At 38.2% G+C, this 144,179-nt stretch overlaps 5 protein-coding genes across 9 annotated transcripts; 2 read left to right on the forward strand and 3 right to left on the reverse strand.

Annotated features, from left to right (window-relative positions):
• The first annotated feature begins 13,399 nt into the window (after positions 1 to 13,399).
• On the forward strand, positions 13,400 to 20,379 carry gper1 (G protein-coupled estrogen receptor 1). Its single transcript, XM_048193651.1, has 2 exons — positions 13,400 to 13,866; positions 18,483 to 20,379. The coding sequence occupies exon 2, from the start codon at positions 18,893 to 18,895 to the stop codon at positions 19,952 to 19,954; it is 1,062 nt and encodes a 353-aa protein (XP_048049608.1). The 5' UTR covers positions 13,400 to 13,866; positions 18,483 to 18,892; the 3' UTR covers positions 19,955 to 20,379.
• A 6,153-nt stretch (positions 20,380 to 26,532) lies between these two features.
• Positions 26,533 to 28,556, reverse strand: h3f3a (H3 histone, family 3A). Its single transcript, XM_048193664.1, has 4 exons — positions 28,417 to 28,556; positions 27,398 to 27,538; positions 27,154 to 27,307; positions 26,533 to 26,916 (listed from the first exon to the last, which is right to left on the reverse strand). Exons 2-4 carry the CDS (start codon positions 27,523 to 27,525, stop codon positions 26,788 to 26,790), a joined length of 411 nt encoding a protein of 136 aa, XP_048049621.1. The 5' UTR covers positions 27,526 to 27,538; positions 28,417 to 28,556; the 3' UTR covers positions 26,533 to 26,787.
• Positions 28,557 to 30,045: 1,489 nt separating this feature from the next.
• Positions 30,046 to 54,630, forward strand: unkl (unk like zinc finger). Its single transcript, XM_048193721.1, is given in 17 exon segments — positions 30,046 to 30,178; positions 30,991 to 31,200; positions 36,325 to 36,501; positions 39,170 to 39,303; positions 39,464 to 39,599; positions 40,166 to 40,283; positions 40,387 to 40,471; positions 41,343 to 41,509; positions 41,870 to 41,902; positions 41,904 to 42,059; positions 42,649 to 42,711; positions 44,570 to 44,747; positions 45,268 to 45,360; positions 45,453 to 45,686; positions 47,261 to 47,457; positions 49,060 to 49,317; positions 49,511 to 54,630. Coding segments are annotated over 17 exon segments (2,460 nt in total). The 5' UTR covers positions 30,046 to 30,113; the 3' UTR covers positions 49,667 to 54,630.
• Positions 41,540 to 69,143, reverse strand: LOC125270275 (dynein axonemal assembly factor 8). 5 transcript variants are annotated; one of them, XM_048193690.1, is made up of 29 exons: positions 68,608 to 69,143; positions 68,345 to 68,455; positions 68,081 to 68,236; positions 67,721 to 67,860; positions 66,895 to 67,119; positions 66,488 to 66,763; positions 66,296 to 66,407; positions 66,012 to 66,203; positions 65,785 to 65,928; positions 65,395 to 65,589; positions 62,877 to 62,990; positions 62,636 to 62,780; positions 62,301 to 62,562; positions 60,691 to 60,776; positions 60,461 to 60,615; positions 60,227 to 60,353; positions 59,998 to 60,123; positions 59,750 to 59,917; positions 59,161 to 59,448; positions 59,012 to 59,068; positions 58,891 to 58,929; positions 58,635 to 58,804; positions 57,140 to 57,332; positions 56,967 to 57,061; positions 56,791 to 56,893; positions 56,346 to 56,637; positions 56,176 to 56,245; positions 54,854 to 54,937; positions 41,540 to 41,557 (listed from the first exon to the last, which is right to left on the reverse strand). In XM_048193690.1, the coding sequence occupies exons 1-28, from the start codon at positions 68,818 to 68,820 to the stop codon at positions 54,875 to 54,877; spliced, it is 4,317 nt and encodes a 1,438-aa protein (XP_048049647.1). In that variant the 5' UTR covers positions 68,821 to 69,143; the 3' UTR covers positions 41,540 to 41,557; positions 54,854 to 54,874. The 5 variants fall into 5 exon arrangements, with proteins under 5 accessions (XP_048049647.1, XP_048049636.1, XP_048049628.1 ...); XM_048193679.1 differs by lacking the exon at positions 41,540 to 41,557 and adding an exon at positions 45,732 to 45,746; XM_048193671.1 differs by lacking the exon at positions 41,540 to 41,557 and having other exon boundaries at positions 54,610 to 54,937.
• Positions 69,144 to 70,343: 1,200 nt separating this feature from the next.
• On the reverse strand, positions 70,344 to 73,348 carry igfals (insulin-like growth factor binding protein, acid labile subunit). The gene is made up of 2 exons (XM_048193733.1): positions 73,241 to 73,348; positions 70,344 to 73,023 (listed from the first exon to the last, which is right to left on the reverse strand). Exon 2 carries the CDS (start codon positions 73,016 to 73,018, stop codon positions 71,165 to 71,167), a length of 1,854 nt encoding a protein of 617 aa, XP_048049690.1. The 5' UTR covers positions 73,019 to 73,023; positions 73,241 to 73,348; the 3' UTR covers positions 70,344 to 71,164.
• Positions 73,349 to 144,179: the final 70,831 nt, after the last annotated feature.

A 144,179-nucleotide genomic window follows, 5' to 3' on the forward strand; every position in this document is an offset into this window, starting at 1 on the left:
TTATTACACATCTTTCTGGAATACTTTTCTATTGGTCATTCATGGCTTAGTCAGATATTTCATAACATTTAAACTTGTCCATACCAATGCTACTTGCAGTGTTGCTTTCTTTCATATTTTACCACACACTTTTACCACATCTTCTCCATAAAATTTTGGCAACAGATTACAAGCAATATGATTAATTATATTCAACAAATAGAATTGAGTTATAATTAATCAAATTAATTCCTTAAATGTCAACCATTTAAAATGAGTAAAATTTAAACAAACATATCTGAATAACATGATGAATTAAGAAATCTTTATTTTTTATTGCCAACATTGAAGACACCTGATGATAACAAGAAGGAAATCGAAACACAAGAATTAACAGAGATTGATTTTATTGAAAATGTTTATGAACTTTTTGAAGAGTCAAAGTGGTAGTTGTGTAGTCTGTCAATGGAGTGACATAAACCTCTCAGATTTAATTAAAAATATAATTATTGGTCACCATTATGGTGATCAGTGTTTCGTTTAGTTGGGCAGTTTGACTCTTTGCTTTTTGTGTCAGTTTGTGGTTTTTGTAATGGTGTTTGCTAATTTGACACATTTTAAATGGTTGACTTTTAAGGAATTCATTTGGTTGATTCTAACTCAAATCGTATATGTTGAATTTAATTAATAATATTGCTTGTAATCTGTTGCCACAATTTTATTGAGTAGATAAAGCGTATTACTTTTTACAGTGCAGACTTGCATCCCCTTGTTTCATCAATGCAACTGACACCTGGCATCTTTTGTCTCAGTTATCAACAGTATTTTCGATTGTATTGAAAATGACCTCAGAGGACTTCAGTACTTATATTACTGTAACATTTTTACAGTGTAACATCTTGTTGCTAATACATTAATTTTGATAATTGATAATTGTAATTGATTGTAATATTGTATTTTTTCTTAGTGGAAGCTTTTAGATAATATAAGCTATAAAATAATATCACATAAATATTTAATGTCCACATACATATTTATTTATATACATATCTATGTTATTAGACAGATAATATTCATTATTATCACAAAATAAACCACCATTTTACATTAAAGACACCAAGAAATCAAAACAGATATATTATTTATGCAATATTGCAGTTGTTACAAATGACTGACGGTGGACAACGCACTTTCGTTTTTCTTTTATGAGAAGTCATTTCCATTTCAACTTTAATGCCTGGCTAATATACATTATTCCATGTCGCATATTGCATCCGATGAAGTTAAGAACTTCGAATCACCCAACAGGACATGCTTTCTAGAAACAGGTGGATGAGGCATTTAAGTCACCTCCCCCACCAAATTACTGAAGCAGCACCAGAAATCCACACCTGAAAGTTCAACATCCTGTTGGTATGCCCCACCTAAAGAGAAGGCAAGTGACCATGGCAGCTTTGTTTTATTTGTGATATTAAAAACACTCCATGTTTATTCTCTTAATGGCACCTCTGACCATTCCAGTGGCCTCAAGGAATGACTTCACAGTCTCCATAATCTGAATGACTCTAAATAATTCACTCAAAATCCACTGGCAATCAAGCAAGAGGTTTGTACAACAGGTTTTAAATCCCACATATTGGGTAACACATTGCCAATAATGCGCTAACTCCAGACATGAGCTCAATTTACCCCCTAGAAGCCGGGGTCTCTAATGTTCTCTGGTCTTCTTTCAAAGTAAACTTGAGTTGAGCTTAAAAAGTAATTGTTTCACAGAGACCGGCTTAAATCGGCCACACTAGACCACCAAGGCTGCGTATTTGGTTTGTCTCTTAAAGTTTTTGCTGTTTGACTTGGCGCTCACCCAGATCTCTCACAAAACTTAGGACAACAATTCCTTTTAGAGGTTCAGGGTCACATCAGGCAATGCAACTGATTCAGTTCATCCACAATAAAAACAACAGTGTAAAATAATATATCTATACATAAAAATACAATCACAGCCAGACTAAAAGTGAATTTTTTCCTATCCAATGGATTGATCTGGTTTAAAACTGTTAAATGCCTGAAGTTTGACCCCTTTTCTATCTGTATTACATTATAAAAATGGGTCAGGAGCTTTGTATTTACACGTCTGGTTTACCCAACCCACCTCTATTTTAACTCCGATAAGCGCAGGGAAATGGGATGGGGCAATTCAGTCATGGTACCCAGATTTAACACTCTTTAGATAATGTTATCATTTTTCCCCCAGAAATATTTATGATTGGCACATCGAATGCCTTAGGCGATTACATGCTCCCTTCCTCTTTTTTGCACCACCGGAATGATCTGGCATGAACTGAATGCTTTGATAAATCAGTCCCGATGTGGAAAGATAGTCCAGCCTTGCTGGAGAGGCCCAGACTATACAGCAGATGGCTGAAACCCAATCCTCTAAGATCCTGCCAGACCGGCTCGGTATTTTTTCTCATTGCAAATGTACCATAGATTTGGAAATATAACAATAATGAAATCCTGGTGTCAGCAGAACATCTGAAAATTGGACCTTGGGAGTGAATGACCAGGTTGGCAGTGTTTGACGTTGTGGTTGGAAGTCATGGAGAGCGTGTCTATTAAAGTGAGTCCCTCATGACTTTCTACTCACTAAGACAAGTGTGTCTCCACCAGACCACAGGCTTGGAGCTCTACGACACATCGTCCTTATGTGTCGTTTTCAAAACATTTTGACATACACTCCTGGGAAAAAAATAATAATAAATGGGCCAAGCCAAAAGTGGCAAAATATTTAGTGGTCTTTTAATGGTCTAACCATTTTAATCACAAATCACTGGTCAGGAAATTAGAAAGAATTGCACAAATACTGTAGATAAAGTAACTTAGCATGGAATAGCAACTTGCAGACAGCTTTTTACAGGAAGAAGAGTCATTGTTGTTCCACTCGGTTTCAAACATTTCATGGGTAATTGAAAAATGTCTCCAAGTTCGTTTGAGTTTATTGTTAGACCAAAAATTCACTGTAGGGTTCAAATCTGGACTCTGACCGGGCCAAAACATGAGCCTGATGGACTTGTTCTCAAGCCGCTTCTTGGTTGTCTTTACAATTTGGGCTTTTGTCTTGTTGAAAAATAACATCTGATTATTCCTCTTTAGATAACAACTTTTACTTTGTGAGAAGTAAGCCATTCTGCAATATTCTCCTGCACTCCAAAACATTAAAAGAGTTTCCACAGTGAAGTAACTCACCAGTACCAGCAGCTAAAAAGGAAGGCTCCTCACACATTGACACCTCTTCCTCCATTCTTCACTGTGGTGGAGATGCATTTATTATTATATTTCTCAGCAGATTTTCAAAGACACTGCTCTGGAGCATCACCATTCAACTTGTGCTTCATTGTTTTTCTGAGACAGCAATGGCTTTTAAAGTAGTGCATTTGCTTAAATTTAGCTAATTTCCTGACCAATAATTTGTGGTAAGACAATTAAAAGCTTGGTGTTGCCCCGGAGTGTCTATTTCATATTTGCTGTTTTTTTATATTTATGGGTGAGTAAACAATGACCTGAATGTTTACATGTTTCATAATGGTTTTCCATTCATCCAACATGGAAAATAGCCATATTGACAGGCATACATATTGACTAACAGATATTTGTCAAGAGTTCCATGTATCTCTAGTAATGCATTAACACTCTCTGATTAGATGAACTACTTTCTCCTTTGGAAGCATTAGGGGACCAAAATCTATTTTCACTGTCAAAATCTAATTTAAACCTGTAGAGTTTGAGAAAAAATGAAATGTTATGAAGTAAAATTAATAAGAATATCTGTACTGTTTCTAGGTCATTGTTCAAATTGATCATGTGACTCTTTGTACAGACAGTCAGATGTTTGTCTTCCATTGAAGCACAAGATTCTCTTTGGATAATCTCAAATCATGCTGGAGAACAAGATCATCATGTTCTTGTAGAATTAATAGCTTGAGTGATCCTGTTATTAAAGCAAAAAAAGGACAAACTAAATACTAAAATATTCTGAAATTAATATTAATCTTTTAGTTTTTTATGCTAATTATGCTGACGGTATAATGTTAAATAGTACTTGTTTATTTATTTCATTTAATAAACTTTTTTATTAAAAGGTCTATTCACCAGGTCTCAGAATTTTAGACAGCATTTTGACACATTATCACACACTCTGTATGGATTGCATCACATTTTGTTGGACATTGATTTTTTCAGTGAAGCATTCAAAGTGAAAGGCTGTGTTCCTTGCTTTCTCTTTCTTTACTCCAGTCACAGGAGTAGCAGTGAATTCTCAAGCTACAGGGACAGCAGTGAACACTGAGCTTTAGAAATGCCCAAAGTAAAATAAAAAAGAAAGAATTTTATCATTATAAACCTCAGCTTTCCCTTGAACAAAGCGGAAGAGGTCACAAAAAAAGGTGTTTACTTGTCACCCATATCCCAGGGGTGTTGCGGTCGGGTGAGGCAGCAGGGTGTCAGACGTTGTGTTTTGCTGCTTGTTATTGAGGAGACAGCTGGAGCATAATGCTGTGCTCGCCCCTCGGCTCTGTTCCCACAGGTGCAGGAATCTGTCACAACAATCTCTGCACTGACTCACTCAAGGCCACTGACCTCTAACATGCCTGCCTTTGAGAGAGCTGCTGCTCTCTTGTCTTGACCACTGAAAATAGCCTCTGACCAAACCATTCAACAAATTATTTGAACATCTGACGGTATAATGTTAGATGTCTCTGCATTCACAGAGAATTGCTCTGTTTATTCCTTTCACTAGCATTAAAAAAATTATTAGAAAACAAAAAAAGCTTTAGTGAGAGGGAAAAAATCCATAATTTACACTTTGACTCCACCCTGTGTTCAAAAAGAATAGTGCAACAGGATGAACTTTCTGTTGAAAGGACATTCGGATATAAAAAGTTCTTTTCTAAATGTATCCACAGCAGAAGCACAAATATGGAAGGGTCACAGTGAACATTAAATCTTTGTGCACTTCCCATGCTGACTCTCATTTCCTGACTTAACCCTGACACAGCATGTTTAAAGCATTACAAAAAGACATTAGCAGAGGAATTCACTGCAAAAAAAAAAAGAAAAAAAAAAAAAAAAGGAAGAAATAAAAGAGTTCAGAATGCTTCATATTACATTAAAAAAGCTTGTTCTGGACCTAGTCAACGTCATCCTGTAGCTGAAGCTACCTTCTAGCCTACTAGACAGAGCTTTGTAGGCATGTTGATGCATTGCTTTAAAAGGTGCTTATACATTTTTGCAATATTACTTGAAACTGTCTTTACTAACTGATAAAAGACTATTTATTAGGTGCACTGAAATGAATAATATTAATATACATCATCTGTGCATGAGGTAGGGCCTTAAAAACATCAGCCAATCGTTTACGCGATCATCGCGTAAACGATTGGCCCTCTGGCTTGTCAATCACTGCCGTGACGTTCCTTGTGAGAGACGTGCACGGCTGCGCGCTCCAATAACTTTCCACAGGCGCCGCATGTAATGTTTTTGTCAGGAGTAACAACTGCAGATTATGAGTTACCTGCGGTGAGTCCGACATAATGAATCCACTAACACGACACAGCGAATGCCGGTGGTAAACAAACACTCATGTTCCAGTACTCGTGCACGAGTTTTGGGAGGTGTTCCCTCGAAATGAGCTGTGAAGGAGGGGGGCTGTTCTTACGCATGCACTCATTTCAAAAACTCACTAACAGTCTTTGGTTTCTCAGTCGACGAAAAGATCCTCTTTAGCACCTTTAAAGAATTAGTTCACCCAAAAATGAAAATCATAGATTCGAAGCTTTATGAATCTTTTGTTTCGAATCAGTGGTTCAGAGTGTGTATCAAACTGCCAAAGTCATGTGATTTCAGTAAACGAGGCTTTGTTACGTCATAAGTGTTTTGAAGTTTCAATAGTTCACGTGACTTTGGCAGTTTGATACACGCTCCGAACCACTGATTCGAAACAAAAGATTCATAAAGCTTCGAAGCTTCATGAAGCAGTGATTTGAAATCGGCCATCACTAGATATTGTTGAATAAAGTAATTTAGTTTTTTTGGTGCACAAAAAGTATTCTCGTCGCTTTGTAATATTAAGATTGAACCACTGTAGTCACATGAACTGTTTTAAATAAGTTTTTAGTAGCTTTCTGGGCATCTGAAAGTGGAAATGATCTTGCTGTCAATGGAGGCCTCACTGAGCAATCAGATTTTATCAAAAATACCTTAATTTGTGTTCTGAAGATAAACGAAGGTCTTACGGGTGTGGAACGACATGAGGGTGAGTAATCTTTGTGTTAGATATGTTTCCTGTGTTATGTATTCATTTCCTCCTGGGATTCCATCACACTGTCCTTATGCAATCAGAATCAATCAATCAATCAATTGTATCAATATTTGAGATAATGCTGTGCATTATTTCTCAGTGACTCCTTCCACAGGTGGTAACGACTGTCTTTATGAGCAAGTCATTAAATCTTTCACTCAACCGAATGATTCAAAGATGCTAATTCATTCAGGAATGAAGCGCCACAAATTGTTTGTTTACTCGGAAACAGCAGTTGATTCTGCTATGACTTCGTTTGGAGCTCACTGGTGGATCAAAAATAGACAAAGTAGGCAATTAACTGACAATGCGGTCTGAAAAATGTAAGTTACTCAATATTAACTTCTTGTTTATTATAAATCACTCTAGTGCTGTTGGTATTCATAAAAAAAAAAAAAAAAAAAAAAACAGCACTCTTGCTAGTCTGTCTGTCTACTGTCGGTCTGTAGTCTGTCTGTCTCACCTATCTGTATATTGGTCTTTCTGTCAGTTTTAGCTAAACCTCACAAAAATGTGCCTGCATGTGGTGACATCCTGCAAAATAAAAGAGCTTCTTGCATGTTTCGCGACACTTTGTAAGCGAAATATCCAGTGTGCGGCGTTAAAATCGCGTTCAGTTTGATCTGAAACATATGTGGTGAATCTGGCAACGATTTATTACGTTGGCTGTTGTCCGTATCGCGGCAAAGACTATAGAATAACACAAGACATGTCACTCGTATAGAGTACCTCAGGGATGACGTGTTTTTGTAGGCCAACCCGGAAGTTAGCGGCACACGGGTTCCCTCAATTGAAAGCCTATGCATTTTTCCCACAGACTTTTGGAAAATCGCAAAAAATAAGCTCTGTGTTTAACAAAGGGTTATGACACTTACACGTTTTGTCTATCAAGATAATCTTTACAAGTTAACACAACATTTATAGATTTTGAAGCCCAAATAAAGTGGTCAGATATAAAAGGCAAACAGTAGGCTATAAACGGACTACAGCACACCATAGTCGTGGATCAACGTCACCACCACCAAGCTTCCTCAAACTTTATTTAGAAAACAACTTTATTTACAAACATGCTCACTGATTATGATCTGCGCTGTTATGAATACAATACTACGTTATGATGAAGCCTAAAGTCCCCGCCAAAGGAAGTAGTGCCTTTTAGCAACTTGTTAGCAACCGCCGTTTTTAAGACACAATAAAGGTTTAAAAAAAATCACAAGTGGGTTATAACTGGTGTGTTTTATGTCATAGATCAAAATGTGAAAATATTTAGAGGCTTTGTTAACCACAGACCTTATTTCAGGCGATTTAGCAAAAACCCATTCAAAAAACCCATAGACTTTACGGCGTTGGAACCGGAAGTCCTAAAATGCTAACTCGCTTCTGGGTTTTGCCTACAAAAATGCCTCATCCCTGGGGTACTCTATTGTTTTGAATGTGAGAAAGTGAAAGGCGCAATATGGCGGAATAAGTCCCGCCTTCTAAATAAGAGCCAATCGCTGACTAGTAAAGTCATCGCGTCACTGCAGCGGCCGTTAGAAGCAACAGTCGGACGCGCGCCTCCGAAATGAGGCACAAGAGACGCGAATTTAGTTCTGCGCATGCGCATTAGCTTGATCCAGCCTAAAAAATAGTTTTTTTGTCACGATTCCAGCGTTTGAAAAAATAAATAAAAATATTATACAGTTGTCAGATTTCATTGGTGATTTCAAATATTAAATTTAATCGAAAGCTTGGCAAACAGCTTTAGAGAATTTGATGTTTCTCCATTCAAAGAGATAGGAGCTGCACTTGGATGCCCGAGAGGCGTTTCAAAGATGGCCGCTGCGTAAAATGACTCGTCTTAAAGGGACTTTGATCGCGGCAGTTCGTAAATTAAATGTCCGGTGAGTGGCGCCAAAAGATTAATCTCGTTATAAACCTAAAACAAACCTAATTGATAGTGTTAACTGAAAAAAAAAAAAAAAAAAAAAACATTTTTTGAGGCAACCATGCAATTTTAGCTTGATTCTACAAGTGTTCAAGGTCTTTAGTACAATCGCAAGTGCATGCTGTGCAGGTGAACCTTTGCTACTGATTACAAGTCACAAATTACTAATTTTACAAATCATGCAAGATAGTAAAAATGTTTTGAGGTCATATTGTGCAAGGAACCGCTTGAAAGCTTTAACATTTTCTGTGAATAGTAAAGGTTGTTGGTGTTTTACTTAAGTGTATTGTTTGTATAGGTGCGTTTTTTGTAGTTAGTAGCAAAAAATAAATAAAAAATAAATGTAGGTAGAGGCACGTTTTTCCAATGAGCATATGCTGGTTTCAACTCTCCACTTGAAATGTGAAAAAGCAGAGTAGCTGTTATGTTTTCCAGTCATGAATCCATCTTACCTTTGCTGTGTTGCTATGGTGAATCTTATAAGACAGGTCAGTTTCGTCCAAGAATTATGCAGCGCTCTTCTGGATTGTCAGTCACTAGCTCGCTCTTGTGAGAAACCAAACCCCTTTAGATAGATGTTAGGTTATAGTGGTCCTTTCAGTTATAAAAGTTCATTTCAGTCAATTGTGAGCCTACAAAACTAATGTTCATTGATCAAATGACATGATTTTATGGATCTTCAGAGCACACAGTAGGACAGTGTTTTCAAAGAGAGCACAGTTCCTAGAACGTCACACCATGCCATTAAGGCATTACTGTGTTAGGGAAGATCGTGACGCTCAGTTTGCATTTAACACTTATACATGCAGGTTGAAGAGCACCGAGCTTCCACCACATGTTGCTACCCAACAAATGTAATTACCTCCCTGCTGAGGGACACGGTCAGGCATGTAAAGTGAGAAAAGCAGTTTCATGCTGTCTGTAACTCATCAGTTGTTCCCGGCATCATAATTAATCTGTTCCCTCCAGATTGTTCTATGAGTCCCTGTGTAACATTGTATTGATAGAGAGTTTAATAAAGGGAGACAAACAACAGCCTCCGCATTTAAGAGCAATACCTCTGGGAAAATGATACTTGGGAGCAGGTGGAGGCTTTGGGACTGTAATTAAAAGCACAAGCATAACATTTTCATTCTTCAGGATTGGCAGATGGCACTTTCCACGAATAGGGTACAAATTGGTGTCATGCAACCTTTAAAAAAAAAAACAAAAAAAAAACAATAGCACAAAACAGAAATCCCACTGTCACAGTCTCAGTGCCATCCGCAGCACCATCCCCATTAGCTCCGCCCACTAGATCATTATCACCTGAATTCTAATCACCTGCCATTGGAAAGACTTACCCGACTGCTCACCTTGGAAACTTACCTTCAGTCCATCTTCACATCCAGCCCATACTTCGTCTGCACCGCGTACCAGTCAGAACCTGCAACAAACAAAGAACTGTGAATGCTCAAGCTAAGTGCAAACTTGCTACTCTGAAACACCCACCTGTTTACCATGCTGCTTCATTGAACTTCCAGTGAATAAAGCACTGTTGTTTATTTTATATCTGAGTCAAATTCTTCTGTTATTGTGACACCCATGTTCTACAAGGACTATCAGATTGGTTAAAATTTTATTCAACATAAAATTAACAGCATAAAAAGTAACGCATTTTAAACTCATCTGTAAATATCAATCTTGCTATTGTTAACTAAAACTTGAAAATCATTTTTGGTAATTGAAATTGAGCTGAAATAAAATATTTTTTATTTAACATCTTATATCCAATATTTAACTGGTTATCACATTTTGCATGCAAGGTCACTGTAAAAAAAAATAACTTCAGTTCAGTTGCTGCCTTAAATGAAGTACAATCAGCTTGGCTGTATAACTCAATTAAATTATATTGAACTGACTTGAAGCTGCAGTCTGTAAATTATTATTATTATTATTATTATTATTATTATTTTTTGGGGTTAAAAAAATCAATTTGAGCAAGCACATAACCAGCCAGTGTTCAAAACTGTCTCCTTACCTTAGCCCAATTCACAACAGTAAGCTTGAAATAATGTTTCTTAATCTGGATGGTACTGGTGGGTTTCTGTGGGAAATTCGAGCATGCAGCCATTCATCTTTGCGTCATTACGTCACGTCTGTAAACATACAGAAGGAGTCCCAGCTAGCAGGTTATATGGCATGTGAAGATGCTGCAGGTGACGGATCATCTATAGCCTTTTAGCAGCTGCAATAATTAAACTTATCATTTTGATGGCAGATTGTAATCCAGAAAGGTCCAAATGACAATCATCAGTGAAAACTGGAGATTCACCCCTGTAGTCAAAAGCAAAAGACTTCGGACTGCGGAGTGGCTACAGAAATTGAAATCTACAGGTAATGCTAATGCACACTAAATACACAATGCTGATGTTGTTAACATTAACAACTTGAGAACAAAGTATAACAATAATAATAATTTGCACGGTTTGATGTGATCCGAGCTAACTGATCGTTAGATTTAATCACCATTGGTACCATGATTTATTGCTTTTTTTTTTTCTCAGTTGTCAGAACAAAAGTGGCAGACATGTTACTTGTTCAGATGACATTTTCCGGTGAAAATTCTTATTTTGGTCATACTTCCAAGACGTAGAATCTGTGATTCAGAAGTACAGTATCCACACCGATGTGGTGATTGACAGCAAACATTAGATTCATTCGCGCTGAGGAGCCGTGCCGATGCACAACCCACATAAAGATGGTTATTCCACAAATAACTGCAATTTTACCCCTTCGCAAAGACCCCCCCCCTTAGCTACTGTTGCTTTGTCTGACAAGCCATGGCGCTATCACGCCACACAGAGTGAAAAGAACATCACAGAGCAAAGAGGACACTGACAACACGTCAACAGACAAGACAGAGCAGGTTACTTATGATATTAAACAAAGTCCCAGCTTTCAAACTGTAATTTAAGAAATTCAAACAATAAAAAACATTTTGTGGCTCTTTAATGTGTCGTGACAGATTGCTGTAGCGCCTCAGCTCAAACAGCTTGTAAACCGATCATCTCTTCCTACTAGTTCATTTATAGCATCAAATAAACATGAATGAACATTAGAAGGAATGTTGTTTCAAACACAGAAAGATGTCAGTACACACTATTTTTCAAGTTCAAATCCACCAAGGTTAATTTTCTAACTCCTGACTGATTTGTCGGTCAAAATGGCGGATTTGGCGTTATGATTGGTTAGATCGCTTGTCAATCAAACTCCCAGCGAAGGGTCGATTGCAGGTTTCAAACAGAGATGGAGACAAAGAGGCAAAACCTACGGACTGCAGCTTTAAATGAGTTGAATCTTGTATAGTGAAGTAAAAACATATGTTGTCATGACTTACTGATCATATAATTGTTTTTGTTTTTTTTACCATCAATTGTTTCCCACATAAAAATGCAGCATTCCATAAAATTGTGATTCCCAGGAAGTGACAGTATTTGGACCCTTTCTACAACATGGCAAGAAGACATTTTCTACCATTTTCTCAACTTTTACACAAATCGTAGTGTATTAAACTGAATCATTTAACCCCCTAGGAAAAAACTAACTAGCCGCTTATCAGTGACACCCTAATTTAGGCTAAATCTTCAACTACGTTATTTGTACATACAATTCACATGTACAAGTGTGTTTAACTGATCTTTTGTGAAAACATGCACTAATAGAGAGGCATGTTGTCACACTATCATAATGTTTACTTTTAAAAAACTTTAATGGATTTTCAGATAATTTAAACTGTAAAAAAAAATTACGAAGCACAAAATCATTCGTGGAACAGCTAAATAATAAAGGGTAACACAACATACTGTCAGGGTGCATATAAGTTGCAGTTATTTTGATCAATACAATAATACACAATAATATCTATATACTATTAATTATGTGCCAGTTAATGGTCAGTTGGCATTATACAAAAATTGACTGTCTCACTGGTTTTCTTAGGAAGCTCTGCTGGCATGCAGCAAAACTAGTTAGGACAATGAACAAGTTCCCTCAAGAGTAAGTTACCTTCATAAAGATCATGCACTGTAATGTAATGCAAGATGCAAAAATCCTTTCAGATAGAGATATCATCTGTAATTTCTCTGGCGGATAGATAGATAGATAGATAGATAGATAGATAGATAGATAGATAGATAGATAGATAGATAGATAGATAGATAGATAGATAGATAGATAGATAGATAGATAGATAGATAGATAGATAGATAGATAGATAGATAGATAGATTTTCGTAATTGTAACTTTGTCTTTCTAACTAAAATTTGCAACTTTATTTCTCAGTTTAGTATAATCATTATTATGTGGGCATCATCTTATTTTATTATCTTTAAGCTATGAATTAAGCAATATTAACAGTTCTGTATCTCTCTGTGAATCACTTGTTTCTATAGGTCTGTATTTGTTGATTTTCTAGTCTGAAATGTTCTTTCTGTGATAACAAAGAGGATGCATCACTGACAGTCTGACAGGGGTTCTCACCGAAACATTGACTTCAGGATGTTCTACACAAACCTCTTTGAAGACGTAGTCGACGGCACATAAAAGAGCCCTCAAGCTTTCTGTAAACCCATCTTGACACAGAGGGACTGATAAGGTGAACAGAATCCATCCCTGTTCAGAAAATCGAATTACAAGCATAATAGTTTGTGACTCAGTAATCTCATGACCGACAAAAGCTTCGCTACCCCTCATTCTCCCCAAAAAAATAGGGTCGTATTGGTTCTCCGTCCAACATTACTGCACCGCTAAATGATTAACATCTCACTTATGATCTTATTATGCATATTTTGCATTCTCTCAATGTTCTCAGAGATATTTTAACATAAACTACATAATAGTGTAACCTGAAAATAGCCACTGAACAATACAGATTATTCCAGCTACTTTACAATGGGAGCGTTTGTTTATTCAGCACGGCCATTATTTGAACAAGTGTTTTATAGAAGTAAATGACATTTATTTCCTTCTAACTCAGATAGGAGCACTTTACATCATGTTTAATAGTTAAAACCTGAGCAAGTGTATTAAATATGCCTGACTGTTCATCATCAGAGTCCTTGATGAAGTCATGCATTAGGGACGTCTCGTCCTGGGTCTGGAGCATTTAAAACAACCTGGCCTGGTTAATTCTTCGTCATTCTTTGAACTAAAATTAGACTAATGAGCGCTTGTGTCATGGATGTCTCAATGGTTGAAACTGAGATGAAATGATCCACGACAGCAGCCATATGTCCTGTGCTAAGTAACTGTCGTTGGTGGGTTTCCTGCTATTGATGCTGTCCACGTGCGTGTGGAAGTGCTTGGGGAAGTCGATGCAGAGAGAGAGAGAGAGAGAGAGAGAGAGAGAGAGAGGAGGAGGATGAGGTAGTAGAGGGGTGGCTAGTGAACAAGTGGCCAGAAAGGAAGGAAGCTGTAGTGATATTCTTCTCTGGACCGTCTCCCTGACAGCAGCGAGTTGTCTTATAACAGTAGGTGGCGCAGACAGTGGATCTTGTCCTGGTAAAGGGATTACAAATCTGCGACAACTCTACACCGACTGCACCCATCGCAAGCCCTCGTGAATAAAGTGAGTGACTTTTTGACTATTATTTTCACTGTGACTCACAAATTTCATTCATTAATAATACATCAAATCAGAGTTGAATTACAACTGAAATTAAGTTCATTTGTGGGACAAACTCGGTTGAAAAGACCCAAAGGATGGTGAGCATCAAATTTTGTGTTTTGGATGCCAGTGTGACGATATAGACTTTACATTTGTTTATGTTACTGAGATGCCAATGCTGTATGTGGAAAAATTATGATGAACATTTTAAAATTAACCTTTAAAACATTTATTTTTCCTTTAATATGCTTCAATGAAAACTTACCCTGTCTGTTTGCTAAAAAAATTAAAATAAATAAATAGTCAAAGTAGTATATCTTTGTTTCTGTTTGAGGTCAGTTTGACCACTTCAATAAAACATAAAGAGAAAAAGACAATAAAATAAATCAAAGTAAACTGTTAGGATTGTACCACTACTGTGCGTCAGGGTTAATATTATTAACTAAAACTATATAAAATTAGTTTCATTCATTGAATTAAAGCTAAAATAATATATAAATATTAGATGATGAACATAAACTTAAACAAAAGAAGAAATTAACAAAAACTAGAAATGTTGCATTCAAAATAAGCTGTAAGGTCTAACTAAAACTAAAGTTGAAATAAATAGAAAGCTAAATAGAAACATAAAAAATGCCAAAAGCATAACAAAATTACTAAAACTTAAAGTAAAATCAAAATGAAATCTGAAAATGTACAAATAAAATTTAATTCAAAATATTAATAAATACTATAAAATGACACATGGGCATAACAAAATTAAAATAACATTTAAAGTAAAATTCAAATGGACTATGTATGTATATACAGTCAAACCAAAAATTATTCAGACACTAGATATAATTTTTATATATATTATTATATATAATTTTTTTTTTTTTTTTTACTAGTGGGTGCAGGACACTTTAGTTCATTTATGTAAGTAAGGATAGCAAAATAAAGTAAACTGTGATATATTATATCCAAAAATTGTTCATACAGTGAACTACCAGTAAAACTGATAAAAATTTGGAACCAAAAATTATTAAAATGATTATATATATCATTTCTCATCAAAAGTAATCAAAAATGACCAGATTGAATGTTTAGGTTTTTGAGCTATTGAAATGTCTATGGTACAGGAGGGTTAACTATCTTAACCAACAAGAGTTTGGTCAACCAACTTCACTAGAAAGACTATGCTGGTGGATCATCTTTACCTGTGTAGTTTTGTTGGAGACACTTTAAAAAATGCTGGGTGGTTTCAACCCGTGTTTGTTTGGGTCAAATATGGACAAACCCAAATGATGGGTTTAAAAATGTAATTTAAACCAATGGTTCGGGTTGTCCATATCTGACCTAAACATGGGTTGAAACAACCCAGCATTTTTAGAGTGTAGCTTGGCTTTGTTTTTGCACCTGGTAGACCAGCACCAAAGCATCATGAACCAGCATAAACCAGCCTGGAACATCATGGAAATTCAAGAGGGTCTTTTCATCAGGGAACCTGAAAAAAATCTGAAGTCTCCAGCTTAATTTCACAGATGCAGAGAGATTTCAACTAGTTGAGAACACTTGATGAAGCAGATGAAGCATTCTTCTCTCTGTCTCCTCCAAATGAGCCTTTCAATTATCTGGGGTGCTTGTGTGCTTGTCTTGTGTTAATGTGACTACTCCATCACGAATATACTGATAAATTGTTCGTGTCATCTTGCATCTGTGAGTAAATGCACAGATTCCCTTTGGAAAAGGATTATATTGTCCTACGGGGTCTTTTTGAAGAAGATGTAATTTTAGGCAGTAACAAATGTTCCTTTATCTATTATGCAGTGAGGAAGTCTGAAGTCTGGGTCTGCAGTTGAGAATAAATTACAATTACAGGACCAGACTCAGACTCTCAACAGTTCTGTTTGTTATGGTAATTCTGAAATGAAAGCAAACCTTACATAATGGTATTAGTTTATAGTAGCTTAGTTTAATGGCCACTTAATGTGCACTGTGTTTATATATCCAAGATTATTAACAGAAACTTTAATGTTAAATATTTTGCTAAATACATATTTTTCTCTATTTGTATTGAGACCGATATTGCAAACTGTCAATCAAAGTAAAGACCGCATTTGATAGCACTGTGCGTGGAATTGTCTAAACCATTTACAGAGTCGAAAATATCCAAACCTTTATGCACTTAAAAAGTCATCTGCATAAGGCTGAAAATAAGTGGTGTAATTTTGGATAACTGGCTGTAACTCTTAGATTTTTCTGCTGCATGTCAACCCATTTCATTTGGAATTTAATCCGGGCTGAAGTATTTCGAGTACAGACCGGTCACATAGACCTCATTAAAATCACTGAGTTTCTTTCTCATTACAAAATTTATGTAGTCTTCATTGTGAATAAAATATGCACATTTGACTCTGGTGAATTATATTTGAGAAGGGCATAGTTCATCTATGTAGGAATTGAAAAAGAAAAAAAAAGTCAGATAAGTCCAATATGCCCTGATTGGTCTCTGAAAGTCAGTTTTTTTCACATACCTAATTTTAGTTCTCATAATATGCTTTTTGCATATGATTTGTTCACCAAATTTATTTGGATTAATACAGATCCTATATTTAAATATTCAATTCAATTCAATTCAAATTTATTTGTATAGCGCTTTTCACGATACATATCATTTCAAAGCAGCTTTACAGAAAATGGATGTCAACATTACAATTTAAAGAATGTAGTTAGCAAATAATAATAATTAATTACAATCACTGTTAGCAGTTTAACTGAAGGTAGAAGCAGAGAGCTCCTGGAAAATGAATTACATTAACAATAAATTAGGATATAGAGATTGTGCAATGTGAATGTTGATCCAGATGATATCTACATATTTGTTTCAAATATATAGTAATCGTTGGATAATGGGTATTTTAAATAGCATGGAATATCTTTACACATCATTATTCATTACACATCATTATTCATAATATACATAATACGATGGCATATTAATCTAAAATTACTAATATAATGAGATTCTTTTTTCTTTTGACACCCATTAACTCTGTGTCAGTGAAAAATGATCACAGTTCGCTTCCTTGGACAGTTTCTCTCTCCAAAATCACAATACATTATAATGTAGTCAAAATCAGTTATGAACATAATGTTATGTAGTCTGGTTAGCCTCTGCTCCTGAGAAGAAAATCTACTTAGACCGTATCTATTCCTATGAAGCAGTTGTACAGCTCGTCTTTTTGCTGTTTAATAATTGTGAGTTTAGCACATGCGTCTGACAGCTCAGGGTGCTTCAATGCATCTGTTTAAGACATTGCTTTACATTTTAATAAGCTAGACACTCAATCCTTAAGGTGAATCAATTAAAAACTGTTATGAGAGCTGCCATCAGTGCAAAAGCAGATATTTAACATAATATTTTCATTAAAGGGATAGTTCACCCAAAAATGTAAATTCCGTCTTTACTCACCCTCATGTTGTTCCAAACATGTATGGCGTTCTTTCAGATAATTGTTTTGATAATGTTTTTTGGACCCTGTTAATTTTCAATGTATGCAAACAACGACTGAAACATTTTTCAAAACATGATTAAAGGGTTAGTTCACCCAAAAATGAAAATTATGTCATTAATTACTCACCCTCATGTCGTTCCACACCTGTTAGACCTTTGTTCATCTTTGGAACACAAATTAAGATATTTTTGATAAAATCCTATGGCCAGAAAGGTACGTATATTTACAAAGATATATTTAAAACAGTTCATGTGACTACAGTGGTTCAACCTTAGTGTTATAAAGCGACGAGAATACTTTTTGTGCACCAAAACCCCCCAAAATAATGACTTTATTCAACAATATCTAGTGATGGGCGATTTCAAAACACTGCTTCATGAAGCTTCGAAGCTTTACGAATCTCTTGGTTCGAATCAGTGGTTCGGAGCGTGTATCAAACTGCACCCCCAGTGGTGAACCACTGAAATTTCGAAACACTTATGACATAACAAAGCCTCGATTACTGAAATCATGTGACTTTTATGCTCCGAACCACTGATTCGAAACAAAAGATTAATAAAGCTTCAAAGCTTCATGAAGCAGTGTTTTGAAATCACCCATCACTAAATATTGTTGAATAAAGTTGTTATTTTGTTTTTTGGCACAAAAAAAGTATTCTTGTCGCTTCATAACATTAAGGTTGAACCATTGTAGTCACATGATCTGTTTTAAATATGTCTTTAGTAGCTTTCTGGGCATCTGAAAGTGTAAATTATCTTGCTGGTAATGGATGCCTCACTGAGCCATAAGATTTCTTCAAAAATATCTTAATTTGTGTTCTGAAGATGAATGAAGGTCTTACGGGTATAGAACAACATGAGGGTGAGTAATTAATGACAGAAATTTAATTTTGTGGTGAACTAAACCTTTAAGAAGGAAAGTCATCCAGGTTTGGAATGAGCTGAGGGTGATTAAATGATGACAGGATTTAATTTTTTAGGGTGAACTATCCTTTTAATAGTCGATGAAACATGTAATGCAAAAAAAAAAAAAAAAAATTCTTCAGATATAATTTTCCTTCTTTCTCTCTCCCTCGATCAGGTGTCAAAGTGGTGGTGTCATTGGTGGAATAAATAAATCATGCTTACGGACTGGAGGAGACCAGATTGCACTGGATCGAACACGTGTAAAGAGCAAAGTGTGCAAAAGAAAAAAAAGAAGCACAATCCCTAAGGAGAGACTCTTGGTATTGGTGCAATGGATTACACAAGTCCAGGCAGTCTCCATAGCTGAGAGACTGCCCTGAAAATGGAGGTCTTCTACACTGGCTGCATCTCTGAATTTCTGGATGGCATCTACCAAACCTTGAGCGTCCACATGTAAAGCACCGGTTGTCGTCAGAATGCAAATGCAGCCTAAATGAAGGATCCTCTCTACAAAGTGAACTGGGCACTGACACAAATGAAGTATGTAGCACCACTCACAGCATCTAAAACAGAGACTTGGCCAGTATGGAAGAGCAGACTACCACTGTGATTCCTATTTACTTGAATGGCACTGAGCAGTTCAATGCTTCGTATGAATTCAACCTAACCGATGTGAAAGAAAGCATAGACACCTATGAGTTTTACGTCATCGGCCTGTTTCTCTCCTGCCTGTACACCATATTCCTATTCCCGATTGGCTTCATTGGGAACATCCTCATTTTAGTGGTCAACCTCAACCACAGGGACAAGATGACCATCCCTGATCTGTACTTCGTCAACCTGGCTGTGGCAGACCTTATTCTAGTGGCGGATTCGCTCATTGAGGTCTTCAATCTCAACGAGAAGTACTACGACTATGCCGTCCTCTGTACCTTCATGTCGCTTTTCCTCCAGGTGAACATGTACAGCAGCATCTTCTTCCTGACATGGATGAGTTTCGACCGCTATGTCGCTCTCGCCAGCTCCATTAGTAGCAGTCCACTGCGAACTATGCAGCACGCCAAACTCAGCTGCAGCCTCATCTGGATGGCCTCCATCCTGGCGACTCTGCTTCCCTTCACCATCGTGCAGACGCAACACACCGGCGAGGTGCACTTCTGCTTCGCCAACGTCTTGGAGATCCAGTGGCTTGAGGTGACGATTGGATTTCTGGTGCCCTTCTCAATCATTGGCCTGTGCTATTCCCTAATTGTCCGCATCCTCATGCGTGCCCAGAAGCACAAGGGACTGTGGCCGCGCCGGCAGAAGGCTCTGCGCATGATCGTGGTGGTCGTGCTGGTGTTCTTTATTTGCTGGCTGCCCGAGAACGTCTTCATTAGCATCCAGCTGCTCCAGGGCACGGCCGACCCATCGAAACGCAGCGACACCACGTTGTGGCACGACTACCCGTTGACCGGGCACATCGTCAACCTGGCCGCGTTCTCCAACAGTTGCCTGAACCCGATCATTTACAGCTTCCTCGGGGAGACTTTCAGGGACAAGCTGCGGCTCTTCATCAAGAGAAAGGCCAGCTGGTCGGTGGTCTACCGCTTCTGTAATCACACTCTGGACTTGCACATCCCTGTCAGGGGCGAGTCCGAAGTGTAGCACAGGTTTGGAAACCTGCAGTTCCTCAAGTTGTCATCTGCCTTGTCTTGCTTTCCAGAACTTGATCAAGAAGTGACATGGGTTGACATAACGAACACTGCTTAATGTTTAAGTCAGCTGGGTGAAATAAGGATTATTTAGGGTGAATCACCTGCTGATGAAGTGGATTACAAGACATGGATGTAGAGCTTGGCCTACAGCAGATAAGTGAAATAAATTTGAGATGGCATGTCAAAACAAAGACTTTTATAGGACCATATTCTCTGTGAACCCATTCAAAGGTAACAAATAAAGTGCCTGCAACCCATTTCCCATTTCATTGTGATATATATTCTCCTGTTCATATATTCATGTTATTGAAACTGATGCAATCGACGACTTGGTGTGTTCTGCTTCAAGACTGAATAAATGCATATTTTGTAGGATTTTTTTATTTTATTTATTTATTCCGGAGTTCTTCACTGGGGGATGCTAAAAACGTGAGAAAATCTCAATTTCAAGAGTGTATGATTTACTTCCAGGCACTTTTAGGGATTCCATAAACAGTGGTAAACAGTAATGATGTTTGAGAACATGAAGTTTATGTGCAAGGTTTACACGAAAAACATCATTAGGGAAACATTAAAGTAAATTCACTTCAAAGCAAACATATTTGGTGGATTACTGCTCATTTGGAAAAGTGTTTGGACTCTAAACCCAGGTGGGTGATCCTGTTTCCCTGAAGTTGGAGTCAGTGGGCAGGTGGTGTGCAGAACACATTATTCAAGACTTCAGAAGTGCGGCGTCCAGCGCTGCTGTTTACTAGATCCAGAGTTATCCGTTGCGTTCCCATTTCTCTAGCTTTCTCATGAGAGTACTCTATCAGCAAAAACAGCGTCCACGCTTGCAGTAAATCACTTTGAACTGTGGGAAGTAATTCCACAAAGGTCTAATTCATTTAGAATCAAACTGTTCGTTGTCTAGACTGTATGGATACACAGTACGACTTTAAATTATTTGGTTTCACTGTTTTTCAAGAATGTGTCAGGATGATTTGAGAATCATTTGAATGAACACTCTATTTTTGTAGACAGAAATTATCACAAAATGATAACAAGAGCGTCGGTCTTGATAACAGGAAGCTGATATTCTCCCCTAGAGAGAGCCCTCTCATGCCCAGGGCTAAAACAATATATGACTCAAATTATTCATAAACACTGTGGCAGTCTGAGGGCTCTTTCCCAAGTAAAACAGAACAAAGATAAACAAATAAAAGGAAAATGAAGATTTCAAAAATAATCCCAAGGTTGGTCTCTTGGGGTTTTTATCAGGCCAGTTGAGCAGTAAATCACACATGATGTTTAATCAATACAACGGTCTGGGTGGAGCATGATGTAATGCATTTGAGCCTGAAAGAGCTGATTTCATGAATGGTAGAATATCTCCATTTTCACATTAAAGGGATAGTTCACCTAAAAATGAAAATTACCCCATAATTCACTCACCCTCAAGCCACCCTAGGTGTATGACTATCTTCTTTCAGACGAACACAATCCCATCCAAAAAAAGTGCACCCATCCATCATAAAAGTAATTCATACCGCTCCAGGGGGTTAATAAAGGCCTTCTGAAGCGAAGTGATTTTGTAAGAAAAATATCCATATTTACAACTTTATAAACTATAATCACCAGCTTCCGGTAACGGCCGTACGTGAGTCTAGTTCTGGTGGAAGAGTGGACTTTGAACCCGATGCATGACTCATTGATGAACACAGAAGCGCAGAGGATAAAGGAAAACAAAACACCGGTCACGAATTAAAAGTCTAAAACAAGAATATTTAAAGAGAAATGTTGGAGGATTTTGATATGTTGGGTCAGAGGTCACTCTTCCGCCACAACTCGACTTGCGTACGGCTGTTACCGAAAGTCAGTGATTATAGTTTATAAAGTTAAAATACAAAACGCTTACAAAAACGCTTTGCTTCAGAAGGCCTTTATTAACCCATTATAGCCATATGGATTACTTTTATTATCATTCAATCCCATTATAAAGCTTGGAAGAGCCAGGATATATTTTTAATATAATTCCAGTTGTGTTCATCTGAAAGAAGACAGTCATATACACCTAGGATGGCTTGAGAAAACAAGCTTGCAGTACAGTACAATAAAATATAGGTTTGGTTTTACTCTACAGGTAAATCACTTCACATTTATTATCTATGGCAAATGCCACAGGAAATTGACTGGTCTGCACAAACAGCTAATCTAGACCATAACTTAATATATGATATATTTAAGAGCCTGTCATATTATGAAAAAGTAGACAACTTTCGTAATTAGATACATTTTGGCCAATAAAAGTGCATGTGTTTATGTTCCTGTTGACAATGATAGTCTCCTGTCTGGAGACAAGCTGCTGTGATTTTTTTATTTTTTTACTTTTTATTCTCATTTAATTATAATGAGAATCTAATGAGAATCATTAGACTAATGGGAATTATAAAAAAAACTCCAAAGTAACATGGCTGGACTAATTATGATAATGATATACGGTGATTTTGGTCATGTGAATAATGTTACAATCTAAAAATCAAACAAACAAACAAACAAACAAAAAACAAAAAAAAAACAAAAAAAAAAACAAGTCTTAGTTTTTGCATTGTTTCTTATTTGGATTTGGGGGTGAGATTAGATTTATAAATCACTTCCCAGGGTGACCAGAGGATGACCTTACTGCCATCTTTGCTCTTGCCCATTTTGGTCACAGACCTTGTTGTATCAGTCAGTTGAGCCATAAACTCACTCTGAATATAAATATTAGATGAAAACTTACATTAGTACTAACTATAAGTAACTTTGCAACATGTCAACTCTCATTAGAGTATTATTAGAGTATTAGGTTATAGGGTTAGGTGTCAGGGTTCAGGTTAGTGGAAGAAGTTGACATAGTTGACAAGTTACTTATAATCAGTAGATTGTCTGTTGGGAGCATCAGTATAAAGTGTTAGCAGATATTAAAGGGTTAGTTCACCCAAAAATGAGTACAGTGGTTCAATATTAATATTATAAAGCGACGAGAATATTTTTGGTGCGCCAAAAAAACCAAAATAACGACTTATTCAGTGATGACCGATTTCAAAACACTGCTTCAGAAAGCTTCGGAGCGTTATGAATCTTTTGTGTCGAATCCGCAGTTCAGAGTGCCAAAGTCACATGATTTCAGCAGTTTGGCAGTTTGACACGCGATCCGAATCATGATTCGATACACTGATTCATCTGTGCTCCGATTCTTCCTGAAGCAGTGTTTTGAAATCGGCCATCCCTATATAAGTCGTTATTTAGTTTTTTTGCCGCACCAAAAATATTCTCGTTGCTTTATAATATTAATATTGAACCACTGTACTCACATGAACTGATTTAAATATGTTTTTAGTACCATTAATGGATCTTGAGAGAGGAAATGTCATTGCTCCCTATGCAGGCCTCACTGAGCCATCAGATTTCAACTAAAATATCTTAATTTGTGTTCTGATGATGAACGAAGGTCTTACGGGTGTGGAACGACATGAGGGTGAGTAATAAATGACAGAATTTTCATTTTTGGGTGAACTAACCCTTTAAGCAGACAGTCTGCTCATACTCTATTGACAGTTAGTTGACATTTAGTTGCAAAGTTACTTATAGTTAGTAGTAGAAAGTCTGAAGTGGACCAAGTGTTACCCAATTCTTGAAACTTAAACAAAAAATTTAATGAAAGCTTGAAATATAAAATTGGACCTCATTCAAAATATTAAGAAATACTATAATGAAGTTCCTAAACTTAAGTTAGGGAGGAGCGAGCCCATCTAACCTTTCATTCAACAGCCAGAGTATATAAGCAGCTGCTTACCTCTCTCCAGACTCAACTACTCCAGCATCCCTCCACCTCCCCAAACTCCACCTTCATCTTAGGTATCTTGGCCTTTGGAATCATATCCTATTTTTATTCACTGTGGGTATATCAGAGCTCGAGTTGAAGCTGCTTCATTGAGCCCCTCATCAGTGGACAGCACGCAAGTTTAATCTAATATCTTAAAGATTATATGGGCAAACAAACTTGTTAAATAATAAATAAATCTAAAATAACACAGCTCAGGAGCTACAGGATGTCAGGACAACTCTGATCATGGATAAAGGTGCATTTTGATCGTAAAATCCATTTGTTGAGAAGGTTTTTTTTTTTTGACATATGGTTGAGAAAATGCATTTTGAAGCAATACAACTATCAGACAGAATAATGACTGCATGTTTCAGTATATGGAGTATTGGGTGCTGATACAGAGCGATCGGTTCATATGGACCAGCGCGACAGAACGTGCAGTTCTGGTTATTCAGCAAGAAAAAAAGATACAGCCTGGCAAAACCAAGAAATGTTTTTCCAGCTGTGACAGCCCATCCTGGGAAAAATATGTAAGCATTGTTTGAATAACTATTTATGAATTTGTATGGACAACATCAAAGTATAATTTACTATTATGTGGTTATATCAAAAAAACAATCCACACATTAAAACAGAAACTAAAGTGTGACTTGGGTAACTCAGATAGACCTATAGGGCATGAGTAAGGTTGTGTGCCTCTAACAGAGATTTGAGAATCCATGATGAGAACAGCCTTAGGATGAGAGCATCAAGACAAGTGAAATAATGACATGCCCATTAGACAAGAGCTGAAATGCGGACCCCCATAGTCGATCCCCTGGGAAAGAGCCAAAGCGAGACATGTTAATTTCGTATCTGTATAAATACAAATAAATAGACATGGGACGACTCTGAGAAAGAAAAAGAGCAAGAGGTGAGGGACAGAGACTGTGAGAAGAGTGTGTGTCTGCAGCTGGGACTGGAGCAGGGCTCAGGGTTGAGGGATCTGACGTCATCGCGTCCTATTTGCCTGTGAGATTTCTCTTTTGATGCGGTTAAATGAATCTGTTTATCGGAACTCATGCTGTCTTATGGCTTTCAATGTTTACATGCTTTCTGTGTTCACAAATAATTTAAACCTCTATATTTGAGCACACAAAAAGAGTTCTTCATATTTGAATTTGTCCAAATATTTTATATATATACAAAAAATGCCGCAGAAATATTGTGGCTTGGTGGAGGAGAATAAGCTGAAATCTTATAAAGCACAACAAGACTTACAGCATCCAACACCTAAGGGTGACTGCCTTTGTCAGGTAATTAAGGTAGTGAGAATTAATGCATTTGCTTAGAGAATATGAGTTTGAATAATAGATCTGATTCACAATTACATTTACATATTATAATCTTCTCTGGAGGAAAAAAAAGGAAGAACTTAGGTAACATCAAGAGGATTACACAAGAGTGTTTCAGTCTAGAAGTGTATATCTTATAATAAATCAAAATAAATACTATAAGTGAACCTACATAACATGGTATGGGCTAAACCAGAACATTAATATAGGCTACTTAAAAAAAAAAAAAAAAAAATCATAGAAGCACAAGCTCACCTCTGACCACGAGAGGGCGCCAACAACGAGCGCGTTCAATATACAGTCGACGGACAGTTCGACAAGTTGGAAAGAATAATGATGAGGTAAGTTTGCAGGTGCAGAGTAAAGGCATTTTATAATATATTGGCACCTCAGTGTTTTGGACGAGTTAGAGAGAGTGAAATGTGTTCAATATTGTCGAGTAACAGCCTCAGTGTAGGATAAACATGCGATGTTCCCAAAGAATCAAAGTCTGTCAGTTTTGACAAAGCCAAACATACTATGCAAGAAAGTTTATATTACCAATTAAACAAGAGCATACTACATACTAGACACTGCACTGTATACTCCAATTTAAACTACTTGAATATTTTTACAGCGTTTTGAGCAGGGTTGCCAGGTTTTCACAAAACCCACCCAATATGGTTTTAGTTTACTTGCACAAATATAAAATATTAACAATAAAAACAACAAAAGTGCAATCCATATACTGTGCAGGGAGAGACAAAAAACCCAAAGGGCTTAAACCCACCCAATTGCATTTCAGGGGTGTCCCATGGTAAAATCCATGTTTTTGGCAGGGCCCCCTGGTAAAATTCGCATTCCAGGGGCTAAATAAAGTTTCTTGGGGTTGATTCAACCCATGGACATGAAAAACCTGCAGCAACAGTATAAAATGAGCCCAATTCCATGGGAAAACCGCAGACTTGGCAACACTGATTTTGAGTAGGTCACAATCGATGTCCGAACCACACTGTAGCTGTAATTTGGCCAGTTGCCACATTTTTTTTTATTGTCTATAAAATGTCATTTGCCATTACTATCAAATTATGTAAATGGAAGACCACCCTAACAACCAAATTACAAAAACTAAATATTTGATGACAGCACTGATAAAACGACACGATTCCGCCCTCTTGTGGTGGAAAGACTACATGTAGTCTACATGCCACAATTACAGGAGTAAAACTTGACTTTAGCTTTCAACATTCAACTGTAATAAAAACAAAACTGGCACTGACGCATAATGGTCTTCAGTAGCTGTCATTTTAGTATTTAATTGCAAGACATAATCATGAATATGCACATAAGACAGAATAACCAGCACAGTTTTGAGGTAGAGTAATTTTATTTACAACCCAATGATCAATGTAAAAGATACGTGATAAATATTTTATGCATGCAACTAAAGCCGCTTCACAATGAGCTCTACAATGGTTAATCTAGACACTCACTTTAAAAACCTGAGTCTGTAAGGAATGCTTTACAAAATGACTCCAATGTACAAATCCATTGCTTTTAGTTTGAGTGTTTCTCATTAAAAGTAAAAAAATAAAAATAAAAAAAACAAAATTAAATTAAAAATTAGGCCCTCTCTCCTCTGATTCGCCTTGCAAGCTGGATATCCTTGGGCATGATTGTGACTCTCTTGGCATGAATGGCACACAAGTTAGTGTCCTCAAACAGACCGACAAGGTAGGCCTCACTTGCTTCCTGTAAAGAGACAAGGAAAAGTTAATATAGGATCAATACAAGAGTATGTGTGTGCATATTTTATATATATATATATATATATATATATATATATATATATATATATATATATATATATATATATATATATATATATATATATATATATATATATATATATATATATATATTTATTAAGGAGAAAAAAAAAAAAAAAAAAAAATGGAATAATATTATAATTATTAAAAAGTCACACACCTGAAGTGCACCAATGGCTGCACTCTGGAACCTCAGATCAGTTTTGAAGTCTTGTGCGATCTCCCTGACCAGACGCTGAAATGGCAACTTGCGGATGAGCAACTCTGTTGACTTCTGATAACGACGAATCTCTCTCAGAGCAACAGTTCCAGGCCTAAAGTGAGAAAGGGAAAAACATCATGATTTACCCATTATAATCATCTGTATTGTATTAATCATGCATGTTCAGTTCAATCAGACTCACCTGTATCTATGGGGCTTCTTGACGCCACCGGTAGAGGGCGCACTCTTCCTAGCGGCTTTAGTCGCCAGCTGTTTTCTTGGCGCCTTTCCTCCAGTGGATTTACGCGCGGTCTGCTTGGTACGAGCCATTGTTTCTCAATGTCTACAGTTAGAAACAAAAACGAGTATTTTAATACTGAATTCTCCCACTTTTAAAATAAAACTCAAATGGTAACTTAAAATGGCGGTATCATCCGGGTCCTGCTGTTTGCCTTTACCACTTCCGCTCAAGAGCTGCAGCTACTTGATATAAAAATGTCTCATTTTTCAAATACTTACAATGTTAAGTGCCTACAATAGGATAACTTAAACATAAACCAGCTAAAAACACGTGTAGTTTGCCTTGAACAAACGCAAACGAGCATCACAGATGTATATTAGCATCAGACGACAGGAGCTGCTGCTGTTCTTCTTCTGTAACCGCCGCTCCGGTATCAGCCTCTATCTGCAGCAGGACCCGCTTTACCCCTCTACACTGCAGATTTAAACACTACCCTACCACGAAACTCATTCAACCACGAATATAGCAACTGCATCATGTAGGAGTTGGAAAATGAACAAATGCTGAGGGGAAAGTTAACGAAAAGCAGCATTCCGAACAACCGGCAGCTCGTCTCGAGCTCCTCAGGAACAAGCTGAACGAACCTTTGTCCAAAATGGCGGGCAAAAACGTAGATTGAACCAGCACAGAACGATCAGATGCCCTTTATACTTCAAAGCCCGCGTAAAAGAGGTTTAACGAGTCTAAACACGCCACGTGATGATTAAATGAACTATGTTCAAGGACAGTAACTTAGTGTTTGAAATATTAATCCAAAATAACAAATTAGCCAGCAAATGACTGGTCAATAAGAACGAAAAATGAAAATCTTATCAACGCTGTTATTGGTGTATGGTTTTGTTCTAAGACAGCACTAGAGGAACTACTATGATTATTGTCTAACGTCAAAATATCGACCAAATAATTTAAACTTTACTCACACAAACCACGATCTGTCTCCCTCGGCGTGTCTCTCGTATTTGAAAATAAGAGGAGGATGGGCTTCTATTTATATATTTCTGAGGCTTGCCGCGTAGACACGCCCCTTTGTGACGTCTTCGTTTCTCATTGGTTCAACATAAAACAGTCTCCTAAATTGTTTCGCTTTATTTACATCGGTTTCCTTTTAGGATATTTTTTAATATATAATTTGCCCCGCAGCTAAGAATGTAATAAAAAATAATTTTGAGTAAAAAAAAAAATTGATTTCCAATAGAAAATGGGTATTTGAGTAATATATATATATATATATATATATATATATATATATATATATATATTTTTTTTTTTTTTTTTTTTTTTTTTTCTCAATGGGATATGTTTTATACAACTTAGTGTAACTAAGATAAGGTATAAAGGTATAAAACAGCACTGCATTTAAATACAATAAAAGAAAGGACAAACAAACAAAAACATTAACTCCTCAATCAGTATGAAAAATCTCACCGTAAGTCTTAAGAAACTTATTCTTATTATTATCAATGAGTTTAAGAGATTTCAAAACAAGCAAATTCTCAGCAAGAGAGACATCAAATCTAGGCGAAATCTTGAGAAATTTGTTTTTGTGCATAAAAAATTTACAATGCAACAAAAAAATAAAAAAAATAAAAAAATTGACAACAAAATCGACAGTATGGTCACAACCAGAAAAATATAAAAATATATCTTTCAGCGAAAATTTTAAATCATATTTTATAAAGGAAGACAAATAATAACTTAAGTCCTCCCAAAGATATTTAACATGATTGCAATGGTAGAATAAATGAAGTAAAACACATAAATACACATAAATTAGAACGATCGCAGAAAGAAGCAATTTGGGTAGACATTATGTAAAATCTTAAAGTGTACCTCTCTTATTTTAAATTTTTCAGGGAGTAACCATGCTTTATTCCAATGAATTTTGTCAAAAAAAAAAAAAAGTTCCAGATATATTTGAGTAATATGTACTTGAAGTAGGCTACTTAAGACAATTCCAATCTCACATTTAGGAGTTTACTTTTTTTTTTTTTTTCACTCTTGAAATGAATTAAGAAATATAAATTAGGATATTTTTGAATATATATAATTTGCCCTGCAGCTAAGAATGTAATAATAAAAATTAATTTTGAGTAAAAAAAAGAAAGAAAAAAAAAAAGATTTAAAAGATAGATAAAATGGGTATTTGAGTAATATGTACTTTAAGTAAAAAATAATTTTGAGTTAAAAAAAAAAGATTTCCAATAGATAAAATGGGTATTTGAGTAATATGTACTTTAAGTAGGCTACTTATGACGATTCCGATCTCACATTTAGGAGTTTACGTATTTTTTTTTACTCTTGGAATCACTCTTTTTTGCACTCTGATAATTAATTAAGAAATATAAATTCCTACTAGATAAATAAGTAGTATTGTGTCATTATATATTTTATTGTATATATATATTTCTGAATCATTTTGTGGAGCGACACGCACTAAATACACACTTGTTTTGCGTGAGGAATCGCTGCATTATTGTGACACTGCAGCTATGCAGCATGGTCATTGTCTCATATTTGTTTGTCCCGCCAGTTGCTCATATTGGCCTTGCAGCGGCGCGCGAGAGCATGAGTAGACGAGAGGGTCCCCGCGCACGCGCTATTATTGTTTTGACTGAAAATGCCGTCGGTTTCGAAAACGGCGGCGAGCGCTTCTCCTCAAACCGAGAAACCAACCCACTATACGTAAGTAAAGTAAACACTGAATGGACGAAAATGCGTTTCCGCGGAACGTGATGGCTATCCGATAGCCGACTGTCGGATTTACATTTGTAACGCGTGCTGTTTCCTTTCCCTCTGTGCGTTTTAAAATGGTGCTTTTCCTTTTGTAAATTCCTCCGAATGCACGCGCCTCTCAAATCTCAATGTTGATCAAATCAACAATCTCATCTCCGCTAAACACTGCATTGTTTTCCGTATTAACGCGCTGCGTGCGATTAAAAACTTAAGAAAGTGCTCTTCGCTTTATTTGCCGAAAGCCTGCCTGTGTGAAAAAGCTTGAAGACATGTACACTGCACAGGAGCGAGCGAGTCGAGACGCTCGCTAGATGTAGCTAGCAGGCTGGTTTGTTAGCTGCATCCGCCTCCTTCCTCGGCCCGTGTTTCTTACTCTACGCTCTTTTCCCTGCGTACGCACCGTTGGTTTGAATGGAACGTACGTCGAAGATTGTGCGTAACTCTGAACGCTAATCGCGGAGTACTTGGCGTAAGCTTCTAATGTTGTAGTGATAAATGGCTCACAGTGGATTTTTAACGCACTCAATTCCCATTTATCTGCTTATAAACACATGAAATTAACATTACATGTTTATAGTTGCTAAAAAGTAATATAAAATATTTATCTAGGGCTAGTTTTGTGGTAGAAAGGTAAACTACGCAGTGTAACAGACTCCAACAGCTCCAAACTTTGAACGTAGTTTGACATTACTGATTTGTTTATATCACTCAAGCGAAGTGTATGGCTGATTTATGAAGCTTTATTCCCGTTTTGATCCTAGATATTTGAAGGAGTTCAGGACCGAGCAGTGCCCACTGTTTTTGCAGCACAAATGCACACAGCACAGACCCTTTACGTGTTTCCACTGGCATTTTCTCAACCAGCGAAGACGGAGACCTATCCGGAGAAGAGACGGGACTTTTAATTACAGCCCAGATGTGTACTGTACCAAGTATGATGAAACAACAGGGATATGTCCCGATGGAGACGAGTAAGTAACTTTCTTTCTTTCTTTATGTATGCTTGCTGCAGTCGAGAAGTCATTTTGTAATATGATGCACGCGGCAGTCATGTTTATTTTGCATAGACATGCATGTGTTGCTCGAAACGAACATGTGTTTTTGTTTCGGTATTTGTAATAAAGTGCGTCACTGGTGTTTCTGGATCAGATCTGTGGATTGTAAACGACACTGGGGCTTTCCTTTAGCCATGGGCATGTTGTAGTGTTTTTGACTCATCGTCTTGATTGTTTTGTGTTGCACACGCCTCCTCCTCCTCCTTCATCTTCAAACACGGACCGTGTCTCATAAATTCACTATGGTGTTTACTTTATGTTAATGTTTCACTCCACCGTGTATATGGGGTATTGACTTTCTCCCGTGCTGTTTGTGTCGTCTTTCCTTCGGTGTGTGTGTGTGTTTATCTCGAGTTTCACTTCCACTTGTCACTGATGGCTCTCTCAGTTCCCAGTGTGTTAACAGAAAAGTGTAGCCTCAGTTTGGAAATGAAGGTCTGCACTCAGGCTGAGGTGTTTCTTGCTGCTTGTGTGTTGAGCTCAGGGAACACAAAGACACGCCCCCTGTTCTCTGGCTTGTGATTGGCTCGCCGGTGCACGTACTCTGTTTTTGATTGGTCCGTTGCTGTTACAATGAATGTTTACGATTCCCTCTCTTCATAAAAACTCAAGTGTGTTCAAAGCAGCAAGCTATAGTCTTTGTTCGGAGGACATTTAAACTCCGACTTTCAAACTCACATCAGGTCTGCATTTACTCCAGTTATATATTTTGTTGAAAATGAAATGACAACATTGTCCACTAAATAATTTATTGATCCTTTTGTGGGGAATTATGAACTTTACTCTCTCTCTCCCTATGTATATGTATGTGCTGTGCTGTTTGTTTGTGTTTTAACTTGTTAGTTTCTTATTTACTCGTTGAAATTGTATTTAAACTTTGCTGAGGTAGTGCTACAGTAGAGCTCAAAGGCTGTATAAATGATGGGATAATTACTGTAGTGTCCACATGTCACTACTGCTACTGATACTTAAAGGGTTAGTTCACCCAAAAATGAAATTTCTGTCATTTATTACTCACCCTCATGCCGTTCCACACCCGTAAGACCTTCGTTAATCTTCAGAACACAAATTGAGATATTTTTGTTGAAATCCGATGGCTCAGTGAGGCCTCCTTAGGGAGCAATGACATTTCCTTTCTCAAGATCCATAAATGCACTAAAAACATATTTAAATCAGTTCATGTGAGTACAGTTGTTCAATATTAAATTTATAAAGTGACGAGAATATTTTTGGTGCGCCAAAAATACAAAATAAAGACTTTTTAACAATATCTAGTGATGGCGATTTCAAAACACTGCTTCTGAGCTTTATGAATCTTTTGTTTCGAATTAGTGATTTCGGATCTCCTAAAAACAGCTAAACTGCTGAAATCTCCTGACTTTGGCGCTCTGATTCACTGATTCAATTCATAAAGCTCCGAAGCAGTGTTTTGAAATCACCCCATCACTATATTGTTGTTTTGGCGCACAAAAAATATTCTTGTCGCTTTAAAATATTAATATTGAACCACTATAGTCACATGAACTGATTTAAATATGTTTTTAGTGCATTAATGGATCTTGAGAGAGGAAATGTCATTGCTGTGAATGCAGGCCTCACTGACCATCAGATTTCAACAAAAATATCTTAATATGTGTTCTGAAGATGAATGAAGGTCTTACGGGTGTGGAACGACATGAGGGAGAGTAATTAATGACAGAAATTTCATTTTTGGGTGAACTAACCCTGTAATTGCATTCTGTAATTTTATATTGCAATGGCATGGCAACTTTGTTTTGATTTTGGGAATGCTGTAATATTTCTGATCTTGCTGTGAGATAGTCATTGAATCCTGTGAGACATCTCTGTCAACTTTTTGATGGTATATACTATAGATTCTTTCTGTAATTAAACCTAACATTATTTTACTAATAATTGTACACCCTTAATCATTCTATCGTAACATGTCTTTATTGGTGTTACACAATATACGGGCACCATATAGGTAGGGCTGGGCAATTTGACAAAAATAAAATCTGTTTTTTTTTAATATTTTTATTTGTGTTTAACTAGTAAGCTTAAAAGCTTAACTACAATATGATTCAAGTAACATTCTCTTTATTAACCATCTGGTTAAAAAAAAAAGTTATTTACCAAGTGCAACACACCTAAAGTGATCAACATGGTGTAAATATAAAACAAATGATTTATTTGTTAAATATCTCTACATTAAATATGAAGGCAAATGCTGTACAAACTTATCTTAAACAGATCCTATATACTCAGAAATAATTTAAAATAAGAAAAATGCTAAATATTTCTGGCAATAAATATCATCTTTAATAGGCTATTATTAACAGCAAATGCTTTGTAAAAACAGAAAATAACAGCAGCTTTCAGCCTGTCACCATCATGCAAACATGAAATATCAAACATACAGTAGTTCTTAATTAGTAGTAGTTCAGTAATTCCATAGCGCTATTTTTTTCTGTTGTTTTTATTGTTTGGCTGTTGCACTCGTGTCTTGCATCTTTTGCAGCGTCTCACGCATGAAACAGCATTCTTAAAACGCTACGGTCAAGTTAAAAAAAAGTTAAACTTGCGTTTAATAACTTTGCTTTTTTCCTATTCCACTGCCCGTGTCTCATTTTTTCAATGCAATAACGCATTTCTGAGTGAACAGTTGCTTAAAAGGGCCGGTCACATATCGCATCTAAAAACACGTGGAAAGCGCGCTCCTACTTTCCAAAGCGCTTGAGCTCCCGTGGTGGCTCCAGAGGGTTTATAAAGGCCTTCTGAAGCGATGGGTTTTTGTAAGAGAAATATCCATATTTAAAACTTTTTTTAACTATAATAACTAGCTTCTGGCAGATGGCCGTATGCATTGATTTGCGGCGGAAGAGTGACCTCTGACCCGACATATGACATAAAGACAAACGCGGAAGCTCAGAGGATAGAACAAAACATCGGTCACAAATTAGAAGTCTAAAATGAGAATTTTTCAAGTGAAATGTTGGAGGATTTCAGTATAAGAGAAGAAGAGCTTGAGTTTGTTTGTACAGCCCTATTTGTTTAAACCACGAGAGGCGTTTAAGCTTACGATACTTCTACATCCTGCGTCATACATCGTGTCAGTGGGTTACTCATGTGGTGCAAGTTGACTTGCGCAGTATGCATACGGTCATCTGCCGGAAACTAGTTATTTTATTTTAGTTTATAAAGTTTTAAATATGGATAAATATGGATAAAATCTTGCCCCTCATTCACTCCCATTATAAAGTTTAGAAGAGCCAGGATGCTCTTAAATGTATCTCGGATTGTGTTTGTCTGAAAGAAGAAAGTCATATACACATAGGATGGCTTAAGGGTGAGATATTCATGGGATCATTTTCATTTATGGGTGAACTGTCCCTTTAAATATTAGCCATAATCTAATGTTGAACCTTAAAAGAAAAAGCAAGGAAGAATATAAAAAAATATGCAGAAATAAGGATCATTTTTTTAAATATTACATATTGAACAATACCATTTACCATAATATTTATAATATTAGCAGATAGCCTATATGGTCCCTGTATATTGTGTAACACCAATAAAACATGTTATGATATACAGATTAAGGATGTACAATCATTAGTAAAATAATGTTTGGTTTAATTACAGAAAGAATCTTCAAATCTGATTCAAACCACAATTTTTTGTATTTTTTTTTTCTTTACCTACACCTGAACTGAAGGTCACTGGATTATTGTTATGATTCTTTGTCTTTTGATGCACTTTTTGCTCTGACTGACTTGCTGAAATGAAGCTCTTATGTAAATGGTTAAATAATTACGAAAATGATTTTTTTTTTTTCCCCTGTGTATTTGCCGAATCAAAATGTATGTCACATAGTTTCAGTGTAGGCATACATCACACATTCATTCATCCAGTAGCAGCCGTCTTATGGTGACTTCATCGCTGTTGCCATAGTTACTGTTGCTACCTGAACAAGATGCAGTTGCTATATTTGAGAAGATTATTGGGTATGTAGCATTTTCAGCATAAATCTGCTCTCCTCTGGGCTGCTGTTTGGACTGTCACAGCCCCATTTTCTGTGTGCCTTAAATCCTGTCTTAAAAATTAAATGCATATTTCTTATACATATCTGGTTCTCCTAATCTGATCATTTGCTTTGTGTTGCCATGTTTCAGCAATATCCATTACTTATGTTTCAGTCATTTTTAATGCATTTTAAAACTATAAAGTGCAGTTATCCGTGAACAGCACCAAGAATACACATATATTTCATCATGTCATGCCATGTAATATAAAGTATATCCACTTTATACCAACATATCTTGCAAAACAACTTCCAGCCGGGAAGTATTTCGCAAGTGTTTGACTGTTTTAAAGTTGTGAAAGAGCTTGGCAGTGACATTGGTGCTTGTTGCTCTTAATGTCTCTTTATATGACATGGTACATTTAACATATATTTAAGTGACAAGAAAAACTGTTCAAATATATTTGTTGATGAATTTTAATATAGCTATAATAATTGTTGATAATTAAATATAGTTACAGTAATCATTTTAAAACATTGTGCATATGTTCCCATGTGAAAACAAGAAACAACCTTATTAAGACAAGCAGTAATTTAATTACATATTTTAACAGCGACAGCAAGTGTACTTCGTTTACTCTAATCAAACTCATTTTGCCTCTGGAAATAGAAGTAGATTTAGTACTATTTATAGTGTAGTTTGCAGTTGCAGCGCTGGGAATAAAAGGAGTTTCTCGCACATGCTTCCACACATTCTTCCCACTCTGTCATAGCAATGAAAAAGTTTTGTTGTCTGTTTATATCTCACTCTGTCTCACATTGTGGTATGTTAGAAATAGTTGTATGGCAGGTAAATGCAGTTTCAACACAATCGTATAGTCTTTTTAGTAACAACAAAATCCAGCATCTCTTTATCTTTTATTATCTTTTCACATTACTTATTATTATTGTTTAAAGTATCAGAATGTATTTCTTCATTCAGCATTTATACTGATGAGCCGGTGCTTTTCTCCTCACAGTTGCCCTTATTTACACCGGACCACCGGTGACACAGAGCGCAAGTACCATTTACGCTACTACAAGACCGGCACCTGCATTCATGAGACAGATGCCCGTGGACATTGTGTGAAGAACGGCCTCCACTGCGCCTTCGCTCATGGACCACATGACCTTCGGCCACCGGTTTATGATATCAGGTCAGTCTTTTCCCTCTCTGTGTGTCTTTTGCAAAGGTGCAAAAGTGTCCCTTGACTTGTGTGTAAATGAGGGATTTTTCTACATACAAAGCAATTAATGTCATTTTAAAGGTGCAGTAGGTGATCTGGGAAATGCTAGCGTTAGTCTGCTAGCATTGAAAGCATACGATCCCACCCTCCCTGCAAATCGCTGTCCAAAGCCACGCCTCCTCCAAAAAGCATGAGTGCGCACACACAGACGGCGTTAAACTACCTCATGTCTCAAAGCACATAACATTACAATAATAATGAACGTAGATAACTTTAGAGAGCTTGTACTTGACTGCTGCAGATTAATTTCAGTGTTGATACTGTTGACATGGAAACGCATAATCCCGATTCTGACTGAACAGCTCCGGTTAGAACGTCACGGGTTGCCATCTCTTAATTACAGTAGTTATGGTGTGAATGCAGCATAAGTTCATTGTTTTGATTCAGTGGAAACTGAGGTCGGTCTGTCTGTATAAACTCTGCGTAGCTTGAAAAGCGCTGATGACATATGATGTCTGCTCAAACAGGGTGCGCGAGGGTATGTAAAAACCTGCTGACAGGCAGGTAGAAGACATCGTATTATTTCATTCAGACCGAATATAAAGAAGAATGTATGCACATTTTATAGTCCTGCACTTTTCACAGACGATATATATTTATTAAAATACATTTAGACCGTTTAACATAGTGATTGCTATCAGGATATGAGGAAACTTTCAACCTGTATAACAAAAAAATGTTTCTGTAGAGAGAATCACCTATTGCACCTTTTAATTTTATTAATTTTAATTATATTTTTCACATGCGTAAAAATCGGCATGACGGGCTGAATGTAAATACAGATTCACACTCTAATAGTAGATGGCGCTTACAGCAAATCAGAAAATACCCCAGTTACTCTGGTACACAAAAGCAATATGCAACTTTCCGTTTCTAACACCCGCTTATCACAGAGATGAAAGAAAGTCCAGCAGTATTTACACGTTTTTAAACAGCCATTCAAGATTTTTGCATTTGTTATGGTTTTTATCAAATAATTACATGACTGTGTGATAAGAACCACAGTAGATGATAACTGTGCTCTCCTATCTTGTTGTACATTTTTGCTTTACTTTTATTTGGAACGCTAAGAAAGAGTCAATCTCTCATGTATGAGAGGAGCGCGTTCCTGTGTACCTGTGCCATTAAACTAATGGAATACAGACTTTTTGCCTGCAAGCTCTTTCATTCCATTGATTTAACTAGCGTTATCTGGGCCGAAGCGTTACAATTTTCACTGTCGCCTAGCAAGATAGTCTATTCATGAACAAAGTCGTAGTTTCCATCCACCTACTTTTATGTGCATTTTGACATATCGTATAAAAAACGCTGGACGGAAACGCCAAGATGTGCAAAAATTCTAAAAATTAAGAAAAAAATGTATCCATTAAGAAGCTACGCATAAACTGCGATGGAAACCCATTTACTGCATAAAAACAAAAACACATCCTCTAACTGGTCTAACCAGTGAACAATCTCATCGCACAGCATCTCAAATTTCTGAGCCAAAGTCTGTCATCAGAATGATTTGGTTTAATTCCCTCACAGAAGCGTCTCATGTGATTGCATTCACAAACACCAGCATCCGAACGCAAGATAGCATCACAGCGTTTATTACGGTTCGTCTGCACGATCTGAGATGCACGTCATTTATGATGTAAGAAAAAAGAGGCACAGTGGCTTCTCCGATGGCAGCAACTTTCATTTTTATTACAAATATTTTGCTCCAGTTTCCCGTGAAGTTGCGATTTTGTTCTCTTGAACACATGATGGGATGGAATTGCTGCTTTTATCACCAGTGTTTAATGCGATATTCCAGTTTTGTGCAGAAGTTAAATTTGCAACTTTGAATGGAAACATAACTAGTGGATCTGTGACTAAAAGTGTGAATCAGTGCAACAGAAAAGAGATCTTTCACATGCAAATGTTTGTGTCTGTCTGAACAGGTTCGTTAACAGCCGGCCATTCGAATTCAAATGTTTATCACACCGAATATTCGTCTTGGTGTGAACGGAGAGCCTTTAGAGTAGAAGAAATCTTTACACTAAAGGACAGCAGTCAGAAAAGGAAGTTCTTTGCCTTGTGGCTCTCAAATTCCTGTTTTTAAAAGGCGATTTCTGCCAGGATACCCAACCCCCAACTATTGTAAAAGCTGTGAATCCCAAAGTAACAGCAATTTGCGCTTGACATTGTTTTATGACAATTACTTTGATTTGCAAAAGCTGAAGCTGAAGACATTTTCAGTTGATTAGCACCTCCATAGGTATTTGCATAAGTATTCAATTCATAAGTGAGCAGCCAGCTAGCACCTATTAGGGTGCTTAATCTAATTTGCAAAAATGTACCTTATTTGTTGTTTTACTAATGACATCAATTACTCTTGCATTGCCGAGCAGTCTGCACAAGCATAGCCGCAAACGGTTTGATTCTGGCCTGGAAATGTGGCTTACCAGTCATTAAATAACAAGAAATGTGCTATCTCAGCAGTTGCCTAGCAACATCTATGTGGAAATAGCTGTTGCATCAAAACCAATCTTGGGTGATTTTTTTTGGTGGTGCTTCTGAATGGGTGGGCTGACTTGTATAATTATGTTTACAGAGAGATCCAGGCACAGGAAGCTCTGCAGAACGGCCAGTTGGGATCCGGGGAGGGAATTCCTGACCTGCAGCCGGGTGTGCTGGCCAGCCAGGCCATGATTGAGAAGACCCTAAATGAGGACCCACGTTGGCAAGGTGACAAAAACTTCTCGCACCAATGCCAGCCCAGTATAACAGGAATAAAATGAAACTGATATCAGTGGTAATGGTTACAGGTTTCAGTGGCAGTGGGTACAAAATGACACTGTATTCAATCAGGTCACTCATATTCAGTTTCTGTTGCCCTTTTTTGCAGACACCAATTTTGTTTTGGCCAACTACAAAACTGAGCAGTGCACCAAGCCTCCACGTCTATGCAGGCAGGGCTATGCCTGTCCCCACTATCACAACAGCAGAGATAGGAGAAGAAATCCCAGAAAGTTCAAATACAGGTGAGGCAGAATCACTTCAATTGCAAAGCAAATATTCCCAAACAAAAAAAATGACACACGTGTCACCTATATATATACCTATATATATATATATATATATATATATATATATATATATATATATATATAAAAGGGGTGTAATGATGTAACGATACACAGAAGTCACAGTTCAGTATGTATGCCGGTTTTGGGGTCATGGTTCAGTATGATTTTAGTACAATAGGAAAAATGGTCACTTTAGTTTAATACATGTACTGTTACACCACTTATATATAGGCAACCAAATATTTCAGAGAGCCAGAGTCATTGACCAAATCAGCTGCTTTGATGACTCGTTTTGACTGTGTCAATGTCTGTTTCATTCACACAATGTGGATAAACTACAACAGGACACACTTTATTGTGACCAAACATTATGCTAGAGTAGCAATATGTAAAATTTGTTTGGCTGAAATATCAAGAGGAGAACTTTAAAGAAAAAACTAATTTCTGTGCCTCACTATTTTTAATTAACATGACACCCAATCCCTGTTGGATTCAACATAAAACTGAATCCCTCTTGGCAGGTCGACGCCCTGCCCGAGTGTAAAGCACGGTGATGAATGGGGCGAACCCTCCAAGTGTGAGAGTGGGGACAGCTGTCAGTACTGCCACTCTCGCACCGAACAGCAGTTCCACCCAGAGGTGAGACTGCGACACGCACAACGTTGAACTTGAATGAGTGACTTTGCATTTATTTGATTGACGTTATTTTCTTTATCTCACCAACTTTTATGTCCGTTTCAAGATTTACAAATCTACTAAATGCAACGACATGAGGCAAACTGGATACTGCCCAAGGGGACCATTCTGTGCTTTTGCACATGTGGAAAGTAAGCATGATTATAAGGATGACTGATTTCACTGTGCTTGTGTGTTGTAGTTATTAAATACCTGATATGCAGTGATTTCATGTAGTTCAGGTATGGCTGCAAGATTCATCGAAATAAAATCGAAATGGCTTAGTGCGATTATCAAATCGCAAAGACTGTAACTTAATTAAACAATTAGGTAATAGTGTCCTTTTTACATGTACTTACTATAGTAATAACATATTACTATACGTTTTATTATAGTAATACAATTATGCATAATGACATGCAACTAACAGTAAACCAAAACCTAATCCTATCCTCTAACCCTATAGTAAGTACATGTTGTTAGTTAATGTTACTCAGTACTTAAATGTATAATTTACATGCAAGCAGCTCATGATCCAGTGTTTTCTTTGTCTCAGACGGCTTGGTTAGCATGCAGTTTGGAAAGCAAAATGTGTTAACCAAACTTGTTATGATAAGCACTGATAAACACACTGTTGTGGTTTTGTGCAAAAATGAAACCTTGGTGGTTTACTGTTTGAAAATTTAAGAAATTAAGACAGCCATAAATATTAGTATTTAAATTTTGCAGTAATGTAAAATCAAATTTATTATTATTATATTTTTCTTAAAAACTGTTCTTGTATTTTTACAGGAAAATGGTCATATTTTTATTTTATTATTTTTATTTAGTAGTAATTATTTTATTATTTTATAATGATATTGATATGTAATCTAAAATTTTTGGCCAAATTGTGCTGCCATACAAAAACCTGGACTTTTTTTTTTTTAATTGCAATTTTACCAGAACTTTTTTCCCTTTTTTTTCAAAATTGTGCAGCCCTAAGTTCACGACTCTAAAGAATATTTGTGTGTGTGTCTGAAGGAATTCCTTCCACAGAGGAGACCATGAACACGTTGCTCTCAGCAATGCAGTCGGGCTCTCAGTCCAAGCTGGGCTCCCAGCAATATCCAGAGTGTCCAATCAACGAGTGGAGCGCCAACACGAATTCCATCACCAGCAGCGCGAGTAACAACGGCCAGACAGGAAACGTATGTTTGCGTTCACCTTCTCACACCTGTCTTGCATCTGTCTTACATCTGTGGTAGAGAAAGATCCTTTAGGAAGCAGTTTTCTTTCATTTCAGCAGTGTTTCATTTTGTTTTCTTTGCATTCATTTCTACTTATTGCAGTCTGTGTTGGAAAGCGAGAATATCTCAAATTCAAATCAGGGCTTTCTTCTCAAATGCTTCTTACACCAAAAATTAGACTTGATTGAGCTATTTTTCTATTATTGTGAGCTAAATCCTCTCACATCTACATCCACCCAATCAACAACGAAAAATCACCTATTTGGCTGGCTCCAAACCCACATTTTTTTTTTTAAGCTCATTTGTGCTTTTCTCCTTCAGGTATCATGCTCTAATAGTCCGACTGTAACACCAAAGCTCAGGGAGCAACAGTTCTTTGTCCCCAATTGGACCCATCGGCAGGCCAAAATGCTTTACTAATGGTAGCTTATGTTCAGAGTCCACCACGTCCAGTGTTTCCTCTCCGACGTCTAACTATCCCAAAGCTCCGGGTTTTGAACGGGAGGATCAGGTACACATGACCGTTTTCTCTAGCCCTTTCTAAAGGGATCTCCTGCAGGACTGCAGGCATGACACATACTGCAAGCTTCACTTTGATTTATTTGCCCTTTGGTCATTTTCATTTCACCACTTTTCTGTTGTGTTTTTCATTGATTTGTTGTCAAATGAAAATCACTTGTCTTTAGTTGTCATTATTCAGTTGTTGTTGTTCTCGAAAATTTCATTCCAGTCTTTGAGATTGAGGGTGTGGTATCATTGTGTGCACAGGTATTAATACTTTGACTTTTGAAACGCCACGTGAACTTGTTTATTCTGTCCATTTATCGTTCATGTTCTGAGGTGTAAACTATAAATTTCAATGTTGTAGTAACGTGTGAACGACACCCAGAGGCCACACAAACGTTGTGGTCATCATAAAATATCAAAACAAAGCATGCTGTCATGGTATACTGTAACACACATCTTTAAACCACAGAAGGGCGTACTTTTTTTTTTTTTGGTCGTCTTTTCCTGAGCAGGTAGCAATTGCCTACGTAATAACACCCCTGGTTGCCTTAACAACATCAGGTCACATGAAAGGATGTGTTATCTGATTTCAGGCAAAGAACCAGAAGAGCCAGTCTGGGGAAAATAATCAAAAGTTAATGGACCAAGACAAACAGGTAAAGCAACCTAGTCCTCATATTCACTCATTTTACAACCTTACATGCAAGGATTGCAAGCAAAGACATGAAGTGGTTAGAGCAGTGGAGCAGGTTATCATGTTTTCATCCTCATTTCCAAGAAACGATATAACATTACATATCATCTGAACATAATGGCATAAAAAGTATTGTATTTGCAGATTTTTTTTTTTTTTAATGTAACTAGCTGGGTTTCCATCCAAATCCATCTGATTAGTAGGGCTGGGACAATACGTCAGTTCTCGATTCGCAATTCGCGATATAATGATTCTGGATCGATTCTGATATTTTCTCTCTCTAATCGATTCTGAGCTTAGTTTTTAACAACAGATGGCGCTCTAAGCTAGTTTTTAACCGCACACCCAAATGCTCATGAAGAAGAGTGCTGGAGAGCACTCGTGTGTTTGGCGGAGTCATGTAAGTGGTTAAATATACTTGAACCTCGGCTCAGAATGCTGTTATGATGCAAGATTAATGCTTCAACCTTTTCGAACTTTATGAATTATTTTAGGTTTAAGTGGTGTGTGTAAAGGAAATGGACGCAAGCAGAGTATGGGTGTTTCTAAAGCACGCAGTGCCATCTGCTGTTTAAAAACTAAGCTTAGAATCGATTCGAGAGAGAATCGCGATACACTGGAAAATATCAGAATCGCTCCAGATTCTTTGTATCACGAATCAATGTATTGTCCCAGCCCTACCGATTAGGCACATGGGTTTAATGTTTGCTACGTCAGAATTTATTTGGCAAATGCGTTTCCATCTCCCATTATTCGCATTAACTCAACTTTTTTGAGAATTAATTATTATTATTATTATTTATTTTTAAATTTGCCGTTTTCTTCACTTGTTTCTAATGTGCTTCTTTAAAATGCGCATAAAAACAGGGTGATGGTGTCGGCGCCGATAGCCTAGTGGTTAGCGTGCCGACATATGGCACAAATGCGTTCATGGCGACCCGAGTTCGATTCCCGTCTCGAGGTCCTTTGCCGATCCCACCCAGTGCTTTCCTGTCTGCTCTCTACTTTCCTCTCCGAATAAAGGCACAAAAAGCCCTTAAATATAACTTTAAAAAAAAAACAAAAAAACAGGGTGATGGAAACAGCTGATGTTTAAAACTGTTGTTATTGCTAACTAAAACTTTCGTTAATTGAAATAAAGCTAAAAATAAACTATAAATATATGAAACTCCTAAAAATTTGAATGAAATGTTGCCTTGGCAGTAAACTTAAATAAACAAGTATAAGTTATAAAACTACTAAAACTAAAACTTATAAATAAATGGAAGCTAAATTGACTAATATTATATATTTCTAAAACCTAAAAATAATAATAGTAATAATAATACTAATAGTATAAAAATACTATAACAGTGGATTAAAATGTAAGGTTACACATTATTTTACGGTGTTACTGTAAAATAAAGTGCTACCAAATGTTACACCTGAAAGAAAGAAAGAAAGAAAGAAAGAAAGAAAGAAAGAAAGAAAGAAAAGAAAGAAATATAGGTAGTAAAATAGTAAATTAAAAGCAAAGAACATTAAGGCAGAAATGTCAGGGTGATACAACTGTCTTCAAGGGAAAAAAGGCTTAATAATGTTAAGTAGTTTGGCATAATCTTTTTATTATTATTTGTTTTAATAAAGAGCAAAACTGCTTAATTTGGTGCTTATTACTGTTTGAAAAACATTATTCATTTACACTTGAAAACCTTATTAAACCAACATGAATACAAAGAGTACATTTCTAACTTGTCACTTGTGTTTTAAACTAGATCTTTCCTTCTTTTCATCGTGGACAGTCTTATTTGACATTGTGCCATGTCACGACTGATTCACAGGCTCACGGCGGTGTGTTCTCAGTGGTGAACCCGCTAGCGTCCAGCATTACATCAAGCATCACGTCCAGCTTGGCCTCCAGTATCGGATCTGACAGTTCGTCACCCACCACTTTATCAACCATGAATGCAAAAGCCACGCCTTTCTATCCAGGCAGCAATACTGTGGAGTCAGTAATAGGTAAGGTCCTCTCCAGCACTCTTTTGTCTTAGAGCAGTCTAGCCAAGCGCTACATCTAAAAGTACACGAGACGGACTCAGCCCAGATAAGGCAGTGCAGATAAATGCCGAGCGTTTAGTGAAGTCGAAGGAAGCGTATTTGTGGCAATGCATTAGCCATAAGTCAGTGAGTCCACTAAAGCTCCCTAGCAGCAGCAGCAATGACTCAGCAGCACAGAGCTGAGTAGATGGTAAGTGCTTTTGCCTTCATGTCTGCCTTTTCTTCTGAGCTAATTCAAGCTAAATGTATGGCATTTACCCAAACACAGCATTTGATGTATGCTTATTATAGCCTGTGAGTTGATGTGAACTGAAATGAATTGTGTTGCAGGATGGATAACTAAATCATCAAGCCTTCTGTTTCTATTGGAGTTTAAAAAAAACATCATTAATAGCTTTATGCAGTATTGTCTCATTAAGTAGCTTGTGTTTTGTATCCATTATGCAAAAATATTGAATCGCACCACTGTTCTTGCTCTTAGGATCTGCACTTGACCTAAATTTTAGTGACATCAATGTTGCCTCCCTCGACAAAGAGCTGGAGGACCAGGACAACAATGGCCTTGGTTTAACAAGTAAGACTTTATTGTTGTTTAGTTTTTGCTTGTTTTGGCTTGTACTGGGTATATGATGCTGTTAATGATTAAACACTTGTTTTCCACCATAGATCAGAGGTTATTAGGAGGCTCTGCTCCTGTCAATATTCCTGGCTCTCTGGCTCGGTCTTCCTCTCTGCATTCCTCGTCGTCTCTATCCGCCTCCCCGCTCAGCTCGCTGTCTCAATCCCTGTCCCAGTCTCTCCTCACTGGAATGGCCTCCCAGCAGAGCCAGCCACAGGCACCACCTGTTAAAACCGAGCATGGCCTTCTAGGAACACCCACGTCTACACAGAACTCCTTAGGTGAGAACTGTAAGGTTTGGAGATCGTCATATTCAAGATGAGAAGGGCCAAAAACTACCACTGAAGAATAGTAGAAGAATAGTAATGTTTTTTAAAGAAGTCTCTTAAGGCTGCATTTATTTGTTTAAAAAATACAGTAAAAACAAAAACATTGTGAAATATTTTTACAGTTTTTAAAATAACTGTTTTCTATGTTTATATAATTTTAAAACGTAATTTATTCCTGTGATCAAAGCTGAATTTTCAGCATCATTACTCCAGTCTTCAGTCACATGATCCTTCAGAAATCATTCTGATATGATAAGAAATATTTGATTATTATCAGTGTTGAAAAATATTTTAGTGAGTAAATATTTTGTGGAAACATCAAAATTATTTGATGAATAGAAAGTTTGAAAGAACTTATTTATTTGAAATAGAAATCTATAAAATATAAATGTTTTTACTATCGCTTTTGATCAATTTAATGCATCCTTCCTGAAGTTTTTTTTGTTGTTTTTTTTTTTGCTATTTATTAATTTTTGCCTGACATTATGCATGATAAAGGTAGGAAATGTCAAATATCTGATATCACAATAATATCCAGAACAAAGTTGTAGCAAAAAAAAAAATGCATTTTAGGACTGACTTTGTGGTCTACGGAAGAGGATTAGGGCCAAGCAATAATAAAAAATAAAACCATCTCGAGATTAAAGTTATTAAATTTCGAGAAAAAACTAGTTAAATTTCAAGAAAAAAGTCGAGATAAAATGTTGAGAATAAACTCATTAAATTACGAGAAAAAAGTCTAAATAAAATGTTGAGAAAAAACTCGTTAAATATGAGAAAAAAGTCTAAATAAAATGTTGAGAATAAAATCATTAAATTACAAGAAAAAACTTGTCAAATTATGAGAAAAAAAGTTGAAATAAAATGTTGAGAATAAAGTCATTAAATTACGAGGAAAAAACTTGTTAAATTTTGAGAAAGTCGAGATAAAATTTTGACAATAAACTCATAATTTAATGACTTTATTAACTTTATTACTCGAAATTTAACAAGTTTATTCTCGTAATTTAACAACTTTTTTCTCGGAATTTAAGAAGTTTTTTTCTCATAATTTAATGACTTTATTCTCAACATTTTATCTCGACTTTTTCCTCGAAATTTAACGAGTTTAATCTCGAGATGGTTTTATTTTTTTATTATTGCTTGGCCCTAATCCTCTTCCGTAGTGGTCAGTCTTTCCTAAAGTAACGTTTTTTTGTTTTGTTTTTTTGTACTGTTTTTACATAAAAACAAAGAGGAATAAATTGTGTTCATCTCATTTTCATAAAAATAACAGCTTTAAACAAAACTTTGGCAAATCCAACAGTAAATCTCTGTTTGCGCCCAACAGACTGATAAAAAATGTGAAAGTTGTGTAGCAGCCAGCTAAACAGATTGAAACTTTTTTTGTGTGTGTGGTGTGTGCACTATGCATCAGGTGGTCCGTGGGCGTGCCATCTGAGGCTGAGGCTATTATTTTTCCAAACTTTTGAGTATGATCACAGTCTCATGAATATTTGAGTTGATATAATAATGTTTTGGCTTAGGTCTGAATGGCGGAGCAGGGAGTATATGGGACTTTATGAGTGGCAGCTTCTCTCCCAGCCCGTCTCCAGTGTTCAGCAGCCTTACTTCCAGCACGGTCGGCTCCAGCAGCGCAGACATCGGCCGGCTCCTCCGAGAACTGGATGAAGCCAAGCGCAAGATAAAGCAATGGGAGGAGGCCTGGCACCAAGTCAAACAGGTCAGATGTGTTTGCTTTATTATGGGCCTCGTGAAATGAGTGATTCCTTTTGTCAAGCAGCCATTTAGGTTTTCTGTAGGTTGTCTCTCAGAGATTCATGCCCAGTTTTATTGTAGAAAATAGAGTCTGACACTGCTTTGCTTATTGATGCCATTTCTTACAGTGACACCTCAAGCTATTGAGTGCTGCAGTAATGTATTTTTGTAGGCCCTGGTTCCCTCAACAAAAACCCAATAGGATTTTTTCCATTGGCTTTAGGATTACTAAAGAAGCTCTGTGACCAACAAAAGTTTATGATTCTTACCTGATAATCTTCACATAATGAACACCACTTTTATGAATTTTGAAGCCTAAATTCAATAGCCAGAAGTAAAAAGCTAAATGTAGGCTATAAATGAACTACTCGCATGCTTCAACATCACCACCATTAAGCTTCCGACAACTCTTTCAGTCTTTATTTAAAAGCTTTTTCCCTGAAAGTTTGAGTTCGAATAGTTGCAAGAGCATAATTATAAACACAATAAGGCCGTAAAAGCAGACTAGAGAGTAGATGAGTTTACCTGTTCGGTGTGATAATGTTTAATGTCCCCACCAACCTTTAAAGTAGGGCTGCATAATTAATCGAAAATTAAACCTCATGCGATTTGGCAATTGGCTGCGTATTTTTTTATGCGCAGCTTGTCAGTGAAGTACGGCTAATTGCTGCTCCATCTGAAAGCCAGAGGGCGCTCTCGTGCAGAAACTCCAAAAATGCCCCTCAGGAGTACGATAATACACGTAATTATAGGAAATCCCTATAAGTATCATACCATCACTGTAGCAGAATAAACAAGATTGAAATGCTTTGATTAAACATGACTAATTAACACACGAATATAACAATATATAGTTTATCTGACGACTTCAAGTCTTCTCAGGTATTTTCATGATAATAAAGTATATTTATAATGCAATGCTAATCGACATAGCCTTTATCACTGTATAGAATACTATGAAATAATATGTTTTCAAACACTCAACTGACATTATGAAGTTAGTTTGAAGTAAAAACATGTTATTAATGTTGTCTTTTGTTGGACCAGAGATGTTTGACGCATGTTGCTTTTTCAAATGCACTTTATAAGCGGCTCAAACTCGCAGTGCTTTCAGATGGAGCTGCATTTACTACTGATCACATCCTTTGCGCTTTCATAATTGCACTTTAAAAGCCAAATGGTTTAACCACTATTTCGGGTTAATTTCGATTAATCGTGCAGCCCTACTTTAAAGCTTTATGGGAGGTATTACGGATGTATTTAATGACCTATTGTATGTATGTATGTATGTATTTAGGTAGTTTAAACCTAAAAATATCTTGAGCTTGTGTTCGCCACAGACCTTATTTCAGGCATTTAACCAAAAACCCATTAAAAAAACACATTTACTTTGGGGCGATGGAACCAGAAGTGATAAAATGCGAACTCGTTTCCACGTTTTGACCTATAAAAATGTCATACCTGCAGCACTCCTTTAGCTTTGCAGCTTGAAACAGGCCCAAAGGTGTAGAATCGGTTTAGTCATTGTAATCAGATGGAACGTCTCATTAAAACGCACCTCTTATAGGCCTGTGAAGCGTGGCAGAAAGACGCTCACGAAGCGAAAGAACAAGCTAAATCGGCAGAGGCGGAGCGGCAGCTGGCAGAGCAGAAGCGAGAGGACACCGAGCGCAAGCTGAAGGAACTGCAGGGAGACTTTGACGTTTTGTGTCGCTCCCCCAACACGCCTCTCCTGCGCAGCTACGGCGAGCTGGACCAGCTCCCTCTGCCAAAGCTCCGCTCCATCCAGAGCCAGCTGCGCTCTGACCTAGACCTCATAGACGGGGTAAGAAGGACCAGGTCCCAACACACATACGCCACCATGTCACATTTACACACACTCTAAGTAGACCGTCGTACTCTTCTCGTCAACTAGACGGCAACACGGTTTAACATCTACACGAGTCAGTCATGCATGACGCACTGCATTAAATCTGTCAGAGTGTGACTGATGTTAACTCTTCTTTTTCTCAACACAGGTAATATATCAGCTTCAGTCAAAGAAATGTATAGTTTGCCAAAAGCATGATCGTTCCATTGTCCTGCAGCCTTGCCAACATTATGTACTTTGTCAGAACTGTGCGTCTGGTAAAACGGAATGTCCTTACTGTAAGACGAAAATATTGAAGTGGTGATGTACAGCTATCCAAGGTACTATTTAATGATTTAGCCCTTTGAAGAACTACTAATACATAATATTATTATTATTATTATTATTATTATTATTATTATTATGCTTACAGTTTCTAAATAGCATTTTTTTGTTTTTTTTGTTTCAGTATTTCATATAGTGATTCAATTGATTTGATTTATTAGAATCTAAGTGGTGTTTGACTGATACAAGTACTTAAATGCAATACCTGTTCTGTACAAGCTAGATTTTTATCAATTTTCATAAAGCATTAAACAATTTCCCCTTGGCATTTTTAGTCAGTTGGCCCTGATTTGACTGTTAGCAACAAAATCATCGGTCCGACGCCACTGTTGCTACTAGCTGTATGAAGAGGATTCATTTCTTGTTAAAAGCACTTTGTTGACTTGGAAATTTGTCTGAGGGTATTTTTTTTTTTTTTTTTATAGAAATTTTGCTTTAAGCTGCTTTTGTAGTTGTTTTTTCTTTTTTCTAAGATTTATATTTTTTTTTCCCCAAATATGCTAAAGTATGAAGCTTTTGTGTGTACTGTGAAACATAATAGAATATTTCATTTTTTTCTTACTGTTAAATCATGGTATAGTGTATATAACTTGTTAGTTTTCATATAAAATAGTACTAAATAGTAGTTAATATTACTTTCATTGTTACTTAAATTTTTCAATCAAATAAGTGCAAACTTTGAATGCATTTTAGGCATAACCAGCAGCTGTAATATCAGTAAGGCACATACTGTATGCTAAGGCATTTAGTAAACCGATTTCTCCGTCTTATAGTGACTATTTAGATATACATTATGTAGTTGTTAAATGAGCACATGTGTTCTGAAGTCCTCAGCAACACAGTTATTTTTTTGTTTTTTTTGGACTTCAGCCTTTCAGATATGTCAGAACATATATCTGATTCCTGGCCACTCCCTCTTAAGTGCCTTGCCTTACAAACATTCGAAGCATCTGTGAAGAGTTTAGGATTGTAGTACAAAACCCATCAGCTTGTGCAAAGTTCTGCAAAGTATGTATTTTTCAGTAGTACCATATTATCGGAGCCCAATTCAGTACTAGCGTATTTCCGAGAGACTTCACCCTGGTCGGTGCCTGAGCTCTTGAGGTTCAGCTAAACAATCGTTCCCTCTTCTTCATTAACGATGGTGCTTTTTGGGTGCAGCTTCATTATCGTTAGAAATGTTGAATCATCCTTAATTTAAATGTGTAGGGATATTCAAATCAGGAAATGTTTGTGTGTTTCTTTGATTGCAAAAACTGGCTTAGTACATTTCTGTTTATTGAAATGTGTAGAATTGTAGTGCTCTGTAGTGTTTACAGACAGAAATCGTTAGTGTTTTTTCGTATCCAAATTCGACAGTGTAATGTGCTTAGGTAATCTAATTGAAATGACCTGCTACTGTGTTATCTGAAACTTTTTTTTTTTTTTTTTTTTTTTTTCCTGTTCCTTTCATATTTACACCAACGAGTTTGTGCGGTAAATTGTCAGGTACACAAAGGTGCAAGTTCTTTTTCTTATGAAACCGGGATAAACAGTTTACTTCAAAAGGGATGGTTATTGAGGATCTAATTGTCCAGACCCTCTTTCTTTTTCTTTCTTTCAGCTTCACAAGGCAAAGACAGTGTATATATGATTTCTCTCTGCTTTCTTTCTTGCATTGTATCTAAATCCACAAGGTCTGTATGTAGCTCATGTTTTTGACTGATTTGTCACTGCATGTGTCAGTGTGTAACTTTTGTTAACCAGCTGAAGCTCTAGATCACACTGCCAAATGTATTGAGCAGACTTATCCAGTTGTTGGTCAGGCATCACAGTCGAGCGCTCAAAGTATTCAAAAATATTTTTTAATGCATTGACTATGTGCTTATCTTTTCTAGTTCGATTAGCAAAGACATGTTCTCGTTCGTACGGAGGTTGACGTAGATAGGTTGAAATGGATCAAAGGAGCTCTGGATGTGATGTTTCTAACACTCAAGTGTTCAAGAGCTTTGCAGACGTGTCACTTTGTTGAGGAATTAGTTCCATTATTTGGTTATTGGACCATAACATAGGGTTTTGTTGAACTATAAAATGTGGTTAATGTGTAAGAATTCACACGACATTTATTTCACAAATTAAGAGTGCGGTCAAATCAAATGTGGACTTTACTCAAATGAACCAAAGTGGTATTGTAGTTTATACTTGTTTCAAAGTTCAATTGAAGTGGTGTACAATTACTATGTCAGTTTTTCAATGTTTAATTTGACAGGACAACTATGCCAACTGCTTTTGCTGACAATATTAATGGACTGAATGCCCATTTTTGTAGTTTCTACCAAAGACCTTTACTATTCTTAGTTCTCACTTCAATTTTATAACTGCATTTTCATTTTAACATTTTGAGGAAATAGTTAGAAAAAAATGACCAAACCTAGTACCTTATTTACATAATGTGCATTCAAAAAATCCTAATGAATCACAATTCTTTAACTTAATATAAAGATTGTGTTTCTTTTTTTTTTTCTTTTCTTTTTTTTTTTTTTGTTGTTCAATTTCTCAGTAAAAATGATAACATAGTATTGAATTGGCTGTAATCTACAGTGAAGGAATGTCATAGTAATGAATGAATATTTGTGTTAATATTCTTAAGTGGCCATATGGATTAGTGCTTATTTGAAGTATATATTATTTCTTTTTTATACAAATAGTACTTGCTTGTAAAATTCTGAAATCAGTTTTGAAACATTAGTTGTTGTGCACTACTTGTATACTGTCAGGAATTTAAAAGAGTATCTCGGCCCGCAAGGTGCTTTCTTTAGTTTCCATTTGACTGGTGTTTGTTTTTCTGTCTGTTTAGTTGGGATTCTTCAGAATTTGAATATGAAATAGAAAATCTTTTAACTTTTTTTTTGTTTTCTTCTTGAAGTCTATTATTGTATTGTCAAATGTTGTCTACCATGGCTGTGTAGAACTTATTTGATTGTGATGTAAAATGGGTCCCTTGCTCATGCTAGTTGAAATGGCTGAGACAGACATTGGGTTACATTTCTATAAAAATTTTCAAATATTCCTAGCCTTAAACCTCACTTTTTGGCCTAGTTACATTTGCATGTTGTTATAGTAATGAATAAATAAAAAAATATAATTGTTCAACATAGCAAAAAAAAAAAAAAAAAATGTAGACCTGCACTTAAATGTCTGATTCACGACCAGTCATTCTGCTTGATAATATTGTTAAATCTTAGAAGGATCAAGTCTCTTTGGAACAAATTTGTGCCTTTTAATAAAACCACATTGAAAGTATTTTTCATTGAACAAATGGGTAAGCCCAGCTTACGAAATGAGCCGAATTTTAGTGCCTTGGGACATTTTAAATCTGTATTTCTCAATGCACGAGAGTCCTGTCACAGACTTTCTACAGACCAGTGTATTAATAATACATAATTACTCTGCCATGCCTTTGAACGTTTCACTTTGAGTAATAAGTGATTCTGATAGAGAAATACTTACTCATGTTGAAAGTCAGGAACAGTTAAGGTGTTTTGCAATGATATTCTCTACCAAGGGTGTTAAAAGTAGCAGCTCATCTGAACAGTTTATGAAGTATGACAAAATTAATGTGGAATTGTTATAAAATCTAGTCGTTCCAAGTTTGGACTTCGGACTGATTTTCTGTGTTATTGGTTTGCTTAACAGTGATTTTTCTGTACAAAATTTATAATAATGGCAGATGGTAATCTTTTAGTCCACAGCATGATCTTTCTAAAGCCCCTCTGTCTGCATCAGCCATTTTAATACCAACTGTAACTGAAGATGACCATTTAACATTGATGTAAGACCAGGCATCTGTATTTAAAGAAGCACCAAGGACTCTTGTTTAGCAATGTGTAAATTAATGTATTGGAAATTTACCATAATGCTCTGCAGTGGAAATAATCATTTCTTCATTTCTTTTTGCATTCTTGTGGATTTCTTTTGTTCATTTGTTTGTTTTTCTAATTTTGTTCTCTATCAGTAGTGTGATTTATTGAACCTAAGGATTTATGCAATCTTGTATATACGTATTACATATGAAACTGGTTAAATTTAGCAAATTAGCCAGGGGAGGGAAGGGGGGTGGGGTAACAATTACAATAGTAAACTTTTGTAAGAGGCTAAAATAATAATAAGAAAAAAGATGCCAGAATTTTTGGAACCACTGTTCCCTATAATTAATGTTACGGTTATTCGAACATTAAATCCCTGAATATTGAATGTACCATTCAAATTAGATTTAAAATGGGTCACTGGAATAACTTAGAGAACAGTTAATCTATAATGATGTAGCACTAGTTTTGTGAATTGCGATACATTACATTACAAATAAATTTATAAGTTAAACAATTGCAGTTTTCAAGTTTGTGTATTTATCCATGTAACAATTTGATGGAAATATGAGATGTATTTTTCTCAGGGTTTTACAGGAGAACTGTAGAATAGAGAGAGATGTCCAATTTTCAAAGGAAACTGCAACTCACAGATTTATTAGCTCAAAAGTCAAAATGAGGAAAACATTTATATTGTGAGGAAGAAACATATCCCTTATTTTGGTACAGTATGCATCAATATATAGAACAGCTTATATTCTAATTAGTGTTGAAATACTATACAATTTGCTGTCAATATAATACTTTGTGTATGTGTTGTCAACACAAGACCTTAAAACATTTACTGGGAGTTGTGTGTTTAAGTTATGGAGGCTTCTTTATGGAATAGTTGTACGTTTTTATGCCGTGCAAGGCCAGAGAGGTTTTTCTTCACTAGAATTACTTAAGATGGTATTATTTATAATGCATAATCTTTTTCTTGTAGTGTATCATTTAAAATTGTTAACACTTGTCTACACTACAGCAGTTATGCAATGGTTTACAGAATTCATGGAATTATTTTTGTCATCATGGGAATTAAATAATTTTTGATCTTTAACCTGGCTCGAGTGTTTTGTCTTATTCCCCTCATGTGCTTATGAATCATCAGTTGCTGAATGCTAATATGCAACTTAACATTAAGTAAGTGTTTTGTCCACAAGTAAGATTAAATCAATCTTTTCATTTCTTTAAAATTGTTATTAAAAAAAAAAAAAAAAGATAAATGTCGATAAATCACATTGATGTGAATTATAGAAAGCTAAATATTCACCACTAGGTACCTATTATGGATTAAATCCCGGTTAGTGTGGTGCTATGCGGTGAAGACTGTGATCATCAAACAGGTAATGCAGCAATTTCACTGCCTGCACACAGAAAAGGTTCAGGGAAGTCATAAGGAGAAACAGTTAAAAGTACACTCTTAAAAATATTAGTACTTTACTGGCATATATTGGCGCTTTTCCACTGCTTGGTACGGCTCACTTTTGGGGGGGTTTCCACTGTTTACAATACCTAGTACCTGGTACTTTTTATAGTACCACCTCGGTTGAGATTCCGAGCGAGAATCGCCAAGATTCCAGAAAGAATCGCCACTACCAGCGTCATTGGACTTGCGACACGAGACGCCAAACACGCTAGATTTAAATAGTCAGCAACAGCCACAGCAGTATCAGTTGTTCGCACGACTTATTAAAACTACTTGCTGTAAACGACCATCTCACGCAACTTGAAAAAAGAAATGGCTGTATCATGGCCAGTAGACGAGGTGCGAATCCATGGCAGTAGAGGCGATGCAACTATAACGATAAGTCTATAATCCTACCCACTTTGAAGCGGTACTAACTTGCAGTGGAAAAGTAAGCCGAGCCAAGACATCAAAAGCACCATATGATTCCAAGAAGAAACTTTAACAGCAGTGGAACCTTTCCATTACAAAATAGGTTCTTTAGAATGTAAAATAGTACTTTAGATCATTAAAATATTCTTCACACTATGAATTTTTAAAAGGACTTTTCATTAGAGGCTTTTGCACCGGGTAGTGATAGGAAGTCATTTATAGGAACTAGCCACCAGGGTGGTCCCCCCAAGAACCACATTTTCAAGGCCATTTTCCTGGTTGCATTTGCGCCGCCAGTAGGACCTCTGAAGTGATGTAAGCTGGCTGACAGCGACGTCATTTAAGCACAGCATTCAACAATGTCAGCAACTCCATGCGTAAAGGTTGAGAAGTGTCTAGACTTCAGCGTCGACCCATCTACCGCTGTTTTCCATGTTCGTGGAGTAAGTATATGTAAACTTTTTAAAAATGGCGGGTGCCGGTTTTTCATATGGCATGCCTTCAGCCAGTCAACGTACACTTGTGTCGCTGGTAGTCACTATTGTTCTAGGTTAGACCCTACTAAGTAGGAGCTAATTTAGTAGCCCTTAAAGGTGTTCCTATTACTTAAATCTTTCCCAGTTCCTGCAGTGCAAACACGCCAATAATCATAGGAACTATGAAAACCTCCGGTGCAAAAGACCCTATTGAAATGTACTTTGGGGAATTGTTGCAAAAAACATTTTGGAACCTTTGTTTATGAGTGTAAGGTGTTACTGTACTCACCCCACTTTTAGAGTTTGGGTAAAGAAGTTTCATGGTAACTCTCTTAAAGTCTGGTCTCTCCCTACAAACTCTACAGCAGAAGGAAAATGCACAATTGTGTTGAATTACGTATTACTTGTATTACAGTCTGTTGTAACCTTTTACAATTTGTTTTTCAGCTTTGCTTGTACCTCTCAAGAATGATATCAAAGCATGTGACGGCATTGTCTGCTTGCAAAGCAATGATAAGGCAGGGACCTTCAAGTAGAAGTGCTCCACCAGCAGAGGACCTCAGTAACTCAGATATGTGCTGCCTTTGTTTTTCATTTGGTGTGCAGAGTTTTCCAGCCACCAGATGGCAGCCTGTCCTAAGCAGCCACTGCAGTAGGTCCGAGTACAGAGGAGGCTGACTCTGCTGCAGGAGGTTGGAAGGTATCAGCAGGCAGGTGGTCTGACAAAGAGCACTGCAGGCCAAAGGCCCTACTGGCACCAAAACACAAATAAACAACAACGGTTCCCATCCTCATTACAAAGGTCGATCGCAGCTAGTAAAACATCAACAGGTTTTGGTTTATGTTTGTGTTATTGACTCAGTTTTCTGATGTGTTGTTAGAGGGGTGAGGACGAACGCCTTGCCTTGGCCGAATCCTGATGAAAATTTGTTCTTGACAGCGGTTCTGAGGGTTTTCAACTGTTCACGGTCCATACTAGCGTCAGGATCTGAATGCAAACAGGATATCTGAAATAAGACAGAAGAGATTTTTAACTATAGCACCAATATACTTGTGGGAAGGAAAAACCGGTTACAGTACCTTCTCGTGTCTTATAACTGAAGTTTCAGTGCAGCACACACCCTCTGGAAATACCAGTTTTATGTCTTCTACAGCCTTTCGATAAGATGGAGATCCTGTACAAAAATTTACAAATAATGTTTGTGAGCTTTGACCAGACTTTAACGGTTGATTATTTTTGTCAGAGTGCTGACCATAGATGCCATTACGCAGCCTGTCAGAGCCATACTGGGCCCTCCATAGTGTCTGATCTATAGTACGTGCTTCAACAGGGTCCTCAGGACCCATCAGCTCCAACAGCCTCATTACTGCATTCACTCTCAGTAAACCCAAAGCCAGCGAGGGTCCAGATCTCAAGTACTTCAACTCCATCTCCTCAGTGGGTTCCTGGACATCAAATAAACATGAAAAATTGTTTCTTATACACATTCAAGCTGAACTATAGCATTAGTAAATGTTCTCTGGATAATATCCCCTTGTAAAAAAGAAATGCATAGAATTGTGCTCTTGGGGTGTATTTCAAATCTTAAAATTATATTTTTAAAATACTGTACTTGCAGATAATATATTAGTAATGAAAAGGTCACTGAAGAGTTCTAAAAGAGAGGACACTTTCATGACGGTTTCTTAGCACTGTAATAATTTCATATTAAAAAGTTTTACTTTAAAGTACATTTTAAATCATGTTTTGTCATGCTTTTAAAAAAAGTAATTATGCAATTAATATGTGATTAAAGGTGTAGTAAGCAATTTCTGAGAAATGCTGTTGAAAGTGGATCGGCCAAAACTGAGCCGGCGTTCTGACGTAGAACCTGGAAGCTCTGCAATGTCTCTTCAACATAAACTGCGTAGGAGAATGACAGGGTAGAGAAGAAATTGTTGAATAAAGTTATTTTTGTTTTGTTTTTGTGTGCATAACATCTTTTTTTTGCTTCATAACATCAAAGTTGAACCACTGTAGTCACGTTGACTATTTTAACGATGTCTTTACTACATTTCTGGACCTTGTATGTGGTAATTTCTTTGCTTTCTATAGGAGATAAAAAACACTCAGATTTCATCAAAAAAGATCTTAATTTGTGTTCCAAAGATGAACGAAGTTCTGCAGGTTTGGAACGACATGAGGATGAGTAATTAATGACAGAAATGTAATTTTGGGTGAACTAACCCATTAAGACTTGAGTTAATATTAGAAAAGCCTTCCAGCGCTGCTGCTGGAAGGAAGTGGAAGTGGAAGTGCTGCTGGAGACTGATAACAAACTCTTGCTTGTATATACTTGTGTACTGTATGTTAATTTTTTTGTTCTTCCTTGTCATTCATTAATCACCTTCGATATATTTTTTTCAGCTATGATAAGAGACTTCCAGGCTTGCATTGAATGTTCAGGCATTTTAGGGACCATGAAGGGAGGGGTGTGTTTGTTTGGGTTGGTTTCAAATATCAACACTGTTCAATGATTCTCAGAAATCGCTTACTGCACCTTTAAATGTCTGAAAACATTACAATCAGTTTGCACTTAATATTCTTTAAAAGGAATTCGTTATTTATATTTTTTTAAGTGTTTTTTTTTTTTCCACAAGTACTCTTTTTAAAAGTATGCTAATGTGTACTTCTTTTTCACAGCGGTCTAGAATAAATGTAATTATTTACTCTTTTTAGGATATTTAGGAAGAAGAGAACAGATTGACCTGTTGCTCCAGTGGATGCATCAGTGCATTTGCCATGTTTGAGTCCAGCAGAAGCACACGTAAGCCCACTAGAGTATATCCATTCTGTTTGATTATGGTGAGAATTTTACCAAAGCAGTGTCTCCAGGCTCCAGGCTTGAACAGAGCTAGAGTCAAAAGTGGCTCTGGGCCTGTAGAGTACAGAGGGAGGAAGCTGAGAGAAAAAGCCATGAAAGACAGCTTTAAAAAGGACATGTTCTGAGAAGACATCACTTACCCACTGTCATGTAACTGTAAAGCGACTGACTTCTGAGACCTGAGGGTTGTCAGAGATTGACAAGTCAGTTCCCAGAGCACATGGGAGGGTAAAATATATATTGGCTTGGTACTGTACATACCAGGAGTGTCAATGTGATGAAGTGGTAGGAATTTCAATGATGGACGACTGCTGTGATCTGAAGATGAAGATGCTTAAGTTAACTGCGTTTGGAGCAAAACTAAAAAGATCATCCCTACCAGACTGGTATTACTGTAGTTGAATCCTCACCAGGGACCAATTCTGCCTCCGAGAAGAAGAGGCAGGTCTGTCTGAAAGCTGTCTCAGGAGTGGGGGACATCAATATATGCAGGTTTCCTGGGTAATTTTGTGGTAAAAGTCTACGTAGGGTGATGAATGCCCTCACCCTCCTCAGAGCCAAGACCAGGGCAGGGGTGGATGTCAAGCTCTGCACACTGCTCTGCCACTCTCTGTCCCCAATCTCAAAAGGACTCAACTCTTGTGCCTGTCGCTGAGACAGCTTGGGCTCCCACTTCAATGCCAGCAACTCAAATCCAGCTTGTACAAGGAAAAAGTAGATTTGGTAGCCAGATGCTGAAACTTAGTGATTTACTCAAGCAAGTACACAGGTACTTTTGTGAAAGTATAGTGTTAGGTCAGGGATGTCCAGTCCTCCTCCTGGAGGTCCACTTTCCTGCATAGTTTGGCTCGAACACATCTACCTAGATGTTTCTAGTGATACTGAAGATCTTGATTAGCTGGTCCAGATGTGTTTAATTAGGATTGGAGCTAAACTCTGCTGGAAGGTGGCCCTCCATGAGAAGGATTGAAACCTCTGTTTTAGGTAGAGTTTATGTACCTGCTTCATCTCCCCTGAGAACTTTATGAAGAAAGCCCATTTCATTCTTCATGATGTTTTGACCAGTCAATGTGAGAACCACCACCTGCTCTACATCTGGCCAAGAGGGATACATGTGTTTGGACAGGACCATGTGGCTACACTCTGGCACTGTCCACATGAGCCCACCTGTAGAACATCATATAAATGTCAAAATACACTTGGGTGGTAATTGGGTAAATTATGAAAACGCAATGTAATGTCTGTACCCAGAACTTTGTGGTGGGGTTTAGAGTAGGGTACAGTGTGAAAGCAGACGTGTGGACCAACAACATCTGTGAATCTTGCACAGATTGATCCAATAAGGCCTTGTGCAGCAAGCTCATTCATCAAACCTTCATCAGGAAAAGAAACGGGACATTTAATTCTTGGAGCATTTTTGTACAGCTTTACGTACAGTAAGTGGCTGGCACGATATGTGCTATCCTGATGCTTTACCTATCGGCAGTCTGGAACAGTGTCTAACTGCACTTTCTCTCCTCATGAGCAGCACAAGACAATGAGAGGACAGCTCAACCTGTTCTCCATCCAGCAACACTGTGGGAGCATGACAGAACGCTGTAACCTAACGGAGACAGACAAATGCAATCAGCATCAATGTCATGGTAGTGTCCCACTCTCAGTTTCAATATATCTCTGTACTAGTACAGGCTCACGGTTGGGTTTATTCACCTGCTTGGTGGTGAGACCCAGAGAATGAGCTTGTTTCATGGAGATCTGTGCCCTTTGAAGTCCCAACAGACTGAAGCCTGTCTTTGCACATGCAGATAGTATATAGCTATAACAGCATGGTCCAACCACAGGAGACACAATGAGAAATATATCCGCTGTATGGGGGAAAAGGGGTAGAAAGTTTGACTTATTAGATGTTAGAAATGACACAGTTTTTATTTTCTAGTCACCTTTCACAGTGGCACATAAAGTTGCTGGAGAAGATGTCAGGATTTGGGATCTTTTTCCTCTGTCACCCTCCTCTGAGTCCTGAACCCTGATAAGAATGATAACCAGAGTCAGCAGGTAGTTCAAAGGAACAGTTTGCACCAACATGAAAATTGACTCATCATTTACTCATATCATTCCAAACTTGTATGATTTTCTTTCTTCTATGAAACACAAGAAGATAGAATGAAGATTTTGAAGAATCTTTTTTATCTGTTTTTGTTTATATTATGCAAGTCAAAAGAACCCAAAACTGTCAAGCTCCTAAAAGCATAGAGTGAAATGATACAACTTGAACTTCTGAAGCGAGATGCTCATGTTATATGATGAAATGTAGATGTAAATATATGACTCAATTTAAATCAAAATCAACCCACACACACATATAGTCTGCATCAAATATCAATTAATGCCTCATATTCACCACATATCATGTTTTAGGTTTGAACCGCCATATTAAATGTAATCCTTTGATTAAAGTTTTGATTTGAGAGTGAATATAAAGGCTTAAATTTCAGCCTGTTCATCATACTAAGTGATCACGTTGCTTCAAAAGACTTAAAACATATCAGCCAAATTGTATGGATTAATTTGATGCTACTTTCATGTCGTCTTTGGAGTTGAAGGTTTTGCTCCCATCGACTTTCATAATATAGACAAAAGCAGCTGATGACAGGTTCTTGAAATATCTTTGTGTTTCGCATAAGGAAGGCAATTATTCGAGTTTGGGATGACAATAAATGATAAAAGAAGTATTAAAGGAACACTCCACCTTTTTTGAAAATAGGCTCATTTTCCAACTCCCCTGGAGTTAATCAGTTGAGTTTTACCGTTTTTGAATCCATTCAGCTGATCTCCGGGTCTGGCAGTACCACTTTTATCATAGCTTAGCAAAGTTCATTGAATCTGATTAGACCGTTAGCATCTCGCTCAAAAATGATCAAAGAGTTTCGATATTTTTCCTATTTAAAACTTGACTCTTCTGTAGTTACAACGTGTACTAAGACCGGCGGAAAATGAAAAGTTGCGATTTTCTAGGCCGATATGGCTAGGAGCTATACTCTCATTCCAGCGAAATAATCAAGGAACTTTGCTGCCATACCATGGGTGCAGCAGGCGCAATAATATCATGCAGCGTCTGTGACCCCGTTTGCACAGGGAGCGTGCCTTGCAACCATGGAGACATTTGTGAGAGGCGGTGCATAATATCATTGTGCCTGCTGCACTCGTGGTACGGCAGCATAGTTCCTAGCCATATCGGCCTAGAAAATTGTAACTTTTTATTTTCCATCGGTCTTAGTACACGATGTCACTACAAAAGACTCAAGTTTTCAATAGGAAAAATATCGAAACTCTTTGGTCATTTTTTTGAGTGTGATGCTAACGGTCTAATCAGATTCAATGAACTATGCTAAGCTATGCTAAAAGTGGTACCGCCAGACCCGGAGATCGACTGAATGGATTCGAAAATTGGTAAAACTCAACTGTTTAACTCTAGGTGAGTTGGAAAATGAGCCTATTTTCAAAAAAAGTGGAGTGTTCCTTTAAGATACTAACATTCTATGATACTAACATTGACAGGGTGTTTTTTGCTATTCTACCACCAAACCACAAGCAGAGCCCCAGATGTACAAGACTGGCAAGGCGGGGTGAGTAGAGCAGGATCTGGTCTTGACTGTGATGGTACAGGGCGTTGATGGATGCTGGATCTGTCCGCCTTGCCAGCTGGGGGTCTGATGGCCCTGTGATCTCCTGCCACACTGAGTTAGCGTGAGGACCACGGAAAGCCACAGTGAGCACTGGCTCTCCCTCACTATGCATAACTGACTTGCAGACTAGAAGACAGGATATGCATTAACCCATGCGATTTGTACATGTTGTGTAATTATGGTGGGAGATGATATGTACCTGCAAAGTTTGTCAGTAGCTCTTGGAGTGGGTAGAGGAAACGGATACCACATATATCTAGACTTGATCTGCACATAAGCTCAAGTGTGTGATGCATTGCCAGTGGGTTAAGAAACAGTGCCCTGCCTATCAGAACAAGTGCTGTCTGAAAGCAAAAAAAAAAAAAAAAAAATATCCATGCAATACAAAGCTATATATGTTAACTGAAAGGTAAAATGGCATTTTCAAAAGACTCACTCACCTCAGTATGACACTCTTGAGAATTTATGGCTTCTGCCCTTTGACATTTTTGGTCTTCGGTTTCCAGAGTTTGCCAGTAGAATCCTGGGATCGCACTAAAGGCCTTTTCAACAGCCTGAAACAAAGTGCATTAAGGAATTACAATCCCGATTCCAAAAAAGTTGGGACACTGTACAAATTGTGAATAAAAACAGAATGCAATGATGTGGAAGTTTCAAAATGTATCTTTTTAAGGGAGAAATAAGATGATTTTAAATTTCATGGCATCAACTCATCTCAAAAAAGTTGGGACAAGGCCATGTTTACCACTGTGTGGCATCCCCTCTTCTTTTTATAACAGTCTGCAAACGTCTGGGGACTGAGGAGACAAGTTGCTCAAGTTTAGAAATAGGAATTTTGTCCCATTCTTGTCTAATACAGGCTTCTAGTTGCTCAACTGTCTTAGGTCTTCTTTGTCGCATCTTCCTCTTTATGATGCGCCAAATGTTTTCTATGGGTGAAAGATCTGGACTGCAGGCTGGCCATTTCAGTACCCGGATCCTTCTTCTACGCAGCCATGATGTTGTAATTGATGCAGTATGTGGTCTGGCATTGTCATGTTGGAAAATGCAAGGTCTTCCCTGAAAGAGACAACGTCTGGATGGGAGCATATGTTGTTCTAGAACTTGGATATACCTTTCAGCATTGATGGTGCCTTTCCAGATGTGTAAGCTGCCCATGCCACACGCACTCATGCAACCCCATACCATCAGAGATGCAGGCTTCTGAACTGAGCACTGATAACAACTTGGGTTGTCCTTGTCCTCTTTAGTCCAGATAACATGGTGTCCCAGTTTTCCGTCCCAGAACTTCAAATTTTGATTCGTCTGACCACAGAACAGTTTTCCACTTTGTCACAGTCCATTTTAAATGAGCCTTGGCCCAGAGAAAACGCCTGCGCTTCTGGATCATGTTTAGATATGGCTTCTTTTTTGACCTATAGAGTTTTAGCCGGCAACGGCGAATGGCACGGTGGATTGTGTTCACCGACAATGTTTTCTGGAAGTATTCCTGAGCCCATGTTGTGATTTCCATTACAGTAGCATTCCTGTATGTGATGCAGTGCCGTCTAAAGGTGATGATACACGGGGCAACTTTTTGAGCAATGTTGCCAGGCAATGTTGCCGAGCAACGTTGCTTGGGCACTTTCCCACTGAGAATGAGCAACAAATTTATATCTAGATTCGTTAGATCGGTCGTGGGCAATTTTTTGAGATCCTCCAATCAGAATGTTAGCAGCCGATCACGTGATTGGTTCGGAGATTTCAGAAAAAAATTCAAACAAGATGGCGGCCTCTCAGCGGCAGTGGAGCGGAGAAAAGGGGTGTGAACTTATATCTTTTTACGCTAGTAAGTTGTAATGCGTCAACCCAAAACAGGGAATTTACCTCATATAATGCTTAAAACAGCAACAACTGTCCAATGTCATGCATGTAAACTGTAATTAAGCCATCGAATGTTTTCAGTTAAATACTAAAAAGACAGGGCCCATTTAACATCTGTAGTAGCGTAGGCTGTAGGGGGTATGGCACATAAATGTAGATTTTGACGCGATCGACGCGGGTTCGAATCCGCCTTTTGCCGAACTTGCTCTTCTCCCTTTTCCTATCAAAAATCAGATCGGAAAAGCATTTATTTTTAATTAAAATGAAGAAAATATTTGAAAAGTTGAAATGAAGTGCCTAACAAGTGTTTATAATAAAGTATTTATTGGGTTGGCAATAGATTTGCTCCTCTCTGATTAGTTGCTGCCAACTGTCCGTTGCCCTAATTAGTTGCCCTGTGTCTCATCAGGTTGCCCGTTGACGGCAACATTGCCCAGCAACATTGCTCAAAAAGTTGACCCATGTATCATCACCTTAAGGGCCCAAAGATCACGGGCATTCAGTATGGTTTTCCAGCCTTGACCCTTACGCACAGAGATTGTTCCAAATTCTCTGAATCTTTGGATGATATTATGCACTGTAGATGATGATAACTTCAAACTCTTTGCAATTTTTCTCTGAGAAACTCCTTTCTGATATTGTTCCACTATTTTTCACCGCAGCATTGGGGGAATTGGTGATCCTCTGCCCATCTTGACTTCTGAGAGACACTGCCACTCTGAGAGGCTCTTTTTATACCCAATCATGTTGCCAATTGACCTAATAAGTTGCAAATTGGTCCTCCGGCTGTTCCTTATATGTACTTTTCCGGCCTCTCATTGCTACCTGTCCCAACTTTTTTGGAATGTGTAGCTCTCATGAAATCCAAAATGAGCCAATATTTGGCATGACATTTCAAAATGTCTCACTTTCAACATTTGATATGTTATCTATATTCTATTGTGAATAAAATATAACTTTATGAGATTTGTAAATTATTGCATTCCTTTTTTATTCACAATTTGTACAGTGTCCCAATTTTTTTGGAATCAGGTTTGTATATAGAATAATGTCTCAATAACTGTAAACAAATTGGATATATAAATTATATAAAACCTCTATATTTGGGTTGACAGAGATGAAGCAGTCCAGGTAAGATGAGGGCATGTGGACATGTGTAGGATAAGCCTGTTCCTCCAGCAAATGATTAAGCTGAGGTACCCAGAATGCAACAGTCTTCAATGACGTCTGAGCAAAAAACTTGCAAACTCGCCTATAAAACTTGCTCTCGTCCTTTTCCACCTCCCCAATCTATGAGAAAAAATATCAGATTCCATTATAAACTTGAATAATAGTCAATAAAGACCTTATTTTTAAAATAATATTTGGCCCACACGGAATCTTTTGAAGTGTTTGCAAGTGGGAAATCTGCAGAAAGCATTGTTAAATGAGCCAAATATTTTATTTATAAGAAAAAATATGCTGAAGATTATGTTTAGAACTCACCCTGGATTTCCTACAGTCATCTTCGAGAGACATGGCGCAGATGTACAAGGCCAAGCCATCCTCCTTATAAAACTGCTGCAGCCCAGCCACCCAGAAAGGGGCATCAAGCTTGTTACCTTTTCTATTGCTGTTTTTGAGATCAGTCTATCACAGAACAGGTAACAGAGAGATGAAATGTAGCATAGCATGTCAAATATTTTTTCACTGCCAAAAATAATAAGACATACCAAAGACAAGAACCAAGCTATGAGTGCATTGTAAAGATGTGATTTCATGAAGACTGAATCCACTGTCTGTGCTTTTCTCTGCATTCTTCCAGCCACCACCCCAGGACTGGACAAGGACACAGTCAGCAGCAAACACTCCCTCATCTGTAGATCCGCAGGTAGGGTGTTCACTGAGGGAAGGTAGGATGCTTCCTAAGGGGAGTGAGTACAGCTAATGTGAGTACTCTAAATATGAAAACAACCTTTTTATATTCAATTTTATAGATAATCTGCCAATAACTCACAGGTTCATAAAGAATATCAGTCCTCTCAGCAGCTTCCTCGCTGTTATTAGCAGAACGTTGAGGTCTGAATGTTTGCAAGAGCTTCAGATCCTTCTGCCATCTGACTTTATGACTGTGCATGGTCATACAGTTATTATTACATTAGTTTATGCATATTCCTGAGAGTGAAGAAAATGTACGAATACCTTGTACCTTTGTTTGTTTTGAGCAGCTGGAATGTGAGAAGAATTCTGATTATGTTGGTCATATTTTGCAGTAGAACAGCAGACATTGACCTGCTGAATACCAGGTTCACTGCAACTAGTTTCAAAATCATGAAGCTGTTTTTCCTTTATGATTTTCCCTGAGGAGTCTTTCTGCCTAGCCTCAGCAAAATCCTGTGAATTTCTGCAGCTCCAAGATATCTCTACCACACTTTGATTTGACTGTCTGGTGTTTTGGAGTGATAAAATCTTCCTAGCAAATTCTCTATAAATGAAAAATAAACATGCATTATGACTGAGCTTATGAGATGTAGTGGGAATATATTTTACTGTACATCAGCCATTCATTACCTGAAATATAATTAATTATGATTTATCATTTATGTGATCGCTTACCTTTTCTGCCGCTTTGCTTTTGCATTTGTTTTAGTCGTCCTCTTAGTGGAGCTCATTTCCTTTTCCATGTTTACAGGACTTATGACACTGTTACTCTGGCTAATGGCTGATTGTTTTGTTTGAAATGTGTTGTTGCGCAAGTCAATATATATGGTGGGAGACTCTTGATAGAGTTGTAATTTTGCTGAGGTCTCACTGAAGTCCTTCACCTGTCTCCCAGCATATCTGGGAAAAGTCACAGACACATTAAACCTGCCGTGTGGAAATCTGTAAACATGAGAATATACACTATTGTTCAAATGTTTAGGGTCGGTAAGATTTTTGAATGTTTTTTGAAAGAAATCTTTTATTTATTTGACCAAAAATACAGTGAAAATGGTGTAAAATATTATGAAATATTATTACAATTTAAAATAACTGTTTTCTATGTTAATATATTTTAAAATGTAATTTATTCCTGTGATGTCAAAGCTGAATTTTCAGCATCATTACTCCAGTCTTCAGTGTCACATGATCCTTCAGAAATCATTCTGATATGATGATTTGATGCTCAAGAAACATTTATTATTATTATCAATGTTGAAAACAGTTGTACTGCTTAATATTTTTGTGGAAACTGATACATTTTCTTAGGATTCTTTGATGAAAAGAAAGTTCAAAAGATCTGTATTTATTCGAAATAGAAATCATTTGTAACATTTCTGTCACTTTCAATCAAATCTGAATCAAATTATTAATTTCCAAAAATCAAACTTAGTGACCACAAAGTTTTGAACGGTAGTGTAAATTTAATGTCATAGTAGCAATAGAGATTATATGACTCTACCTGAGGGATGATTCTTGTATATTAGGGGTTTTTGTAGATGAAACGTGTGTCTTTATGTCCATCTCATTTACTTTCTTCTCACAAAAAGCAACCAGCTGCTCCATTAAATAATGTTCATGTTGTTTTTCTCTTATGTCCATCTGAAATGTACATGCATTCTAAATGAATAAAACAGTGTCTGCAATCCAACCTTTGAGTTACGGCTGAATTGGTTTGACAAGAGGTTTGTGTTGCTTTCGAGTCTGAAGGACTTGGTCGAGATCCCATCCAGGTTTCAAAAGGCTGTTTATAATAATTTGTCACATACCTTCTGTTTAGCTTTGGTGGTCTAATAATCTGATTATATACAGCCAAACTTACTGTCAAAGCAGGGCAGAGCTGGGTTTCTGTCCATCCAGTCTTGTTTCCTTTTTCTTGCAAAGGTACATTGCTTTCGGTTTTATGTGCCACACTTGCATTCAGTGATCCGTCTGTTTTGTCACCTTTTTGGTCATCATCGGTCCAGGAAGTGAATAGCTGTGATATACAGATTTGCACAGATGTTTTATGTAATGTGATCTGAGAAGTTATTAGAGATAAACTAAACTCTCTCTCTCTCACACACACACACACACACACACACACCTTGACTTCTGACTCTTCCAGTGAAACACACTCCAGATTCATCCTGGTCTCTTTCAGCAACTGAATCACTTGTGGTCGCTGAAGGACAGATATCTCTTCTTCATTGTCCGACTGCAGTGTGAAATGTTGTATTTCAGTTAGTCTACCTTTATTGTAAAGCTTTTAAGATTTAATAACACAGTTCAGCTGGACCTCATTGACTTGGTCCTCCTCATTGACACTGACACTGGTAATATAGGACTAAATATGAAATACGAACTTACGGAAGACGGGTCAGAGTCAATGGATGGTATCTTGGATATAAGATCGTATAGATGCGTATTCCTTTGCATTTCTTGTATTTGGTAGGTGCGTAGTTTTTTCGAAAATACTGTAAACAGCAGCTGCGGTTGACTCTGAATGCGGACTGAAGTCAGACGCCAACGAACTAAACTGTAGTTGCCACGGTGACCGCAAGCGCTGGAGAACACATACATATCTAATCAATGCTGGCGAGGCTACGGGTGGCCCAGGCTATTTTTACAAATACATCACCTCTCCCTATAGGTGCGTATCATATGCTTGTCGAAAAGAAACGTTAAATATTCGTCAGTTTCTGTTCACAATGTTATCTTTACGACGCAATGTCGTAAAACTTGTAAGATTTGAAAATGGCGAAGCAAATATCAATCAGTTAAAAAGCCCAATTGTTATATAAAATCATATTGTTCTGTTGCAAGACACCTGGTGAATCCGGGCGAACTGACAGAGACACTAACTTATGAGTGATGAGTTCATCTCCGTCTCTAACCAGATGTCCCGTCGTCTCAGACTAATATTGCAGAAGAATATGCAAGCATTTGAGAACCAATTCGAGAACTATTTTTCTCATTATAGTTAAAAAAAAAAAAAAAAAAAATCTAAACATTAATTCATAAAATGACATAATTAATAGGAAGTGCCATTTTATTTTGTTTGTCATGCAATGTAAAAATGATATGATCATAAGTCATAGCAACATGTTTTTTTTTTTTTGTTTTTTTTTTACTCTAAGTTTTCAGATGTTTTTAGGTTGAATAAGTGACATTTTTACAGCCCTGTTGAAAAAACCAGGTCAAGTGGTCAAGTGCTGGTCCTATGCTGGTCCATGCTGGTCCTATGCTGGTCAGCTTAGGACCAGCACTTGACCAGCATAAACCAGCATCCCAGCTTCAAAACACACTTTACCAGCATATGCTGGCTTTTTCAACAGGGAGTTTTTATAGGTTGTTGTTTGCTGTTTTGAAACTGAACTGAACTTGAAAATGTGCATTTCTTATGCTGATTTTTTCAGGCTTAGTTCCTTGAAAATTTCTGGCCTTGCCCCTTCTGTAGTCACCGCTCACGTAGATGTTTTGGCGCGAAACTTGCTAATCGAGTTCGCTATCACAGTTTTCAGCAGCTCCCTCGATCGAACACGTTTCTTCTTATAATAAGTTTATCTCCAAGGTGTTAACAATTTGGGATTATTATTATTATTAAAAACAAACAAATATCTTTTTTTTATGAAGGTCACATATTTTCAGTTTCAAACTATGAAAACCATATCAGTGAAGAGATTGAGCTGAAATATGAGACATGATGTGTGACAAAAACTAAATAAATGTTACTGTGAAGAGAATAGCTTATTTATATTGTCATTTTAAGCTGTAATTTTGTCAAATTGTGCAAAAAGTGTGAAAATACTATTTAATTTTGGGAATTTTGGGTATTTAGGATACATAATATGCTTTGGTAGAAATGTGGAAAGATTGTAGTGTGTTTGTTAAAAAAACAAATCATAACAGAATTCTTCAAAAATGCAACATTCTAAAATAATAATAATAATAAAACATTACCTTTATACTGATTTAGATTTTGTAATTAGCAAAAAAAAAAATCTACAATTTTGTGTACCATTTTCTAGATGTGTACAATTTTTGTGTAATATATCCATGTCCACTGTTGTTGGTGGTGGACAAATTCAATAAACCAGTCAGAATCTAGTGAAACACTTTTATTTTCAACAAGTCCCATAGTTGAAGAAATGCATGACCTGTCATGGTAGTTTCACCATATGTAAATTGAGTCGCCAACTGCTTTATTAGCAAACTACAAGGGGTATTAAGAAAAGTTACATTTCATTTTTAAATTATTGTAATTGTTATTTATGTGATTTTAGGTTTTAGAATGTTGCTGAAGAAGTGGTTGACAAATAGGGAATTGACCGTTCTCAAACCTGAAGGTGCTGCACAGCAGGCCTTTGGACTTAGTGCATGGATCAATATTGTGTACATATCACCATATTTGGATTTGGTTTATTGGAATTGGCCTTTGCGCAATGTCCTTTTAGAGACCATAAACAAACACAATTTGTTTAATTTTGAAGGAAGAACTAGACATTCTCAACTTTTTAACCAATACTGTAATGTTACTTTTGATTGTACAGTTGTTATTTTTCAAATATTTTAAGGAAATTTATCTTCTACATGTTCTTTATGGCATGTAATGGAGTGAAACCACTTTTTCCATCATTAAAATGTTTTACACACACAAAAAACAAGTTTTGAAATATCTTTTTTTATACATGTCACTTTTTACCGCCTGATAATTGCCTGAATATATCAACACAATTGATATATATCCAGTGACATTGTTATTTTTACATGACTTGGATTCAGGATCTTTTTAAGATCTTTTCACAAAAGAAGATATGTCTTGAGTTAAATAAAAGTCATGAATGGAAGCTCTGACATGGATTTGAATTATACTGACTGAATAGAAAACGTAATCTGTGGTGTTGTAGAATTAATATTTTTAGGTTTAACAGTCCCGAAAATGTTCACTGCTGATGTTCCGCAGGTCAAGTCCAGAAACGCTGGGTGGGCTGGCACATGTGATGTTATTGTATATTGTGACAAGTGTATGGGGCTCCTCACCTTCCCCAAGCATTTCAACCTGCAGTGGAACCACTTGTGGCTTTTGTAGAATGAAATCTTGGAAGGGTTTAGCACTACAGTCACATTTCCAATTGTTACCTGAGAGCCAGAGCTGATCCAAGCTATCAGGTATAGAAGCTGGAAGGTTGACCAGTACATTGTCTTTCAGGTTCAAGTAACGCAAACGTGGCAGCATGTATATAGTCGCATTAAGTAGGAACTCCAACTTGTTTCCAGAGACATCCAGCCAAGACAGGTGTTGCAGTGGCAGTAAGGCCTCAGCAGGAAAATTGCGAAGTAAGTTGCCTGACAGTAGCAGGTAATCAAGATTCTTCAGGCCATAAAATGTGTGGGAGGTGATGGATGTTAACTGGTTGAACCTTAGATCAAGCTGTTGCAGGCCTTGTAGTTCCACAAAACTCTGACGGTCCACCGTAGAAATGTTGTTGTGTTGCAGGAAAAGGCGACGAAGACCTGTTAGACCAGTGAAACTTTGGGCAGAGACTTTTGTCAAACAGCCTCTATCAAGGTGAATACTGTGGATCTTTGACAAACCCTTGAAAACTTGATCCGGTAGGCTATGAAAACAACTGCCAGTCAGTTTTATCACAGCAAGGTGATTCAGGCCCATAAATGTGCCCATGCGTGCCTCTTGTAGCCGGTTGTTCTCCATGTTCAGCACTTCTAGATGACCCAGCCCTTCAAAAACTCTCACTCCCAAGGCTCGTATCTGGTTGTGACAAAGGCAGAGTTCCTCAAGATACTGCAAATCACGGAAAGTCCCAGGTCTTAGACTACTAATTGAGTTATTTGACAGTCGAAGCACATGTAGGCTGTGTAGACCAAGGAACGTTTCATCGTGAAGTGCAGATAGACGATTTCTGCTGAGATCCAACCATCTTAAAGATTTCATGCCCACAAATGCCCTAGGCGCCACAGTCACTATCTGGTTTTGGGCCAGATAAAGCTTCTGCAGCTTTGGTAGTTTCAGAAACACATTTGCCTTGATAACTTTTAGATAGTTTCCAGTTAGGTCCAATTCTTTGAGCTCAGTAAGACCCTGAAATAGCTGCGGTTGGAGATACGCCAGACGATTCCCAGCAAGAACTAACTCTCGTAATCCATGTAGGTCCTGGAACCCCGTCTCAGGCAGGACAGACAGTGAATTCCATCCTAGGTTCAACAACCACATGTGGCTGAGTCCAGCGAACAACTTGTCATCTATTCGAGACAGTTGATTGTTGTTGAGACTGAGGGACGCAAGGTTGGGTGTGCCCTGGAAGACTGTGCCAGGTAATGAACGAATATTGTTCCTCTCAAGGTGCAGGTGAGCAAGGGAATTCAGACCTCTAAAGACATGGCCATCGAGGGAGACCAACAGGCTGCCCTGCAGGTTTAGGAACTCCAGATTGGATAGCTTTTCGAAAGCAGCCACTGGTAAGTTCGTAAACAGGTTTCCATCCAGCCATAGCGAGCGCGTAGACAGAGGGATGTCGGAGGGAACCTGGGTGAAGTTGCGTGTGCTGCAGTAGACGTTGAGCTCTAAACTGTAGTCATCTTGAAGACAGGTACATCCCTTTGAGCAAGGCTCACTTTTTTGGCCAGTGGGTTCCTCCGAGGGCTTTGGATCTACCGAGAGCCTCGGCTCCTCTGAGGGTCTGGATTGCACTTTGTTGGGGTCTGCCAGCACCACTGATGTCCCCAGTGTGTACAACAATAGAAGTACAAAGGGGCTCATCCCAACTAAGAGACAATATCAAAATGTCAACATCAAACTCTTGCAAGGTAACAAAGCACCTGCCTATCTATATACTTTTTCAACATCTGTCATATTTGGGAAATTAGTTCAGCTGCAATGCATTTACACTATCACTCTTCTTAAGCATTCATTGAACATCAATGGAAAAATATATACGTTTTAAAAATGCTAGATTTGAGAAATTTCTCATTTTGGCTTTACCGTTTTATTGTGACAGCAGTCCAGCAGGCGTTCACTAGAAGAGTGGCATGTGTGTGACAGATCTGAAGCACCTCTGCCCTTATATATCACCTAGAAAAAAAGCCACACAATGTTCTGCACAGAATTAACCTCTTCATTTCTGCTCTTGCTGCTGTTTTCATTTTTACCAGTTGAATATTAAATGAATCCTAGCCAAACTTGTTATAGTTACTGTTTTCCTTTGATAAAAATGTACTGTCAGGCACAATGTAAATATCTATTTATAGAAAAGTATTATAGAAATACTTATAGAAAAGTGATAGTGGAAATGTTTAGATAATATTAATGTAACTCCATTGGACACATTTTGTACAAAATTAGTATTCTAATTTGATTGTCAATGCATTTTCACAGAATTTTCTGTCTAATACTCCCACACATTTTAGACAAAAGTCCTTTGACTTTCTCTGAATAGTGTTCCAAAGTTCATGTAAATCTGCAGAGCCATCAGTGACATTTAGCAGATGGTACTTGCTCCAGTTGTGGTTATCAGTTGGAAGACATCCAACTCTAAAAAGTTAATCAGGGTTAAACAAGCTAAGGAACAAGGCCTGAAAGTCATATTGTCCGTTTTCTGATTTTAGACTAAAACATAAGTTGCAAAGAACAATGATAACACTGAAAAAGAAGGAAGTTTTCAGTTGAATGTTAGTATTTATTTCTTTGTAGAACTAGACATCACGTGTGTCAATATGCAGTGGCATTCATAGAATTTTAGGAAGTAGTAACTACTGTAAAGTCAAACAGAGATAGGACACTGCTTTGGCAAACTCTGCAGTTCTCTGCTCTCATACACAAATCAATACAGGCATCTCATTCACATACTGTAATTTTTAAATGCAGGTTCTTGTCTGGCATAGGGTTATTGAACTTGTTAACCCAGAGATAAGCTCAACCAGACTGTGACTGGTTGTCTCACAAAATCACAAAAGATGACTTTTTGTGCACCAAAGAAAACAAAAGAACGGCTTTATTCAACAATATCTAGTGATGGGCGATTTCAAAACACTGCTTCATGAAACTTTGAAGCTTTACGAATCTTTTGTTTCGAATAAGTGGTTCGGAGTGCCAAATTCACGTCATTTCAGTAAGCGAGGCTTCGATACATCGTAAGTGTTTCGAAATTTCAATAGTGCACGTGACTTTGGCAGTTTGATATGCGCTCCGAACAACTGATTCGAAACAAAGGTTTGTAAAGCTTCGAAGCTTCATGAAGCAGTGTTTTGAAATCGCCATCACTAGATATTGTTGAAAAGTCATCATTTTGTTTTTTGGTGCACAAAAAATATTCTCGTCGCTTTATAATATTAAGGTTGAACCACTGTAGTCACATGAACTGATTTAAATATGTTTTAGTACCTTTCTGGACAATCAAAAAGGAAATTAACTTGCTGGCAAACATGGTCTCACTGAGCCATCGGATTTTATAAAAAATATCTTAATTTGTGTTCTGAAAATGAACGAAGGTCTTATGCATGTGGATGAGGGTGAGTAATTAATGACAGAATTTTCATTTTTGGGTGAAGTAACCCTTTAATGTTTAGGCTCAGTGTTACAGTGGTGAGGAAAAAATAAGCACTGGAGCAGATGACTAAGCTGATGGACAAGGAGGAAGCAATGTTTTGTATTTTAAGACACATTGCCATAAAATCACCAGTAGAGGGAAGTACAGTCTTTTGCTCATAAGATTTCATCAACTTGAGCTGAGTTACCTCCAAGAAATAGTCCACATATTTTCTGTTGTATTATCAATAATTGTCATCTTAATGACACACACACACAAGAAAAATGAACATTTTAAAATAACACCTTTCTTTTTCTTTTTGACAATGTCTATTTTGACTGTTTACTTTCATGTTGAAAGCAGGGCAACTGATGATTCCTCCTCATCAAGTTCACCTTGCCTCAGGTCTGTTTTCCACCACTTTCCACTGTCTGTTGTAATGTTCTTTCTATATGTGAGATGTGCATCTACTGAGGACAAAGTAAGGTACCCAACAGCAAAAAAAAGTGCTTACATATTCATGAAGAATATGCAAAGGAACAGCTCAGGTATGGAAGGCAGTCAGTACTCGAGGGTAATCTGCCACACTGTGGCTTTTAATGATCGTCTCTCCCGTGACAAACAGCTCTAATTGACTCATTCTCCTACAGTCATGATATACAAAGGTTTGGAGCTTTGTCATTTGGCTGTGGCTCACCATGAGCACAAGAGGCGTCAGGATGAATGACAGTGCCAGCTGCTCAAACACACTCAGCCTGTTCAGAGCTGTGCTGCCGGCACGCTTCACAAACGGCCTCTCATGTCAACCCGCTCAGCAAACTAGTACTGGGCGTTGTAGCGCTTCGTCAGCACTGCGGAGGTGAGCAGGCCTAAAGGACATGGTGTCAGGTTGAGTTAGAGGGGTAATGGGTGTGATGCTGAAGTTTAGTTCTCTCTGTGGTCTTCCCTCCATCTCCGTTAGGGAATCCGCATATCTACCAAGACTTTCCTTTCTGGAAGCTTCTTTTCATTGCTTTTCTCTATTCATGAATTGTATACATGATACATAACTAGAATTAAAGCATTCTAGAACTGCCTGTTTCAATATGTAGTAATCTTCACCGTGCTGTACTCTCTGAATTGAAATCCCTGTGTTGAGAGATAACAGATATAGTAAATATAATGGGATTACGTGTTACAATACTTTGCTAAGCACTTGGTGAAAAAGTGCAGAGCAAGATAAAAGACTTAAAAAACATTGACAGTCCTCTCGATAGGACTGTCTACTACCGTCTACTAACCCAAACCTTACAGTCTACTAATACTCTAATGAGAGTTAATCGACATAAAGTTGTAAAGTTACTTGCAGTTAAAGGGTTAGTTCACCCCCCCAAAAAAAAAAATTTTGTCATTAATTACTCACCCTCATGTTGTTCCACACCCGTAAGACATTTGTTCATCTTCGGAACACAAATTAAGATATTTTTGATAAAATCCGATGGTTCAGTGAGGCCTTTATTGACAGCAAGATAATTAACACTTTCAGATGCCCAGAAAGCTACTAAAGATATATTCAAAACAGTTCATGTGACTACAGTGGTTCAACCTTAATGTTATGAAGTGACAAGAATACTTTTTGTGCGCCAAAAAAACAAAAAAAATCAACTTTATTCAACAATATCTAGTGATGGGCGATTTCAAAACACTGCTCAATGAAGCTTCACAAATCTTTTTTTTTTTTCAAATCAGTGGTTCGGAGCGTGTATCAAACTGCCAAAGTCACGTGATTTCAGTAAACGAGGCTTCGTTACATCGTAAGTGTTTCGTGACTTTGTCAGTTTGATACACGCTCTGAACCACTGATTCAAAACAAAAGATTCTTAAAGCTTCAAATCTTCATGAAACAGTGTTTTGAAATCACCCATCACTAGATATTGTTGAATAAAGTCTTTATTTTGTTTTTTGGCACACAAAAGTATTCTCATCGCTTCATAACATTAAGGTTGAACCACTGTAGTCACATGAACTGTTTTAAATATGTCTTTAGTAGCTTTCTGGGCATCTGAAAGTGTTAATTATCTTGCTGTCAATGCAGGCCTCACTGAACCATTGGATTTCATCAAAAATATCTTAATTTGTGTTCTGAATATGTCTTACAGGTGTGGAACGACATGAGGGTGAGTAATTAATTACATTATTTTCATTTTTGGGTGAACTAACCCTTTAGTAAAATGGACCATCAAAATAAAATGTAAGCCAATTTTTATTTAGTGTACACACACACAAACACACATATACAGCAAGTTTTATACTCATTTATTTGCATTTTATTGAATTCCACTCAGTCTAAACAAAGTTATGTATTACTAATTAAATCATTTATTGTAAACACTAACATATTAACATAAAACTAAATAATTTTTTTGAATACCTGCCTGTTATTTCATTGTGTGCTGCTTAATCATTTCATGCTGTGGAACAAAACAGCAGTTTGTTTCTCAGCACACAACAGCAGAAGGTGTGTTGCTATGCACAGCAGTATACTACTCAATGATATATTCAAATTGTTCCCTTCATTATCTCTATGGATAGTGTTTAGAAATAACCATTTGTATCTGTTCTGACCTGTGACCACCTCTTAGACCTTCACAAGGGGACAGAGTAATTACTCCAGTCAGTGCTATTTACATGAATAGTAGTTTTCTTTGCAAGGATCCCTTTGGGAGTATAACAGTCTGTCTGTGACAGGTTGATGGTAAGCTGCTGCCACATGATTTCAACATTATTTTCAGACCTTTAACAGCCTCATGAGCCAGAAAAACCTCAATAAAGGGATGAGAAGACCCATTATCTCTGTTATTCGGCTCTGCTAAATGACCTTACCTGCAATCATCACACATGCCTGACAATTCCAGTATATCCAGCAACAATATTAGACATTTTGCATCATAGTAAGTCAGCCTCATAAAAATTTCTCTTCTGTTTGTTTTTACTTTGGATTAATTACATGGCTGGTGAACCGATGGACCTGCTTTCTGGTTTAAATGTGTTGAATTTCAGGCAGCTCTTTCTTTGTGCTGTGAAGCCCCACATGATCTCCTAGTAATAATCTTCATAAAACTGTGTCTATTTGAAACCAGTGTGGCAGAGCTGCTAATAAAAGCACTGTGATTTATTCTGCAGTGCGAATAGCGAACAATTTTACCCTCACACCACAGCACACGCAGGCCTAATAGTCAGGGGGTTTAGACTGAACAATGCACGGGGTGATGATTTGTAATATCACATCTTATTTTTAGGCACAAGCAATGGGAAGTGTCATTAGAAAATGAGCCAAAATGACTTTTCGGGCCTTTCTTTGGATATCAGTTGTCATGGTTTAGTAATTTCCCATCCAACCCTGACAGTTAATGTCTGATATACAGCATGTCAAGCCTAACTCAGAAGTCAGAAGAATTCAGGGTAGCACTTTATTTTACAGTATGTGTACTTTCCTGGTACATATATAGTAATTATGTTGTACATACAGGTAAAAGAGTGGTAACACAAGGTACTTACCTGACATGTCTATACTAGTAAGAAACACTGCTGTATTTTCCCATGGTACATACATGGTAACTACTTTGTACCTATAGACAAGTGTCGGGTAATAACAGGTGCTTGCTTATAGTGTCAGTATATGGTAACTAACAGACACATTACTGTACTTACTAATGGTATGTACATGGTAACTATGTTGTACTTATGGACAAGTGTGGGTAATAACAGACACTTATTTATGGTAAATTGTAAGACACATTACTGTACTTACTAATGGTATATACACAGTAACTGTAGTACTTACAGACAAGTGTGGGTAATAACAGGAACCCCCCAAACTAAGTAATGTGTAACTTACGTATTAACTAACTAACTAACTAACTTCCGTAAGTAGAATAGGGAAGGCGTAGAACATTCAGCGTAAGCGTTATGAAGAATGCGGAAGCGGAAAGTACGTTCAAGGTGATGTTTTGTTTATAAAGAATAAACGGTTGTATTTTTTTCGAAAATGACCGATCGATTCGCTAGATAAGACCCTTATTACTCATCTGGTATCGTTTAAAGTCCTTGAAGCTGCACTGAAACTGTAATTTTGACCTTCAATCTGTTGGTAGCCATTGAAATCCACTGTAAGGAGAAAAATCCTGGAATGTTTTCCTCAAAAACCTTCATTTCTTTTCGACTGACGAAAGAAAGACATGAACATCTTGGATGACATGGGGGTGAGTAAATTTATCAGGAAAAGTATATTTAAAAGTGGACTAATCCTTTAACCTAGAGGCTAAGTTTATGCAACCGGCCACAGGTGTAACTTACACATTAACTAACTGGTATATTCACTAGTACGTTCATAGTAATTACATGGAAATAGGACTGTAAAATAAAGTGCACCCATGTACATAAACATTACATAGGAATTACCAGCTCTTTAACCTTTGTAATAATAAGCTTAAGCTTATTAACTAGTAAGGACTGTAAAATAAGATGCACTGTTGTGGAGAGCAATTTAGCATTAACAGTTCATAAAAAACTACATAAAGTACATACATAGTGCAGCAAAACAATTAATTTATTTCTTGAAAATTTTGTTTTACTTACTAGTGTCCGTGAGTACAGCATAGTTACTGTGTATATACCACTAGTATGTGTCTTACAAGTTACCATAAATAAGTGTCTGTTACTACCCACACTTGTCCATAAGTACAACATAGTTACCATGTACATACCATTAGTAAGTACAGTAATGTGTCTTAGTTACCATATACTGACACTATAAGCAAGCGCCTGTTATTACCCAACACTTGTCTATAGGTACAAAGTAGTTACCATGTATGTACCATTGGAAAGTACAGCAGTGTTTCTTATTAGTTTCCATGTACATACATGCCTGCTGATAGTAGATGTCCATGCGAAACATGAGAGATTGGAGGTGAAATATATTTTAATAAGCCTGCACTGATTAAAATGTTCATTAGAGTGCAAGGAGCGAAGCAGATCGGATCTAAATGTCTCATGACTGGGTTTTTCTAAACTTCCAAGTCAGGAAGCAAAACTGCCCTGTGCTCTTCACCTATTTGCAAATGAATAATAACTCAGACATTTTAATTAAGCCTGGCATGGACCACTGTTCTTGGAGTAAGTCAAACACTGCCGTAGTAATGTTAGTTGATACAAGAAGAAGGAGGTGGGAACTGGCAAGTGTTAAACATAACTTTAATAATATTCAAAATAAACAAACAACAAAACGAAAGTAAAATGTAACACACAAACATAATAAAAGCATAAAATAAGTTCAGGCCTGTTCCTCTCTTGTCCTTCACTGTCATCGCTCCCCTTTTATGCTTCCGGAGCTCCTCCGTGAGAGATTCGAGACCGGTGCAACCTGCAGCTGACGCTCGTCCACCGGCCTTGCGTCGTTCCCTCACGGCTCTTGCCCGCCCTGCTCGTCACAACTGCATATTGGCTTCAAGTTTTACATGCAATGTAGAATCATGCGCCAGAAATATCTGCTGAAACACATTGTGAGATTATGATATGCCTTTTAAATGTAAATTCAATTTAAACAATTATATGTAAGGAATAATTGATGATGGGCCATTGAATTCTTAGAAAATAATGCACACCCGAGGTGGTAATGCGGCCACGATGCGAAGCGTCACATCTTGGGTGTGCATTATTTTCTAATAATTCAATTCAATTATTGCGCTTATACTATACGGTTACCACACCTCAAGACAATGTTGTATTTCAAGACATTTGTCAGTTTTTTGTCCTTAAACCACAATGGAAATAAGTTAATGCAACTTTATTGTGTTATCATTGAGAAAGAAGTTGTAACAATGATGTATTGATACTTTTTTATGTCAAATAAACTCAAACTCAAATGCAGTTGAGAGAGAGAGAATAAGCATATGTGAATTAGCCTACCTGAGCCTGGGCGTCTCTCACGGCAGCAGTGTCTCTAATAATAGCGAAACTGTAAGTTTATCTACCTCAAGAACCGCACAGTTATTACCTCGCTGGTGAGAAATGTCATGTAACTTTTAAGTTGCTGAACTATTTTACTGATTAATTCGTCAGAACAGCGCTGACCAAATGTTTCTGTGCGAGTTTGTGTCCGTACTATATAGTGCGTATGTTTGAAAGAGAGAGAGAGAGTGCCAGAGAGTATGCGCTTTCAGGACACAATAAAACATATTTTGTGGCAAAAACCATGACAACAATTTATCGTTTTCATCCTATACTATATTTATTTGCTTGGTCGGTGTCATTGTGGGTTTTGGTTCTTTTGTGGTTTTACCTATTGAAATAACTGAAATCATTTGGCAAAGTGATATGAAACTGCAATGCGGTCAAGACCTGCTAGAACTACTTTAGCCGTGCGTTTCCCTGAGAATAATTGTTCGCTTTAGAACGTTGGACAACCAATCACATTCGAGCATTGAACAGCCCCGTAGTATAATTATAATTACTTGGCTTCATTTTAATTTGTGAGTGCAAATTTCAGTCATTCTAGTCACACCCCAGAGGAAGTATCCATCCATCCATCCATCGACAAGTCCTTCAAGTGACAAACTGCTTTGGATAAAAAAATAAATAAATAAAAAACTGTCCATTTAATGCCATAATGACATGTTCTCCTGCTGTAAAAATAATGATATTCCATGTGTCCAGACACTGTCTGTTCTCTAGCTCAATCATATTGTCAACAATGACATGCACTGTTTCTCTTGAATGCTAATAAGGCCATATTCCCTAATGTAAGGCAATATCTTATTACCGAGTCTGTTTTAATGCCTGTTTTACATGCAAAGATAAATAGTACATTGGTGTTGAGGGAGTTGCAGACACACAGCTAGATAGGTTTCACCAAAACAAAATCATTGAATAGCATGGACAATTCAGCCACTGGCAATCCTGCTCTACCCTCAAGCAAACGTTTGTTTGATATTGGTTGCACCACTAAAATGCACCTGAATAGATACTGAAGTTAAACCAACTTAGGCAGATCTGGGAAAGCAATCCCCTCAGTAAAACTTTTTGATAAACTCTGAGACTTGGGGGTAGTCCAGAGGTCCTTTCAATTCCAATATAGTAGCAGCAGCTGCGTCCCCCTCTGGTCTCCTCATTTTGCATTTCATCTTTGGACAATTTTTTTATACGTTTTCGGAAGTTTATGTGCATCAGAAAAGAACTTTGTTCATAAAAAAGTCTCATTTTAATCATATACTCAGTTCTCAAGATAATTCTTTCCACGAATGGAAAGAGAAATACAATTCTGAGGAAAACAGACCATTTCCTGAGGTAAAACTTTATATGGGGAGTTCATGGAGCTGCCTGCTCCATTCCACAGGGAGGTTTAGAAAGATGATATGTTGATGATCAGCTCAGTCCTTCTGACAGTCCTACAGCACAGCCCAAGTCCTATTAATACACCCCATCATCTTCTTCCCTCTGGATACATCTCAGATGATTCTGTTCAGATACTTTCGGAGGGTTCTGTCTATAGAGATCCGCTAACTTTTTTAAGGACCTTTCATTTAGATGAAAATAGAAACAGTGCTAAAATAACACTTTATCCAAAGTAAAACTGCTTCAAGTAGGATCAGTTATTGCTCTCAAATGAGGAAAGTTTAGAGTGGTTCATTATCGCTATTATCGCCTTGTACTTGTTAGAACAATTTGCCCTCGTGTTTCCAATTATAGGAGTTGACTTTTATCAGCACTCCATATTTGATGTGAATTTATTTTTGAATGTGTTTTGCTGACTGAAGAAATGTGCTGACCATTTATCTCAAGTTCAAGCTGTTATCTTGTAAATAAGACGGTTTGTCAGTTGTTTCTTAAAGGGAAAAAAAGTCACTATACTTTGCATGATGAATTCGAGAAAACAAACCTGTGATCTTGCTTTTGGAGGAGGGCTTTTTATTCTACAAAAAAAGTTATGCTGCTCTTTAAATTCATTTGGGTGAATAGTTCATTCAAAACTACATTTTTTAAAACATAACATTAATTATGTTAAGTTATGTTAATTATGTCAATCATTATTCACCTCATGTCAAAAACAAGCTTTTTTTCTTATGCTACAAGAATCTTCACACAGCCGTTTTCCATACACTGACAGTTCATTTTGTCATACTTCAAAAATGACACACACACACACACACACACACACACACACACACACACACACACACACACACACACACACACACACACACACTATATTCAAAGTCTTCTGAAGAAATACTTTATACTGAAAATATAATCTCTCGCTCCTCTGTCCTTCAGCATGTGACCCGAAAACCAATCAAAGTTAGCTATCTTGAAGGATTCAATTCTCTGATTGCACTGTGAGGATGTGAGGTAGGAGTGTGGAAGCTTCCAGAGGAGCTGAGTGAGGATGCACTTGTGTATCCAATGCGGAAGTCTTTCTTGTCAAAAACCTGATGCATGTATAAATTCTCTTCCCCATTCACATCTGTCACAATCATTTTAATTTTTGTTTTTTCTTTGCAGTTTAAATAAACCATATATCTCAATAACATATTTCAACAGGGCATCTTACTTTATTATTTATGAATTTCTTAACCAAATTTCAAAAACATAAAAGCAGATCCCTTGAGCACAGCTGATGACACTTTAAAGGGGGGTATAATGCTATTTCATGTATTCTGACTTATTTACACTGTTAAAGAGTTGGATTCTCATGCTAAACATTTGTCTGGCTATCACCAGACCAAGCTCAATTTAAAACTGAACATTGGTCTGAGGAGTCTGTATGTATTTTCTACTGCACAAGAGGCGTGATCAACGAGCATTATTCACGCAATTGGATAGTCCTTCAACCAATCAGATCAATGATCCGGGTGACGTACTTATGCAGAGCGATGCGAAAACTCCAGACAGGTTTAGTTTGTATTGGTTTGTAGCATTGATCAGCGGTTTGCAGAAGCAGCAATGGCATCGAGCGATTTTTGCAGGTTGTGGAAAAAAAAAAAAAAAAAAAACATGAAAGTGAGTGGTATTTACACCCACTCGAGCGATTTGTTTGCTAAACTAAAGAAGTCATTCAGCATTGTCGAGAGGTTAAAAGGAATTGGATTGACGGTCGTGCTTGCCATCGCTTCTCTATCGCCATCGTGTTATACCCGTCAATAGCGAGCAAGGTGGATAAGCCAGTCTGTGATTGGTTCCCGCAAAAGTATAACAGAAGCAGTAGAAATGAATGTACGGGTTTCCAGACTGAGTTGCCGGGCGAAATCAAATCGCCGGCAGATCAGGCTAGGTTTACCCAGTCTAGCTAAACATGGCCAAAGTTTCAAAACACGAGTTGGACGTATGACGGAGTATTTCTGTGCTAAAAATACACTTCCAAATCCTCATAAACTTCGCAGTCTTTTTTTCGAGTATGTGCCTGTGTGACATCAGAAAGGTTGGAATACCTTGTACGGGCACTTCTCCTGGAAGAGCATGTGCGCACACGTCGACCAGAGCGAGAGAGCAAGAGCATGCCCATCAACGTGCTTTGTTTGGCTTTACAGAAGTCGTCAGCAGCACTGCACAGGTCACAGGACTTCACGAAATCAACAATGTCACCAAAGAAGTGTGTTTTTGGTTGTGAAGGAAAGATAACCTTGTTTCCCAAAGAACCCAGCGTTCAGTGGAGCTGAGAGTTTTGTGCTCACGCATTACATTGATGCGCTCTCGATATTTGTTATTAAAATAACCATAGAAACTGGTAGTTGCAATCACTTTTTTATTGGTTAAAATGAATGGAGAATATCTTGGGTTTTTCTGTGGCTACTCGAGCCCTCAGGATCAGCGCTTATGGTTTCATAAACAAGACCCAGTTCTGTGCTGGATTTACAGATCATTTGAAACTGAAAGATGGAGCGGTCACAGCGATAATGATGTAATGTAAGGTGAGTAAAACTGCTTCAAATGTCTGTTTTGTTGGCAATAGGCACCTAAGTGCATATAATGTAAACAACACAAATATAGTGAATTCATAAATTCATTATTCATCATTCACTATACGCTATATTCATTATAGTGATTCAAAAGTTATCCAGGGATAATGCGATGGTGTATTGTGTGTGTTTAAATACATTTGTTTAGCTGACCATTGATAGCTTGCAGACGATCGCTACGCAAAAGCTGCGCGTGCTCGTCACTCTTTAGCTCCGCTCACACGGCATGCCTGCAGGAGCTCGGCTGTTTTCGGAAAGACTCGGTACAGCGTATCTATCTTTTATAAATATGATAAAACTAAAGACTTTTCAGAGATATGAAGGATGCTATACTACTCTATAGGTACTCAAGATTAACATGAGATTGGCAGAAACTGTGAGTGATACCCCCCCTTTAAAGTGACACTTGAGCAATCAAAAATATTCCAATATACAAATAAAATTTCCTTCGATTCCTCCATCCTCATTTTCTTTCTTCACATTCTAAAGGGGGTGGAGCTGAGACGCAAGGAAAGGAAGTGGGGAAAGGGAACGAGAATGTACAAATCTGAATACTTCCCTATTATATAGGAGGCGAAAAACAGTATGTGACAAAAGTGTCTGAATTCACAGTACTCATAAAAGAGTCAGCCAAAAGTACCCGGATGACCTATTACTTCTGGTGAGATTCTGAAGTGTGCATAGGACACTTTACTATCCCATGATGCCACGGGAAAGGATTTGTGAATGGGAACATGACTGACACTTATAGGTCACATGACAGTGACAATGTAGTCATTGGCAAATTTAGTATGTCCGGATTGCATTTATAGCTACTACACACATTTATATAGAACAGACTTTTTTTAAGTAAGTACTTGTTCAAAATAAGTACCTACTCAAGAAAGTATGCAATTCCAGACACAGCCAGTGTTTTGTCAGATTAAAGATATACATGACATCATCGTTAGTTCCTGCTTAGTTGTTGCATGTGTAATTTGGCTCCCCCTAGTTGCAATTGCAGAATTTAGCTACCCCGTCTCGAATTTAATTCAGGCGAAAAATGAAGTGAATTCAATGTTGATCACATCTTCATTTGCTCATTCTGATGTGTTGCTGGTTGGTCTTGCCTGTATTGTCTGTAAGTTATTGATCTTTCATAGAAAACATACCAACATACATATATTTTGGAGTATTGATAAGTTTATATTTATAACTTTGTTCCACATTGTGTTTCTATTCGCATGTTAGCATGCAGGCACATTCTGTTTGATTTGATTTGGCGATTCCAATTTTCCTACTATTTTATTTATTTATTTATTTTTATTTAAAAGTATGTATTCAAAATGTATTCAAAAGTATACATTTTAAGTTAATTGATCATGAATATTAGAAATACTGTTACAGTTTCACTCCTGATTCATGAGTGCATCTTATTTACATTTATGCATTTGGCAGTCTCTTTTGTTCAAAGCAGAATATATACATTTTAGTTTATGCATTCTATGGGAATCAAACCTATTAGTTGAATCCTGACTGATCATCTGTATTCATGGATTCACTGGCTGTTAAATTGTTTCAGAATACTTTAAATATAAAGTAAAACTTTTATTTATTTTGGAAAACAGCTGCATGAAAATTCTTTAAAAAGATCCTTTTGTGTCAACAACATAGAGGTTTGGAAAGACAAGAGGGTGAGAAAATAATGACAGAATAGTCATTTTTTTAAATAGCTTCAGAAGAGCTCAGGCTATTTAAGTATCCTTAAACCAAAACAAAAGTGATGATATTTGAAGATACCAGTCAAGTTATATTTAGCAATAAGCTGATAATATCATTATTAGCATCTCAAATTGGTCAATACAGCTCTTTCCATCCTGTGCGACACAGTTTTCATGTGTCTTTGGTCGCTGTATGCGTTTTTCATGGTCACAGAGGGAATGATGGGAATGAAACTGTATCTGTGGCAGAAGCTATATAGTATGCTGTGTGGTTTTTAAAGAGAAGGAGCGAAGCAGGTGGAAGCCTGGAGCTGAACATCAATATGGGCCATGAAGTCTTGTGGGAACTCACATAACATCCTCCCTTTGATCTCTTTCCTTATTAGCATCCTTTCGCATCGCAAGCCCAACAATGAATACTCCTGCAGTGCCAGTGTTAACAGTGGGCTTCATTAAAATTTGGCTATTGAGACACTCATATTTGATTAAAAGACACATTCATAAACATGTTCAAATGACATATAACAGGCTGCAATCCAAATGTATAGCCTCTGTTTTTCTTTTCTGAAATCCCTATCCACAGCCTTTAAGTGGCAGTGCCATTTGTAGAGGTGTTCCACATAAAAGGGCTCAGAAACCAAAATCCCATCCAAAATCATTGTAACACCAGTCAACAGGATCAGATGATTCTCTATAAGATTTTTCATTTCCCAGTTTTTTTTTTTTTTTTTGGTTTACATCAATATTTTTGTCTTTTCATCATAAATCTTTCTGTTCCAACTCTCCAGATTTCCTTAATCAGAGGCCAGAAAGTTCTGAACTACTCCTGCAGGAAGTGTCAAAGTGGGGTAACGTGGAGGAATTCAGTCAGGAGTGAGTGTAGGTAATATGCTGTCACAGATGGCTCAACCAGTGCTATGGAAGAAGTTGAGATTGTTAGGGGTGATCTAATTATGTGGGAGTAATGGGGAGGAAGAAATCCTTGCAGCTGCCCCCTCGGCCCCCTGGAGAGAGTCTCTCTGCCACCATGACGCCAACAGACCTGATGATGCCCGCTGTTGTTGGCAGACTCGCACTGTAGACTGAATTTTTGGGCGTGCTGATTTGCAAGGATGGGCTTTCACCTGAATAAGCTAGAAGGGCTATAATTACTGTCATAAAAAGCCTGAAAATTATTTGCTCAGTTGCTTGTTTATCAATTTCCACTTCAATTCAAACCTGCCTTTGGCTTAGCCTACTTTAATTCATTGTTTTTACTGTTAATATACGTTGGCCTTACAGTGATTTTCCATTAAACCACTCTATCCGCTGCAGGGCCACAGGGATCCCATTCTGGATCCTATATATTTTCACTTTTTAGTACGTTTTAGTTAGTTTATGTGCTTTTTTATTGTTTTTTTTATTTTTTTTATTATTATTTTAGTAGGCCTACCTCAACTTAAAGCGTTCCAAACCTGTAAGACCTTCGTCATCTTCAGAATGAAAATTAAGATATTTTTGATGAAATCTGATTTTTTTTTTATCCCCCTTAGAAAGCAACGAAATGACCACATTCTAGGCCCAGAAATGTAGTAAAGACATGTGGTTCAACTTTAATATTATGAAGCGACAAGAATACTTGTGTAGCAAAAACGAAACAAAAAGAACGACTTTATTCAACAATTTATTCTCTCCCATATCAGTCTCCTATGCAGTTGGCGTAGTAAGCACAGTGCAGCACTTCCAGGTTCTACATCAGAATGCTGACTCATTATTGGCCGGCTCCTGCGTCAGTATCACACGCATGTGTCGTGCTGCTCATGTGAACAGCGTCGGTCAATACTTCTGACGTAGAACCTGGAATCTCTGCAATGTAAACTGCATAGAAGAATGACAGGGAAGAGAAGAAATTGTTGAATAAAGTCGTTATTTTTTTGTTTTTGTGCACAAAAAAGTATTCTCGTCACTTCATAACATTAAGGTTAATCCATAGTCACGTTGACTATTTTAACGATGTCTTTACTACTTTTCTGGGCCTTGTATGTGATAATTACATTGCTTTCTATGGAGGATAAAAAAAAAAAACTCTCGGATCTCATCAAAAATATCTTAATTTGTGTTCCGAAGATGAATGAAGGTCTTACAGGTTTGGAACAACATGAAGGTGTGTAATTAATGACAGAATTTTCATTTTTGGGTGAACTAACCCTTTAAAGGAACACTATGTAATTATAAATGAGTGTAACATTTAAGTGAGTCAATACATCATCAATCCTTCTTCCACAACTTGTTTTAGTCTTACCCTGATTCAGCCTATTATAAGTATTTAAATTTTAGACCTAATGTGGGAAATTGCTTACATGCTCGTCTGTGTCTCGTAATATCTGTAAATAGAGAGAAGTGCAGCATTCACGCCATGTCACAATTACTGTACGTAACGTTTAACTCTGAGCTGCTCTCGGACTGGGAATTATGCATTTCTATGGCAACACTATTAATGCCTAAATTAATCTGCAGTGGTCAGGTGGTACAGTGGTCACAAGGTACAAGTAAGAGCTCTCAGAAAATTCCAATCTTACAAGCTGTTTTCATGAGCTCTACGAGGATGTGAACGATTTTTACAAGTTTTACAAGTCTTGTAATTACGGTAATTACAACATGGCATCAACACACCTAAGTTGCTTTGGCTATTTTGATGAGTGTATGTGTGGAAGTGGCAAAGGATATTTGTCACAATTAAAGAGAAAGGTTGACATGGAGCATGATAAATCTCAAACCTCCACCACCCATTTAAAAGAAAAAAAAAAGCCCAACAGAGAAGAGTCTGCTGGCTAAAAGTACGGAAGAAGATTAGGGCCAAGCAATAATAAAAAAATAAAACCATCTCGAGATTAAAGTTGTTAAATTTCGAGAAAAAAACTCGTTAAATTTCGAGAAAAAAGTCGAGATAAAATGTTGAGAATAAAGTCATTACTTTACTTCTCAACGTCATTACTTTATTCTCAACATTTTATCTTGAATTTTTTCTTGAAATTTAACAAGTTTTTTCTCGTAATTTAATGAGTTTATTCTCAACATTTTATTTTGACTTTTTTCTCGAAATTTGGTTTTATTTTTTTATTATTGCTTGGCCCTAATCTTCTTCCGTATAAAAGAGAATGCGACAGAGCTCGTAATAAAACAAGAATCAACATTGGCTTTACTTTTCGGAGATGGCGAGAACTGAGGGATTTGGAATGTTGTAAAAGTGACACAGAGGTGTCGTTTTTATTACTCAACAGGTGTAATTTCCATCTAAACTGGTTAGAAGTGAATGTCTTATGCGCAGTAGGATAACCATATTCATCCGCACAACCAAAGCAATGTTCTTCCGCAAAATGCATGCAGTTTTGTTTTATGAACTAAAGCCTAATCCTGGCTTAAACTAAGCCCTGTCTGTGAAACCATCAAGCCTTAAACTTATTTCAGTTAGTTGCCAAGGCAACATTTCTAAATTTCATTTAAGTTTTTCATCTAATATTTCTATTTTATTTTAGTTCAGCTTTATTCCAACTTTATAACCACTTTTAATAATTGTAGTTTTTGTTGAGAAAAACAACATTGCACGATAGGCCTACTTCTCTACAGTTTTCATTACTTTGAAACTAAGAATATGCAATTTAGTTCATTATTTTGTATTAATGATGAGCATCGCTGACATTTATTTCTGGCTTGTTTGTGTAGCCCAAGCCTGGATGTAAGGAAATTTCATCTTTTAAATGGCTTCATCGTGTACTGCAGGCTTATTGCGATGGTATCTAAAATAGATAGTACAGCAAAAAAATCACTACACTTTAAGCAGGCAAGAAATGTATTGCTGCTCTGCTCAATCTCCTTTTGCTCCATTCAGGACCAAATACATTGCCACCATAGAAACTGTTAGACAAAGTCAGACTTCACATTATTTACACCTTCAAGCTAGATGTATTTTGAAAAAGCACAAATTGTTTTTGGAGAGAAAATATTACAGAGAATATGTGATTTTGAAAATATTACAGAATAGCTGGAAAAACTGAACTGCCAGATAAAAATGTCACCACATGAAACCATTATCTACTTTCATATAATAATGGGAGTACAAATCATAACACCTTTTGAACTCCTGCTATAAGAACCAGGTCATAACATATTAACTGCCATCAGAAGCTAATTTTCCAGCAGGAAACCCTGCAGTTTTTTGAGAGCTGTTGATGTGATTGCTGAGTATCTCTTAGGCCTTTAAATATATCTGTTTGTTATTTAATAAATTATTGGTGAAATAAGGCAGAAAGTTGATTCACCCTCTCACCGTACCCCTTTCGGAATGGATGGATAAGTGCTATGCTAATTATGCTAATGTTATTACCTTGCCAGGGATTTGGCCAAGACACACAGATAAACAAGATGTTGGTAATCAGCATGTTTTGGAGTGATAATGATTCTGTTGACCCATCAGAGACCCAATTAGGAGTGAGCACACAGGACTCCCCTCAGTACCATCTTGTTTCGTTTGCTCCATCAGCGCCTGCTGTTTGGTATTCCGGCTTTCAATTAGGAGCTCCACTTTGAGACCAGCAGGGTCTCGCTCAGGCCCGTCCGTGTCAAGCCTTGATAATCCAGCTGTGCTCAGTCAGCCCTGCCTCCTATAATTTAATTCCAGGCCTTTCTCACACTCGTTTAAGTTGATCATAACAAGAGCAAATCCCATATCGGCTTATGTCCACCAAGCCCTGATCCTCACGTCTTACTACAGTGTACGGTAGGGCTGGGGCAATAAATCGTTGCAATAAATCGAGAAATGATTCTGGATCGTTTCTGAGACTTTCCGAATGCATCGCGATTCTCTCTTGCATCAATTCCGAGCTTAGTTTTTAACAGCAGATGGCGCTCTTGGCTAGTTTTTAACCGCACACTCAAATGCTCATGAAGAAGAGCGTACGTGCGTTCGGCTGAGTCTGAGAATGTACTTGCACCTCAGAATGCTTTTATGACGCGAGATTAATGTAAACAGCCCACTGCAAACACCCTTGTAATTCGCTTCAACCTTTTCGAACTTTATGATTACTTATAGAAGTAGTTCAATTGTTGTCTGGAAGCAAGCAGAATACGGCTGTTTCTAAAGCACGTAGTGCCATCTGATGTTAAAGCTCAGAATCTATTTGAGAGAGAATCGCGATGCATTCAGAAACTCTCTGAATCATTTCTCGATTTATTGCAGCGATTTATTGTCCCAGCCCTATAAAGACTCATGGGCCACTGAGTGTATACAAACACACACACTTTTGCTTACCATCAGAGTGAAAGAAAATAGTACAAAACAATGTTCATGTCAACATTTGCAAAACTGCTTTTTGAGACTTTGGGATTTATAATACCTACTATGCTCCTGAGTAGTGTCTTCTATAACTGAGATTTTCAATAAACAATGAAGGTTTTCGGGGGAATTCTGTGAAACTGGATCAGACACTTTAACTGTTTACTGCCTCAAGCTGAGATTTGTGAAACACATAGAGGGAAGCGTTATTGGTGGTAGACGTATCAGAATTTCTTTACGTTGGGTGAGTGTTTCACCATCGTTGCGTGGGATAAGACATGTGAAGTTGACAATAATTAGCACTTTCTTTCTTCTTGGGCTAATTTTAGATAAATTCCACCCATAGTTTATTTGTCACCTCAATGTATGTGTGTGTGTGTGTGTGTGTGTGTGCAATAGATAGTGACGATTATAGAGGCACCCAGCCTTAGGGACCTCCATGTTTTCAATGTTTTCCATGAAAACATTCCATATTGTATTATTATCAATTATTCCAATTATAATATTACACACAAAAAAAGTGATATTATAATTGTAATAGTTGTTAATATAAAATAAGTTGTAGTATTATGTTGTTTTCAAATTACTTGTTTTTACATTTATGGTTCATATATATAATTTTATGTGTGTGTGTGTGTGTGTGTGTGTGTGTGTGTAAGCAATAAGGTACGAGAGGCTTTGCTGTATCATGAATAAGTCACAGCTGAAGGGCGTTGTTAGGCAAGATGCGAAGCGGAGTGCCTGCAACCCCTTCAACCATGACTTATTCACGATACAGTACTAGCCTCAAGTACCTTATTGCTTTTATAAAAATGGTTACCACACAATACAAATATTAAAGCCAAAAATACATGTATCAATGCAACTTTCATGTAGTAAACTTTCACTAAAAGCCTTCCTTCCGCTGGAAAAAATAGTCCCTGACCGTGAACAGCAACAGAAGTTACATTATTACGCCATTAGATGGCAGCAAAGACTGTCTTTATGAGTGTGTCAGTCAGTAGAGAAGACTTTTATATTGAAACGACTGAATTATTGTGAATACAGAACAAGACACAACTGACAAATGCTTTGACTAGCGCTGTCAGTCACAGGAAAACCCCTTAACTGTTAAAAGGACGAGATAATACATCGGACATTTAAACAGATTTTTTATTATGAACAAAGGACTGACCTGAAGGAAAATGCTAAATCTGAATGCAGGTAATAAACTCGCTCAATCAATCTCTTTCTCACAATACTCTTCTACATAATACAGTAAGATTCAATGAACAATATCAACTGAGAACAGTTTAAGAGAGGATGCTAAGGGTGTTGTGTAGTGATACACAGAACCGTTGGGTGAAGCGGTCATAGCCGTGGTTTATCGTGAATAAAACACAGCTATTGACCAATCAGAATCAAGGACAGGAACTAACCGTTTTAATATATAAAATAATATATTTTAAATATAAATCTTAGTGTTTTGTTTTAGGTTTTTTAATCAGTGTCCAAAACATTAATTTAAAGTATTACACCAGTAGACCCAAAAATGTATGGATGCAAGAGGTTTGGCCAAGACGATGTGGTTTACTTTGCACATCATTCATCATTCATCTGTCTGAAACTATTTGAACACCTTTTTTTTTTTCTCCAGTACATGAAAGCTGTTTTTTGAAACTGTTCTGAATTTTTGAGTAGATGGATTCTGTCTTAGTTTTCCTTACATCATCAGAGATACCTGCTGAGAACAGAACACTTCTATGTTAGTATGAATATTCATATTTGGCACTCACCAGTGGGTGTTGGAATTTGATGTGAACAGGTAGCATTTGACTCCTTATGAATATTCACAAGCACCTGCCTTAATGTGGGACCAGTCATTGGGATAACGCGACTCCAATTCCAGGTCAAAGGTCAACATCAAGCTCCATTGACGCACTGGTCTGCAGTGGATTACATGCAATTTTCCCCTCTCATTTCCATTTTGCTAATGTGTAGATATCAAGTCCTCACGCAGCAGAAACGCATAGTAATAGTCTCTATTTTCACTGGCAATGCTACAAAACGATCCGTTCTCTTTGATCTCAGAAGCCAGCTGTTCAAAACGTCTCAAGGTTAGTTTTGTTCTTTTCCCCCACAGCTTTATTTTCAGAAATAAATGAGGTTATTCGGTCCTTCATATTTTATTTGCAAGCTGCTTTTCCTCATTTCTAAATATTTCTCTCTCACCTATTTTATTCACTGAAGCCGAATGCTGCTTGAGTGACAAATTAAATTGATTGTTTAAGCCATGACAGGCAGTTTTCTGACAGAAACCTCATTTAGGTTGCTGCTCTTTTGACAAGATTTTGACATACACTTGTTCTACCAGTGTAATCATGACTCACAGCACATTATCCGAGTTTAGAGACCAAAATGTGATTACTATGCGTCAGCCGTCAGAAAGTATTGAATTTTTAACACAAAACATGAAACCAATTCTGGTCAAACAGACTTTTGTTTAAACTGTCTGCCACGGAGGCTTTGTTCACAAGGAATTGCACATTAGGGTCCCTTTGGGACATGCTGGCTGTATTTTGTCTATTGGCAGAACAGCTCTATTGCTTCAGTGTATGTGTCAGCCATTGTGAGCTCTTCAATACATTGAGTGTGCACTGAACATGGCAGAGAATTCATATGTCATCCACCAAGCAGATGTCTACCGCAGATGTCCACAATGCATTCAAAGAGAGCAACCGAAGTCAAAGTATGCCAAGCCATACAGAATCAGACATAATGATCGTGTTAGGCTCCGTGATCCTCTCACTAAACAGAATTATACACGTATTTTACAGTGAGCGTGAATCACTGCAAAGCCTGCCCGAGGTGACGCCATTACAAATCTATAAAAATCTGTCTTGAGTCAACCGTGACATCTGTGTACAGCAGCTAGTAGAGATAAAGTCTATAATTATTGTGACTCATGGTTTGATTTAATTTGGGTTCTTTGTTAAAAAGACAGATTAAAAGAACAGGTGGGGAATTGACTTAACAGAGTTGTAATTAACAGAGCGAGTAAACATTTGCAGGGAGTAAATATTTTCTGCTGTTGTGCTACTCGCTGCTAATCGGTTGCCTTGCAGTTGTCACGTTGGGACAGATTAGGGGGAAAACAGATCTGCTAGAGGAAGAACTGCAGATGTTTGCTGTGGAAATCTGGGATTAGGTGTCTCACCATAATCAAACTGCTCTGTTCATCCAAAAATGTAAATTCTGTTCGAGCGAAAGTGAATGGTGACCACCGCGACAGTCCTTGGCCCCCGTTCACTTACATTTTGCTAAATGGCTCCTTTCGCTTTCTTAGGCAGAAAGAGAATCATACAAGTTTGGATTATTTAAAATATTTTTTATTTTAAAATTATTTTTAAAAGAGTATGCTTTACGTACTTTAAAAGAATATACTTCAGTGTGAACTAAATGTAATGTTATTTAAAGGTGCTCTAAGCGATCCTGGGTGGAGTAACTTCCTGTTGACGTTCGAAGTGTTGTCAAACAAAACAGAGGCTAGCTAGACCCTCCCTCCCTCCTCCTCCTCCCCCTCCCCTCCGTGCTTCCTGAAACAGTCATGAACGCGCATTTAAAATCATTCCTGTCAGTTATTGGCTGGAGCGTGTTTATTATGTTTCGTGGTCCAGGCTGCACCAGTTTGTTTTTGTTGCCGTTTTCGGAGCTTTGGCGACTACAGAGACCGCGTTTTTTTACAGTGTGTTCAGGGGACAGGCAGCTAGCGGATAGTGAGGAGATGTTTGCTGCATGTGACAAAAAATTTTTTGGCCTAAAAACGCATGACATCGCTTAGAGCACCTTTAAAATTAAATGAAAATGTATTAGTTAAAATGTATATTAAATGCAATTAGTTGAACTTAAGAGTACCTTTTTGACATATTTACATATTTGTAAGTGATTTCATAATTATATTTTTTAATCTGTACTGTTGAATATACTGACAAGCATCAGCATATTTATATATTTAAAATAAATATATTTTAATGTCATTTCTATTGAAAATTGTTATTTATTTAAACACACTGTGTGTAATTATACATATGATGTAATTTAGTACCTACATTTAAGATACTTCAATGTATCAAAAAACATACTAAAGTTAAAATTATAATCAAGTGGGTTATATTACATCTGTAATAGTCAACACAACAAAATAAGTGTACTTTAAAGCATGACAAAATATGATTAAAACATACTAATTAAATGTACTTTAGAGTAAAACTTTGTACACTTTTTTTTAAAAAAGTAAAGTGTGCTGTCATGGGTGGTAGTAGTATTAAGCTCTCAAAGACAAATAAATCACAGAAAACAGTCTTTAATACAGAACTCATTCAGCAGAAAAATGGGTAAACACACCTCAACATTGAGTGCGTTTACATGCACCCTCATGATGTGATTATAATGGGATTTTGGCAATATTGCAATCAAACTTTAACTCATGAAAAACACAATACTTCGATCAAACGAATGCGATTAAGCTCGTAGTAACCATAATCGCACAAAACTATGTGGTGTAGGTCTAGGCTACACCGATTTTAATCACAATAGGCATGTAAACACCTTAATCGCATTATTCCCGCTCTGACCAAAGTGTGCATGTGCTCGGAGTCGGACGTACACGGATCCGTGAGTCGTTCACATAACTTCATGAATGGACTCCTTGACGTTATTCTCTTCACCAAATCGCTAAACTCTATCAAAACAACTCGCTGCTCAGTCTCTGCTCCATGTATTCATCCAGACGTCACGGCATGATGTTCATCACAGCGCCATATAATATAGGCCTAGTACGTCCATAAAAATAATTTTCAATTTGATGTGAGTAGATTGAAACAATGGCCATTAACATGCATACTGTATGCCCATCTGAGTGTGGTATAACCATACTTATACTATGGGGCTGTTGAATGCTCGAATCTGATTGGTTGACAAACGTTCTAAAGTGTGCAATTATTTTCAGGGAAACGCACGGCTAAATTAGTTCTAGTTTTGGACAAAAACCTGACAAATGTGTTGAAATACAACATTAGAACAGTGTCTTGAGGTGTGGTAACCATAGCATAAGCGGAATAATTGACTCCAGGCTGTTGAATTATTAGAAAATAATGCACACCCTAGGTGTGCTCTGCTTTGCACCGTGGCCACATTACCACCTCAGGTGTGCATTATTTTCTAAGAATTCAATGGCCCATCGTCAATTATTCCTTACTTATTAGTGAATAATCTTAGTGAATGAAAATTGCATGTAAACTGGTGTGAAGAGTTCTGCTCATGTTACATCTTACTGCGATTAAAACCTTACTCTGATTATTAGAAATAATCGCATTATTGGTGCAAATGTAAACGTAGTCACTGACGTAGACAGGACAGGGTTCTGAAAAGAACACAGGGCTTAAATACACAGAAGATAATGAGGCAATTGATAGAACAACACTGGGAAACTAGGTCACAGGGAAAAAACACAATGAAACATAGAAACAGAACATACATGTTACATGTCCGACTTTTCAGAACACTTTTTTAAATTAGTATTATTATTAATATCTGCAAGTACAGTTTTTTTAAAATATAATTTTAATATTTAAAGTACACAACAATTAAGTGCATTTCTTTTTCAAGGTCTGTTTTGGACCGTGTGTTCTTTCTTTTGTGTTCCATAGAAAAAAATGTCATGCAAGTTGGAATGACATGAGGTTGACTAAATAATGACAGACATGTCCTTCAAGAAAATTTTTCATTACTTGTGTTCGGAGTCTCAGAAACCCCATATAAAACATGAATAAATGCATTGCATTTTCACATGCTAAAATATTCTTATACCATACATACGGTAGAGATAGCTCTAGCAATTTGTTTGTTTATTTATTTATTTGCAGTACTTTATTTTCTGGGGGTCAAACTGACTCCAAACAGAAACAGTGTCACTAGAGGGGATAGATAAACTTTGCATAGATATACATAAGTATTATTATTGTGGATAATCTGCTAACAGGGAAAAGAAGAATTTGAATTCAAAATTACTATACTTATTTTATTTTGTACAAACATATCATTTGCATGACTGTATAATAAAGTCCATCTCAATAGAAACATGAGGTCTAAATGATCCAGGGTTGATAAAGGAAAAGAGAGTGAGGCTTCTCGGGGAGCTGTGAGTCATTAATCAATCTACATTTGAGATTGGAAACTGTCACATCCCTGCTGGAAGCTGGAGCACAGACATCTGTGGAGTAACAGTGTCTATGAATAGCACCAGTGTCCATGGCTGTGGTTAATCAGGAGGCAATATGTCCTGCCATTCGTGAGGCTTATGCATTAGAAAATACAGATGAAGAAGTATGCATGAATCTGCATGAACTTGCTGCTTGGGGTCAGACATTTACACTTTAAACTTGCATAACACCTTGAATCATCCAGGAGGCCAGTTCACATTAAGATCTTAGTGTACACTTGCTAGAATCTTCATTGTGTCAATAGAGATCGTTAAAGTAGTTCTTGCTTCTCAGAAAGAGGCCAAGAAACAGCTACCCATAATGCAACTAAAACACAGGGCTATAAATACAGGGGTAGAACAAAGGATACCAAACTAGACACAGGTAAAACTAATACATATCTATAGAAACAAACAAGGACATAATCAGTAACCAATGAAACTGAAACTAAACAGCACAGGGAAACAGGAACTAAAGGAAATGGAACAGAACTTCAAAATTAAAGACAAGACAAAACAGAGCCGTAACAATTTCTTTGCTTCAGCCACTCATTATGCATACAGACAGTCACAGCAGAAATGATCTTGTTTTTTGTACTAACTTAACTGGTTTGCGTTTTATAACTACAAATGATGTAATTTTGTCGTACTTTAGCTTTGTTTTGGTAATGCAGAGTCATACAAAGGAACAGACTAGCCTGCTTTTTGGGCTGCAGGGGCCCATTGCAGGCCGCGGTGTGAGGTGTATGTGCCAACAGGGCGGCAGGTGTCATGATTTAATGCAGGAGCCAAAACTCCGCCTGCTTTCTTCAGTACCCATCTGTTTGGGGACGAGCGCAGAGAAACAGGGCTAAAAACACAGATGACTATATGGGTCATAATGCTCACTCTGAGATCTGAGCGGGAAATAGACAGAAACATTGAACATCTCCTTTAACCTTCAACGCACTTTCCATAATGTTTTAGGGTTCAATATGTTACGTGCTCACTCTCCACTTTCAATGTCCAATGTAATGTTTTCAGGCCTTTTACAAATATTCTTCCTCTAGGCAGTGTTAGTTTGTTTTGATAAATCCATTATTCCAAAGCATGCGCTGTTGCTTTTGGTTCCAACAGATGGATGTAAAGTATTTTATATAAATACGTTAGTGTTTTCTTTTTCCTTTCTCTTTTTTTTTAATCTCACATCAATGCAGCTGGGCTTAAATGCATTTTTCGGACAGAGGCCATGTTTCCAAGAGGCCTCTCATTTTTACTAAGAGTCATTCCCGTTCTGCCATTTTCTTAATCAGTAAAAAAGATAAATCCTTGAAAAGCAAAGCTGCATTATGACTTGTTTTCACAGAATATGTCTTGAACTGAGTTTATTTTTCTAATCGCCACTGATTGTATTTTCTTGTTTTAAGCATAGGCTAAACATCACTAAATGTGCTTAAATTTCAATCATGGCCACATCTAGCAAATGTGCCTGTGGCAGCATTTCTACAAAATGATATATTTTCGCACTTTCTAAATCAAATATCAAGTGGCACTAAAAGCATGTTCATTTCACCAGGGGCCATCAGGACACCATTTTCAACTAAAAACAGAAAACTTTTTATGCATTTTAGCTGTTCATTTACACAATAACTGCGTTTCGGTGGCCTGAAAATGCAAACTTTTGAAAACAGGATTCAAAGTGCAAGTTTTTGCAACATGTCCTCCAACCAATACAACCATATAGGTCTTTTGTCACTTCCCCGAAATACGACCTATAGGAGCGTTTACTAAAGTTGTGCCCCTATCGACAACAGAACACTTTCATTTTAATTCATGAAATGCGACCCATATGAGCGTTTGCTAAAGTTACGCCCCTATTGACAACAGGACACTTTCATTTTAATGCATTGTTCCCTTTTATCCGCATCATATTTCGGGTGTAGAGCATTGCAATAACAATATGCAATCATGTGATCATGCGATCGTGGGTTCGATCCCAGGAAACACATGTGCTCATAAAGAGTATATGCACTATAAATCACAAAGGGTAGGTTTAGAGTTGGGGTAGGTGTAGTCATTAATAAAAAATGATTTTTGCTAAATGGAAATAGGACAAATGGTGCATTTAATTGCATTTAAATGAACACTCATTTTGATTGGTAACGACAGTCATACGTCATTTCATGACGACAGACATAACACGACACTGTCATTATTTTTACGCCAGCTAGAGGGCGCATGACTTTAAAACGTAAATATAGGTCGTAATATGGTGCTTGCTTTTTTTTGGAGGACAAAAACAAAACCATTATAGTCTTTGTTTTGTGAGTCTAATTATATTCAGTCTATGGGCGTGTAGTTTTTTTACAAAGTGACATCGCCAACTACTGGCCTGGCATGAATAATACAGCATTTTTAGTCATTTTCACAGATCCTTGTGAACAGGGATCATTTTGACAATGTTGTAGTGTAAGCGTACCTTGAATTGCATAGATACATTTTGAAGTTTTGCAAAAATGTAGGCAAAGACGCGTTTTTCCAATGAGCCCTTAGTACAAATATCAAAATGGGGTATAGAAAAAATAATTTACGTGAGTTTATAAAATTTTCTTAAATTTAAGTATGTTATAGGATTTTTTTTTTTTGCTAGAGAACAAGGCCAACATACTTTTTAAACAACATACTTTTTTATTGCAGTTTAAAACCTCATATACACAGTGATTTGTTACTATTAAAGCATTCAAACGATTTATGAGAATAATTTTGCATTAGTTTTATCTATGGCTCCTCTAAAGATATTGAAATGGCATTACAATCAGGTTATGAGATTTCCTATTAGATCTCACACAGCGAATATATTAACAAAATACCCTATTTTCACAGTACGATAATGTTCCCTGATAACTGCAGTGTTACACTTGTATACCACCAGTAGGCTTCATGAAAAAGAAACCAATCCAAGTCAAGTTATCAGCCACAAATACAGTTGCATGTAGCAGCTGCCAGATAATGGGACAGCAGCTAGAATGTGCCACTGCTCGACCAACTCATCCGTCGCACTACAGTGAGATTACAAATATATCAGTCTGACATTTGAGTATCATTAGGTAGCTAGAATATGGAGTGCAGGACTTGAAATGTAGTTGTTCTGAGATTTTTAATGACCACGGGGGTGATTTGACATTGCCGACGGCCGCGAGGCTGAAACATTCAACGCTACAAGAATAAATAGCTGTACAATTGCAGGAAGTCTTTTTGTTTGTGGGGAAAGTAATGCTAATTTAATGAGCAGCCAGAGTTAGTACTTCAAATTTGTGACCCATTTGAGTAACAAGCACCATTTACAGGTCCACATCATTCCAGATAACAGAGGATGGCAAATGCTATTGGCTAGAGGGATGAATGCCACACTCTGACCTTTCAAACACCTCTTTTAGCTGCAGCTAAAACTGTCTCAGAAGATCTACCATTTAAATAACTACCAAACTCAATCTTGCATAGGTCAGTGATTGAGAGTATCTTTACATATAACATTGCTTCATGGTATATAAATATAACAGCTGAAAAGAAGAACAAACTTTCACAAGTAACCAGGCAAATAAGATCACTGAGCATAGACAACATAATCTCTTTATTTTCTCATTTTATGGAAAAATGGCAACGACATAATCGTAAATATCATACTCATCCCCTTCACTCTACTCTATGTTCCCACCTATGTTCTACATTGCCCAGCCTCAAACAACTGTAGCTTTTCTGTGTAGTTAACATCATGTTGAGAAGAGGCTGTATACTACGCTGTGAAAGTAAATTTGTTTTATTTTCACTTCCGAATGATGAGGCTGTGAAGAATCAGTGGTTAAAATGAATTTTTTTTCTACGATACTACAATCATTTGTTGTGTTCCCGTTATTTTACTGATGACTGCTTTTCAAATCTCTGGGAGTTCAATGCGGGATTCGCAAAACCACTGAGAAACATCCTGCTCTAGTCATGCTTGCGATTGAGTTTCTGGTTGATCGACTACTTCAGACGTTTCATCGTCGGACTCGGACTCGAATTGATAAGATAAAATCAATGCCATCTTTTCTCTACACTGGATACAATCTCTTGAGAACTGATAAGCCTCCGGAGCTGTAATTCAGTTATGGCAATGGGTGTTTCATTTCTGACATGCTCTGTACTCAGTAGACCAATCACAACAGACTGGGCCATCTGACCAATCAGAGCAGAGTAGGCTCACGGAAAGGAGGGGTTTAGATAGACTGAATCTTCAAACTGCTTCGAACAAATCATTTAAGAATCTTTGGGAAATTAGGTGATATTAAATGTATATTATGAGAATACGAAAGTGTTTTTTGAGCTTGCATGCATGTAAACCTGTTGTAAGAGACTCCCAAAACAATGTTAGAAACCTTAAAAATGGCATAATGGGGCACTTTAACCCAGTCTGCTTGCAATCACATCATTCTCTATAGGGGCACAGCTGATTGGTTCCCGCTGTATCAGTAGTCAATGAGCTTGCTGCTCAACTTTCAAATACAAATCTTTTGCTATAGTTTTCAGCGATCTTTCAGAAATGTTCTAGTGTACTACCAGTTTCTCTGTAAATTTCAACATCTAAGAATTTATTTTAAATTCTTTATAACTGTGCAGTTATTAAAGAATTAAGAATTAGAATTAAAGCTAGTCTGCTTTAATTCTTAAATGAGCAACCATTCACAAGTTCAAAGCCAAGCGTCATGCAAAGCATTTTGCAGTCTTGCATTCGATTGCAGGAGTTAATTACTAAGTATATAGCAGCGATCTAACTGATTTTTTGATGAATCTTTTTCATTTTTTTTTGTGGAATGCTTGGAAATGTGTCAGTGAATTATGTAGTTAGTGTAATTCTGTTTAGTTTTGTATTTGTGTCAATGTTTAAGCGTTTATGTGAATGTACTTATGGTTAATGTATGATACCAGTCTCAAAAGACATATTTCTGCTCTGTGACAAACAGAATGAACAATGAAGTTAAATTAAACTAAATTATAGTTTTAGACCTGTTTCAGAAATGCTGTAAAATGGTGAATTGGTCGTTTATTTTAATATGAACATAAAACGAAGAGGTTGCTCTTCTTTGTATCACCTGCATGTATTGAACTACATCATGAACACACCCTAGTGAAAAAAAAAGTATACTTTATTGTATTTTAAATATATTCCCTTTTTCTATAGTACACTGCAAATATACTAACAAAAAATGTACTATCATTAAATATATAAAAAGTATATTAGTATCATATTTTCACAATGCAACTTTTAACACACTTTAAAATAATTGTACTTTAGTATATTTTCTAAAAAATATATTTTAGAAAAATATACTTGAAGTGTAAGTTCAGTTTATTTTTTAAAAGTGTATTTATTTGCACTTTATAAAAATATATTTGAGGTATATTTTAACAGTGTGCTGGAAATGATCATTGTAACAATGCACTGAAAGTATATTTAAAAAATACATTATTTAATATCCTGAAGTTGTAGTGTATCTAATGTTAAATTTGAGTATATTTTTTAAGTTTACTTCTTCATCCTTGGAATTCATTATATTACTTGTGCTATTTATTTCAGTATGAATGCATTACAAGCCCATTTAGTATATGCAGTGTAGCCTATACAATTTCCAAATATGTGTAAATGTTTAATAAGTTTACACTGGCAGAATCATTTTACAATCGTACACACAAATCTATATTAAACAACACACCAGCAGCACAAGTAATGCGAAAAAAATATGTCGAGTGGTTAAACTTATCGGAATTCAAATGTCTCTTCAACTTGGTCTGTGACCAATCAGATTTTGTTGCTCACTGCCTTTAGCCAATCAGAGCTGCTGACGTCACGGTCGTCGTCTGAATCCCCTCACTCAGTCACTCAGGTGAAGTATAATGTCGCAATGTGTAATTTATTTAATAAAACACTGAAAGCGCAATACATCGCTCAATCTTGGGGATTCTGACCAGTTCAATCAAGTGACATCGCAGACTGACCGTGATGGCGACGACAACCGGGAATTTAATGGCCTACGCGATCCTGAAAGAACCGGAGAAAAGTGCTGCTATTGGGAGGTGAGTTGTAGTCTACCAGTTAACAAACTTTATTTTATTTTCGTTAACAAACGGAGAGCGATATTTCGGCTTGATATCTCCTTTTTGAGTTTTTGTGTGGTGGTTTATGGCACGTTTGTATGCAGCACCAAAACATTCATATGATTGGTCATATCGGTCCGTATTCTGTACGATATTAATTCATAAAGTGTTTTATGCTTGACTATGTACCGAAAACAATATCGACATGCCATTCTGATACAGTTCCCTGCTGCTAATCCTCATTTACTGTTCAAAAATAGTATTGGTTCAATGTAGGATTTAGACAGACTATTGTAAACGTGAATAAAGAGTTGAACATGCTGTCTTATATCTTTGGTATATTCTGTCAACAGATGCTGTTCTTCACGAGTCTCTGCGGTCATCATTGTGCCATCAGACACAATGAGAAGCTCATCAGAAAATGGAATATAATGTGTAATTTGTATTTGTGTATAGAGGGTTAGGGTTCTTTAATGAAAAACATGGTAAGTTTTACTGAATCTAAGTTTAAATAAAAACTATTGGATTTGTCAATGAAATATGTCTCTTCATTAGTGATGTTGTTACATTTTATTTGTTTTAATGGCCTTGAAAACAAATTCATTCAACTTTGGGAAAATGTGTTAAACTGTATTTAAATAGTAGCACAACTGTATTGTGTGAGATTATGTAATTCAATGTACAGTAATCAACATTTGAAGTGGATCAAAAAAGTTAGGACAACTTTGATTAAAGGTTTTGATCCGCTTCAAATGTTGACTATATTATACAAAGTATAAGTAATAACAAAGTGTATTGTTATTGACTGCAAAGTGTGTAATGTTTAATATTTGGAATAAGCCAAAGGTACTGAGCATACAGTATATACTATTACCTGTAAAATAATATATTCATTGTATATTGCTTGTGTTTTCTGAAGACACTCGTAATTATTTTGTAATGTACTTAAATCACAAATAAAGTGTACTTATAACACAAAGTGTACTCATAACAGAAATAAAGTATACTTATAACACAAATAAAAGTATACTTATAACAGAAATAAAGTATACTTATAATACAACGTATATTATAACAAAAAATTATACTTTTAACACAAATAAAGTATACTTATAACACAAATTAAGTACACTTTAATATCACTAATCAAGCATGTAATTAGTCCCTACACAGACATATACTTAAAGTGTACTAAGTATACTTGAAGTTGTTCCAATTTAGTACACATAAGTATACTAAATATACTTAAAGTTGTATTTTAATACTACTTAATTTCAACTTAAATATACTTAGTATAAAAATTAGTTGTTTCAAAATAGCACCCTTTAAATGAACTAATCATTAACACACTTGAAATATACTAATAATTAGTCTTGCTGCAAGTATACTTAGTATACTTTTTTTTCACTAGGGCATGTTCCCAGGCGAGATGGATCACAGGTCAGACCTATTTCACGTTTTCACTATGGGGAATTTTCATAGTTCCCTACTCATTATCAATGAATGGGACTTTAATCTGTTCTCAGACGGTTACCACTCTCCAGGGACCCTCGTCCACCCCCTCTACCCTTTTCATCTGTGGCTTTGATCAGAATCCAGTCAGGCTCATGCTTCTACCCTGAAACTTGTTTGTTTCTGATTTTCAAAAACTGGAAAATTATGAGACATTTTTGTTTTTCCTGCACCTTTGGCTATGTGAAATAAATGTGATGCAAGATGTCATCCCTTTCACTTAAAAGTGCATTCTTAAAAGCAACTGCATGCCCTCTCGCTTCAGGCTGCATACTCAGGATTTAACTTCTTCATTCTCAGAGTTTCTATGCTGCTTAAGGCCACACCAAATGAGCAATTCTTGGACTTTCTAGAGCACTTCTGTGGCTCCTGGCCTGTGTTTTTTCCCCTTGCTATCCTAGATAGGAAATGTCAGCTAGTTTCATTAAATCTATGTGGCTCAGGAAACTGACTGACTGGTTCAGAAAACTAGTGGAATATTTGACAAATGAAGTGCTGGTTCTGTCATTTTGTTCCGTTGTGTGTGGCCTCAGGGTTCAGCATCTTCTGCATGTGCTCATTGTTTGCTATTCATTTATTTAAATGTAACTTTTTTGTTCCAAATTAAAAAAAAAATAAAAATAAAAAAAAGAAATGTGTCAAGACATCATCAGTACTTCTTTCAAAATGTATTTTTGTCTTACCCTGATTCACTATGGTAAGCCTGTTATAAGTCTTTATAACTCTCATTTTAATCTCATTTTAATCTTAGATTAATCTAGAGTAACAATAAATCCTTCATATCTCCGAAAAGTCTTTAGTTTTGTCATATTTATAAAAGATATATACGCTAAACTGAGTCTTTCCGGAAAAAGCCGAGATCTTGGAGGCGTGTCTGCCGTCAGTGATGTGGGCGGAGCTAAAGAGTCACGAGGGCGCGCAGCTTCTGCGTAGAGATCGTTGAAGCTGCGACATCAATATAAACAAAAAGGGAACAAAAACGTTTGAGTTGTTTACATTATATGCACTTGCGCGCCGATTGCCAACAAAACACAGACATCTGATGCAGTTTTACTCACCACCTGCGATCTGCAAATCCAGCGCCGAACTGGGACTTGTTTAAAAAGTATCACTGAAATCCCGGGAACAAACAAACATATGTGCACAACTCCGTTGCTGCCCTGGAAAAACAAACTTCATCCTCTGTTCCCTTGACGCTGGGTTCTTTGGGAAGCTGAAAAAGGTAATCTTTCCCTCACAACTGAAAACACAACACTTGTTTACAGGAGCTGTGTCTCATTTCGGAGGCCGCATTTGAAGGCTTAATACTTCATCAAGGATGTCATATTTAAGAAAAGTAACTGTAATAAAATTAACTGATATTCATTGTGAGGTGTAAAATGCTGTAATTTCTTTCTTACGTTGCAATCTAATGGTTATTTTTCTTAAAGGTGCTCTAAGTGATGTCACATGTTTTTAGGCCAAAACATTTTTTGTCACATACCAGCAAACATCTCCTCACTATCCGCTAGCTGCCTGTCCCCTGAACACACTGTAAAAAAAACGCGGTCTCTGTAGTCGCCACAAGCTCCGAAAATGGCAATAAAAACAAACTGGTGCAGCCTGGACCACTTAACATAATAAACATGTTCCAGCCAATAACCGACAAGAATGATTTTAAATGCGCGTTCATGACTGTTTCAGGAAGCACGGAGGGGAGGGGGAGGAAGAGGAGGAGGGAGGATCTAGCTAGCCTCTGTTTTGTTTGACAACACTTCGAAGGATCACTTAGAGCACCTTTAAATGAAACTGCCTTGATGATGTACAGCCTTCAGAGGGTGCAGCCTCTGAATTGGGACACAGCCATTGTTGAAAAATCTCTCGGCTTCCATATCCCTAACGAAACATGTTGATGGGCATGCTCTTGCTCTTGCTTTATCAAGGAGAAGTGCCTATAGAAGGAATTCCACTCTTTTTTGACGTAATACAGGACACACTCGAAAAAAAAAAAATTCTGAATCCTGTTCTGAAACCAGAAATAGTGGATTTGGCACAGAAATACTCTGTCATATGTCCACCTTGTGATTTGATACTTTGGTTTTTGGCTTAGATTTGGCTCTTTAACAGTGTAAATAAGTCAGAATGCATGAAATAGCATTACACACCCCTTTAACGCGAGATAATTTGATCTTTTTATGGCAAAGCAAGGTTAGGTCAAGTTGTAAAAGGTCACATGGTGTGACCCCCAAAATCTAAACGACATTTTGTAATTTTGTAATTAAAGTTTTGCCTCTTTGTCGCCATCTCTGTTTGAAACCTGGAATTGCAGTTATTTGCGGAATTATCATTTTTACATGCGTTGTGCATCGGCACGGCTCCTCAGCGCGGGTGAATCTAATGTTTGCTGTCAGTCACCACACCGGTGTGGAAACTGTACTTCAGAATCACAGATTGTAGTCTTGGAAGTATGACCAAAATAAATCATAAATCGTGCTGCCAATGGTGATTAAATCTAACGATCGCTTAGCTCGGATCAGGTCAAACCATGCAAATTATTGTTATACTTTGTTCTCAAATTGTTAATGTTAACAACATCAGCATTGTGTATTTAGTGTGTATTCGCATTACCTGTAGATTTCAATTTCTGTAGCCACTCCGCAGTCCGAAGTCTTTTGCTTTTGACTACAGGGGTGAATCTCCTGTTTTCACTGATGATTGTCATTTGGATCTTTCTGGCTTACAATCCACCATCAAAATGATAAGTTTAATTATTGCAGCTGTTGTGAGAAAAGGCTATAAATGATCCGCTACCAGCAGCATCCTCATGATATAGCCTACTAGCTGGGACTCCTCCTTTCTGTTTACAGACATGACGTAATGATGCAAAGACGAACCGCTGCTGCTGCATTTCCCGCGGAAACCCACCAGTACCCACTAGATTTTATTATAAAACATTACTACAAGCTTACCGTTGTGAATCGGGCTAAGTTAAGGAGATAGTTTTGAACACTGGCTGGTTATGTGCTTGATCATTTTTAACCAAAAAAGATACGGACAGCAGCTTTAATAAATCATGATGGGTATGAATTTGTATTTATTCAAATCTTTGGGGACAGTTTGACTTTTTTTTTTTTATTAAATAAATGAATACCTTTTTTTTATTCAGCAAGGACATTTATACTGTTACAAAGGATTTCTATTTCAAATAAATGCTGTTCTTTTGAGCTTTCTATTCATCAAAGAATCCTGAAAAAAAAAATGGTTTTCCAAAAAAAAAAAAAAAAAAATTGAGCACTTTTCTGTTTTTAACATTGATAATAATAAGAAATATTTCTTTTACTTTGACCTTCATTTTATTAAAAAGTGTTTTGAAAATAATGATGCGTACACTCACATGTAATCAAGGTGTGAGGAAAATGCTATTTTAATTTTCTTTTTTATATATATCATTAAGTTTATTTCTTAATGATGTCATATTTTTTAAATAATAAACATGAATACTTGAATACATGAAAAAAAAGGTTTTCCCATTTCATTATTGTCATAACTTCAATATGAATAAGCCATCCTTTGAGTTTCTGAGCCACCCCACATGTGTCCTAGTTCGTTGATTGGCAGGGAGCTTGTGTTTGACTGACATCAGTGCACTCTAGAGCTCAGCTGTTGGTCATTCAACTGAACTCTTGGTTGTACTCAGAAATCTTTGAAATTAAAAGGAAACGTTTCACTTTGGTACATTAGCAGCTCAAGACTAAATCAATATTGCTTGATTTAAGATTACATATAGTGCACCCTTATATTTTCATCGAGATGAAAGGGGCTGTTGGCACAATTTTTGAAGCCTAAAACTTTTATGGAAGTGTTTGGCAAATAAATTGCCCCCCAATGACAGTTTGAAGTATCAGTGCAATCTTTCTACTTGTAAACACAGATGAATCTTCTTGGACAGGACAACAAACTCTCTTGGAGCATCACAATTTATTTTCACAGCTCTATGCATTGACGACAGTGCATATTTGACACCTATATTTTTACAGCTACTGTCAGCAACTTCCTTGCTCTACATTTATGTCATACTTTTAATAACTGTCTGTGCACTGTGCACTGTATTTTCTATTGTTTCTTTGACAGAATTGCGTCTAGTTTTATTAACAAGCATCCGTTACTCAGAGTTGAAATTTGGGTCTCTTCTGTCTGTTTCAGCCCGCCAATGAAACATATTATAAATAGCACTGTGGCAGACGTTGGATATTTTGGAAGGGATTTTCTCTGAGTCTTACTGAGTTACAATGAGCATCAGCTGGGGAATAGAATAGAATAGAATAGAATAGAATAGAATAGAATATACAGTACAATATATGTCTAGGATGTATTATTCCAAAGTTCTAATAACTTTGGAAAGCAAGTAAAGTCCATAGTCTATAGTTTTTTTTTTTTTTTTTTTTTTAATTGATACAACTTAAGAAATTTCAGTTACTTCTTCTAAATAGGTCATTGTTATTAGGACGGCAGATTGACAACTTGACATTTTAAGGTTAATTTAGACATTTACTATAATTAAGTAGATTCATTATATTATGAAAAAAGCCACCCTATTGCCGTATTTTTTATATACAAACACTAAATTAAATGAATTACAACCAGACAAATGTCAGGGTGACTTTGACATTCAAATCAAAAAAAGATTTAATGTGGATGATGATAATGTCAAGTATGATTCTTCGCAAAGTCGTGCAGTGTTTAATATTGATGCTCCTACAGTGGCTAGGTTTTTTAAAAGGATAAAAGAAAATAAAAGCCATGGACCAGATAACATTAGTGGCAAGGTGTTGAAAGCATATAGTTTAGAGCTAAGTGGCATATTTACACAGATTTTTAACATTTCTCTTAAAATGCAAATTGTCCCACAAATTTGGAAACATGCCACAGTTGTTCCTGAGGCAAAATGTAGAACCCCAAAGGTTTTAAATGATTTCAGACAGTAGCCCTCACCTCACTGGTGATGAAAACATTTGAGAAAATTGTGAGAGTGGAAATATTGAAGCATGTAAAGGTTAAGTTAGATCCCTTTCAGTTTGTGTATAGGGCGGGGAGGGGGGTTGAAGATGCCGTAACTACTCCAAAAATAATTTCTAATGTGCATTCAACACAATCAGGACACATGTGTTAGCTGAAAAGCTTGTCAAACTATTTAACCTGGATCTTAATTTGGTAAGATGGATTGTCGATTTTTTATCAAACAGGACTGTGTGTGTGTGCGAGTCAATGGTTTGTTATCCTCCAAGTAATGTTCCTCTTCAGGTTCCCCTCAAGGGTGCATTCATTCCCTTCTGTTTTTTTATTTTATATACTAATGATTGCAGTAGTACATTTGACAATGTATATACTGAAGTTTGCAGATGATACTGTCATTGTGAGCCTCCTAGCAAATGAGGAGACATCTCATGGACTTGTGGTGGAGAATTTTGTCTCTGTGTGAATTGTGGTCCAAAGACCAAAGACATGATTATGGAAAGTCTGCCATTTCTGTCTCTCCTACTGTAATTCAGGGTAGGAATCTTGAGCTTGTGGATGAGTATAGATATCTAGGTATAGTGATTGACAATAAATTATAGTTTGATGCTAATACTGATGCCATCTGTAAAAAGGTTCAACAATGTTTTTTTTTTTTTAAGGAAAATTAATTCTTTTACAGTATGTAAAGTGTTAATGACACTGTTTTATCAGAGTTTTATCGAATCTGTAATTTCTTACTGTGTCATTGTATGGTTTGATTGTATTAGCTTGTCTGGGAGAAACAGAATGACTAAGTTGATTAAGACTACATCCAAGTTTATCGGAGCTCAACAGATATCGCTTCAAGATATTTTTAAAGAACGCGTTGTTAAAAAAGCCAATGCAATAATTAACTGTCCATCTCATCCATTATATAAAGAGTTTGTTGTACTTCCATCAGGCCATAGATATACAGCAATTAGGAGGAGAACAAGAAGATTTAAGAACTCATTCATACCATCTGCTATTGGAATTTTAAATCACCTGTAATCATGGGTAATATGTTGCTACTTGAATTGATGAATAGTGGAATTCATCTACCACATTTTTTATTTTTTTATTTCTTTCTCATGTTTCTTGTTTAGTTTTTTCTCTAATGAATGTTTATGTGTGGGACTGTATGATGATGTGTGCCATCTGTGCAAACCAAATTTACTAATGGATGAATAAACTAAACTAAACTAAAATAGTTGAACAAAGTACCTAAGATCTTTAAAGCTGACATGTGGTTTAAATGACGATTTAAAGATAATATTATATTTTAATTTATGTATAATTATTTCAATGAATAAATTTTATTTATTTGTTTGTTACATTGATAAACATAGTTTTTTGTAAAATAAATAAATAAATGTCTGTTATTTCCCCCCAATTTTGTGTATATTTTTGATATATAAAAGATTCTCAGATTACTCCAGATTAATTTGATATACACAGCTGTAATGATTTACCATAATATTGATCACTCCCCATTCTGGTTTATTACATTACTTACATTTGTCATTTTCCATCAGCATCTGATTGGGTCTCAGCTGTGCCTTGGGGCTGATGGGACGGCATTGATTCATGCCCGCTGTAACCTCATTGGCATGCCATAGGTGTGACAATTAGCCACTGAGGACCTCTGCCAGGATTGTTTGAAAAGTGTGGCCGCTGATCTCGAATGTGGATTAAATATTTATCATGTGCTCAAGCATTTCATCAGCCTGGAGATGAACAGCCACCTGGGGATAAGGTATACAGTCCCTTAAATGCTGGAAAAGACAGAAACAAAGCAAAAAGAAGCTAAACTTGGTTGTATCTGTCTGGCCTGGCTGCTGGTATATGCCATAAATACATATTATAGGGGCAAAAAAACATCTTTCTCCTTCAGAAATTTGGCCATTCAGAATATTATAATAACATTATAAAGAATATTATAATAATATTATAATAACTATAATAAACACGTCTTTTATTTAAAGACAGCACAATCCATTCAACCTGGTGGTGTCCATTTGATGTCTGAATGGGTGGGAGATCACAGATTTGCTCAGAAGAGGTGGAAACAAAATGTGTATGGCTAAAATATTTTAGAGCTAATGATAACACAAGACAGCCTATTTGGGTTACATATGCTACAAAACACAAAGCTTAGTCTGTACATGTACTTCACCGTCTTTTCAAGGGTTCATTAAGCCATCTGTATTAATAATAAGAATATCTGAAATACTTAACAAGTATTTTTTTTTTTTCATACACAATAGTGGTAGATGCTCTTTTATAGTTGATATGTAATATATTTTTTTGAAAAAAAGTGCATATAACACATCAGACACACGATTCCATTTCAGTAGATTTCGTAAGTGTTCTCACCTAAGTGTGACTTTTAACAAACCATAAATAGGAATGTCTAGACATCTTTGACATTTCTTCTACACCTCACACAATTTTTAACAAACAACATTTTCACACATGCTCAGATGCTTGTTTAAAATGTCACTTGCTGAAAGGAGAATCATACTTACTATATCATATGTAACAATAGAAATAAAGCCAAGATATACAGAAACCATTTTGTAGTACTTAAAGGGTTAGTTCACCCAAAAATGAAAATTCTGTCATTTATTACTCACCCTCATGCCGTTCCACACCCCTAAGACCTTCGTTAATCACTGATTCACACTGATTCATTTATGCTCCGATGCTTCCTGAAGCAGTGTTTTGAAATCGACCATCACTAAATAAGTCGTTATTTTGTTTTTTTGGCACACCAAAAATATTCTCGTCGCTTTATAATAATAATATTGAACCACTGTACTCACATGAACTGATTTAAATATGTTTTTAGTACATTAATGGATCTTGAGAGAGGAAATGTCATTGCTCCCTATGCAGGCCTCACAGAGCCATCGGATTTCAACTAAAATATCTTAATTTGTGTTCTGAAGATTAACGAAGGACCTTTGACAGATGACAGAATTTTCATTTTTGGGTAAACGAAACCTTTAAGTGTAAATGCATTTAAAGGTGCCCTAGATTATGTTTTTAAAAGATGTAATATAAGTCTAAGGTGTCCCCTGAATGTGTCTTTGAAGTTTCAGCTCAAAATACCCCATAGATTTTTTTTTTTTTTTTTTTTTTTAACTGCCTATTTTGGGGCATCATTATAAACGCGCCGATTTTATGCTGCGGCCCCTTTAAATCCCGTGCTCTCCGCCCACAGAGCTTGCACTTGCCTTAAACAGTGCCTTAACAAAGTTTACACAGCTAATATAACCCTCAAATTGGATCTTTACAAAGTGTTCGTCATGCATGCGTCGGATTATGTGAGTATTGTATACTGTTATATTGTTTACTTCTGATTCTGAATGAGTTTGATGGTGCTCCGTGGCTAACGGCTAATGCTACACTGTTGGAGAGATTTATAAAGAATGAAGTTGTGTTTATGAATTATACAGACTGCAAGTGTTTAAAAATGAAAATAGCGACGGCTCCCTTGTCTCCGTGAATACAGTAATAACCGATGGTAACTTTAACCACATTTAACAGTACATTAGCAACATGCTAACGAAACATTTAGAAAGACAGTTTACAAATATCACTAAAAATATCATGTTATCATGGATCATGTCAGTTATTATTGCTCCATCTGCCATTTTTCGCTATTGTTCTTGCTTGCTTACCTAGTCTGATGATTTGGTTGTGCATATCCAGACGTTAATACTGGCTGCCCTTGTCTAATGCTTTTTATAATGTTGGAAACGTGGGCTGGCATATGCAAATATTAGGGGCGTACACCCCGACTGTTACGTAACAGTCGGTGTTATGTTGAGATTCGCCTGTTCTTCTGAGGTCTTTTAAACAAATGAGATTTATATAAGAAGGAGGAAACAATGGAGTTTGAGACTCACTGTATGTCATTTCCATGTACTGAACTCTTGTTATTTAACTGTGCCAAGATAAATTCAATTTTTAATTCGAGGGCACCTTTAATATGTAATAAAAGGTGATGTCAGCAAAGAACTCCGATAATCAATTAAATCAGGTCTTGTTTTGTTGACCTTTATTTCTTGTTCGATTAAGCCTGACATGAATTGCAGGGTCTATTTGTATCAGGTTCAATACCTGCCACAGATCACATGGGTTCTGGATAGCGTTACTTCACATCACGCTGAAGACCATTTTAAGTCACCTATATTCCTGCTCTTTACACTGAATAGTATAGATGTAGTGAAAGGAACAGATATATGTTTGAAAAAGTGCCAGTTGAATTATGGAAGTATTTGTCCCTTTGGATTTACCACAAAAAATTTTACACACAAAACGCCACATGCGTTAAGAAATAGGCATTTTATTTAGAAGAAAACAAAAAACAAAAATGCATTACAGAAGTTAGTTCGGGCCCTATAATCTAATTGGTCAAGCAGCAACCTGGTACTTTTTGCCTACAGACATACTACTTTTTTCACATATTGTTTTTGGCCTACTATATAGTAGTAGCCTGACGTGGTCATACTCAATTCTAGTTCGAATATGAGTCTGATACTGCTCCATTGGGCTTTGATTATGGGGGCGTATTTCAACCGATCCAGGAAAGACCTCAATTGGATAGACCTACAACCAATCAGAGCTACAGAGTAAGTGACGTATGTTGAGCGACGCATAGTTGTCAACAGAACTCTTCTTAGCGACCATCGGGGCCAGCTGATAAATCAAACTTTTGCCGAATCCCGTAGGAAGGACGGCAAAGACATCTTTCCCATCGACAAATGCCTTGATCGCGGTCCTCTGTTCCTCTTTTCAAATTAATGCGCTGTCGATATCTTCTATAACGGACGCGATGGCAGAATCTACACATCTCAGTTCTTCAACAGCCATCATTGTTGTAAACTAATTGACCTTTCGCAAAGACCCGCCCCCTTAGTTACTGTTGCTTTGTCCGACAAGCCGTGGCGCTGTCACGCCACACAGAGTGGAAAATACATCGCGGAGCAAAGAGGAAACTGACAACACATCGACAGACGAGACAGAGCAGGTTACTTATGATATTAAACAAAGTCCCAGCTTTCAAACTGTGTAGTTATTAAAAAAATTCAAACAATAAAAACCATTTTGTGGCTCTTTAATGTGTTGTGACCATGATCGTGACAGATTGCTGTAGCGCCTCAGCTCAAGAGGCTCGTGAACCGATCACCTCTTCCTAATAGTCCATTTATAGCATCAAATAAACATGAATGAACATGACAATGAATGTTGTTTCAAACGCGGAAAGACGTCAATATGCACAATTTTTCAAGTTTAACTCCACCGATGTTAATCTTCTAACTCCTGACTGCTTTGTCGGACAAAATGGCGGATGCGGCGTTCTGATTGGTTAGATCGCTTGTCAATCAAACTCCCCAAGCGGTCTTTGATGACGTGGCTGATTACGTTTCTGGTGATAATCTGTCAATCATCGCCCTGACAATGTGATTGGTCCGAACAGTTTCTGTTCGGGCATAATTACTCCTCTACGGATCGAGTCCAGACCGAACTCCCCGACCTCAAAATGTTGTGGGCGGGGCTAAGTTCGGCTGGCATCCAGGCTAATATAGTAGGGAAGTTTTCATAATTTAGATGCAGCCATGGCCATTATGAGTGTGTCATTGAATCATGCACTCATCTGATTCATTCAATACCAGTGACTGTATCCGAAATCACAGACTTCCCTACTTAGGTGAAAAATATTATGTGACAAAAGATATCCGAACTCACAGTACTCATAAAATTATAGGCAGAAAGTAGCCGGATGACCTACTTCTTCTGGCGAGATTCTGAAGTGTGCATACAATAGACACTTTACTATCTCATGAGGCCATGGGAGAGGAATTTATGAATGACGGTGATGCAACGCAACTGGTGCTGGAAGGTCACGTGATAAGGGCAACATGGTGGATGGAGTACGTGCGGATTGCATTCATATTGCACACATTCATACTATATAGAAATTACTTTTTTAGCATTTGTGAAGTAATTACTTATTCAAAATAATTACCTACTCAAGAGAGTATGCGATTTTGGACGCAGCCACTGATTTATTCAGAATTCATTCAGTTATGAGTGAGTCACTGAATCATTCATTCAACCAATTTGTTTAAAAATACAGATTTATTCAGGAATTAAACAAGTCACTGTCTGAGTGAGTCAGTGAATCATCCAATTCATTCAATAACACTGATTTATTCAGGAATTAATTAAAAGTTATAAGTGAGTCACTGAATCATTCATTTAGTGATTTATTTGGTAACGCCACTACTGTGTGAGACGTATAACAGTTGATATTGCTGTGATATTGTTTGGAACCATTTCCAATGGCCGAGTGAAAATAGATAAAGTAACTGGTAATAATGCATGTAAAATGTAAGTTTCTCAGTATTTATTGAACTTTTGTATAGAAGCAATATCTCATTCAGTACTGTGCTGTAAAGAACAGCTTTGATTACCGGCGTTGGTAACTCCATTAAAGCACACTTGATTCGGTCTCCTAAAAAAAACTTAAAATATCCAAAACTGTAATATTTAAGCAATTTGTTTTCCAGCAAATCCTCAGTGCAAACAAACAAAACACTCAACACAGAGCAGCTACACTACTTATTAAATTTGTAGGAGTAGATAGGCCTACTTCACAGTTGTGTGCAGGAGAAAGTGCATTATGGAGATTTCAGTCACTCTGCTGAGGAACTTTCCCTATATAAATTAATTTCAATAATTGCCATAATTCATTTTCCCTGACCTAAAAACAAAGTTAAAATGCCCAAACCACATCCACCTACACACAATGTAGGGATGAAAGGAATAAATCAGAAGGTTTAAGTGCATTTTAGCTGAGAATAAACAGATAAAACGGCAGGGGAAAAGGGAATGATGAAAGTAGTTGCTCTATTACCATGAAGCCCTGGGCTAATGCAGGAGGCCGGGCTAACGCAGAGGAACAGAGGGACAGGATAAATGTGGGGAGAAGTCTAGGTTAATAACAAAGTAAAATGGTGCCTCCGGATGAGTCAGGTACTTTGTTAATATTCTTTTATTTATATATTTTCTCTTTGGTCCTGGATCCATACATAGTCAATGTCTTACGTTTTGTCAGTCAACATTCTTTCACTTTTCCATTTGTCCTGTTGTCAACAGACTCAAGTGCGTGAAGTATCTGTATCCAGTGTAGACAGTGTTGGTGATTATAATGGGTTATATTTGCTTTTGACGTGACACTCCCACCCAGTGTAGGCAAATTTCAGTTAGGCAACTGAATGCCAGTGGGCGGGGCCTGTGGTGCGATGATGTATGACTATTTGTCGATGTCTTGTTCTGGAGGCAGTCATATGCAAATGTATTTAGCAATACCCCATAGATTTTTTTAATTCATTTTTTTAACTGCCTATTTTGGGGCATCATTAAATATGCACCGATTCAGCGTGCTTCCCCTTTAAATGCTTGTGATCCCCGCCCTAAGCTCGCGACTCTATAATACGTTGCATAAACAAAGTTCACACAGCTAATATAACCCTCAAAATGGATCTTTACAAAGAGTTTGTCATGCAGCATACCCGATTATGTAAGTATAGTATTTATTTGGAAGTTTACATTTGATTCTGAATGAGTTTGAGGCTGTGATCCGTAGCTAACGGGCTAAAGCTAACATTACACATTGTTGGAGAGATTTATAAAGAATGAAGATGTGTTTATGAATTATACAGTCTGCAAGTGTTTAATAATGAAAATAATGACATGACTTTGATCTCTGTGAATACAATAAGAAACAATGGTAACTTTAACCACATTTAACAGTACATTAGCAACATGCTAACGAAACACGTTGTCTTTAGAAAGACAATTCACAAATATCACTAAAAATATCATGTAATCATGGATCATGTCAGTTATTATTGCCCTATCTGCCATTTTTTGCTATTGTCCTTGCTTGCTTAACTGCATAAAGTCTGATGATTCAGCTGTGCACAGATCCAGACGTTAATACTGGCTTGTGTAATGCCTTGAACATGGGCTGGCATATGCAAATATTGGGGCATACATATTAATGATCCCGACTGTTGCGTAACAGTCTGTGTTATGTTGAGATTCACCTGTTCTTCGGAGGTCTTTTAAACAAATGAGATTTACATAAGAAGGAGGAAACAATGGTGTTTGAGACTCACTGTATGTCATTTTCATGTACTGAACTCTTGTTATTCGACTATGCCAAGATAAATTCAATTTTTAATTCTATGGCACCTTTAATGGTACAAAGACCTCTTATATGTCAAAAGATGAATGCAAATTTGATTTCTCATGTCATGACCCCTTTAAAAAGAGTTACTTATGAAAATGATATTCTTCAAAAGAATATACTTAATTGTCTTTTTTGGGACTTAATTGAATGTTATTTTGCAATTATATAAAAATGTATTATAGTTTGAATATATATTACAAATTATGAACTTTACAGTGCTGTTTGAGCCATATAAATAGGACATATATTGAAACTTATGTCATGTATTTAAATACATTTGTAATTACATGTTTGTAATGATGAAGTTGCAGTTTAGTACATTTAAAATATATTAAATGCAATATTAAATAACACTTTAGTTCAGTTATGATCAAGTATGTGTTGTAGTATGTTAATCAACACATCAAAATAAGTGTACTTTAAAGTACATTTTAAATCATTGTTTTAATAATCTTTTGTCATGCTTTGAAGTAAAATGTTTAGTTTGACATTATTACAAGGCACACTTTTAAAAGTGTACTTAAGTGTCTTAAAGGAACACACAATTTTTGAAAATGAACTCTAGGTGAGTTGGAAAATGAGCCTAACAGTTGAGTTTTACCGTTTTCGAATCCATTCAGCCGATCTCCGGGTCTGGCAGTACCACTTTTAGCATAGCTTAGCATAGTTCATTGAATCTGATTAGACCGTTAGCATCTCGCTCAAAAATGACTAAAGAGTTTCGATATTTTTCCTATTTAAAACTTGTCTCTTTTCCGTCGGTCTTAGTACACGTTGTAACTACAGAAGAGTCAAGTTTTAAATAGGAAAAATATCGAAACTCTTTAGTCATTTTTGAGCGAGATGCTAACGGTCTAATCAGATTAAAAGTGTTACCGCCAGACCCAGAGATCGGCTGAATGGATTCGCAAACGGTAAAACTCAACTATTTAACTCTAGGGGAGTTGGAAAATGAGCCTATTTTCAAAAAAAAAGTGGAGTGTTTCTTTAAGAAACAGTCACGAAAGTGTACTCTAAGTACACTTAAGTGGCCTTTTATTTCATTAATATTAAATTATCTGCAAATACAGTTTTTTATAAATATGATTTTAAGATTTGAAGTTCATTATATGCACATTCGATACAGTTTAGTGCACTTCACACGGGAGTTCAGATACTGCTGTAGAAGGCAGAAGGCACCTTGCGTCACTGATCTGCCAGGGCTTGTGTGAAATACATTGCATAATGTACACAGATTGTACATTACGCACAGATTGCACAATCACAGTTTTTATTTCTTTTCATGTCTCGGTAAGAAATTAACAATTGTTAATCACACTAATTAAGCAGAGAATCTGTAAATGGTTTGTATTTTAGTCTTTTTGGCTATAAGGTGACTTAGCTGATCACAACGCATGATTACTCATGCATGAGCCGCTGTCAAGATTTTGGATATACCAGCTCTGACAGATCACAAGCTGTTGTAGGTGTGGTATCATCTGTTTACAGCTAAATCACTGAAGCAATTAATTCAGTGTTAGTAAATACAGGTTATATCTACTGTAGTATTTACAAGGTACATTGAGGTATTATAAATAATACCATACATGTATGCACAGGTCTTAAAAAAGGTTATTTTTGTTAGTTTACTGCCTGCTTAAGCTGGACTGAACTTATGTAAACATTAGCCTTGTTAAACTAATCAAACTGCATTTTCTTAGATCAGTATTGAGTCATAATTTCTTTTTACAATCATACATATTAGCTCATCCATCCATTCATGTTGGGTACATACAGAAAGCAAAGTCAATCATAGTCTCTTGTGTAAACACATATTTATTGTATTGTATAGTGCAGGAATTAGATTGGTACCCTGTTCTAGAGGAGGTTAATAAGTTTGGCGGTAGCAGAAGCTGAGCTGTGAAATAGACTTGTTAGTAGCAATGAGGAGGGCAATGGATGGTAATTCAATCTCACGCTGAGTTTAAAGGAAACCCGACTGCATCAGGCATGTCTGCTGGCACTGGGTAAATGACTTCTATTCATGTTTGGTCCTACTACAGGAAATTCTTATGCTACGCTGTGGATACACATTTTTACATTCAGATGAGACCACTGCTGTTATATGGTTCTTTTGTCTTTTTATTACAGATGTGTTGGTTTAAGTAACAGTTTTCAGTGAGTATGAAACTGTAGGTTCAAAGTTTTTTTGTTTTTTTAACAAAAGCACTTCCACTTTGCCCTTGAAATACCTGTGTTTCAGAAGCACTGTGTACATATTGAATTATACATTGGGTTACATATTTTTACTGCTGCACATGGGAGCAGCAGTAAAAAAAAATGTTCACTATTCAACCTCAAGGTCAGTTTCAAAACATTTGGATGAATGATTATCATAAATGCAGCTTAGTGATGGATCTGGGGCTCAAAACATAAAAGTGTCATGTTTCGATGGACTTTGCCTTGAGATTGAATTTACAATTGAATTTTGTTCCTGTTACTCCTCTAAACACATGGAAAAAAGTCTTTTTCTCTTTAATAACCTAGTACTCAACACATTATTCAAATATCTTTTTATTCTAGAACATCTTTTCTCCAAGGTGAGAGATGATTTGTCATTTACAGAAGGATTCAGTTCACCCTCATCACCCCGAGTCAATATTTTGCACAAAACCCTTTAGCAGTAATTACAGCTGTGAATCTTGAGTATGCTGCTGCATTTTCACATTTTGATTTTTCACATATTTGAATTGTTCAAATATGCTCCAAAATTGTTCAAGGTCAATAACTGCTGGTCACATCATGGATTTTCGATAGAGTTCACTCAGGGATCTGGCTGTCATTACCAGAATCTTAACGTCTCGGTTACAAAGGTAACCCTCGTTCCCTGAAGGAGGGAACGGAGACGTACGTCGGACAGACCGACGAATAGGAATCTCGCTAGAGAGGCCAATCTACTTCGAGTGTAACTAAACGAGCCAATGCACATTGGCATGCAATCATATGCATCAGCTGCTTGCCTCGCAGCGCAGCGCAGAAGCGTTGCATCTTCAGGTTTTCGCTGAGGAGCCGAACCCAGCAGGCGGCAGCATCAGCAGGACAACGCCTGTGGCGACGGGACGTACGTCTCCATTCCCTCCTTCAGGGAATGAGGGTTACCTTTGTAACCGAGACGTTCCCATTCAGGAATCCCTACCAAAGCGCCACAGGAGCTGCCCTCTTCCAGCGCTCTGTTGTGAGCCACCTGAACCCCCTTGCCTAAGGACGGTGGGACCGAGCTCACACAGAGAGGGTCGATCACTGTTGTTCCCAAAACCCACTCAGTGAGACTATTGGATAACACTGGGAAAGCGTAGCCTTACATCAGATAAGGAACGCTGCGGAAGCCATATCCTTCCCCGAAGGAGTTATATGGAGAAGTACATATGGACTAACCTTGTAGGTTGTACAACATATGGAAGAACTGGGGTGACTCCAACTCGGTGAGAGATGGGTTCTCCCAGAGGGAAAGACACAGGCTTCGTTTAGGAGCAACCGTGGAGAAAACCCATATGGGATCCCCGTAGGGTCACACATATGGAACCCAGCCTAAATCCGGTTCTCAAGGATACAACGGAGTATAGGCCTGGCGCCAGACGCTCCGCCACGTCGGCTGCCGAGGGGTAACCGGAGGACTCAACAGGGTCTGCCCGTAGGGACTCTCTGGAGAATAGAACGCGCATGTGGCGCAGCAAGCCGACACTAAGCCGGGGCCTCTCCGTGCCTCTGACCTGAGGCGAGAACACGGGAGGAGACCGGCTCGACACGAAGGCTATAGTATCTAGCGAACGCGTTAGGTGTCGCCCAGCCCGCAGCTCTACAAATGTCTGTTAGCGAGGCGCCACGAGCCAGCGCCCAGGAGGATGCTACACCTCTCGTGGAGTGAGCATGCAACCTGAGCGGGCAGGGCACGCCCTGAGCTTGGTAAGCCAGGGCGATGGCATCCACTATCCAGTGGGCCATCCTCTGCTTGGAGACAGCCTTTCCCTTCTGCTGGCCTCCGTAACAGACAAAGAGCTGGTCTGAGGTCCTGAAGCTTCGAGTTCTGTCTACGTACAGTCGCAAGGCGCGAACTGGACAGAGCAAAGCCAGGGCTAGGTCTGCCTCCTCCGAAGGCAGCGCTTGCAGGCTCACTACCTGGTCCCTGAAGGGAGTGGTAGGAACCTTGGGCACATAGCCAGGCCGGGGTCTCAGTACCACGTGGCAGTCACCCGGCTCGAACTGTAGGCACGATTCGTAGACCGAAAATGACTGCAGGTCCCCTACCCTCTTGATGGAGGCCAATGCCACCAGCAGCAAAGTCTTCATAGACAGAATCTTTAAGTCTGCCGATAGCAAAGGCTCAAAGGGAGCAATCTGAAGTGCTCTTAGCACCAGAGTGAGGTCCCAAGAGGGTATGGAGGGGGGACGAGGAGGATTTAACCGTCTCGCCCCCCTAAGGAACCTGATGACCAGGTCGTGCTGACCAACAGATTTGCCATCTATGTGGTCGTGGTAAGCAGAGATAGCAGCAGTATGGACTTTGAGGGTGGAGGGGGACAGCCTACGCTCCAGCCCTTGCTGCAAGAAGGAAAGCACGACTCCAATCGAGCATCTTCGGGGGTCTTCCCGGCGAGAAGAGCACCACTCGACGAACAGGTTCCACTTCGAGGCGTAAGCACGTCTCATAGACAGTGCACGAGCCGAAGTGATGGTGTTAAGTACCTTGGGGGGTAAGTCACCTAGAACCTCCGCGTCCCGTCCAGGGACCAGACATGGAGTTTCCAGAGGTCTGGACGCGGGTGCCAAAGAGTGCCCCGTCTCTGAGAAAGAAGGTCTTTCCTCAGAGGGATGGGCCAGGGAGGGGCTGTTGCGAGGAGTGAGAGTTCTGGGAACCAGGTCCAGTTGGGCCAGTAAGGCGCAACTAACAAGACCTGCTCCTCGTCCTCCCTGACTTTGCACAGGGTCTGTGCAAGTAGGCTCACTGGGGGAAACGCATATTTGTGCAGGCCCCGGGGCCAGCTGTGTGCCAGTGCGTCTGTCCCGAGTGTTCCCCGGTCAGAGAGTAAAACAACTGGCAGTGGGAGGTTTCTGGTGAGGCAAACAGGTCTACCTGAGCCTCTCCGAACTCTCTCCAGATCAGCTGAACCACCTGGGGGTGGAGTCGCCACTCTCCTGGCAGCGCAGCTCGTGATAGCTCGTCGGCCACACGGTTGAGCACACCGGGAACATGAATGGCGCGAAGCAACCTCAGATGCTTCCGACTCCACAGGAGGAGATGGCGGGTGAGTTGCGACATGCGACGGGAGCGTAGACCACCTTGACGGTTGATGTACGCAACGGTCGCAGTGTTGTCCGTACGGACCAGTACATGCTTGCCCCGTAGCGGGCCTTTGAGGCGGCTCAGAGCAAGGTATACTGCCAGCAACTCGAGGCAATTGATGTGCCAATGCAGATGGGGTCCCGTCCAAACCCCTGACACTGCATGCCCGTTGTACGTGGCACCCCAGCCGGTGGCAGAAGCATCTGTGAATACCACAGCATGCCGGGACACTTGTTCTAGGGGCACTCCTGCCCAGAGAAACAAAGGGTCCGACCATGGACTGAAGGTTTGGCGGCACTCCTGAGTGACTGGCACCCGGAACGTGCCGCGTTGCCACGCCCATCTCGGGACTCGGCCGTGAAGCCAGTGCTGAAGCGGTCTCATATGAAGCAGACCGAGCGGTGTTACAGCCGCTGCAGCCGCCATATGCCCCAGGAGCCTCTGAAAGAATTTCAGTGGGACCGCTGTCCTGCCGTTGAACGTATTCAGGCAGTTCAACACCGACCGAGCACGTTCCTCTGTGAGGCGTGCTATCTGTTCGACCGAATCCAACTCCATACCGAGAAAAGAGATCCTCTGCACTGGGGCGAGTTTGCTCTTTTCCCAGTTGACCCGAAGCCCCAACTGGCTGAGGTGACTGAGCACCAAGTCCCTGTGTTCGCACAACTGATCCCGAGACTGTGCCAGAATGAGGCAGTCGTCTAGGTAGTTGAGAATGCGAACACCCTGTTCTCTCATGGGAACGAGGGCTCCCTCCACGAATTTCGTGAAGACGCGGGGAGACAGGGCCAGCCCGAAGGGTAGGACTCTGTACTGATATGCTCGACCTTCGAACGCGAATCTCAGGAATGGCCTGTGTCGCGGAAGAATCGAAACATGGAAGTACGCGTCCTTCAGGTCGATCGCTGCAAACCAATCTCGGGGACGGATGCATTCGAAAATGCGTTTCTGCGTGGGCATTTTGAACGGTAGCTTGTGGAGGCTCCGATTCAAAACTCGCAGGTCCAAGATCGGTCGTAACCTGCCGCTTTTCTTGGGTACAATGAAGTAGGGGCTGTAGAACCCCGACCTCAAATCGGCTGGGGGGACCGGCTCTATCGCGTCCTTCGCCAGTAGGATTGCGACCTCTGCACGCAGGACAGGGGCATCGGCATCTTTCACTGTAGTGAAGAGGATGCCCCTGAACTTGGGGGGGCGCCGGGCGAACTGAATCGCATAGCCGAGCCTGATGGTCCGAAGGAGCCAGCGAGACGGACTGGGGAGCGCTAGCCAGGCTCCCAGAGACCGCACAAGCGGCACCAAGGGGACCACCGGCGTACCCGCCGCGGGGCAGCAAGGTGGAACGCAGGGACGCGGCCCGGGAGGCTCTCTGTGTGAGGCGGCCCGAAGCGGGGTCACAGTGTGCTGTGCAACACTTACCTGCTTCCACGGGTGGACAGAGGGAGCAGTCGAGGTTTTGCCTACCTGCTGCTCGCTGCTGTCCGCTGGCGACAGAAGAGGTGGATGAGAGTGGTGAGGTTCTTGCCCTCCCACTGCTCTCCGAGCCCTCTTCGGACCCGGAGATAGAGGAAACTGCTCTTTCATTGAAAATTTGGGTACCGCTGGCTGTTGAGCCAGCGGCGGAACAAAAAAGGGAAACAAAGGATTCTCCACCCGGCCCTCCTCCGGGGGAAGGAGCGGTGCGGTCACCACCTCCTGAAGAGCAGTCCCATCCATCTCCAGGTCGCCCGTCCTAGGGCCGCTTGGACTTGGCCTTGCCACCCTTCTTCTTAGGGGGTGGCTGGACGGGCTGGGCACCCCGCCCGCAACCGGCTCCACGACGCCGCTTGGATGGAGGCTGCTGCTGGTGCTGGGGCGTGGGAGCGGGGGCGGCTGCAGGGGGGCGCCCTCGGCGACGGGCAGTCTGAGGTGCCGCCGGCGGTGGAGGTGCAGCAGCTGACCGCCTCGGCAAGATGTGACTAATGGCCTCAGACTGCTTTTGTACAGCCGAGAACTGTTGGGCAAAGTTCTCGACCGCGTCGCCGAAGAGGCCGGTCTGGGACACGGGGGAATTAAGAAACCTGACCTTGTCGGTATCCCTCATGTCCGCGAGACACAGCCAGAGATGGCGTTCCTGGACCACCATGGTGGACATCGCACGACCCACTGACCGCGCCGTAACCTTCGTCGCACGAAGCGCGAGGTCTGTCGCGGCACGAAGTTCTTGCAGAACTTGCGGATCATGACCACCCTCGTGCAGGTCCTTCAGTGCCTTGGCCTGATGGACCTGCAACAACGCCATAGCGTGTAGGGCAGAAGCGGCTTCCCCACAGGCCTGATAAGCCTTGCCGGTAAGATCCGACGAGTACTTACAGGCCCGGGAAGGGAGAGACGGCTCCCCCCGCCAGGTGGAGTTAGGGCACAGTTGCATAGCAACGGCCCGTTCCACAGGGGGTATGCGCGTATAACCCTTCGCCGCTCCGCCATCAAGGGTGGTGAGGGAGGAGGACCCACCGACACGGTTTCGGGCAGTAAAAGGTGCCGTCCACGTGCCAGTGAGCTCTTCATGCACCTCCGGGAAGAAAGGTACTGGGGTGGGGGGCTGAGAACCAGCCCTTGCCACCCCGAGAAACCAATCGTCCAACCTCGAGGGCTCGGGACACGGTGGAGAATTCCACACGAGCCCGACCCTGTTGGCGGCCCGGGAAAGCATAGCCATCGTTTCCGGGTCTGAATCGGGCACAGTTGTCACTCCCGAAGGAGGCAGCTGTGCCGAATCGTCATCCCCAGAAGCGTCAGGCTCACCCTCCGATGCAGCGATCGACATCCGGTCGTCTTGGGGAGCTCCGAAGGATACGGATGGTACACACCTCTGGGGTGGTCCACCGCGTTCCCCCGGAAGCTCTACTGGCTGCGGAGTGCAAGAGGGGCGAGGGTTCCTAGGGGGTTGGTTCTCCGAAGGAAGCGCGCTCACCGTAATCCTCAAGTCACCGGACCCGCTGCCCGAAACAACCCTCTGGGAGGATTGGAACGAGGCATGGGGACCGGGACTCCGCCCCTTTGCAGGAACTGGAGTCTCGACCACAACTCCGCGACGGTCATCTTCCCACAATGGGTACATGACTCGTCCACAAACGCCGCCTCAGCGTGCCTTAAGCCCAAGCACGCGATACAGCGTTGGTGACCATCCCGAGGCGCCAGGTAATGACCGCATCCAGAAACACACAAGTAGAACGACATCTTTAAAAAGACGCGAACTACTTGTTGTCACAGAACCCTTGTTTCCCTGGACTTCAATTCCCTTGTTCCTCCTGTTCTCCACACCTGCACTCACTTCCCTCGTCAGTTCCTCATCATCACGGATCACCTGCACCTGGACTCTATTGTCAGCACTCCCCATATATTGCACTCACTCCCTTCACTCCTCGTCCGTTCTCTGTTGTGTTAACGTTATGTTTGGTGTTTCCTTGCCTTTGTTTGATTAAAGCTCTATGTTATTGTGGAAATCCGTATCTGCCTCATCTCTACACCAGCAAACGTAACAGAAGAACGGACCAAAGAACGACTGGATTTCCACAAAGGAAAGATGGAGACTTTCCCTGGCTTCCTGGCTCGTGCTCCTCCTATGCCTCTCATCCATCTGTCGGCCGGCGATCGCCTCATCGGGCTCCTGCAGGTTGGTCGTTCGCTGGAGAGGTATGTGGAGGAGTTCGTTGAGCTCGCTTATGTGTCTGACTGGCCTGAAGCAGTTTTGATCTCCCTGTTTCTGGATGGACTAGATGATGACACCATCCGTTTTAGTGAACCCGATTATCGTTTCTCCTTAAGCGAAACCATAAATTCCATTTTGTGGTTAAATGATTCCAAATTTATCGTTGATTGGGTTCAGGATGGGTGTCTGTCTCTAGTCCATCCAGAGACACGGTTGGCCGGGCCAGTCAGTCAACCTCTGGCTTCCTCCGCATACCCCTCCAGCGAACTCCCTGCCTGCCCCACACGGAACCCACAATCCTCAACTGGGTCCCGTAAGCGGAGGAGGAGGAAGCAAGCCGCTCCAGTATCTCCAGAGCCCGCTCCAGTATCTCCAGAGCCCGCTCCAGTCCAGTCTCCAGAGCCCGCTCCAGTATCTCCAGAGCCCGCTCCAGTATCTCCAGAGCCCGCTCCAGTATCTCCAGAGCCGGCTCCCGTCCCTACGGGGATTCTAATTGTGTTTGAGGGCATGGATTGGCCCTCTGTTCCAGTCTCCGCCGAGCCAAGTTCTCCAGTCTCCGCCGAGCCGAGTTCTCCAGTCTCCGCCGAGCCGAGCTCTCCAGTCTCCGCCGAGCCGAGCGCTCCAGTCTCCGCCGAGCAAGCCGCTCCAGTCTCCGCCGAGCAAGCCGCTCCAGTCTCCGCCGAGCAAGCCGCTCCAGTCTCCGCCGAGCAAGCCGCTCCAGTCTCCGCCGAGCAAGCCGCTCCAGTCTCCGCCGAGCAAGCCGCTCCAGTCTCCGCCGAGCCTGCCGCTCCAACCCTCTCCGAGCCTGCCGCTCCAACCCTCTCCGAGCCTGCCGCTCCAACCCTCTCCGAGCCTGCCGCTCCAGCCGCCGCCGCCGAGCCTGCCGCTCCAGCCGCCGCCGCCGAGCCTGCCGCTCCAGCCGCCGCCGCCGAGCCTGCCGCTCCAGCCGCCGCCGCCGAGCCCCAGCTCCGCCGCCGCCGAGCCTGCCGCTCCAGCCGCCGCCGAGCCCTCAGCTCCAGCCGCCGCCGAGGCCTCAGCTCCAGCCGCCGCCGAGCCCTCAGCTCCAGCCTCTGCCGAGCCCTCAGCTCCAGCCTCTGCCGAGCCAGCCGCTCCCATTATGAACTTTGTAAAGACTGTTCTCCCTCCCTGCCTCCCTCTCCCGCCTCCTCCCATTTATGTATACACTGAACCTTCACCTCTAGCCCCCTCGCCCAGATCTCCACCTCGGACCTCTGGGCGATTACCGTCACCCCGGCTCCAACCTCCCTCTGCTCCACCGTTGTCCATCAGGCCACTAGTCTCACCAGTCTCCATCCTGCCTCCGCTCACACCTTGGTCCCTCGTCTGCCTGCCTTCCCCTCTGGACTGCACTCCTCCGTCTCCGCTCCGTCCCTCCGTCCCTCAGTTCCAGTTGGCCTCCTCACTCCCCCGGTGTTCACTTTGTTGTCTGTCATCCTTGTTCTACTGCGGCCTTCTGGAGCCCCGGCTGCGCTTCGGTCGGCGGAGCCTTCGGTTCCGCCATCACCCGCCAGTCCTTCAGCGACGCCTGGGCTCAACGCCTCGAAGGCTTCGGCTCCTGACCCGCCATGGCTGCCCGCTGCACCTGACCCGCCATGGCTGCCCGCTGCACCTGACCCGCCATGTATGCCCGCTGCATGTCTGCCCGCTGCACCTGACCCGCCATGGCTGCCCGCTGCACCTGACCCGCCATGGCTGCCTTCAGCCCCTGACCCGCCATGGCTGCCTTCAGCCCCTGACCCGCCATGGCTGCCTTCAGCCCCTGACCCGCCATGGCTGCCTTCAGCCCCTGACCTGCCATGGCTTTTGAACCTGCCCTGGAGACCTCCACTCCAGTTTGCTCCTCCCCCTGCACCAGCTTGAGGTCTCCAGGGCGCCCGCCCCCCTCCCGGTTGTTTCATCTACGGCGCGAGGACGCGCCTACCGGGAGGGGGGGGTAATGTCACAGAACCCTTGTTTCCCTGGACTTCAATTCCCTTGTTCCTCCTGTTCTCCACACCTGCACTCACTTCCCTCGTCAGTTCCTCATCATCACGGATCACCTGCACCTGGACTCTATTGTCAGCACTCCCCATATATTGCACTCACTCCCTTCACTCCTCGTCCGTTCTCTGTTGTGTTAACGTTATGTTTGGTGTTTCCTTGCCTTTGTTTGATTAAAGCTCTATGTTATTGTGGAAATCCGTATCTGCCTCATCTCTACACCAGCAAACGTAACACTTGTGTAAGCTCTTTCAAGGACTGACTCTTTTAGGTGCTGAAGCACGCAGGGTAAAAGCCGCTGCAACACAGACAGGGAAATGTGCAGCCTGTCGTGTGCACTCTCCTTGAAGGCGCTCACTTACCAGCTGTAACAACAGCTTTTTAGCGCTCTAGGCGCACCGTTTCACCAGCCGTGAGAACGGCCTTCATGCTGACTACAGCTTTTTGCTCAAAATAAAAAGGCAAAAGGAAAAACAAAGGAGAAAATCGGCCCCGCTGCTGCGCTGTCCGCCTGCACCGCAACAAAGAGACGTCTCGAAGAGCTGACTCGTTTTCCAACACTCGTGCTTTCAGTAGCTTTCTTCACACTGTTGCAGAAGTTTGGCTCCGAAGCGAAAAGCTGAAGATGCAACGCACCTGCTGCTCATTATATACCCGCGCTGCGAGGCAAGTAGCTGATGCATATGATTGCATGCCAATGTGCATTGGCTCGTTTAGTTACACTCGAAGTAGATTGGCCTCTCTAGCGAGATTCCTATTCGTCGGTCTGTCCGACGTACGTCGAACGTGACCGACTGAATGGGAACCATACTATTTACCAAAAGGAAGATTTTTTTTTTTTTTTTTCTGTGAGCTTTGGCCAGTTTGCTGCATGTTGATTATTATTCTTAAATACAGATCCTATTTGGACAGTTTTAATAAATATAGATCTTAGGTTCTTCTCATGGATATGGGTCTACCTCCATTTCTGTCAAGCTTGCAAATTCATTTTGCTGAAACAATCATGTTTGATGGTGGCAAGGGCGTTTTTTGAACATTACCTTTGCCAAATACTGTGCTTTGCTTCCAGGCCAACTCTTCAAATTTTCATCCAAAAAATTTGTTTTTGGCTTTCTGCAAAGTGCAAACTCTAGACTTGACTTAATGTAGTCCTATCACAAAAAGTATTCCAAAAACTATTTTAACTGGCTGGCTTCTTGGTCTTTTCTCTGACTTTTCCAGTTGCTTAGTTGGTAAGGATGTTCAGATATTTTGTACTGTCTTGGGTTTGCCATTTCCCCCCCTGTTATGTTACAGTGGACTTCACTGCGCTTATGAGTGACTGTATATGGTGCTTTTGTCATTTTTTGAGCTGGACATTAATTTTTTTTTTTTTTTTTTTCTGGCAGAAGTGATGTACTCATTTTAGGCAATAAAACAAAGGAGATGATTAGTTATCAATTAAATATTTTTGTAATTATAGTTAATAATAATAAAATAAAAAAAAAAAAAAATGTAATTTACACACACGCACAGGTTTGTTTTGCTATCAAAGTGAGGACATTCCATAGGCGTAATGGTTTTTATACTGTACAAACTGTACAATCTATTCCCCTACACTACCCCTACTCCTAAACCTACCCATCACAGAAAACTGTCTGCATTTTTACATTTTTAATAAAACATTGTTTAGTATGTTTTTAAAGCTATTTTAAACATGAGGACTCATGAAATGTCCTCATATTTCATGTTTACGTCGTAATACCCATGTCATCATACAAATTTGTGTCATCATAAATCACAAAAACGCGCACACACACACACACACACACACACACACGCTCAGGTTTTATTTTACTGTGCAAAAAAAAAAAAAAAATGCATAGAAAAACAAAAAGCTTTTGACTACAATAATCAGTTATTGCATGTGTCGTTGTTGCATGTGTTCATAACTTCTTTGTATGACAGCGTGGTCAAAAATTATGTCCGCACAATTTGGCATGTTTCACTGCGTTATCACAAAAAAACTACGCATAACTACGCAGTATGCTTACAAAATTCTTAACAACTTTTTAAATAATATTTAAATAAATGGTGAAAATGGTCTAATTTTCCATCACTTTTGGCCAGGTGAAACAGGGCTTTTTCCTCTCTATTTGTTTTTTTTTTTTTGTTGTTGTTGTTTTTTTTGTTTTTTTTTTGTTAATTCTCGTTTTAGACATTTAAACAGAATAACATTTAAAAAATATAATTCAGTATTCTTTCATTTGACTTGCAAAAGCATAACAAACTAACAGTCCTTATTATTTGAATATTTTCTTGATGAACAGTTTGTCCTGACCAGACGTGCTCTGATTTTATTTACTGATAATGCAACTAGACAGTTGTCATGACCTTTTGCGGGGGTGGACATGCTGTGCATAGTCCAGATGAGTTATCGATCTGCACAATGTTTTGTTGCAAGTCCATTCATTAACGTGTGAATTCCTGATTAACAGAGAAACCACATGAGATCATTGACCTAGCGTTACCTTGTGATAAGACATCAACCCATTACAACAGCTGGAACAGTATTTAAAACATTCAAATTCTAAAACTTGCACTGTTCTGCATTATGAAGACTCACAAGTGGAAAGCTTAAATTATCATTATTATAGTTTTAGAAGTGTTTGCTGAAATCATGCCATGTTCCCTTTTCTGCTCCCAGAATCCAAAACCCATTACGTTTGTTGTCTTCCCCTGGTTAATGTTCCTAAACGATGTTTATCTTGTACCACTGAAACCCACAGCTGTTCGTCTTATTCTTTCTTGTCCCACAAGCTGCTGACAGCAAGAGAATGAGCACTGAGAAACTGCATAATCCCATGGTAACATGTGGGTGAGAATTTGTTTAGTGTAAGACAGACAAGGGGGTTTAATACACATTATTAATAAAACTAAACTCCACTCTTGGGAAATACAGCAGGCATGAGTGAATATTAAAGGGACAGAGTACAGAGAATCTTCTTGCAAATGAGCAGTACACATATCATATAAGCAGAAGACATTTTTTGATGAAAACCTACTTTTAGGATCATAAGGGTTTGTTTTCATGGGATACACTCACTTATACTCCTTTATCACCATTCCGGTCTGTACACATAGCACACACAGTGTTTCATGTAAACTGAGGCCCAGCAGAGCAGTGTGATATGATTTGAAAAGGCATTGAGAGTAGAGTTTTGTTGGGCTCTCTAGGCTCAAAATGGCCTTTTAAACTAGAGGGATCTGGACCATTTCAAATATTCATCACCTTGACTTTAATTATTCAGCTTTATTCTCACAGGAATAGAACATGTTACTCTTAAGAAATTAATCTCACTTCTCAGAACATGTACAGTTCATTTTTCATAATAAAGGGCACAGAGGGCATTAACACTTACCTCAACTCTACAACAAGTGTTTTCTCTTAGTGTTTGTGTTTTCTTGTTCTTCTCGACACTATTTATATAGAACTTGTTCATTTTTCACAACAGCAGATCATACATGGGTTAAAAAAAGAATGGGTTAAACTTTTTTTTTTTTTTTTTGAGAAAGGTGAAAGTAAAGATTTTTACTTTGTTACAGAAAACTGCTCTTTCAAATAAATGCTGTTTTTTAAACTTTACATTCATCTAAAAAATTGCAAAAAAGTTTGATGGATTCCGCAAAAATATAAACAGCACAATTGTCCTGAAGCATGATTTGATACTGAAAAATGTCACACTGTAAAATGTATTATAACAGAAAACAGTATTCACAGTTTATTTGTAGTAAAACTGTGGCAAAATGGGATTTCAATAAAACTTGGCTGCCTATGCAGTTGATGGATCCGAAATGGTCAATATTCATGCATTTTTATTAATATTTATGTTAATCATTTATGGCTTATGGTTTATCAGTTTCACTTTTGATTTCCTATATTTATGTACTCATACTTTATATATATTAATTCTTATCATATTTTCGAGTATTTACTTGTTATTGTACCCTTATGGTTATTCTTATTTTATATTTAAGAGTATGCTTGTTATGTTCAATTGTTCTTCAAAGTGTTCCAGTGTGACAGGTCACGCTGACACGTTTGTGGTTAGACATTGGACGCCTGCCAAGTACTGCAGAAGTGATGTTTTTAACATTTGCAAAATTCCCTAAGGGTTAAAACAACTATTTTTGACACTGGACCAGTGGACGACGTAATGGGTGAAATTAACCTTTTTCATTTTAACAAAAACATCAGTTTGAGTGGGTTGGGAATTTCCCTGTATGCTTATGGTATAATATGGACTGAGTTGTTGATAATTGAGCTTTTTCTCTCCTTTGCTCTCCAGGGTTTCTTCTTCTTCTTTCTTATCTGCAAATGTCTTAATGATTTAATTCTTTTTTGATTTTCATCTATTAGATACAATACTCTGGATTTACTCTAAATTTATCTTTAACTATTGACCACTCCTTTATGATGGTTATTTTACCTTTTGGTTTTATTAAGTATTTTCATTATCAATTAAAGTTTGAGGCTAAAGTTAATTGTAATGAATAAATATTTTTTCATCAACTTTATCTACTCCCTGGATCTCATTTTCTCAAGAATTTGCATCACAGTAGAAATGTGAAAAAATGTTTGAAATCTGCTACCTCAATGAAAGAAATGAAAGAAAATGCCGTTCTGCCCGAAGCAAAACGCTGTCACACACAGGTAAGAAAGCTGATACCAATATGTTCCATTTTTTTTTTTTACTATAATGCTGTTTAAAGAGTAGACAAAGTACAATATAATTTTAATATTCAATACAGTTTAATAACCCTTACAATAACTGTTCTGTTAATAACCCTCTGTTGATCTGACTTTGGGCAAGGATATAAAAATGCGAAAGTATAATCTGTTCACACTAAAAATGCTGGGTTAAAAACAACCCAAGTTGGGTTGAAAATGAACAAACCAAGCAGTTGGGGTAAATGTTTGCCCAACCTGCTGGGCAGTTTTATTTAACTCAACTATTGTTTAAAAATTACTTTATTGCTTGCTTAAAAATGAACCCAAAATATGTTGGAAATTAACATTTATTAATGTTTAATAAATTAACATTTTTTATTAAGTTTAATGAATAATAATTCAACAATAAAGATTTATTAAATTGCTTATTAATAAATGTTCACCTTTTGATCATTATTGTTGCCTCTAGTAATTACTGTATGTGTCTGATTTTTAATTAACAACCTATTTTGGGTTCATTTTAAGCCAGCCATATAGTGATTTTTAAACAATAATTGGGTTAAATAAAACTGCCCAGCACATTGGGCAAACATTTAACCCAACCGCTGGGTTTGTCCATTTTCAACCCAACTTGGGTTGTTTTTAACCCAGCATTTTTTAGAATGTAGTTTTCACGAAAGCCCTTTTGCAAAAGTCTTTTGCTGATAAATAAATGTTAATTTCTCAGTCCAGGTAACATGGAGAACATCTCGGGTTACTTGTGTAACCCTGGTTCCCTGAATAAGGTCATATGACGTAGCGTCGACAGTTCCCATGAAAGGGAACGAGTAAACATTGTTCATTTACATATACTACAGACATTGTAACAATACAAAGTGCATTAAAAAATCATCACACAAAACATAGTTACATTCAAATGTATGCATTCCGAAATAAAGGTAAGTTAAAAGTGAGCGTTTCATTGAGATATGAACATGAAATTCTTTAGTGTTGGACTTAAAGGTGCCCTAGATTCAAAATTTGAATTTATCTTGGCATAGTTGAATAACAAGAGTTCAGTACATGGAAATGACATACAGTGAGTCTCAAACTCCATTGCTTTCTCTTTCTTATGTAAATCTCTTTTGTTTAAAAGACTTCCGGAAAACACGCGGATCTCAACATAACACCAACTGTTACATAACAGTCGGGGTGTACGCCCCATTTGCATATGCCAGCCCATGATCCCAACATTATGAAAGGGATTACACAAGGGCAGCCAGTAACGTCTGGATCTGCACAGGTGAATCATCAGACTAGGTAAGCAAGCAAGCAAGAACAACAGCGAAAATGGCAGATGGAGCAATAATAACTGACATGATCCATGATAGCATGATATTTTTACTGATATTTGTAAATTGTCTTTCTAAATGTTTCGTTAGCATGTTGCTAATGTACTGTTAAATGAGGTTAAAGTTACCATCGTTTCTTACTGAATTCACGGAGACAAGAGCCGTCGCTATCTTCATTTTTAAACACTTGCAGTCTGTATAATTCATAAACACAACTTCATTCTTTATAAATCTCTCCAACAGTGTAGCATTAGCCGTTAGCCAGGGAGCACAACCTCAAATTCACTAAGAATCAAACGTAAACATCAAAATAAATACTTTACTCACATAATTCGAAGTATGCATACAGCATGCATGACGAACACCTTGTAAAGATCCATTTGAGGGTTATATTAGCTGTGTGAACTTTGTAAATGTGCTGTAATATAGTCGAGAGCTCGTGTGGCAGGGAGCACACGAATTAAAGGGGCGGCGCGCTGAAAAAATCAGTGCATAGTTAATGATGCCCCAAAATAGGCAGTTAAAAAAATTAATTTAAAAAAATCTATGGGGTATTTTGAGCTGAAACTTCACAGACACATTCAGGGGACACCTTAGACTTATATTACATCTTGTGAAAAAGCATTCTTGGGCACCTTTAAGAAACCATGACACAACTGATTCAGGTGACTCCTATGCATGAATCTCCAATGTGGTATGAATAACGGCCTTGTTCCTGTATCAGAGGGAATATAAGCCCTTTTGTACTGAAGCAACTGTGATTCTGCACACAGAGACATCTCTTATTAAAACTAAGCATGCTATTTATTTTTGACAAGAGCAAATGTCAACCCTGCTCTTACAAATAAAAGCAAGTCTTGTGCCCTCTCCAGCATTCAGTGTTACAAAGAAATCACTGCGTGTGCAGTAGAAGTTGCTGTGTTGAGAACCTTTGTCTGTGACTGTTATCTTCTGAGACACACACGCACACACAAACCATCTCATACTCAGCAGAAAGGAGTGTATGAATTATTAAGAAGTCTTACAGTGCAGGAGGACTCATCACTGCACATCAGCGTGAGGCAAACAAAGGCATTTTGATTAGCGTGGTTTTGCTTCTTACTGTACCTCCGTGGAAAATCAGCCTTTCTGTGGCTCTGACTCTTCTCTAAGAGGCCTGTCATGACTTCTTTCTACCCATTGGAGCGGTAATGAGGGGACTTTGGAGTCGCAGAAGTGTTTCACACTGCAAATGACTCATTATGTCCTACACTGCCCGACTGTCCTGAGTGATGCATCAGGAACAAGCAGTTGTAAGAGCTCGGGCACCTGTACAGGCCTTTCTAGGCCCTATTTAACCCTTTTTTAGAATATTTAAAAATGTTATCTGCTTTCACGTGCACTGGAAACAACAGCTGCAGTAAGATTATTGCAGTAAGATCATCCTTATCCTAGTTTAATAAATAAATAAATAAAACATTAGTTCATCCAAAAAATAAAAATGAAAATCTTCAAATGTTAGGCAATATATTATAATTTAATGGATTACAAATCATTTTGTAGTGCATTTTTCACACAGAACAGAATTAAACTGTTGTAACATCATGTGAATTTCTATTAATTCAATATTCTATGAACCCACACTACCATTTAAAAATTTGGGGTTGTTATTTTTTTTAATGCTTTTAATCAGCAAGTAAACACTGAATAGGTCAAACATGACAGTCTCTTTCAAATAAATAGAAACAAAGTTGAGCAGGTAAGAGCATATCAATATTTAGTTATTTTCCTTGATTCTCAGTTGAAATGGGGTCATCAAGTGGAGTATGTTTTTACACAATCTAGTCAGTGCCTGCATTTTCTGCAGAGGCTCAGGATCTATGGTGTGGATAAAACTACCATATTACTGTTCTATAGAGCAGCCTATTGAATCTATCACATCTTATGGTATCACGACATGGTTTTGTAGCATGTCTATTAAACTTAGATTGCAACTTGGTTAAAAAAGCTGGAAAAATAATTGGCATGTTGCCCCCAACCTGTCACTCACATGACATCACTCCAATAGCAAACCACAACCATCCAACCATCCAATCAATTCCCGCGGACAAAATCAAGTCCTTCCCTACTTTTTTTCTTGTTTGAGAAACTGTTTAACTTGGATATATGTCACAATAGGGAAGAAAAGACTAACTTCTGTTTCATGCTGACTTTTTTAAACATTTTACCGACCCCAAACTTATAGTGTAAAGCATTTGTATGTCATTCATAAGACTGTTCATATAAAGTGCATATACATTTAGATGGTGTAAATACAATAATAATATAATGTATTGAATGTGCATGTGTGTTAGAACCACTGGTATTGTATTGCATTGGTTCTCATTTGCATAAAGTTACAAGTTTTGTTGAATGTGCCCAATCCAACAATGGCTGCTCTCGTTCAAGATGCTGGAAATGTCAGCTGTCATTAATTGAATTGCTGTATATGTGAACCCCCTTAAAAGGTTAGTTCACCCAAAAATGAAAATTATCCCATGATTTACTCACCCTCAAGCCATCCTAGGTGTTTATGACTATCTTCTTTCAAACGAACACAATCAGAGATATATTTAAAAATATCCTTAGTCCTCCAAGGTTTATAATGGTTTTGAAGGGGGGCAGTAAATGGCCAAAAAAATGAATTGATCCATCATAAAAGTACGCTAGAGGCATCTAAGCTTACAATACTCCTACATCCTACGTCATACATCCCTCAGGGGTTACTCATTTGGTGCAAGTCGACTTGCGCAGTATGCGTAGTCGTCCACCGGAAGCTAGCTATTTGAGTTTAGAAAGTTTTTAATATGGATATTTTTCTTACAAAAACATGTCACTTCACTTCAAAAGACCTTTATTAACTTCCAGAAGCCAAATGGATTATTCCCATTATCACTTCTATTATAAAGCTTGGAAGAGCAAGGATATTTTTAAATATACAGATACACCTGGCTTGAGGGTGAGTAAATCATGGGATAATTTTCATTTGGGTGAAGTATCCCTTTAAGACTGAAATCCTAGAATTTCTGTAACACACTAACAAGCAATCACTTAGCACATGGTTTCTAAAGACATTTCAGAGAGTATTAGGGCTCATTTTTATTAAATAAATAAAAGAAACAAAATGAAAAAGGTCAATGTCAGATTGGGCACCCAGCATGGATCTGAATCCCTTATCTTGCAGGTTTGTATTGATTTCATGTCTTGAATCAAAAGTATTAAATATCATGTGTTCTCTGCCTGAATAGTTGAATCTCTAATGGAAGTCTCCTAGTCATCTTTCTTGCTGTGAGCTACATTGTTATGAGAAGTCTAAACCCCACAGAGGCCACAGCGATGGTGAAGCCCATGACACACTGTCTTTGTGCAAAATCCTTGGAAGGAGGCATCTATTAAAGAGCAAGCTTTGTTGTCCAGTTCTATGCAGACAAACAAACCTTGATCCCCGTGGTCGTGTTATGGATAATTATGACATTGGAGAATCCAGCACTGAGATAATTCCACACTGATCACAATCTACTGTAAATACAAATGTAAATACATTCTATCAACTGACAGTAATTAGGTAACAAATCATCCAATTACTTATTCTCCATAGCCACACTGTTTTTGTCATTTCTTTTAAAGTCTTGCAACCTCTATTGTTTATCCTTTTGATCTTTTATTTTAAAAAAGTCACAAAAATCTAACCTTTCATTGAAGGAAAAGAATTAAAAGTGGGGGAAAATCACAATATGAAATAGATGTTTTTCTCCAAAACACGTTGGCCACAATTATTGGCACCCTTTTATTCAATAGTTTTTGCAACCTCCTTTTGCCAAGATAACAGCTCTGAGTCTTCACCTATAATGCCTGATGAGTTTGGAGAACACCTGACAAGAGATCAGAGATCATTCCTTCATACAGAATCTCTCCAGATCCTTCAGATTCCCAGCTCCATGTTGATGCTTCTTCTATTCAGTTCACTCCAGTCATTTTCTTTAGGGTTCAGGTCAGGGAACTGGGATGACCATGGCAGAAGCTTCATTTTGTGCTCAGTGACACATTTTTGTGTTGGTTTTGATGTTTGTTTTGGATCATTGTCCTGATGGAAGATCCAACCACGGCCCATTATTGGATTTCTAGCAGAATCGGTCAGGTTTTGGTTTTTTATCTGTTGGTATTTGATAGAATCCATGATACCATGTATCTGAACAAGATGTTCAGGACCTCCAGCAGAAAAAATAGGCCCATAACATTAAAGATCCAGCAGTATATTTAACTGTGGGCATGGGGTACTTTTATACATGTGTGCACCAAACCCATCTGGTGGGTTTGCTGCCAAAAAGCTCTTTTTTTAGTTTCATCTGACCATAGAAGCCAGTCCCGTTTGATGTTCCAGTCGTGTCTGACAACTGAATATGCTGGAGATTGTTTCTGGATGAGAGCTGGATTGAAACCCTCCAGAACAACTTGGGATGTAGGTGCTGTTTGATCATTTTTTTTAGGCTTTCTGAGACTCAAGACTCAACTAATCTCTGCAATTCTCCAGCTGTGAACCCTGGAGAGTCTTTGGCCACTCAAACTCTCCTCCTCACCGCACATTAGGACGATTTAGACACACATCCTCTTCCAGGCAGATTTGTAACATCTTTAGTTGATTGGAACTTTTTAATTATTGCCCTTATAATGGAAATGGGGATTTTCAATGCTTTTGCTATTTTCTTTCAGCCACTTTCTATTTTGTGAAGCTCAACCATCTTTTGCTGCACATCAGAACTATATTCTTTGGTTTTACTCATTGTGATGAATGATTAAGGGAATTTGGCCTTTGTGTTTCCTCATGTTTATACTCCTGTGGAACAGGAAGTCATGACTGGACAATTTCATGTTCATGACCACCCCGGTGTGCTAAAAAAATAATTCTGACCACCACTATATAAGAGGTCTTTGTACCTGTAAAACATCCTGCAAGTTTCATAGCTTAAAATGTCCTCCTCATCATTTAAGCCTAAATTTTCTTATTTTATTAGTCATTTAAGTGCAGGAGATCCTCTAAAAATGGATAACTACTGAAAATTAATACGTCAAGCAAACACCACCACCGATAATATCGAAAAAGTTAGATGCTGTCAGAAGGTCGGTAAGACCATTAACTCAGAAAGCAGTTGAGTCAAACGATTATGTAAATGCTTACAACTGAAAATCAGTTAGTGGGACACTAGCCTGAACAACGTGGGTGAGTATGTGGTGACACTTTTTAGTTGATTGCTTTAATGTGGCCTCAAACAAAACAGATAACCAAAAAACTCGACAACCATATCATTACATCGGAAAATAAAACAAAATGACTTTTATAAATGGCATGCTACTCGTGAATGTTTGGACTTTCATGCTGGAATTGATGTTGCAAATCAAAGTAATTGCTGTGTTAACCTTCACACAGATGAAGTTGCCCAGTCTGCTTTTATCCATCTCAACACATTGCTCTTATTAATAGTTTTCCTCAGCATTAGTGGGTCAGACAGGGGTGAGGGCCTAGAAGTATAATATAGGCCAGCGTTTTCTGTGACTTTGATGCCGTGCGTGTCCCAGTTCTGAGCAACAGTCGGGGAATGGCGAAGACCATTTATAGAGCAGTCTGCTGGTGCTGCGGCTCAAGGTGATGGACAATCTGACCACTGGGACATAGAGGCTTCAGATTAGACTATAATTATTACTATGATGTTCATTAGCACAGGTTGTTCTTATTCAGTACACTTATAACCTGATGAATTTGTTGCACATGCTCTTGTCCTTCAGTGAATGAGGATATACAGGGGGTGAGGCAAGGGGAGCAGTAGCAAAAAAAAATAAAAAATCTGGATAAAACCGTATCAAACTATTAAAACAGATATTACAAAATATGGGATTAAAATGAGAAATTAAAAACAAAACAAAAAAACACCTAGCAAATAATGTTTAAGAGGAAAGAAGCATATTTTGCCTCCCTTGAGCTCAATATATGATGGAATTTAATTATTAAAGGCCCACTGAAGAGCTTTGAAACGCACAGCATTATTCAATGTGTTGACGTAATTTCAACTGAAACAGGAAGATATATCGAACAACCCTGCCCCTTTTTTAAAATAGCCAATAGCGTTTCGTTTATGTTAAAGCTCGCCAGAGCCGTTAGACTCAGTAAAACCTCAGTTTTCTTCTAATCTCTGTTTCTCCTCATAATGTCCTTTATATCGCTTATATACAGCATTCTGAGCAGAATTCAAATGGGTCCGATACCTTTTGTTGTTTGTGCCGACTCGCGCATATGATCCGCTCTGTGCTCTCATGTCTCTGGACCGGAGCAGACTGTGCTCGCATTGCGGCGGTTTATGTGACACTAACGTGAAAAGGACTTCATTCGCGTCAAAGGAAAGCATATTTACACTGTCTAAATCGTTCCCTATCCACTATATAGTGCACTATGTGCCATTCACCATGTAGAAACTATTAAATGTGTGAGCAAATGACCGATGTCAGCCGCAGCTTCAGTGTCTGTAAGCATGTAGGAGGAGGTGGGACTTCAGATTCTAGAGAGCATTTGATTGGACAGAAGATTTGACGAGAAGCTGAAGTGCGATGTGATGTCATGAAAATCCGTGATCCGAAGTTTCGAATGCTTATATCTCCTAAATGCGAATTTTGTCATTGTTTTGGAACACACCAGCTTATCCATAACCTTAAGGCTAACATATTCATACTAAAAGCTAAAAAACTTAAATTTTGATTTCATGGGGACTTTAAAGCCCAACAAGTCAAATAATATGAGAACATGAAAACATGAATGACCAAAGAAAGTTGTATTTACAAAACTGAATTCTGAATTCTCTAAAATGATTAAATGAAAATTGTTCAGATCAAGAGTGCTTAAAGTGTACTGTTGAATGTACTGACAAGCTTTTATGGTTAACTAAAAAGTACTTTAATGTCATTTCTATTGAAACTTGAATGCCTTGAATAAGTATTGTGTGTTGTTTTTTGTGAGATGATTAAAAAGCACTGCGGCTTTAATTTAGTTTCAGTGTCATCCACATAATTTGCTGACAAATTGCACGTAAAAGCCTTTAGTTGTCTTTCTTTGAAAAAGAATAAGGCTACGTTCACACTGCAGGTAAATGTGACCCAAATCAGAATTTTTGTTGTCGGTAGAAGGTCAGTGATGTAACGTCTGGATGGATCCGTTCAGAGTCAATAAACTTTGGAGTTTTCAGAACGCTTTTAACCTGGTGAACTTTGTTTATAAATCACTAAATCGGCGCCGGACGGCTGTGACTTTCGGCAGGTTTGTGGACCTGTGAGGGTAAACAGAAGAGTGCAACTTCCTCACTTTGGTGACTTCAAAAGGAGCACCCCCCCCCCCCCCCCAGAGACTGACCAGATCCACATTCCAACACCCACACACACAGGCACACACAAAAACACACACACAGACACATACAGAAACTCACAAACATACATTTTTGACTGTATATGTAAAATACAAATTATGCCAACATATACCCATCCTGTATTTTGAAGCGTATGCATGTTTCCTAGTGTTTAAAGGAGTGTATTTGTGCTAGTGTGCATGGTAATAGTGGAATCCTGTCTGTAAACCATAACTTCTTCCCTATGCCTTTCCGACCTATCGAGTTTGATCTCGTTTTAAAGCTCCGGACTTGAGCTATTCATTGAGACATGTCACAAAACGGACAAATGCATTTTTCTATGTGTTTAATGATCCTGTGAAGAACGTACTCCATCTCGAAATCCGATCGGATAATCATCAAGTATGCAAATTCAGCTAGGAGACCAAACAAAGCAACTTTGCCCGCCAAATAGTGCTGCGCATCTATTGGTCGCTACAATTCAGGAGGTGTGTTAGCTTGGGTTTCCATAAAGACAACGACACACACCTTCATTGGCCTCTCTTCTTCTTCTCCTTTGTCTCCCGACTGACTCACGAGCACCTCGTGCACGGACGCCTCAGGTGACCGCGCTTCCCAACCACGCGCGCAGTTCGGGAGGACCACTTCCTTAGACTTTCTCTCTCTTCGGCTAAGTTACTTAAGCTTAAACCTCTTTTGAAAACCCCGCCGGAGAAACCCTCTCTGAAAGGACCAACCCAGCCAGGCGCATTGAAACTGCTACACACGGACTTGAACCAATAAGCAAGTATTA

The sequence above is a fragment of the Megalobrama amblycephala genome, linkage group LG1 (assembly GCF_018812025.1).
Source record: "Megalobrama amblycephala isolate DHTTF-2021 linkage group LG1, ASM1881202v1, whole genome shotgun sequence".
In the NCBI taxonomy this organism is placed as follows: domain Eukaryota; kingdom Metazoa; phylum Chordata; class Actinopteri; order Cypriniformes; family Xenocyprididae; genus Megalobrama; species Megalobrama amblycephala.

Excerpts from the sequence above, each read along its gene's own strand:
- gper1 (XM_048193651.1), top strand. The coding sequence starts at position 18,893 with ATGGAAGAGCAGACTACCACTGTGATTCCTATTTACTTGAATGGCACT.
- h3f3a (XM_048193664.1), bottom strand. The coding sequence starts at position 27,525 with ATGGCTCGTACCAAGCAGACCGCGCGTAAATCCACTGGAGGAAAGGCG. Across the intron at positions 27,308-27,397 it reads AAGAAGCCCCATAGATACAG|GCCTGGAACTGTTGCTCTGA; the intron begins GTGAGTCTGATT and ends TTCTCACTTTAG. Across the intron at positions 26,917-27,153 it reads CAGCCATTGGTGCACTTCAG|GAAGCAAGTGAGGCCTACCT; the intron begins GTGTGTGACTTT and ends GTCTCTTTACAG.
- LOC125270275 (XM_048193690.1), bottom strand. The coding sequence starts at position 68,820 with ATGTATGTGTTCTCCAGCGCTTGCGGTCACCGTGGCAACTACAGTTTA. Across the intron at positions 60,354-60,460 it reads TGGGTCTCACCACCAAGCAG|GTTACAGCGTTCTGTCATGC; the intron begins GTGAATAAACCC and ends TGTCTCCGTTAG. Across the intron at positions 56,894-56,966 it reads CAGTTATAAGACACGAGAAG|ATATCCTGTTTGCATTCAGA; the intron begins GTACTGTAACCG and ends GTCTTATTTCAG.
- igfals (XM_048193733.1), bottom strand. The coding sequence starts at position 73,018 with ATGAGCCCCTTTGTACTTCTATTGTTGTACACACTGGGGACATCAGTG.